A 121371-nucleotide genomic window follows, 5' to 3' on the forward strand; every position below is an offset into this window, starting at 1 on the left:
AATAGTAAATCTCCACAAAAATGACATTTAAAAACCTTCATAAACAATATGTACCAGAATCAAAAAACCTTCATAAAAATGACATTAAAAAAAACTTAATTGAACCCATACCTTTGGGAGGTTAGGGCGTGTTGTAACCCCTTCATTCTTGTTGTCTAGTTCTTTGGGTGTATGTTTAATTGGAGCTTTCGACTTCAATTTCTCACGTAGTTTATCCATCACTGCTGGATCATTACGATGTTTGGATCTAACCTCATCGTAACCTTCCCAAGACGAATCAGAACCAGGTGAAACAAGAATTTCTTGATTTTTATTGGACTGTTTGAGACCATGAACGGATTCCATATGTATCATTGAAGGTATGAGATACAAAAACAGAAAGATTTACAGAAGAAAGCAAAGGATACCAATTTTAGAAGATTTTTCAAAGATTTACAGAAGAAATCAAACGATACAAATTTTAGGAAAAATCAGATTGAATGAGGATGAAGTGAGATTCCAGATAAGGAAAAACTTAAATATACCTTAGTTAGAACCTTGAAATTGAGTAACAGATGTACTCCAAAATTCAAAATCTCAAAAACTGATGAAGAGGAGCGAATTTAGGGAGGAAGAGTGATGTATCAGTGAGGCATAGAGAGTTAAAGGAAAAAGAGGGATTTTGGATATTTTTTGATATAATAGGGAATACAAGTAAATATGGTATTAGAATATATGTAAAAAAGTAATTTTCCAATATTTTTAGAACCCATTTAAAAATAGCTTTTTAGCCCGACTCGAATAAGCCCACTGGCCTACAGAGCTTGAGCTTGATTAACCTGTGGGCTAAATAAAAAAATAAATAAAATAGAATACTAAAACTAACAAGAAGAGTCCAGAATTAAAGTCTTAAACCATGCATATAAAAGTTATAAAGTTCACAAGCTCAAATATTTAAAATATTTTTTGTACGGTTATATCCAAAATAGTTACATAAAATGACAACAATTTCAGATTGAAGTCATACAACAAAAGCTTTACTTGAAGTCAAACTTCATAAATATTACTAAGATTGTTTTATTTATGAATTTGAGACTTGATTAACAAGTAATAAACACCATGTAATATTGTCTTATCGATATTTATGTTAATATTTAAATTTAAATAATAATAAAAAATATATTATTTTTTAAAAAATGGGCTGACCCAACACGGCCCACATCCCACGTAGTTGTGGGTTGGGTTGATTATGTTTTGGCCCATCAAAATAATGTGTCAGTCCGACCTGACACATACACTTGCAAAACTTGTATAAGCTATAGCCCGGATGGGTTGGACCAACCTATATTCACAACTCTAAAATTAAATAAGGGAAAAACTATACAAAATAGATCCAATTATGAAACTATTTACTCAAATTGGAGTCAATCCAAACTATTTATCCTTAATGGACCCATGACCCAAATTATTTATCCTCTTACTCCACTTTATCCTTTCTTATTCTCACCTGACATCAACATAACATCAGTATCACTGTTATGAATTAATTCTCTGTGATACTCTATCGTCAATTAAGAATAATTTGTGAGTATCAATATACCGATGGAGTATCACAAATGATTATTTCATAATAGTGATGCTGACGTCATGAACGAAATTAAAAGGGAGAAAGTAAGGGAAGAGAGTAAATAGTTTAGGTAATTAGTCTATTAAAGGTAAATAGTTTAGGTTGAATCTAATTTAGATAAATAATTTCACGATTGAATCTATTTGGTATAACCCCCTCCCCCCCCCCCCCCCAAAAAAAAAAAAAAGTGTATCAAAAACTAGAACATGGTAAATATTCTCCTGGTAACTGAAGTTCACAAACAAAAGCCTCAAGAGTTGTGGTACATGAATACGATACATTCACCTTTAGCCAGATATTTTAGATTCGAGTATTGCATATAAAAATTTTTGATAAATCAATAATTGATAAGTCAATATTTTAATAATTTTATAACAATTAAGCATGTCTATAAATTAATAATCGATAAATTTTAAAATTTAATGAAACTGACCGATACATAACCCTAATTTCAATATGAATATGATGTTGGCTATCGGACGAAACCCACTCCCAAACCCCACCACAAAAAAGGAGCCACCTAAGATCTACACTCAAACATTTGTCACATGACTTTATCACGTGATCACACAATTTCACTATCAAAGAATCGAATCTTCCCACATAAATTTTCATTCCTCCAATCGGCGGCCCACCGCTTTCTTTCTCCGTTGGCCGTCTGACCGCCGGAATCTCTCTGAAACTTGGTCCCTACGCAAAAATCAAATCCAATATTCCCCCAAAAAAACTCAAAACCCTTTACTTTTTTTCATGATTATGTAAATTAATCCAATTTTTTGCCTTCAGATTTCACTAATCCTTATACCCAATACTAAATTTTCCATGGATTTCGTGGAACTGGAGGCAATTGAAGGTCTCCGCTGGTCATGGAATTCATGGCCAGTATCAAAATCCGAAGCTTCAGCTCTGATAATCCCACTATCTATTATGTGTACACCATTGATGCATTTCAACGAGCTCCCTGTTCTTCCTTATGATCCTCTTATATGCTCTCAATGCGGCGCCGTTTTGAACCCGTATGCTCGTGTTGATTACCAATCGAGAATATGGATTTGCCCTTTTTGTTACCGGAAAAACCCGTTTCCGAAAACCTATCTTGGAATCAATGAAAACAATATACCTGCTGAGCTTTTCCCGACGTACAGTACCGTTGAGTATCATTTGGGCAAAAAGGGTTTAGCTCAAAATCCGAATTCGAGCTCTAATTTTGGAAATATGTCATTGTTATCGAAAATGCCTTCATTTTCGAGTACTTCCTCTAGCTTGGATTGGGCGGGATATGGGTTTGGTCCGGCGTTTGTGTTTGTTGTGGATTCTTGTACATCGGATGAGGAGCTTGGGGTGGTGAAAGATGAGCTTCTTCATGTGATTGCTCAATTGCCTGAAACTGCATTAGTGGGGTTGGTGGTATTTGATTCAACGGTTAGAGTTTATGATCTTGGTTTTGGAGAGTGCTGTAGAGTTGTGATGTTCCATGGTGAGCGTGAGCTTTCTTCTGAGCAGGTAAAATGTGATATATTATCTAAGCCTTTGTCAATGTGCTTGTCTAGTTCAGTTTACTAATACATCCAATTAACAAAGAGCTGTTTTTTTTTTGTAACATATATTACTATTGAAGTATAACATATTGCCTATTTATATCAAGAATAATGCAATTTAAACAGTGCTAGCTTTCCAAACGTTTGATGCATCAGGGAAACAACCAGGGGCGGACCCACGTGCAAGTGAGGGGTTTCATCCTAACCCCTCCGTTAAAAAATCACACTGTATATATAAGATAATTTTTTTAATTTATGTGTATATATTTCCCCTGAGCATAAGCCAAAGGACTAGCTCAGTAGCAAATGAGGTTCAAGGGTTCGAATCCTAATAAGCATATTTTTTTTTCTGATTAGCGTGTTTAATTTTTTTTGAACCTCCTTCATAAAATTTCTGGTTCCGCCACTGGAAACAACTAGAGAAGTTAAGGTGTCAGTGCATTAATGCTTGCTTTACTTGTTTTTGAGCTGTGGATCTATGATTGAATCTTGGTTCATTTCTTTCAGTAAGAAATGTGAGATGAATTAGCCTTTGTTGTTTGGGAATTAGTAAAAGGGGATAAAAAGGAGGAACTTTAGAGTAGGGTGGGGGGCGAGCACTATACTTTTAAGGAGAATAAGAAAGTTCCACGTTTAATTTTTAGTCTATTTCTTCTGATCACCGAAGAAGTGTTGAAGGAAGTTGGAGGGACATTGTTCGAAGTTCTCAGTTCTGCATATGAATATAGGATCACTTTTTTATCAGAGAAAACTTTATAGTTAATGTTTAAAGAAGTAAATCAGTCAGCTGGCCTGTTTGCTCCACTTTGTATAGCGCACTTGTTCAGCACATCGTAAAAGTTCTAGCCAAACAGTTGTATTCAATTTGAAAGGAAGCGAATGTGTGTTATGATGAGACACACAAGAGGTTAGCTTAAGAGGAAGTGTTTTACTGTCTTGAGGGCAGACGAGGTGATGCTGAATCTGTAGTGTAGATTGAAATGGATTGGTCTTTGCTGTCATGGCTTCTCCTTCTACAACTTTTCATTGGTGTGATTTATATTAGGGATCTCATTGAACGAGTCCTATCTATGCCTTTATTCTAGTCTGAAACTCTATGCTAACTAATGAACACGTGCTTAACATTATTTTAAAAAAATTAGGACATTCAAGTGCTGCAGAGCCTCTATAACTATTTCAAATTTGGCAACTTACCCTATAAAACATCTTCCATGACATCTAGCCACCTAAACATTTAAAAGGTAGCAACTGATCCCTTCCGTGAGTTTTTAACTAAGATCAATTTCAACTCAGAGAATTGTTGGAAATGCCAACTTCTCCTATTCTCTTCTTGTCAATGCTCACCGTTTAGGAGTAGTCAACCACTTCATTAGTTTTCTTTTCATTTTTTCACTAGACTGCTTACTCTCTCCTTCAGCTCTTTACCTAACCCGAGTTCTAATTGTGTTTCTTTCTCGTGAATTTCCACTTTTCCCCACTGTTTACTTGTTTCTTCCATCTTACTTCAATGAGTATATGCACCTTCATCATCCTACAACTCTTTCTCTTCCCCCGTCCATCTTGTTATTTTCTCCATATCTCTTCCCGTCCTCTTTTTTTGACAACCAACACAACATACCCACCTTCGCAGGCTAGTGAAATCTTGTTTCCCCGCAAACTAACCAACTAACCAACAAACATAATGAAATCCCACAGGCGGAGGTTTGAGAAGGGTAGGGTACGGTGTACGTAGACTTTACCCTTGTCTCTATACCTTAAAGAGGTAGAGAAGTTGTTTGCAAAAGATCCTCGGTTCAAGTATTGCATATTAGACAATTGAGAAAAAGAACATGTGAGAAATATTGGAGAAGAATATTATTGAATTGTGCATCAGTGCATCTATATTATTACATTGAGACCCTATTTGTAGACACTACATTAGACTCTTTTTCCAACTAGGACACTACATTACATTTTTTTTCCAACTAGGATTCTATATACTATTCCTAATCTAAGTAGGATTGTATATATTATTCTTGTTCCTATACCTATTCTAACATTCCCTCCCAAGCTGGTGCATACAAGTCATATGTACCTAGTTTGTTACAAATGTAATTAATACGAGGATCGATGATGGACTTGGTGAGATATCTGCAAGTTGATCACTCGACTTCACAAAAAATTACCAGTCAATCTCAATGTGCTTAGTTTTCTCATGAAATACTGAATTTGATGTATAATGCCAATAAATCTGAATGTGCTTGGTCTTCTCGTGAAATACTAGATTTGATGCATAATGTCGATAAAACACAGAATGATAAATTTCTGAATTACAATGTTGAACTTTCCAAACCAATCTTGAGAAGACTGTTTCGGATTATAGAGTGACTTACACAATTGACATACAAGGCTATCAGACTCTTCCTGAGCAACAAAATCAAGGGTTTCACCATATAGACTTCTTCCTCGAGATCATCGTGGAGAAAAACATTCTTAATGTCCAACTGATTCAAAGGCCAATGGAGAACGAAACCCATAGATAGAAAAAGGCGGACTTATGCTATTTTAGTCACTCAAGAGAAAATATCACTGTAATCCAACCTATCTAAGTATACCCTTTTCTCTTCTTTTTTTTGGCAAAAGTAAATATGAAACAGAAAGAAAACACAGAAGGAAAACTTGGATCTATGGAAACAATGCAATGGTCGCTGGAAAGTGCTTGAAATTTGGTATAAAATACATGGATTGTCTTGAAATCAAGAGATGAGTAGATCTTAAGCAAGAAAGTCACCGTAAAACTGACTAGAACATGCTCATGCGTTGGATTATTAGATTCGATGGTTGAAAGTGGTCACAATCTAAGGAAAAAAATAATATGGATAGTGTCGGAATGATGGCACTACCCTAGTGAGAAAGATAATTATATGGGTATGGTCGAGTGATGGAACGACCCTACTAAGAAAGAAAATTATGTGGGTAAGATCGGAATGATGGCACGATCCTACTGAGAAAGAGAATTGTATGGGTAGAGTCGGATCGAAGGCACGACCCTACTGAAAAACAAATTATATGGGTAGGGTTGGAATGACGGCACGACTCTAGGCAGATCAAATTTGAGGAGTCACTGAAAAGACGCATGAAACTAAGGAAATCAAATATGAGGAGTCACCGGAAAGACATACAGTGCTATGCAACTCAGATATGAGAAAGTAGTTCGGAAAAATTCAATGTACTACGCAAATTAAATATGAAAAGTAGTTCGGAGAGATGTACGGTGCTACATAAATCAAATATGAGAAAGTAGTCACCGAAAAGATGCACGGTGCTACGGAAATTAGATATGAGAAAGTAGTCACCGAAAAGATGACACGGTGCTACGCAAATCAGATATGAGAAAGTAGTCACCGAAAGGATTGCACAGTGCTACACAAATAGAATATGAAAAAGTAGTCACTGGAAAGATGGCACAGTGCAATACAAATTAGATATGAGAAAGTAGTCACCAAAAAAATACACGATGACCCAACTTTTGCTAACATAATCATCGGCCAGACGAGCAGAATATATGGATAATAGTCACCCGCCGGCTGTGGAAACTCTTTGATTCTCTATCAAGATCATAGAGGCTCTGATACCATGTGAGGAATATTGGAGAAGAATATTATTGACTTGTGTATCTATGTTATTACATTGAGACCCTATTTATGGACACTACATTAGACATCTTTTCCAACTAGGACACTACATTACAATTTTTTTCCAAGTAGGATTCTATATACTATTCCTATTACTATTTTTATTTTAAATAGGATTGTATATATTATTTTTGTTCGTATTCCTATTCTAACAGAACATACAGAAGTAAAGAAGACATAATAAATAATAGAGAGAATTATGTAACATTCAATGAAAATGAACAATATCAATAGCGAAATAGTGCAATAATCGAAACACAAGAAACAAGAGGTAGTAACAAAGAACAAAGGACAAGGAATTACAAAATTACCACTAAGCCTACCCCGTAGAAAAGCGAGACCACTCCACCACTCACTAATCCTCTACCCTAATCTGCGATCTCCACAACTTTTTATCTAAGGTCAATTCCTCGATAAGCTGAAGATGAGTCAGTTATGTCTAATCACCTCTCCCCATACTTCTTTGGCTTGGCTCTACCTCTTCTTAAAAGTTAAACCCACCATTGCCACCTCTCGCATCTCCTCACTTGGGCCTTTGCATACCTCCCCTTCATATGTCCGAACCATCTCAGTCTCCCTTTCCGCATCTTGTCCACCACGGAGGCACTCCCACTTTGTCCCGGATATATTCGTTCCTAATCTTATCTCTCCTAGTATGCCCACATAACCACCTCAACATCCTCATTTCCGCCACTCTTATCTTGTGAAAAAGGATGTGATGGACACTATCAGAAACTTTCATAGGAGTGAGTATTTTGAAAAGAGTTTCAATGCAACTAATTTTTCCCTGATTCCCAAGAAAAATGGTGCCAAAAGTCTTAGAGATTCAGACCTGTAAGTCTGATTGGGAGTGTGTATAAAATTATCTCTAAGCTTCTCACTGAAAGGCTCAAGAGAGTGATTGATAAACTGGTGGATAGACATCAAAGGCTTTTATTAGAGGTAGACAAATCATGGATGTGGCATTGGTAGCCAATGAGTGTGTGGACTCTAGAATCAAATACCATACTCCTGGTATTCTCTGCAAACTTGACATTGAGAAGGCTTACGATCATGTTAACTGTAATTTCCTCCTAAAAGTTCTAAAAGATGTGGGTTTTGGTATGAAGTGGATTAGATGGATTGCCTTCTGTATTAAGACTGTCAAATTTTCTATTCTTGTAAATAGATCTCCTTAAGGATTCTTCTCTTCCGTGAGAGGATTGAGACAAGGTGATCCTCTCTCTACTTTCCTCTTTCTTATAGCTATGGAAGGACTGAACCAGATGTTTGAAATTACAAAAGACATAGGAGCCCTGAAGGGTTTCAAGGTTACAGACTGGGAGAACAGTGGTATAGAGATCACACATTTACTTTACGCAGATGATTCATTGGTATTCTGCATTGCTGATATTGATCAGGTCAAACATCTGAGAGCTATTCTGGTGATTTTTGAGGCAGTTTCTGGACTAAATGTCAATGGACAAAGAGCAGTTTATTGCCGGTTAATAAAGTGGACAATATTCAAGAACTTGCAGTGTTCTGGGATGTGTGGTGGGTTCCCGTTCCTACTCCCTATTTGGGGCTAACTTTGGTTGCTAAAAGTAAAGACTTGCAGATCTGGAGTGTTGTCATAGAGAGGTGTGAAAAGAGGCTTGCAATATGGAAGGGACAATACTTATCTCTAGGTGGTAGGGTCATACTAGTCAATAGTGTTTTGGATGCCCTTCCTACATATGTCATGTCTCTGTTTCCTTTACCTAGCTAGGTAAGGAAAAGAATTGACAAGATCAGGAGGAATTTCATATGGCAAGGCAACGAAAAAAGAGCATTCCACCTGGTTAATTGGGATGTTCTTATCAAATCTAAAAAAAGATGGAGGCCTTGGCATCAGGAACCTAAATACTCACATCCAAAGTTTACTAATGAAGTGGTTATAGAGGTATAATCTTGAAACATATGCTTTATGGAGAAATGTCATTCATGACAAGTATGGTTAAGATGACCGGTGGTGTCAAAGGTGGTTGTGAGCCCTCGTGGTTTAGGAGTCTGGAAAGCTATCAAATCCCTCTGGTCTTTGATGGATGGAAGTATTAGTTTAAGAGTGGGTAATGGAAGGAAAATTCTTTTTTGGTGTGATAATTGGCTTGGACATGGACCTCTAAAGGAACTCTTCCCTGAATTCTTTAGCATTGCCACTATGCCAGACATTAGCTTGGAATCAACAAAAGGAGTACAGCGATGGAATATTACTTTTTAGAAGGCTATTGCATGATTGGGAGCTGGAAAGAGTTGTTGAATTTTTCAAGACCTTGGAATCATTCCAAGGGTTCAAAGATACTGAAGATTCACTTATATGGAAGCCCACTAGTAAAGGAACTTATTCTGTAAACTCAGCTCATAACATTCTTATTAGGCACATGCAGTCAACTAATTAGTAACCATGGAGATCCATTTGGAAGATGAAGGCTCCTTTTAAGGTGGATAGTAGCAAGAAATGCTTGCCTTACACAGGATAAACTTTCAAAGAAGGGGATTCCAACTGTGTTCTAGATGCTTTGTGTGGAGCTGCTGAGGAAAATTATAGTCACCTATTCATTCACTGTCCTGTTACTGGACAATTATGGCAACTATTCTTAACATGATAGGAATCAGATGGTCAATGCCAACAACAAGTGTTGATTTACTGAAATGTTGGAACCAGAATGATGGGGTAGTTGGTCAGAAAAATTGGTGGAAACTTGACCCTGCCTGCATATGGTGGACCATTTGGAAGGAGAGGAACTATAGAGCTTTTGAAGACTAATACAATTTTGTGGAGAAAATCAAGATGAATTGTATATTTTTGTTTTATTTTTGGTGTAAAGAAAACTATGCTGAGGAGGCTGAATAGGATCCTTGTGAAGCAGTAGCCTAAGCTTGGTTGGGATTTTTGTAAAGTCTTTTTGCAATGTTATGGTGCAACTTTTATATATATATATATATATATATATATATTCGTTACCGGTTTCAAAAAAATTCTTAACTGGCCAGCACTTGCCCCATACAACATAGTCAGCTTTGTAGAAAGTACCTTCAAGTTTTAGTGGAGCATTCTTGTCATATAGGACTCCGAAGGCGAGCCTCCGTTTCAGCCACCCCGCACCTATATGATGTGTGGCATCCTCATTGACTCCCCATTTCCTTGAATTAGCGATCCAAGATATTTAAAACTTTCTTTCTTTGGGATTGCCCGTCTATCAATCTCACTTCCATGCCAACTTCAGTGTTACATCACTGAATTTGCACTCTCAATATTCAGCCTTGGTCTTGCTTAACCTGACCCCTTTTTACTCTAAGATTTGTCTTCAAACTTCCAGCCTAGCATTAACCCTGCAACAAGTTTCGTCAATCAGTACAATGGTATTCAGAGTTGAAACAACTATAGGGGAATCAAGTTGTTGCGCCACACGATGAAAGTTTGGGGGAAAAGGGTAGAGATGAGGGTCAGGAGGGATGTGTCTATTTCGGAGAACCAGTTTGGTTTCATGCCAGGACAACCCACTATTGAAGTCCTTCACCTTATGAGAAAACCGGTGGAGCAGTATAGGGAAATGAAGAATAATACATGTCAAATTAACGATAACACATAAGTTAAAATGGAGGGAGTAATATCTCAACTTACAATTATTAAAATTTTGCCATTAACATTAGTGAGTTAGGTTGAAACAGCCGGAGGAAGTTGCTCGAATGGTAAGCACCCCTCAATTCTATTGTAAGATTGTGAGTTTTAGTCATCAAATGTGCAAAAAGGATGGAGTTCTTACGGAGGAGTAAAAAACAAAGTTAGGTTAAATCGCTAAAGACGAGGGGTTTGAACTTTCAATAAGCAAAAATTACTTGTATAATATTGAATTATATAATATTACTTATATAAAATTTTCATTCTCAAAAAAATTATATAGAAAAGGTTGACACAAAATAAATTCGCACAAAAGAATATAGTTTTGTTATATTCTTGTGAAATACTAGTATCACTATCCAAACTTTTATAATATGTAATAACAATATTAATTATATATTTTTTTGTAGCAGATGTATGTGTGAAATGTGAAAGTTTGTGAAAATAAGAAGTATATGTTTGGTAAGAACATCATATGTAAATAATAAACAACATCAAACTCATATCTCATATTATAACATATCATTATATTAATACATAGATCACAATAAAATATTGTTTAAATTTGTTATATCATAATTTTCACTTAAAGACCCAACCAATTAGACGGCGTGGTTGAAGAAATCATTTTAATTCCTATTTCAGTATCTTTTGCTCTAATCTTTGACTGTAACTCGTTAATCTTCTCATCCAAATCTCTTTCAAATTTTTTGATCTCTTTTGTCAGTTGCTTCTCACTTTCTAAATCACTCCCCTTGAAATTTTTTGATGTAGGGCGCTCAAAATCATCTTCTATTCCTTTCATTTTCCCTTGTCATCGATTATCTTCTTTTTTGTTTTGTCCATCTTCTCATGTTTTTTGTGGTGACAAACTTTTTCAATTGTCATCCGACAACTTGAGGAACTCTCAGTTGATGATTTCGTCTGCAAAAATCGATCGAGACGAATGATCCAGCATTTGGTATACCAAATATGAATGGTTCACCTGCAATTGAAAAAATAATAATAACGATATTGATTCCACACAAAACAGAAAGATCTGTTTCTTGCTTGCAAAGAGCTTTCTGTTTGTTGGAGGACTTGATCTCCTCACAACGCTCATCTTCTGTGGACTTCCTTTCACTTTTTTCTTGCATGTGAGAGCTCTTTCATGTCATGACTTATACAATAAGATATATGATATATAAATTTTTTATTGACCGAGTGTTTGAATCTCAAATCAGAGTGAGTATAGACGAGAACAAACCTGTATATTTATAGCCGCGTTAGTTTTTAAGTGTTGTGATTTACCGAATTGATTAAACAAAATTATTTTCCACCCTCAACTTTATTAAACTAACTAATTGGCTAGATTTTTTGAGTTTAATATAGGACTGTCAGATGAGCACTCTATTAAAGTCTTGCAAAATTGGCATTTTCTAAGTTTACCCTTACTTAAATTGCGTATTTTTTGTTACCTAATGAAATATAGTATAATTATTCCTTTATTTATCCTTCTAATATGTTCCAATATATAAAACAAGGAACTTTAATCTTGAATTATTTTCTATTTTGTTTCATATTTTATGAATTTACCCTCTATTTATATATGCTTTCAATTTATTATAAAGAAAAAGTGGCAAAGACAACAGTTACTAATAAAGAAAATAATTCAAAAAATAATAATCTTTGGAATGAAATTGGTGAGCGAGTAGTCCAAATCAGCATAATAATTGTTTTATATGATTTTAGTCAACAAAAAATTAATTATTATTATATTATGCGATCCAATATAAATGAGTGTCAATTACACTATCCTTCTTTGAAAGGATGGGAGGTTACTTACGTGTATTTCGAAAATTTATTTTGATTAATTCAAGGGTATAAATGTCATTTACAATTAACAATCTCACGAGTGATCTTTTCCAAAAAAAATTCTAAATAAAGAGGAGGCCGTTGTATTTTCAGAGATAAGAGCAGGGGAGAGTGTACTATCATAACATTAGAGTGCATCAACAAAGTAATTAGGAAAAGTTTGGAACTAACTAGCATAGATTACCTTAATCTTCATCATTTGAGTTTATTATTAAAAGTTTCCTTAATCTTATTTTTTCAAAAAATAAATAAGAAACAAAACAATATATAACATACACATTTTCAAATAATGTTTATTATTTACTTACTCTTCTTTTTCCAGATGCTAATTATTTTTAATAACTGTCAAAAGATGTGGTTTGACCATCAACAAATGAGATCCCTTCTCTTTTAATCAAAGGTATCAGATTCGAACCCTTCAAATTAAGATTTTTTTATAAGGAGCGGTTAAACCGCTTCTCCTTTAACATACCTTACGTGATGCAAATTCGAATTAGTCTAGCTAGTTAGTACCATATGATTAAGAAATACATATAATAGGATGAGGAATTTTGAATGAGCATGTTATATGTAACACTTAGTAAGTTCGAGCCATCTCGAACTAGCTAAATGTGTGTGATTCGATCCAAACTATAAATAATTGTGTGTCCAAGGTTAGATACCTATTTCAAATGAGGGAAAATTGATTTTGTGTTCCAACGCTTCTAACCATTTGTCAATTTGAGCCCCGTACGAAACGTTATGTATGTTTTATGAAATTACTGTGCAAAAATTGAAAATTCGCCTAAGTGTCGAAAATGGGGTGGCCTCACGGAGCAACGCTCAGAGCAGGGGACCTGGACCTTGCAGAGTGAATCTCAGAGCGAGGGAGGGACCTCGTCTTGGCCTTCGCGGCTCAAGCCCCTTCTTCTCGCTATGGGTTTCGCGGGGCAATGTGTCTAAATCCCTGCAATTCTCAAGGACTTATATTGTTCCCATTCTCCCGCTTATCCTCCTCGTCCCTGCTTCGACCCACTTCTCATAAGCAACCTTTTCCGCTTCCATTTTTCCTTGGACTTCTCCATTCCACCACCAATCCCCTCGATGCCCACCAAAGTTGCCGCTCGAGACCCCAACATCTCTCTTGTTGCTTCACTGATGCAACTAACTGTCTGTCCCTCATACTGTTCACATCCCCTTTACTCTCCCAAGCCCCTCATCACCATCAGCTTCTCCCCATATCCTAGGCTTCGGCTTCGACTGTAGTCAAGCCACTTCATTTGATCCTTGACTGGTTACACACAACCCTCCTCTTCCTCTTCCTCATAATCTTCAAATCCATCGCCAAGAGCTTATGTTGGGTTGTAAGAATCTCACTCTGAATAACCCTTTCAAAGTAGTAAGTAATCTTCTAGGTCTTAGCCAACGAACTACAGAAGGTCACCAAGTGTTCCTCCTTCGAGAAACTCGAGTTAGCTACCACCAACTAAAAAACTTTTGCAAAATCCAAAAACGAGGTTCCACCTTCGTTTCCATACCAAAAGCAGATACCTTTAGCACATCGTTATATCTCCTTGAAGTTGTCCTGTTGTGACCATTGAAGTTGTTTCCCGGCAATTTTCCATTTTTCTCCTTTCTATTATGTTCTTTGTGTGTGTGTTGGGGGGGGGGGGGAGGGGTTCCTCCTCCTTCATTGAACTAATGGCTGCAACATTCTATTTTGTTCCATAGCTCAACTCTGATAAAGTATTTGCACAAAGAAACGGGCCAGAGAAGCAATTCCTAACGAGAGTAGAGGCAGTAGAAGGAGTTGAAGAAATAAAGTAAAGAGAAAGCAGAAAAGAGGGAAGAATAGAAGCATGGTAAAAAAGAAAGAAAAATATTAGAACTATTTTCCATCTTAGCAAGGGAGCAATGCATTTGAAGGGCTGGACTGATGCTTAGTAATGATGGTGCCCAAATGAGGGAAAAGAAAACAGAAGGGGAGAAAGTTTTGCTACTGAACCCTTAGACTTAAATAACTAATACAACAGATCAGTTGCTTCTCTTTTGTCAGTTCGAAGGTTGGACTACAAATGTATGTCTAAGGGGTTAGTTTAAGAGATGTACTTTTCTCGCTTGGTTGACGGCTCGGGGTGATTATGAACTCAAAACCTTGAGGAAGAGGTGGATAACATATGCTACTTATTGATTTATGTGAAAACACTTGGGAGAGGACATAGATTACGTCTATGGTGGAGCTTTTAGGATGGTTCACAATACAATGGACCATGTTGGGTGTTGTGAAGCATGCATTTTTTAGTTGGGTCCTTAGAAGATGAAAAGACACTGACCATGGGATGTTGCGCCATTAAAACTTATGTGGGTAGAAGTGACAAAAAGAAATAGGAGAGCCTTTGAAGGGAAGAGCTTGATTTTGTGCATATGATGAATAGCTCCTGCGTCTAATGTCCTTTTGGTGCACTCATGTGGTCTCTATCTGTATAGAAGATTGGGCGTGTTTCATAAAGAATCATATCTGTAAATTCTCTACTTTTTGGTGTACCTCTTGTATATGACTTTCCCATTATCAATACAATTATACTTGATAAAAAAGGGGGTTAGTTCAAGGCTTAGATGCCAAACCAAAAAAAATTATTAGTTGAAGTGTATGTTGCCCAAATTGAGAATAGTTTGAAGGGCTTCAGAGCGTTTTAGAGTTTCTGGATGACCAAATTTACTAATCAATATTCTGAACCATAAAGAAAATGAAATAGTAATAAAAAGTCGCTTCAAGCAGGTTTAACCATTCAATTTAAAGTAATCTACCTCACGTAACCTGTTCTATGGTCCCGATCCCCCCCTTCCCCCACCAACTCAAAAATATGCATCAACAACATCTAGAAACTCATTATGCATTATGCTTTAATTTGTTCATTTTGGTAATCTTTTTTAATCACAGACCAAGCAACTCCTGGGTATTCATCGTATGAAGTACCAAGCAGGAATGGTACATATGGCTCCAAAACAGGGATTCCTGATACCGCTATCAGAAGGGGAGTTCAGCATTACATCAGCAATTGAAGATATCCATTCTTCACCGCAGGTTATGCCAGGGCATAGACCTTTACGGGCTACAGGAGTAGCAGTATCAGTTGCTGTTGGACTACTAGAAGGATGCTTGGTCTCTGCAGGTTCGCGTATCATGATCTTCACCTCAGGGCCAGCAACAATCGGCCCAGGGATGATTGTAAACTCTGATTTTGGCAATACCATTAGGAATCAGCGAGACATTGGTAATGGTTATGCACCATACTACAAGAAGTCCAGTGAATTTTATAAGCAGATATCTAGAAGATTGTCTGATTCATCCATTGCTCTTGATCTCTTTGCTTGTTCATTGGATCAAGTTGGAGCAGCTGAGCTTAGAGCTCCAGTTGAAAGTTCAGGGGGGTTCATGATGTTAACAGAGTCATTTGACTCGGACCAGTTCAGAAAGTGTTTGCGTCACATATTTAGCCATGATGAGGTTGGTAATTTGAGAATGTGTCTTGATGCAACTATTGAGATAGTAACGACAAAGCATGTTAAAATTTGTGGGGCTCTTGGTTCATGTGTTTCTCTTCAGAAGAAGAATGGTTCAGTCAGTGACAAAGAAATTGGCGAGGGAGGTACCTATATGTGGAAATTGGGGGCACTTACTGATAAAATGTGTATTGCCTTCTTTTTCGAAGTAGGGGATGAACAGAAAGCCCAACCTAGTTCTGCATTTTTCATACAGTTCATAACAAACTATAGATATGGAAGCATGGGAATTCGGAAGAGGGTGATCACTGCTGCAAGAAGGTGGGTCGGGAACCACTCTCCGGAAATTGCTGCTGGTTTTGATCAGGAAGCAGCAGCTTCAGTGATGGCTAGACTTGCCATTCATAGAGCAGAGAGCAATTTTTCTCAAGATGTTGTCCGGTGGCTTGATAAACGTTTGATACGTTTTGCTTCAAAGTTTGGAGATTATATCCCGGAAGACCCCTCATCATTCCGTCTCGCGACTAATTTATCCCTTTTCCCACAGTTCATTTATTATCTAAGGAGATCCCAGTTTATTGATGTCTTCAACTGCACCCCAGATGAGACTGCTTTTTTCCGTCTGTTGTTAAACCGTGAGGGGGTAGTTCGCGCACTTATTATGGTCCAGCCAACCCTTTTCCAGTATTCATTCGACGGCCCCCCTATCCCCGTTCTCTTAGACATCTGCTCCGTCTCTCCGGACGTTATCTTGCTCTTTGACTCCTACTTCTATGTGGTTATTCATTATGGCTCTAAGATTGCACAATGGCGTAAACTTGGCTACGACAAGGATCCTAGCCACGACAGTTTCTGCAAACTGTTAGAAGCTCCTGAGATCGATGCAGAGCAACTAGTATCCGAAAGGATCCCTGTGCCAAAGCTTGTGAAGTGTGACCAGCATAGTAGTCAGGCTAGATTTCTTCTTGCCAAGTTGAATCCATCTGTTACACACAACTCAACTTACACACAAGGCTCAGATATTATATTTACTGAAGAACTAAGCCTACAAGTTTTTATTGAGCACTTGCAAGCTTTAGCAGTGCAGGGTTAAATTTTTGAGTGTTGTATAAAAAGTAGTTATAGAGAAGTGTTGTACATTAGAAACAAGGTATAAATGTCTCTTTGGTAATTAGATTTTTCTTTTTTGGGTGAAAAGAACATTTCCTTATTGCCTTGCATATGGGAAGTTCTATTTTTTCCTTTTTGTTTGTGGAACATTTGGCTTACACGAAAATAGTGTACTAGAAGTACAAATACAACATTTTGCCGTTCCACTTTCTTTTCGAAAGTACATGATACTTGCGAGTTACGCTTGCCACAAGCACTCCATATTGTAACGACTCATAATATATATAGTGAAATATCGTTCTATTGTAATTTTCAGCAACTCTGCCACGAGTGGAAGTTGGTGCCAATCTCACACTACACGTCACAACAAAAAAGCTAAAAATTGGGCTTCTAGATGCACCTCTATCAATTCCTTGTCATTAGATAACAAAGTTGATTTTGTCCCAGGGTCCTCCATAGCCTGGGACTCCCCCCTCCCCTCCCCCGTCAGGGTAGGCCGACCAATCGCAATGAACCCCAGGCACCAGCAGCTTATGCACTTTTGACGCATGGACGAGTAGGATCACTTAGAAAGTCAATCATTTTTCTTGCGAATAAAAACTTTATAAAAAGTATCTTTATGCTCAATTAATTGAGGATGCGCAACAATAAAACTATCCAAATCCAAGGGGTAATGCACAAATTACCAAAGGTTATTAGAGCCAATTTGGAATGGTTTATAAGTTGATTTTCAACTTTTTTTAAGTGTTTGGCTAGCCAATTTAAAGTCATTTGTGCTTAAAATAAGTCCAAGAAAATAATTGGGCCTGTTTGATTTAATTTATCTAAAGCAGATTATAAGCCTAAAAAAAGGAAAAACTAAGTCCATGCTCCATAAAAGCAAAATAATTACAAACAAATACCCGTTTACAATTCATACCCCCAAAGCATGAAATTCATGAACAAGATCTGTCATGGTATCATTGATGTCTACTTCAATTCTTCAGCTACATTTCTATGAAACCATCATATATTGGCATGGTATCATTAAGGATCGTTTCATACAAATGTTAAATGATACCATCATAGTATATATACCGTGATAGTATCATAAAGGTTTTTCTAAGTTATTTGATATTACATGAATGATACTACCACAGTATATTCGTATATTATCATGACATTGAAAATCCTTAATGAGACACTTAAAATCCTCAATCATACCATAACAATATTTTGATACCTTATTGGTATCATACAGGATTGAGTTCTTTTAAAAAAAATAAAAATAAAACAATTAAAAGAAAATTATTAAAATCACAATTTTATTTATTAAACTAATTAGTAAATATATTCTTTGTGATATTCCGTCGGTATGTTGATACCATTTCGGTATCATATAGGACTGAGCTTAATCCACTGTGATACTCCATCGGTATATGATACCCTGTCGATATCATGTAGGGTGGTCGCTGACGTTAGCATGACGTCAGCGCAAGAATTTAAAAATAATTAAAAGGGGTACAGGGATAATTATTTTGGCCAAAGGGGTATATAAAAAAATTATTTAGGAAAGGGTATAATGGAGTGGTGAATAGTTTGTTTAAAGGATCCATTTTGTGTAGTTTTCCCTAAAAGAAATAAGTTGGACTACTTATTTTTTTGTCTTATAAGTTGTTTTAGATAATTTAAAAGCCCGTTTGGATTGACTTATAAGTTGCTGAAAACAGCTTATAAGTTGTTTTCAGCAACTTATAAGGCAATTCAAATGGACTCTTAGCTTATCTAAAATGGTTTACAAGCTATTTTTTTGAGTATTTGACTGACTAACTTAATGTCATTTCATGCTTAAAATAAGCCCAAAAAGATAATTTGGCCTGTTTGGCTTAACTTATCTGAAACAACTTCTAAACTGTTTTAGATAAATTAAGCCAAACAAACACTTAACCAAACAGGCTCTTAGTCCAAACTCCAATGGAAAAAACTGAACTTTGATCTTTAAGATATGCATCCACATAAATACTAGCCACATCGTTGAGCAGTACGTAAAAGTATCATAATAATTTTAAAAATCGATCGAACTAAATCAAATTGAATCGATTAGAGTTTCCAAAGTAAAATTGCATATTTCTTTATTTATTACTAGTATTTTAATACTGCTTACACATTGGTTGATGTAAGAGTTCTATAAGAAGAATAAAAATAAAAGAATATATTTGTAGTGGAGGAATCATAGTGTAGTGGTTGGTTCATATAAATTCCTTACTCATCCTAATATTAGTACAAAAAGGCATAAGATACCAAAACACATCTAAATTATAGAGGATTTGTGAATTATAAATCTAAGTTTAGGTGGGTTCTTATCATCCTTTTAATTTATTTTCTTCATATTATGTATTTCCTTCACTAATTACTTGGTAAGAAAACAAGTTAAAATACAACATATACATTGTCTTATTTCATTTGATTCTTTTAAATTCAAAACGATTGGATCTCATCATCTCTCAAGTCTTAATCTCAAGTGGTTAGATTTTTACTTTATTATATGAAGTATCACTTTAAAGAAGCATAAATTTTTCATTTTATAACTTGAAAATATTCTTTGCATTTAATATACATGAAGAAAATGGAATATTACTCAAAATCTTAATTCTATAGTCTGTACTATATTGTTTTGATACCCGAGAGGAGAAATAATAATATCCCATAAATATTTGTAAATTCTTATGATTGAATAAACGTCAATTTTTATGGATATTAAAACATTAATTCTTAAATGAAAAGAAATATTAACAACTTAAAAATAACGAAACAATCAAATTAATAGTCAACACAATAATAAAAAAAAGACAAAATAAGTAGCTCAATTAGGAGTAAAGTATGAGACAAACGTGGATGATCAATCAATTCATGTAACTAATTTTAAACGTATTCTAATTTGACTTCATCTAAGTATTGATTTCGATATGATAATTTGATATCTATTATATTTATCATTCAAAATTGTGGTTAAAATTTGATATTACTTTTGTTTTAATTTTTTTATCTGATATTTTTTTTAAAAAATAAAAATATTTTTTAAAATTTGTGATCTTAATTTAAATATATATAAAATTTATCAAAATATCATTTAACTTGAATGAAAAAGTAAAAGGAACAAATTGAAAGAAGTAAAAAGAATTTGGGGCCAATTTGGCCATCATACAAAAGGAATTCAAATAAACACAAGAAGAATTTTGGAACAAATAAAGCTTTCTTCCAAGAGTTCCTTTTTCGTCCACTCCTCTTGGCTCTGTGTGCATACATATTCTGTATGTATAGCCATGTGATCCTTATACATTTTCAATTTGCACCCAAAAGCCCTAATCAATTCATTCAATTAGGGTTTATTTTTTCTTGAATTTTTCTGTAAAGAAAACGACAGTGAAAGCTGTTTAATATACTCTCTACACATTCATATATACATACAAAAATTGTGAAAAAAAGGGAGAAAAACCAACTTGGTTATGGTTGATAGTGTGTTAAAGGGTATTAGAAATTGAGGTTGAATGGTTGTTATTGTTGTTGTTGTTGATGATGATGATGGGTCGAGAAGGTGGTGGGCATGTGGTTCCGGTGGATCCAGGTACGGTGGTGGGTGTATTGAAGAAGAAAGGTGTGGGTTCAAGGAGTTGGCTTTTGATGGATGCTTCAGGTTTGGAAACTGTTCTAGATGTTGATAAGTATGAGATTATGCATCGCGTGCAAATTCACGCTCGTGATCTTCGCATTATCGATCCTCTTCTTTCTTATCCTTCCGCCATTCTTGGCCGTGAAAGAGCTATTGTTCTTAATTTAGAGGTGATTGTTTTTTTTTTCTTATGCAGAATCTCTAATTATTGAGTAATGGGTCGAAATTGAGCAAAATGAAAATTGAGTTTTTTTTCTTATACAGAATACCCAATTATTGAGTATTGGAATGAAATGTGTTGAATTGTGCAAAATGAAGATTGAGAATTCAGAACTGATTTTTTTTTCTTATATAGAATAGCCAATTATTTGAGTATTGGAATGAAATGGGTCGAAAATTGAGCAAAATGAAAATTGGGAATTCATAAAGCCGTCCTCAATTTTGTCTGATTTGTCAACTGAGAGGTAGTTATTTGGGAATGTGCACTCTGTGTTGGGAGATGATATGCTAAATTTAGTGGTGATTGATTTTTTCCTTATACGGAATCCCTGATTATTGAGTATTGGAATGAAATCGGTTGCAATTGAGCAAAATGAAAATTGAGAAAACATAAAGGCCTCTCTACCTCCACGAGGTAGTGTACACTCCCCAAACCCCACTTTGTGGGATTTCACTGGGTATGTTGTTGTTGTTGTTATAAAGGCTAAAGCCATCCTCAATATTGTTCAATTTGTCATTGAGAAATAGTTGTTGGGAATGTCCACTCTGTGTTTGGAGATGATATGCTGATTTTTTTTGGTTCTTTTTCTTCTGTAAATAGCTATAGCTGCTCTGTAACTTTAGCAAAATGAAAATTGAGAACTCATAAAGCTGTCCGAAATTTTGTCCGCTTTGTCATTGAGACGGAGTTGTTCGGAATGTGCACTCTGTGTTATGAGATGATATGCTAATTTTTTTTTTCTGTAAATACCTATAGCTGTTTTTCGCATTTTGCTTTCTGCTTGAAAGTTTATATCCTACTTTCATTTTTCATTCGCAAGTGCTTTATTTACTAATCATTGCAATTTTTGTTCTATGTGATTAAGGGCAGCATATCAAGGCTATTATTACATCTGAAGAGGTAATTTGTGTTCTCTTTTCACAAAAGCTTCTTGTTTTCTGAACTTTTATCTTACAAAGTAATTTGAATTTCTGTTAATTGTATGTATGTATGTAGTCTATGGAACTGCATTTTGTTGTACTTCCGAATTCAGGATGCGGTCAGCCATGTTCTTGCCAATTCACTTGAGGTTTAATTGCTTTAGTATACTATTAATTTTGCTTAATGATAGGCATGCCAACAGTTTCACTTTATTAAGGCGTTAGCATTTGTTGTGTGTTGCAAAATCTTATGATTTGACATTCATCAGTTGAAATTAGGAGTTAAGACCACCAATTGCAGTACAAAGACTGGATATGGCAATTTGTCTATAATCTTTTATCGTCAGGGCTCACTTCTATTTTTCTGTGAAGTCAAAAAATGCTACCTTTTCCTTTCTCCTCTTGGAGCCCGTTCAATAATACTAGGACATGTACTTATCAAAAAATACTAGGACTTGTAACTGTATTCTTTTTGTGCTATCATTCAGAAAAGGATAGCATAATAGCAGGATTCTTTTACACGTATTTTATAGAAATTGTAACAAGAGTTAGCTTCTGAATTATGTTAGTAGGTCTTTTTGTATGACATACCGACATCTTTCACTGAGAAAATCACCTTGACTGGTCTTACTTCTAAATCTCGATAATACCATCTAGACCACATGTTCTCTTACCCTCATGCTTGTTATGGCCTTGACTTCGTTAGACCTAATTCTACTAGTGTAACAAACTTAGTCTCTTGTAGACACATAATATCAACTCTCCTCCTATTTAAGGCATACACAAATTCTTTTTTACTTTCCTATCAATGAGCCTATGTTAAAACTATCTATTCGAATACAACTCTCTTGGGGTAGTATCCATTATCTCATACATCCGATAAGATGTGGGAACCCTTTTATCTTGCATCACACCAAGCATGAATTTTGTGGGGCTTCTTCATCCGCACTCTTCCATGGTGTGGGAACCTTGGTTATACTTTGTAATTACAGAACAATGTTATGGAACCCGTTGCTCATTTAACACTAAACCTGGACACCGATATTGCAGTGTACCTAGTCACATCTCATTTAGTTCAGAGTTCATAAGATTCATCACAATTAGGATTTCTTTGTCTAGCCATTAACACACGTCAACCCTCATCCTTTATATGGATTTTAGGATGGGATATGCATTGGGAAGCTTACACAGATGGGAGTTTAGATAATTCATCATAAGTAGACTATTTTTTTTGTACTAGATGGCATCTTGCTGCAGCCTTCCTTGTTTACATGGGTTTGGGAACATATATGCTTTGCAAAACTCAGATAGTTCGTTGGAATTTTGTTTTATAACTAAAATATTTGTGGGTTCTCCTACTTGGAAGTTTGGTCAAAGTCTGGAATTGATTAAAATGTTCATTTGATCTCAAATTTAGACCACTCATCCCTGTTGTTTCTTTCCAAGTGCCCTCCTTTTCCATTTCCAGAATTTGGTCATGTACATATTATGCTGGTCAAGTCCACCGTATACCAGTAGAATTATTAATTCTTTTACATGTTTTCTCACAATATACCATCCTAGAATTCAGGTAAGCTTTTTATCTCATGTTTCACTTAACCCTGAAAAGTATGACAACTTGGCTTTCCTTTATAAGATATTAAAGTAGGTTTTTCAATATCTAATTAGATAGGTAGATATTCAACAAAGGTCTGCTTTGAAATATTAGAAGTTTGATTCTAATGCATTGTTAGATTTTAAAGTTAAATCCTTTAGGCTCTTCAGGGGGGGGGGGGCAGATATTTGTCCAAGGGTGCTCCTACTTCGGTCGCTGAGAAGTTGGAAAAGATTCGGAGAGATTTCCTCTGGGATGCAGTGTATGGGACAAGAAAATTTCACTTGGCACGGTGGTAGACCGTCACATCTCCTAAACAATGGGAGGACTCGGAATTAAATATTTAAAAGTTGTTAATAAAGCTTTACTAGGCAAATGATCGAGGTTGAGGTCCAGGCTTTGTGGAGGGGGCGATAGCCAATAAATATGGGAGTAAGGAAGAGAGTGTGTGTGTGTGGGGAAGACTAGAGATATTGTTTTTCCATTCGGTTGTGGTTTGTAGAGGAATATCATAAAGGGATGAGATTATTTTGTGCAAAATATCTCATTCAAGGCGGGAGGAGAGTTTGTTTTTGGGGACATAGATGTTGTAGGAACATAGTTGTGAAGGATGAATTTTCAGAGTTTGTACAAAATATCTTGCCAAAGAGACTCGGCAATTCAACAAATTAGAGGGACACAAAGTGGATAGACTTCTTGGGATTTGAGATTTAGATGGGATTTTCAAGACTTGGAAGTGAGTGAGTTTGAAAGATTATTAGTTTTACTTCATAGGCAAGTCAATCCGATGGATAATTTTGATGCTTTGGTGGTGTCACTACTTTTTTACCAAACACATTAATTGCTTATTATCAGTCTTAGTACTTCTATTCAAACACGTAATTGCTTATTTATAAAATCAGTTTCGTCACTTAAAAATGCTTTACAACACCTGAAGTTTATCAACTAGTTACAAATAGCTAACCCAAACACAATCTAGATTTATCTTGATCACAAGTAGGATTAGAATTCTTGCTAATGCTATATTTCTCTGAATTCAAATCAACATGAATGAGTACAAGGATCTTTATTTTAGCCACATGAGCGAGATATCATTTAGAATAAACGAAAGTTATCTTTATAATTAGACAAATGAGTCAGATTTAGTCCTACCAATTTGATTTGATCCAATTCCCTTGGCTTCCAAGTTTTTTATTTTAGGCGAGGAGAAAGAATACATCCATCTTTACTTGGGTCATTGAATTTCCATGTGGGCCGTTAGATCTTGTTATTGTGGATATCATTATTCACATCAACTTCTACACATTGAGCAACTTTCGTTTCTAAAATCAGCCCCAAATAAATGCCCATGAAATTTTCTATTGGACAGGTTCTTCTTCGGGATCCATCAGACGAAAATGTTACTCCCGTTGTTGAGGAACTTAGAAGGCGACTGAAACCAATGAATGCAAATCGTGAAGACCAGAGAGAGGAAAAAGATTCTAATGTTCAGCATGATATTGAAACAACTGAAGAAGATGGTTTTCCTCTTATCATTCTCAATTTTCTGTACTTGTGAATTTCTCACATTGGATTTTTGAGCTCATGCTTTTCATTTCTTTGGATATTACTCGCGTTCTTTTAGTGAGTATGTTGACACTTTTTCTTGTGCCAAACACAATGCAGAGTCTCCATTTGAATTCCGAGCTCTAGAGGTTGCTTTGGAAGCCATCTGTAGTTACCTTGCTGCACGCACATTAGAATTGGAAACTGCTGTTTACCCTGCTCTGGATATGCTAACATCAAAGGTGTGGATATGAAACATAAATCTGTTCAGTGTTACATTTCTATGTATGCATTATAAGTATGCTAAATGATATTGCTCTTCCATCCCTTGAAAAAAGATTCCTTCTGTCAGCATTCTTATCTTTCCCTGTTTATCCTGAATATCCGGTTATATGTCAATTGATGACTCACAATCGTTAACTGTTCCTCGCACACACACTAACACAGATAATTATTTGCGTGTGTATGCTGGAAACCTTCTATCTCAACTATCGTGCTTTTTGTTTGTTTACGTGAACTAAGATCCAATATATCATTCTTGACACACTGTTTTTTTTCGGTCCCTTTTTTTCTTTTGGTCATAGTTATCTTCTCAAGAAAACGAGACCCCATAAAATTTCGACGAGGAGTCGTAAGGTAAAAAATAAAATTTTTTGGGTGAAAGTGTTGGACTATCTTTACTCAGATAACACTTTGTTAACAACAACAAACCCAGTGTAATTCCACTAGTGGTGTCTGGGGAGGGTAGTGTGTACGCGGACCTTACCCCCTACCTTGGGAGGTAGAGAGGTTGTTTCGGATTGATCCTTAGGTCAAGAAAATAATAGGAGTGAAGAAATCATGTAATACGATAAGCGAAGTACAAGGAACAATAAATAGTAACAAAAAAGAAACCAAAAGTTACAAGAGTGATACTACGACTGCTAGTAAGGAAGAATAAACGAGACAATATACAACTACCTACTACTCTAATCCATGTCCTCCATAATCTCCTATCTAAGGTCATGTCTGCGGTAAGCTGAAACTACTATATATCCTGTTTAATCACCTCACCCCTATACTTCGGCCTACCTCTACCTCTCCTGAAATCATCCATAGCTAACCTTTCACACGTACGCATTGGATATTCTCGTGTCTCTTCTTCACATGCCCGAACCATTTCAGTCTCGCCTCCCGTAACTTGTCCTCCACTGGGGGCCACTCTCACCTTATTAACAAATAAAACTTTTGTATAACAGTAAATCAACTTTTGGTGAGGAAGAAGTGCTAGCTGCAGTCACATCTTGTGCCCCCGATAAAGCCCCTGGACCGGATGGCTTTACAATGGCCTTTTATCATAAGAATTGGGATATAATTAAGAATAACATACTTGGAGCTCTCAATCACTTCCATCATAATTGTCATATGGTGAAGTATTTTAATGCATCTTTCATTGCCCTCATACCAAAAAGAATAGGAGCTATTGCGCTAACTGACTACAGACCCAATAGCCTTATTGGTAGCTTCTATAAAATCACAGCTAAGGTGCTGGCTGAAAGACTCAAAAAGGTGATTGGAAAGCTGGTTTCAGAATATCAAAATGCTTTTATTAAAGGCAGGCAAATCACAGACGCTACACTCATTGCTAATGAAATTTTGGACTGGAAGCAGAAAAATAGGGAAGCAGGCCTCCTTTTTAAGCTTGATGTAGAAAAAGCTTTTGACAAAATAAACTGGGCATTCCTAATCTTAGTTCTCAGAAAGATGGGGTTCGGGGAAAAATGGATCAGATGGATAAGATACAGCATGTCTACTGTGAAATATTCCATCCTTATTAATAGTGGTCCAGTGGGATTCTTTTCTTCCATGAGAGGGATCAGACAAGGGGAGCCTCTCTCTCCATTTCTCTTCATCCTTGCTTTGGAGGGTCTTAGTTGCATGGTTGAGAAAGCCAAACAGAGACAGTGGCTTGAAGGTTTCAGAGTTGGAACCAACAGCAAGACTCATGTGTCCATCTCACATTTATTATTTGCAGATGACACACTTATTTTTTGTGTTGGAAAAATCATAAGTTCTCTACCTTAACCTCACCCTCATGATTTTTGAACTGTTGTCAAGCCTTCATATTAACTTGTCGAAGAGTGTTATTTATCCTGTTAATGTGGTGCCAAATTTGGTAGAGCTGGCTGATATTATGGGGTGCACTATTGGCAATTTCCCAACAACCTATTTGGGACTACCTTTGGGGGTCAAACACAAAGCAACTGAAATATGGAATGGAGTTATTGAAAAATTTGAGAAAAGACTGGCTACATGGCAAATGCAGTACCTTTCTCTAGAAGGAAGATTGGCACTAATAAACAGTGTTTTGGATAGCATCCCAACATATTTCATGTCTCTCTTCCCAATCCCCAGCAAAGTCTTGAAGCGTCTAAATAAAATCATGAGAGACTTTTTATGGGAAGGCAATAGTGGATCTCACAAATTACACCTTGTGAAGTGGCCAAAACTCACTCTTCCCAAACATCTTGGTGGCCTTGGTATCAAAGATCTTGCTATTCATAGCAAGTGTATGCTTATGAAGTGGCATTGAAGGTTCATTCAAGAGGAGGATGCTGGCCTGTGGAAAAAGGTAATTGTGGCTAAGCATGGCAGCAACACCCAATGGTGTACAAAACAATCCACACTTCCCTACAGAACTGGATTATGGAAGGCCATTAATACCTTGTGGGATGATGTTTTCAAACAAACTCGCTTTGAGATAGGGAATGGGAACCATATCAGATTCTGGCTAGACAAATGGACAGGAGATTCCACTTTGAAAGAAGCCTTCCCAAATATATTTAACATCGCTAGACATCCTAATTATTGTATTGCTCAGTACAGGGACGACAACTCTTGGAACCTGAACCTAAGAAGAAATTTGCAAGATTGGGGATTTGAAGAGTTATTGAATCTACTCAAAAGTTTGGAGAACTGCAACATTAACATTCAGCGCAGTAATAAGTTAAAATGGGACTTGAACAGTCAAGGTCTATACACAGTCAAGGCAGGATATGAACACTTGAGCTCTAATAAGATGATGATTGATCTATGGCCCTGGAAGTTAGTCTGGAAGACTAAACTTCCCCCTAAAATCTCGTGTTTTACTTGGACAGCCTTACAAGAAGCATGCCTTACTCAAGACAATCTTATGAGAAGAAGATTTCAACTGGTAAATAGGTGTTACATGTGTCAGTCAACTTCAGAAAGCATCAACCACCTTATGTTTCACTGCCCTTTTGCAACACACTTTTGGAACATGTTCCTAGCGCTTTTTGGTGTAAGTTGGTCCATGCCCTTCAATATCAGAGATGCCTACACTAGTTGGAGCTCCATGGAAGTTAGAAAATCCATTGGGAAAATCTGGATCATGACCCCAGCTTGTATTTTTTGGGTTATTTGGAATGAAAGAAACAGGAGATTTTTCGATGGAGTTTTAACTCCAATTTGTAAGCTTAAGGCTAGTTGTTTGGTTAACCTTTTTAGCTGGGCTAACTTTTCCCCTGTAAATAACTTAGGTAGTCTCACTACCTGGATTTTGTCAGCTCCTTAACTCTATAAGTTTTTTGTTCTTACTGAGCTGACAGATCCCCCTTTTGTATCTTTGCATCTACTGGATGCCTTAATGAAATCTCACTTCATCAAAAATAATTCCTTAAAAAATAATTCCTTTTTATAAACAGTAGTACTTGTAGTTGTCTTTGTTTGTCCTTTAAAAAAAAATTCCTTGCCATATTAAATACTGTTTAGACTCTCTTTTACTGCTTCTGATATGAGGAAGCGTGAATGCCCAAAAAAATTTCTATCGCGTCTTACTTTTCTCCCTATTGTTAATTTTAGCATGAGTACCCTTCACAGAAAACTTGATAGTTTTGGAGTAAAACTTGGTCATGTTTACTTCTTAAAGGATAATAAACAGATGTCAAGTAGGGAAGGCCATACTCACTCAGCACAAATTGTTAGGCCTTTTTACTCTCTCTCTCTCTCTCTCTCACACACACACACACACAGAGAGAGAGAGAGAGAGAGAGAAGACCCCCTTCCCTCTGCATGTGTATTTCAATGAAAGGTGTTCCCCAAAAACTTACAGAAAGAGCTCTTTATCCTTCACATGTTGTTCCACATATGAAGAATGCATATAATTGTGTACATGAAAAAAAAAGGAAGAATATATACTGTTTTCTTAGTTTGCTGGTATATCTAAATTCAGTGTCTTTTGGCATCTTGGACATTGCATCCGTTTCTTGCTGTTTGTCCTTGTAAAGTCTTGCTTGCATTTCACGTGGTAAGCTTAGATGCAGATTCTAACATCAACAAGTTTGAGGTTGTACTGCTTTTGAAAATTCAGCACGTTCCTTTTCTTGTTAAGAGTCTTAAGATTCTTTCTTTTCTGTGGTTCCCTTTTGCTGATCCTCACCCATATCTCCTGCGTGCACATATATGTGGATGTCTTTGTGTCTGCAATCATTGGAAAGTTGATTGCTAGAATCTTATCTATCCTTCATGGGGTAATTCTTTCAAAATAATTTTAATGCAGATTAGTAGCCGTAATCTGGATAGAGTGCGGAAATTGAAGAGTCAAATGACACGGTTGACTGCTCGTGTACAAAAGGTTAGAACCTATATTTTAGTGACATTGACATTAACTTTCTTATTTATGTTTTCATTTTTATTAGTTTGTTTTAACAGGCTGAACAACATTTAAATCCTTTGAGCTTTTTCCTCTCCAGATTGTTGAAGATATTTTGTTGAAAGAGGCATATTTTGTAATATAGTTTTATTTCATTAAAAAATGTCTTTTCATGACCACGAAATACAGCCTTCGTGTCAATTAGGGGTGTCAAATGGGTGGGGTTGGCTGAATTTAGGTGGGTCAAAATGGATGGAAAGTTACTTGGGCTGAAATGAGCTAAATAGCGGGTCATAACCCAACCCAACCCACCCAATTCTTTCTATGTTTTAATTTCTTTGTTTGTTTGTTTTTAATAATTTTTAAGCACCTAACTAAACTTCTTTTCTTCTGCTTTATTTTGGCTATATATAACATCAAAATTTTGATAAGGTTTCTCATGGGTCAATTTGAACTATATATTAGCTCAATTTTTGAATGGTTGTGTAAAATTAGGTCTTGAGCGTAACTCACACCCAAAAGTTAGATCTAAAGGAGGGGAATTGCCCAAGCCTTATAAGGAGACCATCCATCTCATTAACCATCAATGTGAAACTTTTTCTTTCTTTAACACCCTACCTTATGCCAAGGGCTGAACATCTGATGCGTGGACAAATTTAGTTTTGGGGCTCAACACTGAGTGAGATGAATCCTGCTCCGATACCATGTAAAATTAGGTGAGTTAGACCCAAGACCTAATTTTACATGGTATTAGAGCTTAGACCCATCCCAATTTATGATTTGCCGATGTTGTTGGGCCCCCATATTAATTGTCCATGCACCAGATGTCTAGTCCTGGGCGTGAGGCGGGGTGTTAAGTCTCACATCGGTGGGATGAGGGGATAATGGACTCCTTATATAGACTTGTCAATCCTCAACTCATGAGCTAGCTTTTGAGATTTGAGTTAGGCTCAAAACTCATTTCTTCACATGTTGAATTAGACATTTCCGAATGGGTTGAGCCAATGACCCGCCCTTCATCGGCTAATTTTGCCACCCCTAGTAGTGATATATGCGGCTAGTATATTTAAATTTCTTGTATATAGATATTGTACAGAAGCTGCCACCTCCCCACCAAGAAAAATAGGCAAAGAAAAACATGATAATGATCTTAAATTTAGCAGTAAGAAGCCCAGGTGTTCATACATGATTAACCTGTATATAGTAGAATTATGACCCATTATATGAACCGTATTTCTTTCTGCTCCATTTTGATATATTGTCTTGATAACCAAGAAATTTGCTGTTTCATATTCGAAACTCGGTAGAAAATGGATTCGCTGCTCTGCATTTCTCTACTGAAATCCAGTCTTGGTGTTCTACTAAATTATAAACTCATGACATGCGCCTACAACACATCCCCTGTTGTACTACCTTTACCATCAAACCAAAGCCATGGAGCTTCACTCCATTTTGATATACTAAGGGGTCGTTTCGTAGAGTGTATTAGAAAAAATAAGAGTGTTTGGCCAAAAACATCCTTAAACTATACCCCAAATTTAAACTACATCCTTAAAATATCTTTTTTGTCACAAAACATCCTTCAAGTATTTGAAAGTTAACAATTTTCATCCTTCTGTTAGATATTGTCAAAAAACTAAGATATCCTACAAAAACATGTGCAGTGCACGTGACTATCTACAAAAGTTTTCCTGCATAATTTCATTACTTGCTATAAAAAGCTCCTAAAGAAAAGAATATTAAAAATCTTGGACACTAGTGCTTGCTGAAACAAAAAATATTAGGAAGGTGTGAGGATATATGATCTGCTCTTCTTCTCATTTACCAATGAAAAGAAGCCGGAGCTTAATTATCTTCACCTTTTTCAAAGCCAAATTGTTGTTAGATCTATAATTTTTTGGGGCAATCTGATATTGAGGTGATCAAAATTTTGATTATGTCTCGCATTCAAGTTTCATTCTCCATTATTAGAAATGGAAGTCTCCAAAACACCGCTTCTAGAAGATTCAATTGAGAAGAAACATATTTCAACTGATGAGTTTTTTAATATTAAATAATAGAAAAAATAAATGAAAAATCTGTTAATTAAAAGATTTTGCATAATGCTAAACTTAATTGCCAAAAAAGTTCATGATAATATTTTTGGCGTATCTCAGAATAATAAATACGAAGTGGTGACTTAATTTTTGTGGATCTTTTAGTTTCATCACAAATTCTAGTAGAAGGATGAAGTTAATTTTTAAATACTTGGAGGATTTTTTCTCCTAAGAATGATATTTTAAGGATGTAATCTAATCTTGGAGTATAGTTTAAGGATGATTTTGGCCAATGCATGCATTAGCTTCGTGTATTAGTAGTACCTTGTTTGGTACACTTTTTCAACCTATGTATAATTAATGCTTGAGGTGTGTATTACTAGTACATGGAAATCCATGGTATTAGTAATGCAAAGGCTTTTAATGCATCAATTAGCATTGTTAAAGGTATTAGTAATGCAAAGGCTTTTAATGCATCAATTAGCATTGTTAAAGACACAATTTCCCCTAAATACGTTTTCTACATCTTTTTCACCATATTTGTGGAGGGTATTTTTGTGGTTTGAAGAATACTACTTCCTGCTAGGGCCACTGGGGAGTCCCTCTGAAGACTGACTAGAAGGATTAGGTGGTGTTAAGCTCGGGAGAGGTGCCTGAGAGCATATTAGTTATTATCTTGTGCATTTTCTTCTTGCCATATCTTTGTTTTGTTTCTTGAATCAGAATTTAAGGACCTGAGTAAAAAGGCCATCAACACTTAGAATACAGGTCCAACAGGCACTTAATGGACTGTTTGGATAGTAAAAAATCTCAGAATTTTACAATGCAAAAAGGAAAATGTAATTAGCCAAAAAAAAGGGTATTTCTTTTCTTTATTAAGCAAACTGCTTGTAAATGAAATGAAATGTAACTGCCCTCCTTCAGTTGCTCAATGCACTAGACAGTGTGTAATGCCCTTATAGCTCTTTTGATATCATAAAATCTCTGTTTTTGTAAAAAAGGAGGATATATCAGCAGTGCAATACCTGCCCTTGCTATCCTTTGTCACACTATGCACTGAACAGTCATTAACTCATTATGTTTGCTGCTTTCTGTCCTTAATTGCAGGTGAGAGATGAGCTTGAGCAACTTCTCGATGATGATGACGACATGGCTGACCTTTATTTGTCCAGAAAATTGGCTGGTGCGTCACCTGTAAGTGGATCAGGTGCAGCCAGTTGGTTTCTTGTCTCACCTACCATTGGTTCAAAAATATCTAGGGCTAGTAGAGCAAGTATTGCAACAGTTCGAGGGGATGAGAATGATGTTGAAGAGCTTGAAATGTTATTGGAGGTAAATTTCTTCTAATGCCATCATTTTTTATACCTAAGAGAAGGAAAAGTTGAAAAAAATAAATAAAGCTTCTGTTGAGCCATACTTACAAGGAAGTGAATCTCTTTCTTGCAGGCTTACTTCATGCAAATTGATGGCACATTTAATAAACTAACTACGGTATGCAAGTTTTTCCATCTTTAGCTTTAGTGATGTGAAGTTGGATATTTTAAGCTGGCAAAACCTTTTAGAACATTTAGATGGAGTTGACAGTCTCTTTAAATTTGGTCAATGTGCCTCTATAGTAGTAGAGATATCATATTACTTGGGATGGCTATAAGTGTTAATAGTAATTGTATGCTTGCCTCTGAAATTCCTTTGGAAGTGATTGAATAGCGGACTTGAGCAAATAGTCCAGTCCTTCAACCTTCCCCTTCCCCAACGAATATTTTGCATCTTGATTTTTCTACCTTTTCTCTTGGATAACATATCTGTGTCTTTGATTATCCGGCCTTGAGTGATCTGGCTCTTCCTTACAATTCAAATCTGTGGTGCTTTTTTCTTGCTTTGCCATTTTTGTTGTTATCAATTTATTTTCTGCTTGCGTATCTTGTTGATAATGTTGACAGATCCACTTGATAAAAAGGATTTTTTGACAAATCCATTTCCAATAGTTTACTTTGGCACAAAAGTAAATCCATTTCCTTTAACCCCTCTTCTCAATGCTCTACAATTTTCAATACTGATGGCCATTGCTTTTAATGAGCAGAGAGAAACCAAGTCTCCTTATGTTTTTACATATAGATATTCCTTCTTTCTGAACACGAATTGTTATTTCTTTCTTTTACCTTTTCTCTCAAGCCTCTTTAGTCTTCAAGATACAGAAAATCAGGTCATATTTTTCTGACCTCGGCAAATGTTGAAAAAAGAAGTAATTTTGAGATGGTTGTGACTAAGGGGATGAGGCCTTCCATCATCGGGTAATGGGATCTCAATGTGGACTAGTCTTTGTTGCTTTCATTGAATCCATTCATTCAACACAATGCCTCCCCCTTCATTTACCTTTTACTTACTAGCATGTGTCCCTTTTGTTCCAAATTAATGGTCTTTCTGAAATGACTATTAGATGGGTGGAAATGCACTTTTTTTTCACAACATACCTAGCGTAATTCCACAAGTGGGGTCTGGGGAGGGTGGTGTAGACGCAGCCTTACCCCTACCTTGTGAAGATAGAGAGGTTGTTCCCGAATGCATTTTATTTTTCAATTTCTAGTTAATATTTGTGTATTTTAATTGGCAGCTCCGAGAATATATTGACAACACAGAAGATTACATAAACATTCAGGTAGTTGAAATGGCAAGATAGTTTTCTTTTTGATATGATCATCTGAATGGGTTATGATGTAGAACTTATATTTCTTATTTCAGCTGGACAATCATCGAAATCAGCTCATTCAGGTGCTCTTCATTGGCATATCTTAATCACACCTACCTATCTTTTACTTTCATTTTTTTCCTACTGTGTTATCGACAATCTCGATGAAACTCACAATGACAGTTGTCTCTATGTTCATGGGCTTTTGTCATGCTGGCTGCAGTTAGAACTTTTTCTCAGTTCAGGAACTGTGTGTGCATCTATCTACTCTTTGATTGCTGGGATTTTTGGGATGAACATTCCATATTCTTGGAATCATGAACATGGTTACATGTTTAAATGGGTAAGTTTGACACCTCTTAGTGCTGACCAGCTATAATATTGTGTCTGAGTACCACACCTATACGAGAAAACAAACTAGCTACTTGGTTTATAGTTGGTTTAATGTTGTGCAGGTGGTAGCCATTAGCGGCATGATCTGCGCTGTGCTTTTCATACTTATAATCTCTTACGCTCGCTTCAAAGGGCTTGTTGGATCGTGAGTTTTACTATCAAGTGAAGGAAGATCCGATGGCGAGCTAAAGCTTTTGCCCATGTCTCATTGCCGACACACGTGATGCCTCATATGGTAATGAACTATACAGAAAACCCAAAGCTGTGAATGACCATAGTTATTTTGCTATGTCAAGACAGTTCCATTCACTCTTTCGGACAAAACAAGCTTGAGATATCTACTTCAGGGCTTACCCTGTCATATTCTTGTAATATATGAGAACTACCCAATTTTAATTGATTATGTCAATCACAACGAAAAGGTGTAATGACGATTTTTTTCTTTAAAAAAAAAAGAAAGAAACTGCTGTTGATTCGGTTATGGTCTGACATTTTTTTCGTACTGTGTTTTCTAAAAGGAAAGAAAACAAGTGTTTTGCAGCCACATTCCTTGTTCCTTAACTTGCATGAAGGATGAATAGATTGTAAGCTTTTAATGATTCACATATCATTCGGTGGTGAACATGTAGACTTTAGGCGCTCTCTCTCTCTCTCTCTCTTAGAATCTCTACATGATCCGCACATTCTTTAGCATTTAGGGGTCATGAAACAAAAATTAGGTCATTTTATCAATTTTTTGTGTGATAAAATCGCCTAACTTCAATTGCGTCGCCCTAAAATACTCCTAAACGTCGTAGAAGCCCCATCGGGGCTACTAGAGTCGTTCCTCAAGTATTTACAAATGCTATTAAAGAAAAATTCAAGAAAATTCGATTCGGACCACCGAGTCTAAAAAAATATGTGGGTCAAAATTACCTAATTTCTATTGTGTTGCTCCAAAATTCTCCTAAACACCTTAGAAGCCCGTCGGGACTACTGAAGTCGTTCTCCAGGTATTTATGGATGGGCGCCACAAAAGAAGAATGCAAGAAAATTCGACTCGAAACCCAGCACGAAAAAAATCTATGGACTAACACATACGACAAAACTGGCAAAATAGCTCAATTCCTATTGCATCGCCCTAACATGTCCTAAACACTGTAGGAGCTCAGCCAGGGTTACTCGAGTTGTTTCCTAGATTGTTATGGATGCTACCGAAGAACGATCCAAAAAAATTCAATCCATACCCCCGGCACCTAAAATATTCATGGGCTAACACACGAAAAACTGGCAAAATTGCCTAATTTCGATTGTATCGCCCCTAATATGCTCCTAAACACCGTAGAAACCCCACCGAGGCTATTGAAGTCGTTCCCGGGTTGTTACAGATGCAACTAAAGAAGAATTCAAGAAAATTCGACCCAGAACCCCAGCAACAAAAAAACTCTATGTGCAAACACACAAAAAATTGACAATATCGCCACATTTCTGTTGCATCACTCTTAAAATGCTCCTAAACGCCATAGAAGCCCCGCCGGGACTACTAAAGTCGTTCCTTAGGTCGTTACGGATGCTACTAAAAAAATATAGAAGAAAATTCGACCCAGACCCTGGAACCCAAAATATTCGTGGGCTAACACACATGAAAAACTGGCAAAGTCGCATAATTCCTATTGTGTTGCCCTAAAATGCTTCTAAACACCGTAGAAGCCTCACCTGTGCTACTAGAGTTGTTTCCCAAGTCATTATGAATGCTACTAATGAAGACTCCAAGAAAATTCAATCCGCACCCTCGGCACATAAAGAATTTATGGGCTAACACACACGAAAAATTAGGAAAATGACCTAAATCCTGTTGAGTCGCCCTAAAATGCTCCTAAACGCTGTAAAAGCCTCGCCTGGGCTACTGGAGTCATTCTCAAGGTCGTTATAGATGCCAATAAACAAGAATCTAAGAAAATTCATCTCGAACCCCTGGCACCAAATAAATCTGTAGGCTAACATATACGAAAAACTAGCAAAATATTATAATACCAATTGCATCACCATAAAATGCTACTTAACCCTGTAGAAGCCTCACCAGGGCTACTGGAGTTGTTCCCCAGGTTATTACAAATGCTACTAAAATAGAATCTAAGAAAATTTGACACGGACCCCTTGCACCAAAAAAATCTATGGGCTAACACACACGAAGAACTGGCAAAGTCACCTAATTCCTATTGCGTTACCTCTAAAATGTTCCTAAACACCGTAGAAGCCCAACCAAGGCTACTGGAGTCATTTCCCAGGTCGTTACGGACGCTAGTAAAGAAGGAGCTAATAAAATTCGACCTTAACCCCAGCACATAAAATATTCGTGGGCTAACACACTTGAAAAACTGACAAAATTGCCTAATTCATGTTGTTTCCCCCCTAAAATGCTTTTAAACACCGTAGAAGTCCCAACGAGGCTACATGAATTGTTCTTCAGGTCGTTATAAACAATACTAAAGAAGAATCCAAGAAAAGTTGATCCGGACCTCCGACACCAAAAGAATCCCTGCAAAATTGCATAATTTGCATCGCCCCTAAAATCCTCTTAAATGCCATAGAATCCCCGAAGAGGTTAATGGAGTCATTCCCCATGTCATTATAGATGCTACTAAAGAAAAATCCAAGAAAATGCTTCTAAACACCGTAGTAACCTCGATGGGGCAATTGAAGTCATTCCCTAGGTCGTTAGGACGCTACTAAAGTAGAATCTAAGAAAATTTGACTCAGACCCCCGGCACCTAAAAAATACGTGGGATAACACACACGAAAAATTGGCAAAATTTCCTAATTCTTGTTTCATCACCCCTAAAATGCTCCTAAACATCATAGAAGCCCAGCTGGGGCTACTGGAGTCGTTCTCAAGATCGTTGCGTACACAACGAAAGAAGGATCCAAGAAAATTCGACCTGAAACCCCGACACCAAAAAAATCTATGGGCTAACATATACAAAAAACTAGCAAAATCGCCTAATTTCTGTTGCATCGCCCTTAAAATGCTCCTAAACACCATAGAAACCCGCCAGGTCTATTGGAGCCATTTCCTAGGTTGTTATGGACGTTGCTAAAGAAAAATTAATGAAAATTCAACCCGGACACGCGTCACCTAAATAATTCGTGGGCTAACACACACGAAAAACTAACAAAATTGCCTAATTCCTATTGCGTCGCCCTTAAAATACTCCTAAATGCCGTAGAAGCCCATCGGGGCTATTGGAGTCGTTTTTCAGGTCATTGCGGATGCTACTAACGAAGTATCCAAGTAAATTTGAGCCGGACCCCTAGCACCTAAAAACATCTGTAGGCTGACACAAAAAACTAGCAAAATAGGCAAATTCCTATTGTGTCGCCCCTAAAACACTCTTAAATGTTGTAAAAACCCTATCAGAGCTATTGGAGTTCGTTTCCCATGTCGTTACAGATGCTACTAAATGAGGATCAATGAAAATTCATCTCGGAGAACCAGCATCTAAAAAATCTGTGGGCAAACAAACGAAAAACTAGCAAAATTACCTAATTTTGTTGTGTCGCCCCTAAACTGCTCCTAAACATCGTAGAAACCCCACCTGAGCTATTGGAGTCGTTCCCCAGGTCGTTACAATGCTACTAAAGAAGAATCCAACAAAATTCAATCCATACCCCAACACATAAAATATCCATGGATTAACACACACGAAAAAATAGCAAAATTACCTAATGTCTATTGCGTCGCCCCTAAAATGCTCCTAAATGCCGTAGAATCCCCATCGAGGCTATTGGAGTCGTTGCCAGGTCATTACGAACACTATTAAAAAGGATCTGAGAAAATTCGACCTAGACTCCCAGTATCTAAAAAATCTGTGGGCTAACAAACACAAAAAATTGGCAAATTTCCCTAATTCCTGTTGTGTCGCCCGTAAAATTTTCTTTAATGCCATAGAAGCCATGCCCAAGAACTAGAGTCATTTCCTAGGTCATTATAAATCCTACCAACGAAGAATCTAAGCAAAGTCAACCTGGACCCCCGGCACATTAAAAATTCGTGGGCTAACACACATGAAAATTGGAAATATCGCCTAACTTCTATTATGTCGCCCTAAAATGCTCCTAAACATCATAGAAGCCCCCTCGGGGCTACTAGAGTCATTCATAAGGTAGTTAAGAATGCTATTAAAGAAATCTCAAATAAAATTTGACCCAGACCCCCGACTCCAAAAAAATATGTGGGTAAACAAAATGAAAAACTGGCAAAATCACCTAATTCCTATTTTGTCACTCTAAAATACTCTTAAACGCCTTAGAAGCCCATCGGGGCTACTAAATTCGTTCCCCAAGTATTTATGAACGCTACAAAAGAAAAATCCAAGAAAATTCAATCCGGACCCCTAGTACAAAAAAATTTATGGGTTAACACACACGAAAATTGACAAAATCGCCCAATTCCTGTTGCATCGCCTCTAAAATGTCCTAAACACGGTAGAAGCTCCGCCGGAGCTACTAGAGTTGGTCCCCAGGTCATTCGCTACTAAAGAACCATCTAAAAAAATTCGACCTAGACCCCCGACACCTAAAAAATGTATGGGCTAACACACGAAAAATTGGCAAAATCGCCTAATTCCTATTGCATCATCCTTAAAATGCTACTAAACATCGTAGAATCCCCACCGAGACTACTGAAGTCATTTCTAGGTTGTTACGGATGCAAATAAAGAAGGATTCAAGAAAATTCTACCCGAAACTCCATCTACAAAAAATTTCGTGGAAAAACACACACGAAAAACTGGAAATATAGAAAAAAAATTGTTGCGTCACCCTTAAAATGCTCCTAAACGCCGTAGAAACCCCTTCGGAATTACTGAAGTCATTCATAAGATCGTTACGGATGCTACTAAAAAATATTGAAGAAAATTTGACCCAGATCCTAGAACCCAAAAAAATTGTGGGCTAACACACAAAAAACTGAAAAAATCGCCTAATTCCTATTGTGTCGCCCTTAAAAAGCTTCTAAACACCGTAGAAGCCTCACCGGGGCTACTAGAGTTATTCTCCAGGTAATTACGAACACTACTAACAAAGACTCCAAGAGAATTCAATCCGCATCCCTGGCACATAAAAAAATTGCAGGCTAACACACACGAAAAACCAGTAAAATGACCTAATTCTTGTTGGGTCGCCTAAAAATGCTCCTAAATGCTGTAGAAGCCCCGCTAAGGCTATTGGAATCGTTTCTGAAGTCATTACAGACGCTACTAAAGAAGAATTCAAGAAAATTCATCCCGTACCCCCCACATCAAATTAATCTGTAGGCTAACACACATGAAAAATTGGCAAAATATTGTAATACCAATTTCGTCACCCTAAAATATTCCTTAATGCCGTAGAAGCCCCGCTGGGGCTACTAGACTCTTTTCCCAGGTCGTTACGAATGCTACTAAAAAAGAATCTACCAAAATTTGACCCGAACCCCCGGTACCAAAAAACCCATGGGCTAACACACACGAAAAATTGGCAATATTGCCTAATTACTATTGCATTGCCCTTAAAATGCTCCTAAACATCATAGAAGTCTCGCCAAGGCTACTAGAGTCATTCTCCAGGTCGTTACGGACGCTACTAAAGAAGGAGCTAGTAAAATTCGACCTTAACCCTAGCACCTAAAAAAATCCACGGGCTTGAAAAACTGGCAAAATCACCTAATTCATGTTGCATCGCCCCTAAAATGCTTCTAAACGCCATAGAAGTCCCACTAAGGTTACTGGAATTGTTTTGCAGGTCGTTACGAATAATACTAAAGAAGAATCCAAGAAAAGTTGACATAGACCTCCGACACCTAAAGAATTCCTAAGCTAACACACATGAAAAATTGGAAAAACCTCCTAATTTATATTGCGTCGCCCCTAAAATCCTCCTAAATGCCATAGAAGCCCCGATGAGGTTACTGGAGTCATTTCCCATGTCGTTATGGATGCTACTAAAGAATAATCCAAGAAAATGCTTCTAAACACCGTAGAAGCCTCATTGGGCTATTGAAGTCATTTCCTAGGTCGTTAGGACACTACTAAAGAAGAATCTAAGAAAATTCAAATTGGACCCCCGACACCTAAAAAATACGTGGGGGTTAGCACATGAAAAACTAGCAAAATCGCCTACCTCCTGTTGCATCACTCCTAAAATGCTCCTAAACATCATAGAAGCCTCGCTGGGGCTACTGGAATCGTTCTCCAGTTCATTGCAAACACAACGAAAGAAGGATCCAAGAAAAGTCAACTTGAAACCCCGACACCTAAAAAATCTGTGGACTAACACATACAAAAAATAGCAAAATTGCTTGATTCTTGTTGCACCGTCCTTAAAATGCTCCTAAACACCATAGAAACCCGCCAAGGCTACTGAAGCCATTTCCTAGGTCGTTACAGACGCTACTAAAGAAGAATTAATGAAAACTCGAGCCGGACACTTGGCACCTAAAAGATCTGCGGGCTAACACACATGAAAAACTAGCAAAATCGCTTAATTCTTATTGCGTCGCCCCTAAAATGCTCCTAATCACTGTAGAAGCTAGCCGGGGATACTCGAGTCGTTTCTCAAATCATTACGGATGCTACTAAAGAAGGATCCAAAAAAATTTGACCCGGATCCCTTGCACTTAAAAAAATCTGTGGGCTAACACACACGAAAAACTGACAAAATCGCCTAATTGCTTTTGTGTCGCCCCTAAAATGCTCCTAAATATTATAGAAACCCTATCGGGGCTTTTGGAGTTCGTTCCCCATGTCATTAAGAAAGCTACTAAAGAAGGATCCAAGAAAATTCAACTCGGACCCCCGTCATCTAAAAAATTTGTGGGCTAACACAATCTAAAAACTTGGAAAATCGCCTAATTCTGTTGTGTCACCTCTAAAGTGCTCCTAAATGCCGTATAAGACCCACAGGAGCTACTAGAGTCGTTTCTCAAGTTGTTACGAATGCTACTAAAGAAGAATCCAAGAAAATTTGACTCGGACCCCTGACACCTAAAAATTACATGGCTCACACACAAAAAAAATAGTAAAATCACCTAATTTTTATTGCGTCTCCCCTAAAATGCTCCTAAATGCCGTAGAATTCCTACTAGGGCTACTGGAGTCATTCCCCAGGTCATTATGGACGCTACTAAAGAAGAATCCAATAAAATTCTACCTAGACCTTCAGCACCTAAAAAATCTGTGGGTTAACACACGCGAAAAACTGGCAAATTTGGCTAATTCCGGTTGCGTCGCCCCTAAAATTCTCCTCAATGTCATAGAAACCCTGCCCAGGCACTATAGTCATTTTCTAGGTTATTATAAACGCTACTAAAGAAGAATATAAGAAAATTCAACCCGAACACCCGGCACCTTAAAAATCTGTACGCTAACACACACGAAAAATTTGTAAAATCGCATAACTTTTATTGCGTCATCCTAAAATGCTCCTAAAAGTCGTAGAAACCCCCTCGGGGCTATTAGAGTCATTCCCCAGGTAGTTACGAATATTATTAAAGAAAAATCCAAGAAAATTTGACCCGAACCCCCAAGTCCAAAAAAATCTGTGAGTTAACACACATGAAAATCTGGCAAAATCACCTAATTCCTATTGTTTCGCCCTAAAATACTCCTAAATGCCTTAGAAGCCCCGTCGGGACTGCTGAAGTAATTCCTCAGGTATTTACGGATGCTACTAAATGAGAATTCAAGAAAATTCGACCCAGACCCCAGTCCGAAAAAAAATCTATGGACTAACACACACAAAAAACTTACAAAATCGCTCAATTCTTGTTGCGTCACCCCTAAAATGTCCTAAACACCGTAGAAGCCCCGTCGGGCTACTCGATTCATTCCCAGGTCGTTACGGACGCTACTAAAGAAATAAACAAAAACATTCGACCCAGATCCCCTGCACCTAAAAAATGCATGGGCTAACACACACAAAAAATTAACAAAATTGCCTAATTCCTATTGTATCGCCCTAAAATGCTCCTAAACACCATAGAAGCCCCACCGAGTCTATTGAAGTTGTTCCAAGGTCGTTACGAATTCAACTAAAAAAAGATTCAAGAAAATTCGACCTAGAACCCCAGCTACAAAAAACTCTGTGGGCCAACACATATGAAAAACTGGTAATTTTGCCATCTTTTTCTTGCGTCACCCTTAAAATGCTCCTAAACGCCGTACAAGCCCCTTTGGGGTTACTGAAGTCACTCCTCAGGTCGTTATGGTTGCTACTAAAAAAGGATCCAAGAAAATTCAATCCAGACCCCCGGAACCCAAAAGATTCGTGAGCTAACACACAAAAAATTAGCAAAATCGCCTAATTCCTACTGTGTCGCCCCTAAAATACTTCTAAACACCGTAGAACCCTCGTCGGGGCTACTAGAGTCGTTTTCCAGGTCATTACGAACGCAACTAACAAAAAATCCAAGAAAATTTAATTTGCACCCCCAACACATAAAAAATTCGTGGGCACACACGAAAAATTGGCAAAATGACTTAATTCCTGTTGGGTCACCCTAAAATGGTCCTAAACGTTGTAGAAGCCTTGCTTGGGCTACTGTAGTCTTTTCGAGGTTGTTACAAACGCTACAAAAGAAGAATCCAAGAAAATTCATCCCGCACCCCTGGCATCAAATAAATCAATAGGCTAACATATACAAAAAACTGGCAAAATATTGTAATACCAATTAGAAACCCCTTCAGAGCTACTGAAGTCGTTCCCTAGGTCGTTACGATTGCTATTAAAAATGAATCAAAAAAAATTCGACTCGGACCTCGGCACCAAAAAAAAAGATGGGCTAACACGCATGAAAATCTGGCAAAATCACCTAATTTCTATTGCGTTTCCCCTAAAATGCTCATAAACAACGTAGAAGTTCCGCCGAAGCTACTGGAGTCATTTTCCAAGACGTTATGAACGCTACTAAAGAAGGACCTAAAAATATTTGACCTTAACCCCCGTCACCTAAAATATTCGTGGGCTAACACACTCGAAAAACTGGCGAAATCCCATAATTCAAGTTGCATCACCCTTAAAATGCTTTTAAATGCCGTAAATGTCCCAACGAGGCTACTGAAATTGTTCTGCAGGTCGTTACGGACAATACTAAAGAATAATCCAAGAAAAGTTAACCCGGACCTCCGAAAGCTAAAAAACTCCTGAGCTAACACACACGAAAAATTGACAAAATATTTTAATTCCTGTTGCGCAACCCCTAAAATCCTCTTAAATGCCATAGAAACCCAGGCGAGGCTACTGGAGTCATTGCCCAGGTCGTTACAGATGCTACTAAAGAAGAATCCAAAAAAATGCTCCTAAACACCATAGAAGCCCCGCCTGGGCTATTGAAGTCATTTCCTAGGTCGTTAGGACGCTTAAAGAAGGATCTAAGAAAATTTAACTCAGACCCTCATTGCCTAAAAAATACGTGGGTAACACATACAAAAAACTGGATAAATTGCCTAATTCCTGTTGCATCACTCCTAAAATGCTCCTAAGCGTCATAGAAGCTTCGCCGGGGCAACTGAAGTCGTTCTCCAGATCATTGCAGACACAATGAAAGAAGGATCCAAGATAATTCAACCTTAAACCCCGGCACCTAAAATATTTGTCGCTAACACACATGAAAAACTAGCAAAATCGCCTAATTCCTGTTATGTCGCCCCTAAAATTCTCCTAAACTCTGTAAAAACCCGTCGAGGCTACTAGAGTCATTTCTCAGGTTATTACGAACGCTACTAAAGAAGGATCCAAGAAAATTCGACCCAAACCCCTAGCAACTAAAAACAATCTGTGGGCTAACACACAGAAAAACTAGCAAAATCGTCTAATTTCTATTGCGTCGCACCTAAAATCCTCCTAAATGCCATAGTAGCCCCGACGAGGCTACTGGAGTCAATCCCAGGTAATTACAGGTGCTACTAAAAAAAATCCAAGAAAATGCTCCTTAACACGTAGAAGTCCCGCCGGGGCTCTTGAAGTCATTCCCTAGGTCATTAGGATGCTGCAAAGAAGTATCTAAGAAAATTTGACTCGAGTCCCCGACACCTAAAAAATATGTGGGGTAACACACACGAAAAACTAGCAAAATTATCCAATTCCTATTGCATCACACCTAAAATGCTCTTAAACGTCATAGAAACCCTACCGGGGCTACTGGAGTCGTTCTCCAGATCATTGCAGACACAACGAAAGAAGGATCTAAGAAAATTTGACCTGAAACCACGGGCACCTAAATAATCTGTTGGATAACACACACGAAAAACTAGCAAAATCGCCTAATTTTTGTTACGCCCTTAAAATGCTCCTAAATACTATAGAAGCCCATCGGGGCTACTAGAGTCATTCCCTAGGTCATTACAGACGTGACTAAAGAAGAATCAATGAAAATTTAACCTGAACATCCGGCACCTAAAAAATCCGTGGGCTAATACACACGAAAAACTAGCAAAATCAACTAATTCTTATTGTGTCGCTCCGAAAATGCTCCTAAACACCGTTGAAGCCCACCAGGGCTACTGGAGTTGTTTCCCAAGTCATTACTGATGCTCCTAAAGAATGTTCCAAGAAAATTTGATCTGGACCCCTGGCACCTAAAAATATCTGTGGGCTACCACACACGAAAAACTGGCAAAATCGCCTAATTCTTGTTGTGTCACCCCTAAAATGCTTTTAAATGCTATAAGTCATTACAGACGCTACCAAAGAAGGATCCAAGAAAATTCATCTAGGATGCCCAGCATCAAAAAAATCTGTAGGCTAATACACACAGAAAATCGGTAAAATTGCTTAATTTCTATTGTGTCGCCCTAAAATGCTCCTAAACACCAAAGATGCCCAGAATCATGGTCAGAAGCTTGGGCAAACTCTTTTGCATGGGAAAGCCTGTTAAAGGCTAAATGGCCCTTCTTCGATCTCTTGAAGCGGGGAGGATCTTCCAGTAAGATAAAGAAGATAGACGAGAAGATAAGGGGTGAAGAATTTTTTAAAACCCGATGTTTTGCCAGAAGCGAAGCTCATTTTCTAATAGAAAGAGAAAAATGCAACCCCTTCTATTCCCAAAAGCTTATTCAATAGGCTTCATTTATTGATTCAAAAAGCTTCTTTCCCGCAACATGTGAGTCAACCTACGAGCACGGAAGAGCGTGGTAAGATTCTTAGCCCTGTAGATGACTCCATCTAAAATACAATAGGGACAGCCATTTTCGGCTGATCATTTTGTATCTTGAAGAAAGAGAGTCAGCCCGCGCTTTTTCGAAGAATCTTGCACCCATGGGCATATAGCCTGGCAGGTCTTTCCTTTTTGCCGGTCCATTTGCCCACACATCCCTGCTTTTTCCACCCCCACCCTAGTGATTAATCCTTAATCGACAACAACTCCATCCTAGCGAAGTAAGGTCTCTGCCCCTATCACGGAGCGGATAACTGCTGAAATCATCTAAGTAGTAATCCCACCCCAAGATGAGTAATGAACAGATTCTGGGATAGGAGGTCTTGTCGGTATGGAACCTACCCTTCCGGATTGAAGTCAGTATCGATGCTTGAGGCTACGAATTGAAATTTTTGAAATTGAGAATAAGCTGTGATAGCTGTTCGATAGAGCTAAGCCCCTTGATATGAAAGGTTTCCTCTTGTTGAAGTCGAGCGACTACGTACCTCTTCGAATGAGTTGAACTCTCTTTAACGAATCTTCAAAGTTGAACATCAATCAAATAACTAGGTTTATTTCAGAAGAAGCTCTGTCTTATTGAATTTCTACATTCTGCTCTCATTCAAAGGCATTTCTTTTTTTTGTTCATTTTACGGGAGGCTACAAGTGTTAATGATCTTTCTACACGATGATTCCACCTTTCTCGACTTTTTTAGAAAGAGTTTGAAAAAGCTACAATTCTTTTTACTTGCTTCAAACTTTTCGGATGTGGCTTCATCAGTAGCGCCACAAGCAGCAGCTAACCATGCAAATCAAATGACGAAGAGCAACTCAGGCTCATGACCTGAAGATTGTAGGTTTGAATACTTTCCTCGCCTAATCAGTGGAATATTGTACACCGGGATAGAAGGCCGGTCCCAACCCTGCCCTTTCCCCTATTCTCTTTTCTCTTCTTTTAGAAGTTGTCTGTGATCGAAACTTCTTTCATCCCTTGAGTAAGCTATTCAAAGCAAAGAGAAAGTTATGAGAAGATCGGGATCTTTTGAGATGGAGTCTTGTTGACTCAGTTGTTCAGGCGGTATCCCCTCTTAGTTTTAAGTAGGCAGAACCATTCTATTTTGGTTCTTCTCCACAGGTGATCCAGGTGTTGTGTCTACTGTTACCTACCATAGGACCTCCATCCCCGAAGCACAAGAAGGTAGTTCTTTGACCCAGTTCAGTGAGACCGGGGCTTAGCTCTTTGAAGCAAAAGTATACATGAAAGTTGTCTCTTTCGAGCAAGAGAGGATCGAGTGACCACAAGCTCCGCTTAAGTGCTCGACATGCAGTTAGCTTCAAACTTTTTGGATATGGCTTCATCAGCAGAACCAAAAAAAGTAGCTAACCATGCAAATCAAATGACGAGGAGCACTTGACTTTATCTTCAACAATAAGTTCTAATTATTTAGAAAAATCAAAGAAACCACCAAATATCTATTGATCAACCAATATAAAACTGAGAGTTGGAGGACCAAACAACCACCTAGGTGTAGTTGAAAGGTTCCAACCAGCTCCTATATCGTAACACCTCCAACCTTACCCAAACTTGATTCTAAATTGGCTCCTTAATATTAAGGATAATTAAATTCTTGAAAGGATCAAGGGTTCTACCCTCTCGCATAAAGTCTTACGCTCTAATCGTCAACCTTCGCGGCTTTTTGCTCATTTGGTCTCACAATTTCATTCCTGGTTCTCTCTTTCAAGCTTCTTTCCATCCTAGGGATTTCTTCTCATTCTGTTCGTTCTGCTAGCTGGTGTCGCCCTCTCTCTTACTTATCTATTCCCATCCATCTTTACCTCTCCTACTTCACTACTTTCCTCCTTGAAGGCGTGATTAATGCGCTTGAAACCTTCCCCAGGTCTTTACGGATGTTACTAAAGAAGAATCCAAGAAAATTCAACCCAAACCCCCGATACCTAAAAAATTTATGGTCTAACACACAGGAAAAACTGGCAAAATCGCATAATTCTTGTTGAGTCGCCCCTAAAATGCTCCTAAACGTCGTAAAAGCCCCTTCGAGGATACTATAGTCGTTTCTCGGGTCGTTACAGATGAAGTAAAGAAGAATCCAAGAAAATTTTACTAGAACCCTTGGAATCTACAAAATCCGTGGCTAACACACATGAAAACTTGGCAAAATCATCTAATTCCTGTTGCGTCGCCCTAAAATGCTCCTAAATGCCAAAGAAGCCCCGCCGAGGCTATTGGAGTCGTTCCCCAGGTCATTACGGACGCTACTTAAGAAGGATCCAAGAAATTTCAACCCAAACCCCCGACACCTAAAAATTCTGTGGGCTAATACATACGTAAAACTAGCAAAATTGCCTAATTTCTATTGTGTCCCCCATAAAATGCTCTTAAATGTCGTAGAAGCCCTGCCGGGAATACTAGAGTCATTTCCCAGGTCATTACATATGGTACTAAAGAAGAATCCAAGAAAATTCTACCCGGACCCCCGGTATGTAAAAAATTCATAGGCTAACACGCACGAAAAACTGACAAAATTGCCTAATTCTTGTTACGTCGCCCCTAAAATGCTCCTAAATCCCGTAGAAGCCCCATCGAGGCTACTAGAGTCGTTTCTCAAGTCGTTACGGAAGCTACTAAAGAAGAATCTAAAAAAAATCAATCTGGCTGACCCCTAGTTACAGATCTAATCCTTTATGAAAAGTCAAAAATTCCGCATATTTTGACCAATTCAAGGTGAAAAGAGGCAGCCGAGAATGTTATGTAAAAAGGACCAACGACGATCCTATCCTAAAGGAGAAGGAGAAGGAGACGGTGATGAAGACAAAAGAAAACTTCACCGGAGATTTTTTGATACTTTACACCCTTGGATCACAGCCTTGACTCCACGAAAACCGAATGGCAAGTCCTAGGCCTCACTATCTATCAATCAAGAAGGTAGGGTGGGTTAGGTTAGTCAATCCGACCCGAGACCAGCCAAAAGAACTTTTTCTATTATGATATTTTTGGCGAGTTCGGTCAGGTCTCGTCCGATGCATGGCCGATGAGGGAGGCTCCAGAAGGAGAAGAAGCGTACGGTCTTTTAACTAGTCCAATGGAAATCTCCTCGGTTTCTTGGTACCATATTAACGCAATGTCAGCAGATGTATCCATTGATCAGTTGATGGAAAATCCATTTTGTTCTAGTTCATTCTCTTTTCCTGTTTTGTGTAGAAAAATTGAATGAGCTCTTGATGCAATAGAATAGGAGTTTTTGGTGTAAGCGTAACCGCAGTTGACTAAATATGCCCCATTTTTCACCTTGAATTGGATAAAATATGTGGCCTTTCTGAGTGACTAAACCAATGCAACAATCAAGAAGGTGATTGACCCTCTGCACCTAAAAAATATGTTGGCTAACACACATGAACAACCGACAAAATCGTCTTATTTTTGTTGTGTCGCCCCTAGAATGCTCCTAAATATGGTAGAAACCCTTCCGAGGCTACGGAGTCATTCTCCAGCTCGTTATGGACGTTACTAAAGAAGGATCCAAAAAATTTTGACCCAAACACCCGGCACCTAAAAATCGCCTAATTCCTGTTGCGTCGCCCCTAGCCTCACCATGATCCACTCCATATTTTTGGCATTTACGGGCTACTCAAAAGGAATTGGGAACTTTTCTCAGTTTTTATTTGTGTTAGCCCATAAATATTTTGTTGATATAGCTTTAGGTCAATCCTTTTTGCAAACATTTACAGAATATTTTTAATGACCTGTGGGAGCTGTATGTATAGCGTCTCCATGATTCACGCCATATATTTAGCTTTTAAGGGCCATTGAACATGAATTAGGCGATTTTCTCAAATTTTTGTGAGTGCTATAGACATTAATTTTTTGTGATATGGCATTCAGTCAATTTTTTTGTAAAATCTTTACTCAACCATCCATAATGACCCGGATAAAAGTACGTATAGCATCTCCACATTCCACACCATAATTTTAGCATTTAGGGGTCACTCAATAGTAATTAGATAATTTTCTCAATTTTTCATATATGTTAGCCTATGAATTTTTTGTTGATATGACTTTCGTTTAATTTTTTTAAAAACCTTTGCAGAACTATCTGCAAATGACTTGAGGGAGAAGTATATAGCATAGCCATGATCCACGCCATAGTTTTAGCATTTAGGGGTCACTCAACAACAATTAGGTGATTTTCTTAGATTTTGTGTGTGTTACCCATTAATTATTTTTGTGATATGATTTTCTGTCAATTATTTTGCAAAACATTTACAAAACCATCTGTAATGACCTGAGGGAGCAGTACATATAGCCTCGACATGATCCACGCCATATTTTTAGTATTTAGGGGTCACTCAACAGCAATTAGACATTTTTCTTAGATTTCGTGTATATTAACCCATTAAGTTTTTAGTAATATGGTTTTTTGTCAATTGTTTTGCAAAATCTTTATAGAACTATCTGTAATGACTTGGGGGAGTAGTATGTATAACCTTTCTATGATCCATGCCATATTTTTAGCATTTAAGGTCTACTCAACAGGAGTTAGACAATTTTCTCAGTTTTTCATTTGTGTTAGCCCATGAATTTATGGTGATATGGCTTTCGGTCAAAAACAAATTAAAATCTTTACAGAACCATCTGTACTGAACTGGGAGAGTAATACGTAGCCTCTTCAAGATCCACGTCATATTTAAAGTATTTCATAGACACTCAATAGGAAATAGGCAAATTTCTTAGTTTTTCGTGTGTGTTAGCCTTGAATTATTTGGTGACATGATTTTCAAAAAATATTTTTTCAAAACCTTTACAGAATCATCCGTAATGAATTTGGGGAGTAGTACATATACGGAGTAGTATGTATAGCCTAGCCATGATCAACGTCATATTTTTAGTATTTAGGGGTCATTCAAGAGAAATTTGGCGATTTTCTCAGTTTTTCGTGTGTGTTAGCCCATTAATTTTATGGTTATATGGATTTTGATTAATTTATTTATAAAACCTTTACAAAATCATTTATAATGCTTTTGGGAAGCAGTACTTATATCCTTGCCTAATTCAAGCCATATTTTTGGCATTTAGGGGCCACTCAACAAGAACTATGCGATTTTCTCAGTTTGTCATATGTGTTAGCATATGAATTTTTTGCTGATACGACTTTGGGTCAATTTTTTAGTAAAGCATTTACAGAACCATCCACAATGACCTGGGGTAGAATTAGGTATAAACTCGCTATGATACATGCCATATTTTTAGCATCTAAGGGTCACTCAATAGGAACTTAGTAACTTTCTCAATTTTTCGTGTGTGTCGGTCCATTAATTTTTTAGTGATATAGCTTTCGGTTATTTTTTTTGCAAAACTTTTATAGAACCATCCATAATGACATGGAGGGCAGTACGTATAGCCTCGTATTGATCCACGCCATATTATTATAATTTAATGGTCACTCAACTGAAATTAAGCGATTTTCTTAGTTTTTCCTAAGTATTAGCCCATGATTTTTTGTTGATAATGCTTTCTGTCAATTTTTTTATAAAACCTTTAAAGAACCATCTGTAATGACCTAGGGGAGTGGTACATATAGCCTCTCCATGATTGACACCATATTTTTTTATCATTTAAGGGCTATTTAATAGGAATCAGACGATTTTCTAAGTTTTCGTGTGTATTAGCCTATGAATTTTTTAGTGATACAACTTTCGTTTGTTTTTTTGCATAACTTTTACAGAACTAACCATAATGAACTAGGGGAGTAGTACATATAGTCTCTCCATGATCCACGCCATATTTTCAGCATCTAGGGGCCACTTAATCGGAATTAGGCAATTTTTTTAATTTTTTATGTATGTTAGCCCCATGAATTTTTTGTTGATATGACTTTCGGTCAAATATTTTTTGCAATACATTTATAGAACCATACTTAATGACCTGGGGAGAAGTACCTATAGCCTTTCCAAGATCCAAGCATCCAAGCCATATTTTTAGCATTTCGGAGTCATTCGACAGGAACTAGGCAATTTTCTCAGTTTTTCATGTGTGTTAGCCTATGATTTTTGGTGATATTAATTTCGGTCAAATTTTTTTAAAAACCATTATAGATCTATCTGTAATGACCTGGGGAGAGGTACGTATAACATCTCCATGATTCACGCGATATTTTTAGCATTTAGAGGGCACTCAACAGAAATTAGGCGATTTTCTTAGTTTTTGTATGTGTTAGCCCATTAATCCTTTGATGATATGGCTTTCGATCAATTTTTTTACAAAACATTTACAGAGATATCTGTAATCACCTGGGAAGTAATACACATAGTCTCTCCATGATGCACACAATATTTTTAACATTTAGGATCACTCAACAAGAATTAAGCGATTTTCTCAATTTTTCTTGGATGTTAGCCCATAAATTTTTTGGTGATATGATTTTTAGTTATTTTTTTTGTAAATTTTTTACAAAACCATTGATAATGACCTGGGAGCAGTATGTATAACCTCTCCATGATCCACGTCATATGTTTAGTATATAGGAGCCATACAACATAAATTAGGCAATATTCAATAGTTTTTGTGTGTGCTAGCCAATGAAGTTTTTGGTTATATGACTTTTGGTCAATTTTTTTGTAAAACTTTTACAGAACCATCCAGAATGACTTGGGAGAATAATACTCATATCCTCACCATGATCCACTCCATATTTTTATCATCTAGGGGCCACTCAACAAGAACTTGGTGATTTTCTTAGTTTGTCGTGTATATTATTAATCCATGAAATTTATGGTGATATGACTTTCGGTCAATTTTATGTAAAATCTTTACAAAACTATCTGTAATGACCTGGGGGCAGTACATATAGCCTCGCCATGATCCACACCATATTTTTAGCATTTAGGATTACTCACTAAGAACTAGCCAATTTTTTCAGTTTTTCGTGTGTGTTAGTCCATGAATTTTTAGTAATATGACTTTTGGTCTATATTTTTGCATAACCTTTACAGAACTATTCGCAATAATATGGGGGAGCATTATGTATAGCCTCTCCTATTTCACATAATATTTTAAGTATTTAGGGATCACTCAACAGGAACTAGGCGATTTTTTTAGTTTTTCGTGTGTGTTAGCTCATGAATTTTTTGGTGATATGACTTTTAGTCAATTTTTTTGCAAAACTTTTACAGAACCATCCGTAATAATCTGGTGGATAAGTACGTATAGTCTCGTCATGATCCACGCATATTTAGAGCATTTTAGGGCCACTCAACATGAATTAGCCGAATTTCTCAGTTTTTCATGTGTGTTAGCCCATGAATTTTTTAGTGATATGACTTTCAGTCAATATATTTGCAAAACCTTTATAGAACCCCGTAATGACCTGGAGGAGCAGTACGTATAGTCTAGCCATGATCCACGCTAATGTTTTAGCATTTAAGGGTCACTCAACAGGAAATAAGTGATTTTTTTCAATTTTTCGTGTGTGTTAGCACATGAATTATTTAGTGATATGACTTTCGTTCAATTTTTTTGTAAAACTTTTGCAGAACCATCCGTAATGACCCGAGGGAGCGATACATATAGTCTCTTCATGATCCATACTATATTTTTAACATTTATGAGCCACTCAATAGTAATTCGACGATTTTCTTAGTTTTTCGTGTGTTAGCTCCGTGAATTTTTTGGTGATATGACTTTTGATCACCTTTTTTAGAAAACCTTTACAGAGCCATCCGTAATGACCTGGAAGAGCAGGACGTATATCCTCGCCATGATCCACGCCATACTTTTAGTATTTAGGGGCCACTCAACAGGAACTGGGCAATTTTCTCAATTTTCCGAGTATGTTAGCCTATGAATTTTTGAAGATATGACTTTCGGTCAATTTTTTTGCAGAACTTTTTTAAGATCATCCGTAATAACTTGTGGGAGCAGTACATATAGTCTCGCCATGATTCACACAATATTTTAAGCATTTAGGGTTCATTCAATCGGAACTAAGTGATTTTCTCAGTTTTTGTATATGTTAGTCCATGAATTTTTTAGTAATATGGTTTTCGGTCATTTTTTTACTAAACCTTTACATAATTATCTGTAATGACCTAGGGGCAGTATGTATTTTCTCACAATAATCCACGTCAAATATTTAGCATATAGGGGTCACTCAAAAGAAAGTAGGCAATTTTCTCAATTTTTCGTGTATGTTAGCTCGTAAATTTTGTGGTAATATGACTTTCGATCAATTATTTTGCAAAACATTTACAAAGCCATCTATTTTGGGAATATAGTTGTCTGAACATTGTTTTACCAAAAAAATTTAGAGGAACATCCTTAATGACCTGGGAAACTATACTTATAACTTCTACATGATCCATCCCACTTTTATTAGTATTTATGGGCCACAAAAAAGAAATTAGGCAATTTTCTTAATTTTTCGTGTGTTTATCAATGAATTTTGGAGATATGTTTTCCAAAACTTTTTTGCCATAAAATTTGTAGGACCGTCAATAATGACGTGGGGAACTATACCTATAGCCTCTACATGATTCACACAATTTTTTTAGCATATGAATACAAAATAAGAATTAGGTAATTTTCTTAATTTTTCGTATGTGTTTTTTCTGAAATATTTGGGGATATAACTGTCAGGAAAACAAAATTCAAAAATTTTATATGATCATCCGTAATGACCTAGAGAACTATGCCTATAGCCTCTAAATAATTCACGCCACATTGTTAGCAATTAAAGGCCGCAAAATAGAAATTAGGCTTTTTTTTTAATTTTTCATGTGTAATGTTCATGAATTTTTGGGAATATGGTTGGTTTTCACTTTTTGTCAAAAATGTTATAAGACCATCCGTAATGATTTGAGGAACTATACTTTATAGACTAATGATCCACACCAATTTTTTAAGTATTTAGGAATTACAAAATAGGAATTAAGCGATTTTTCTTAATTCTTGCTTCTATTTCAGGACCTTGAAATTTCTTTTTTTTAAAAGAGGGGGAGGAGGGGGGGGGGGGATATCAAGTGTTGAGTGTTTGTTACCAAGTCGTAACTGAATAAAAAAGGGATAATTTTAAGTATATATAATAAACTAATTAATTCACAACAAATATAGTCATGTTTTATTTACATACAAAATAGCAAAAATCATAGAAAATATACAGTGACTATACAATATAGCTTGTCATAAAAAGTATACACTGACTATACAGTATAGATTACTTATATATGAATTATACACAAAATATATATTATGATACACTCTATATATGAAATATACACCAAATATACATAAATATAAACCGAATAGCCATTTTATGATGACCGAATGGTCTATCTATTGTAATTATCCCAATAAAAAATTTACAATGCCGTTAATTTTGTTTGCATTAATCCCACTTAAGAAAAATCCAAGGATTAATATTCACTTCTTCACATTACGCGATGAATAATACTGTGTCACAATTTTTGTGGTTCAATTAAACTTTGACAGCAAATTCAAACATAGAAGCATTAAATTTTTTGAAATATAATTTATATATTTAAAAATTGCGTAAAAAATTATAAATAACAATAATTAACAACCTAAAATATTTAAAAGGCATATTCAGAAATTTCAATTAAAGAAAAACTTAATTGACACTCGAAACTTCAACTATACCACATAAATTGAGACAAAGAAAATAAATATATAGATTGTAACACAAAAATTATGCGTGGTTTGTATTGAGGATATCTATTGAAAGATACTTTTATCGTTAGATACTACTGGCTCCAATTTTTCAATCTCGTATATAATAATACATAGATTTCATCACAAGTTATACTCGTTAAATTTTTATTAGACAACAGAAATTACGCAGAGTTTGATACAAAAAACTAAATATTTGCACTAATTATGCAATGCAAAGATAATATCAGTAACACGCTGCTTACAACACATTGAACAAAGTCCGGCTTGAGAATTGTGCAACTGTTTTACATAAATTAGTAACAATTCCACAAGCACATATCAAATACACGCTGATACCACATGTAAATTCTGCCAATTACACCAAACTCCTGCAAGTAATCAGGGAACTTTAACCAGGACTACAAACCTCTCTAACATGCATCGTCTTTCTCCTGTCAAAGCTATATTTAAAACGTCGCAATAGATAACTTAAAATGCAACTTCCCCTTTCGAATGATTCAGTGCTCTCTTCAACTGGCAAGTTTAGCCTTGTCAGTCCTCACGGAAATCAGATCAATTAGGTACGGATCAACTTGCTTAACCAATTGGCACAGAATTTTGACAAATGATGCTTCATCATGCCCTATTATTTGGGGAGGTAGAGATTCACTGAACTATCAGAACATCTAAACGAAAAAGAAAGAAGGAGAAGCACTGTACAGCTCGTAAAAAGTTAAGGCCAGTGGGAAATGCTAAGTTCTGAGGGAAAAACAAAAGGAGAGAACATATACAAGAGAATCTTATCTGAAGGCTAAATCAATCATACTCAAGATTCTCCAAACGTTCTCTCCTGGATGATCTGCCCAAGTTTTTTGTACACAGCTAGCTGCTCCTCGAATGTAAGGTTCAGTATTATCTACACCATTACAGAAGAACATAAATCAACACTCACAGTTATATTTCATTAAGATTTTTCAGGGTGTTCATGTGAACATGAGAAACATACCTGATCCAAGATCATCTCAATTGACAAGTTCTGTGGCACAATAAAGGACTGATGATAGATATATGCAAAAACAGCCATCACCATCTGCAGAAATATGACTCCTCACGAAAAAAGATTCAGAATCTCTGACATTCAGATTAGAACTACAAAGTACTACTGCTCAGCAAGGAACGTTATGCAAGAGGGAAAGGCGAAGCACAAGAAAGAACACCAATCTCTGAAAATGATAATTCTAGTAATCAATGTAAGAGGTCAAAATCAGTATGCAACATCGCTTTGGCTATTCCTGCTAAACTATTATTTGTCCAGGTAAGGGTAAGAACCTTCTGCCCATTTCACCCTTCAGGTCTTGGTTCTTTCATATTTAGGTATAGAGATAGATCCATCATGTGATCCGCGTCAACATATTCTATTTGTTTACGGGGTGGATTATGCCGACAGAACTGAAGCTTTTCTACTGTTCAATACATAATGAGTCCACGATGTCTTCCTCTTTGTAATCTCTCCCAAAAACTAACAGAGGTTTCACGATGCAGTTCAGCATCATAATGAAAATGACTTGACACTGGATTTTACAATATCTTGTATCAGTCAGGATATTAAGTGACCAACTAATAATTAGGAGGATTGTTTTTTATGGACTATCCTAATGCCCACATTAGGGACAAGTGTAAATCGGAAAAACTGAACATTCATCAAGTGTATTAAATGAATGTCAAATTTTCAAATGTACAGTTCAGAAGATGATAGATTGAAGTGAAACAACTCTTCGTCTTTGGATCCATCGAAGCTAAAATTGCATGTTCCAAGATTCCTACCCCTTCTTCTTGGATAGAACTAATTCTTTTTCCTAATATAATGTTTAGAGTAGATAACTCCAAGAAGTCATGGCAAGAGAATACATGGAGGACAATTTTATAGCTCAGACATGTAATGTGACAAAAAAGGATTGCTTAATATTCAATAATACCTGTCATACAAAGTTCAGAACCCATATTTAATTTAGCTTTCGTTCAGGTTCAAAAGATGTGGCCAAAGCATCAGATTTTGAAGATAAAGTGATGGAAAGCACCAGATTTTGAAGATAAAGTGTTTGCTTGGTGGAACGAATACGATATTTCTGGCATACCATCATTTCGACTTGCTAGCAAGTTGAAAATGTTAAAAGGAGATATAAGGAAGTGGAATAAGGAGGTGTTTGCGAGGGTTGGAGACAAAAGTCGAGGGCATTGTGGTTGAAAGAGGGGAATTCTAACCAAAATTCTTTCGTAGCGTGGTAGCAGACAGGAGGAAGAATTTCATTGAGTCTTTAAAGGTGAATGGAGAGGTGTTTCAGGGGAAGGAGGAATTCCAAGAATCAGGAGATTCTAGAGAAGTCTTAATGCTTCCTTCGTTACTATTGTGCCAAAGAAGGAAGTTGTGACAAGTATTAAGGACTTTAGACCTATTAGTCTGGTAGGAAACATTTACAAGATTATATCCAAGGTGATTATTAATAGATTAAAAAAGGTTCTGGATGAGATGGTTCCCACTTCTCAGAACGCTTTTGTGAAAGGAAGTCAGATATTGAATGCAGCTTTGGTGGCTAATGAAGCGGTTGATTCCAGAAAGAAGAAAGGTGTGCCGGGAATTTTATGCATGTTGGACCTTGAGAAAGCTTACAATCATGTGAACTGGCACTTCCTGGATTTCATTATGTCGATGATGGGTGTTGGGAACAAATGAAGGAGATGGATCAAGTTTTGCATTTCCATGGCCAAATTCTTTGGGTAGGTGAATGGGAGTCCTAGCGGTTTCTTTGGGAGCTCGAGGGGTTTGAGACGGATTCTTATTTGGTTCCAGATTGTGTCAGACCTCAAGATTAATCTTAGAAAACATGAGATCACACCAGTGGGAGTAGTAGATAATATTGAGGACATGTCACATGTGTTGAATTGTAAAGTGGGTACTCTACCTACTACCTATCTGGGTTTACCTTTGGATGCTTCGAGCAAAGATCTCGCAGTGTGGAATATGGTGATTGAGAGTGGAGAAGCAGCCAGCGGGATGGCAAAAGAGGTACTTGTCAAAAGGCAGTAAGGAAGTTTTGGTCAAAATCACTCTTTCTAGCATTCCTACATATTTCATGTCACTTTTGTAGGCCCCTGGAAAGACTTCAGTGGAACTTCTTATGGAACACAATGGAAGGAATTAGGAAGTTTCATCTACTGAACTGTAAAGCTATCACATCTCTAAAGGAACAAGGAGGACTCGGAGTGAAAGATCTAGAGGTATTTAATAAAGCTTTGCTAGGGAAGTGGATATAGAGATTTGGAATAGAGGAGAATGTTTTCTGGAGGGGAGTTAGCGGATAAGTATGGTGTCATGGAAGGTGGATGGAGGACAGAAAATTATAACTTCTTTTGGGTGTGGTGTGAAGAGGATCATGAAGGAGTAGGAAGAACGTAGTGGACGTATTTCATTGAAGGTTGGGGACAGAAGTAGAATTAGTTTTTGGGCACATTAGTGGTGTGGGGAGAACGAATTGAAGGAAGCCTTTCCTACTATATGTAGTGTTTCCTCTCAAAGAGAATTGACAATCCAACAAAATTATAGGTCTCGTGAAGGGGTCATTCACTGGGATTTAAGATTCAGAAGACGTAGGAATTTCACAATTTGGTTGAATTTTTGTATGGGCTCGACACACCAAACAACATATCAGATGCATGGAGATGGTGGGAGAGCAGACATAGTTTATTTACTATCAGCTCTTTTTATAAGAGTTTGCTTGTGAGAGGATTATTCCCTCCCTCGCGACTCCATTTGGACTTCTATAGTTTTGAGAAAGTTGTGTTTCTTTATATGATTGGTGGCAATGGGTGTGATCTTAACAGCGGAAAATTTGAGGAAGAGGGGGACTACCTATGTCAACTGGTGCTTTATGTGCAAGAGTAAGGGTGAGCATGTAGATCATCCATTATTGCATTGTAAAGTGGTTAATAGGTTGTGGGGGTGGCCCTTAACTTGTTTGGGATGCAATGGGTGATGTCAGGCACAGAGATGTAGGCTTTGCAAATTGGACTCATATGAGAGGGGAGAAAGGCCCAAGGGCATGAAGAGTGGCCCCCTTACCAATCATGTGGGTTATTTGGGAAAGAGAGAAATAGGAGGGCTTTCGAAGGAGTGGGGCAAGGTTTTTATAAAATTGCAAAGTAGTTTTTTGTTTGTAGTTTCCTTTGGGTGTACTTTAGAGGTCCCTATGTCCATAGAAGATTGAACCTCTTTTTATGAGAACCATATTATAGTGTAGGTTCTCTTTTTTGGTATATGGCTTGTATACGAGGTTCCCACAATTGTTAATAAAATTATTTACCTTACCAAAAAAATTAGCTTACCTGACAATCCATTCTATCTGTCATACCACCATGTCCAGGTATACTATCACCAAAATCCTACAATGAATAGAATGAGGGAAACCATATTATTCAGTAAGTATGGTTATAATAATGGACCTATTAAGGCATCAAGAAATTAAGATAAAACTAGTAAACTGTACCTTGATCTTGAAGGCTCTCTTAAAGCCACTAGCAAAAAAACCTCCAAAAGGAGCTATAATAGAAGCAAACAAGCCAAGCAATAAAGCATGCCATTGTACAGGCAAAACAGCAATCTCTCTCGAAAGAAACTGCAGAAATAAGAATCAAAGATAACTTTAGTTTATAATGTAATTGGCTGAAAAGAGCTACATTTCTCATGCAGTATGAATCCCTTGTTAATCACAAGTATAGGACTAGAAGAATCAAAATTATACCAATCACATTAGTACCTCTTAACATTTTTATGCACTACTATCACAGAACTTGATACTTGAAGAAAATCCAGATCTTTCACAACTTAGAAAGCATTGTGATAAACGTTACATCCAGAAATAATTATGATATTAGTTGCAGTTTTCACCAATTGAATTAATATATATTTTAATAGCACCTTGTTAGCAACCATAATGGAAACTTAGACCTACTTGACTAATTATTTTCTATACTAAATACTTTAGTTGACCATCTTCGAATTTGCCGATATTCAGTGATCAAGATTGGCTAACAAGTACTTCCAGAAAAGGCTTTTAACCGGAAATAAGATAAAAAAAAAGGGCAGCCCGGTGCACTAAAGCTCCCGCTATGCGCGGGGTCCGGGGAAGGGCCTGACCACAAGGGTCTATTGTACGCAGCCTTGCCTTGCATTTCTGCCAGAGGCTGTTTCCAAGGCTTGAACCCGTGACCTCCTGGTCACATGGCAGCAACTTTACCAGTTACTCCAAGAACAAAAAAGACCATAATAGATCTATGATTAGCCCTCGGGCGAGATGGTCCTGTCGAAGAACTTGATTCATGCAGAGAAAAAAACTTAGGATAGAAGCCTGATGGAAGCAGCAGGGTCGGGTCTGTGAGTGGAACCCCAAAACTCAAATCAACTTCATATCATGGCCAAAAATTTTAGTAGTTTAGTACCTTGTAATTTGTATTGACCATATTTGAAGAATATTCACTTAATTAGATCATTTTAATTTTTCAGACAAAGATTGAGATGAATCTAAATACTCTAGTTGCAACAGCATTAAGGTAATGCACTTGTTCTTGCACAAATCAAAATTATGATGGCCCAACACTTTCTTATCTGCCACCTGCGATTAGTTTTTGAATTACATGGATCAAAACATAAAAATGCATAGAAGCAAATAGCATTTGTATGCAGATGTAATTACTGTAACTTTTGTTAATGCTGCTATGTTAGGAAACAATTATTAAGAACTGTTCAAGTGGAGCATTCTCTCCCTGATCAGTTTTCTTCTTTTACACTTCTCTGTTCAAGTGGAGCTTTTTTCCCTTAAATAAGTTTAATCTGTTATTTTAACTTAATAAAACCTCAACTAATATTTTAGGATTTCCCTTGAATACGTTTAATCAATTATTTAACTTTAGAAAACCTCAAATAATATTTTAAGACTAAGCTATATTCTTTCAAACAAAAAACAATTATCCAAACATCGAAACTCACAAAACAAACCAAAAAAGTCAACCCACCAAAGTTTTTTAGTCCATACACCATAACTCATGACCCTACTTTATTTTGACTTTGCAACGGAAAACCTAGCATAAGGGGTATTCATCAAATGAACTACTCTCCCATAAATACTTTTGAAGGATATTCTTAAATATTTATTAGCTATCAGGTATGAACTATATGGATTAATACTATGCGAAAATGATAGCTAGAAACAAAGCGACATAGCCTCACAAACAAATCGCTTGTTGGTTAAGTTTGCTCTTCAAGTTCGGAAGTTCGAACCTTAATTTCAACATAATTTGAGAGAGCCCCTTTTGTTAAGAGTTGTGGTTAAGTGAAGTCGAACCCTAACCCATTTCTAGCTTAAGAATCAACAAACCAATATACTTAGGTGTATATATTATCTAGAGACATGATAATCTACATTATCTATTTCTCTCTTTTATAAATTTTGACACCGGCTACGAAAAATCCTGTGTCAACTCCTCCTTGCCGCACCTCGACTTTTCCACTAGGTCTTTCCACCTTCCACAAGCACAAGTATCGAATACCTGTGTCTCACAAAAATGTGAAAACAAATTGGTTAATTGGAGAAGTCAATACTTATCCTTGGGTGGGAGAGTCACACTGATCAACAGTGTTCTTTAGGCCATGCCACATGATGTTCCTTTTTCCTATGCCTGGGAAGATCATGGAAAGGTTAGATGCTATGAGAAGGGCAAGGTAATGGAGAAGGGGACAAGAAATTTCACTTGGTTAAGTGGGATGCTGTTATAACCAACAAAAAAGAGGGAGGTTTAGGAATTAAGAATTTAAAAGCCCACAATAAGAGCCTTCTGTTAAAATGGCTTTGGAGACTAGCAACAAATGATCATGGCTTGTGGAAGGAAATCATCATTGCAAGATATGGAAAGGAAGGATCTTGGACTACTAAGGAGGTTAACATTCCTTATGGTGTGGGTTTATAGAGAACTATTAGAAATCAGTGGCCAAGAATGTGGAGTGATTCTGCTATCAATGTGGGAAATGGGAGAAAAATCTTGTTCTGGAATAATATATGAGTATTACAAACACCTCTGAGACAACAGTTCCCAGACATTTACATTCTCAATCAGAAGAAAATGGCTACAATTCTAGAAGTCAGAAATGAACAAGGCTGGAACCTGACCTTCAGAAGGTTCCTCGATGACTGGGAAGTGGAGAGAATGACTCAATTCTACAACATCTTGGAACAAGCCAAGACCCTCACCTATGAGGAAGACAAATTAATATGGAAGTTGGATAAAGATGGCAAGTTCAAGCTGAAATCAGCCTACAAACTACTAGACATTTCAACCAAAACCAAGGAGTTGTGGCCTTGGAAGATGATCTGGAAAGGGAAGATACCACATAAGGTGGTCTGTTTCACATTGCTTGTTGCAAGAAAAACTGTTTTTGACTCAGGAAAACTTAATGAAAAGGGGAAGACAGTTCTGTTCCAGATGTCTTTTTTGTGAATCTAAGACAGAGACAATAAACCATCTTTTTTTGCACTGTAGAGTGACTGAGAAACTATGAAAATTTTTCATCAACCTGAGGGGTATTAGATGGACCATGCCGAATACTGCAGAAGTTCTAGCATGTTGGAATAGATATGGAAATCAGTCAGGACGCAAGGAGAGATGGAAGATTGTCCCTGCCTGCATCTGGTGGACAATATAGAGGGAGAGAAATCAGAGATGTTTTGAGAACAAGAGCATCCCATTCCAAAGCAGTAGAATGAACTGTTTAGTGACCTTTTACTTTTGGTGTATCCATATTGTACCTAAGGATCCGGGGGACATCATCCTATTTTTAGATAGTTTATGAGGGAGATAGGTGTTTAGATTCTTTTTGACATTCCCTCTATACTTTTGATGTAGTTACTACAGGAGTTAACTATTGGTGTACTTCTCTGTTTATAATACCAGTTAACTTTCTCAAAAAAAAAGGCAGGTGGGAAGAGACCATCGGACCATCCAAAAATTCTCTACTACTACTGGGATTTGAGCCTGATCTACTCTCCGATAGATACTTTTGAAGAATATTCTAAAATATTTATTAATCGTCAGATATGGAAATATTGATATTGGTATATTGGTCAAAATTGATTCATAAAAAAATTTTAAACAAAAGCACCTTCTAACAAGAAAGAACTCATCACTTGCGCAATTTATTAATGCGAATTGCATAATAGTGTATAGTATATGTAGGCATACTACATAAACAGACACTCAAACTTGGCCTCAGCTGGCAAATAAACACTCCAACTTTGAGTATGCACAATTGCACATCTAGACACCTCAACTCGTCTCCATTGCATTAGTTCAACACTCCAACTTATAAAATGATCATCTAGACACCTCCAAAACTTATGTGTCAAGTCAGCAGCGGGTGTCCACGAGACACAAGAGATACGAGTTGGAGTGTTTAGTTGCTTATTGAGACTAAGTTGAAGTGTCTAGATGTGCAATCTCAAAGATACAGTGCTTACTTCTCAGTTGAGGCCAAGTTTGAGTATATGTTTACGTATGTAAGTGTACATATATACACACTCATATACAAAAGATACCCCAAAGACATCTTATGACAAATTCATATCTAGTGGCTAAAACGGTAAAATTGTCTTAGGTCATGGGTTCGAGCCGTGGAAGCTCCCACCAATTTTTTCATTAGGGTAGGTCGTCTACATCACACCCCTGGGGATGTGGCCTTCCCCGAACCCTGCTCACATGAGATGCTTTGTGCACCGGACTAACCTTTTTTATATCTAAGTGTCTAGAACAAATTCACCAGGAAACAGGAAATAAAAGGTGGATGCTTCCTAAAAGCAACAGACATGATCAAAGCAAACGTACGCTCATGCTATATGATTAAAAGAAAAGCTTCTGCAACAGACAGGTCTGTAATAGTGACAAGAGCACACACAAACGCAAAGTTTTCAGGGCTGACAGAGAACTTACCCATGCAGGAAACCATTCTGGCAAAGTAAAATATTCTGGTTTAAACAGTGGGCCAGGATCACAATCAAGCCAACCAGTTGATAGGTCCTGCATCATAAAATATGGAAGTTAAGCTTTCAAAACTGAGCAGCTAGTCTCCCAAGCCAACAGAGAAACTTTACCAGAAAAAATTACCTTTCTAGGGCATGTCAGCCACTGAAAACGACCAAACATATTCGCAAGCTGAAAAGACAACAAATAATGATAAGAAAATATACAAAAAGAAAAAAAATATACCCTTCTCAAACACTGTTCAAAAGAAAAATCTTTAGTTATTTTTTAAAACATAAATAAAAACTACAATACAATTTTAAGCATGAGAATTTAGATGAGTCTGTCTTGAGAAGATAGCATAACCACATAAGAGTAGGATTAAAAATATCCCCACTATGCAATCATTCCGAACTGGAGGAAAGACTAATGTACTGTACTGAAAGTATAACTGTACTGCAATTGTTATTGCATCAAATAACAGTTACCAGAAAGGCAGAGATAATGGTTGTAATAGATGCTCCAATGAAGCCTTCCCAAGTTTTCTTAGGAGACAATTTGATCAAAGGAGTTCGTCCAAAGAAGAATCCGAAAAAATAGGCAGCTATATCATTGATTACGATGAGCGAAGCTGGAAGCAGGAACCTGCATTAAAATTAATCCGTGTTTGAAGTTCCATATCTATGTTCAATTTATTGCATGTATAAAAATGTATGTTCCCCAAGAACTAAAAGATGCTCACCAAGCATTTCTACTAGATATATTCACCAATATGAAAGGGATTTGGACACAGCAATTAGTTTCAGAAACAAAGCAGATTTAAATCTCTAAAACATACTAGAGAGAGTAGGACCAGTATGCTAGGGTAGCTATGGTAGGTTAATTTAGTCAGAAAATACAGCAATTTCCTTCTCTATTTGTTAGTTTAGTCAGAAAATACAGCAATTTCCTTCTCTATTTGTGGTGGATATGACAACTATATCTCGATCCCAAGCAAGTTGGGGTCAGCTACATGAATCTCACTATCCATGTCGCTCCATTTAAATTCATCCCAAACCAGTATTACCTATGGTGGATGGAGGAAGAAAAAAATCTATGAAACTGAAGGCCCCTTACCAGAAAATTCCCTCAAAAATATTGGCAACAGTGAAAGCCGATTGTGTAAACACCACGATTAGAATCATATGCGTCCATGCATACTGGCTAAATTGATACTTGTACATCTTCTTCTTCAGTGTTAGAATGAACCACATGAAACCTGATACCAAAAGAGCGGGAACACTTCAGAAAAATTTCTCAAACAATCAACAGAGATGTACATGAATTATGACAACCCAAGGCTTGAAAAATGGCACCCCAGGACAGCAGTACAACATACAACTTGTTACTTTACGTCTTGGATATTGTTAAATAGCAAAATGCTTTTTTTTATAAATTGTGAAATGCTTTCGACATTGAAGCACTGTACGAAAGGGCATGCTTCAAGCATATAGAACAAACCTGCGATATAGAAGAAATAACACGTGACCATGTGATACTTAACAAATCTGCCAACAAGCTTGTATAGGAATTTGTCTAAAGTAACGGTGTTGACAAGCCTTTGGCTTAGCATGCGGCCATATACGAACAACATTGCTGTGAAGAAAAAGTGCCTGCAAAACAAGTAGGAATTTAGCAAAGTTGGAAAGAATGATCAAGAAAACCATGACATCATACCAATATGATAACAAGTGTCAAGCTTCAGGATAAAGATCAACTACAATGTGCAAATGTAAATCACATGTTAAGAAACTCAATAATTGCAACTGTGATCGGCATGAAATGGTGCAAAGGCAACAACACATCTGCCTATTTAATCTTCAGAGACTGATCATTTGGAGGTTTCATCATGTGAATTAGGCAGTTTTCATTAGTTGGGAAAAGTAGTCCTACTTCCACAGGAAAACCTGATATCTAAACCTAAACTAAGACCTCATAGAAACACCTCTCCTTTACCCTGAATGGCCAAAATCTACAAGTATAGACGTGAAGCCTCCACGTAATTGTACGTGCAACTCTCACCCATATGGCTTTCACAAGGACAACTAAATTTATTCCACCTCTCCTCTCCAATCCTCGACCAAACTTGTGTTCCTTGAGGGTTATGAAATGAGAGTATTCCCTTCGCTTGTCGTATATATCAACTCAGCTTCGTCCCAACCCAAGGAGCCATTTTGGTGGATGCCTGCGTGTAGGAAGGGCAGTGAGCCAGTGACTACATAAGCTAAAAAACTACGACTACAAGACAGGCCAAAAGCGAATTCCATTCTCGTTGGGATTGGATATAGAAGGGAAATCTATAGTTTGCCAACCTCTCGTAAACATGTTCTAGTGGATAAAAGGATTTTGTGATCTGGGATCAGATCCCTCTTTTTTGTTTACATATACAAACAAACAAGGGGAAAAAAATAAGGCCTAGTTTTTTTTTTGAGAATGGTATCATTGTGTTCCTCAACATTAAGGGTATGCTGGTCACCTCCAAAAAGGAGTAGCAATTACAGTCTTCCTAGTTCCTATCAAATCTATCTATATCTTCTATACAAAGCTATTTACACCAAAAAAGCAAAATACAATACAATTACATTTGACTTTGTGTACGGAATTGGACCTATCTTCAAAACATTCTTCCATTTTTTTCCCACCATACTGACCACCATATACATGATGGTATTAACCTCACCATCTCTTTTTGCTTTTACTGCCTCCCCTCCTAATCCAACAGCTCAAGAGATCTGATGTATGTTTTGGCATTGTCCAGCTCATGCTTGTACTGTTGAGGAACAGATTCCATAATTGAGCAGTGAACTTGTAGTGTAAAATAGGTGTTTATTTGTTTCCCCGGTCATGATCCACAGAAAACACCTAGGAACCAATTGTCTGCCCTTGTTCTGTAGGACTTCTTGTATTAAGTAGTTTCTCTTTATCACTAGCCAAGTGAAACAATTCACTTTTTTTAGGGATGTCACTCTTCCAGAAATAGTTCCAATGATATTTTGGATCCCCAGCCATCACCTGCAAGCCTCTTTTGTATGCAATACTGACTGACAGAACTCCATCCTTGCTATGCTTCCACAAGACCCTGTCTGCGGCTGTTGTCATTATGTTCACTCCACCTAGTTTTCCTAGTAAAGTTGTCACCCTCTCCACCTCCCAGTCATCTGGTAATCTTCTAAATGATATGTCCCATCGCTATTCTGTCCAGCAATCACATACTCTAGCATCAGAATTTTAGATCTGGGAAAAGGTCTCTGAGAGAGATTTGACCTATCCAACCTACAAAGATATGGCACCTAAGCCTAACTCAACTCCAAAAGCTAGCTCATGAGGGGCGGATTTTCCAAGTCCATATAAACAAACCACCAGTCCATTTCCCAACTAATGTGGGACTTTAATCCGCTCTAACACAACCATCCTTCCAAAATCTAGTTTTGTTACCATATACCACCTTGATAAATATATTTTCTTCCATTTGTGGCCACAAGTTTCTCATTGTCCTCCACACACACACATCATATGGTTCAGGGGCATTTTGCTATTATAACCTCCTTCCGAAGAGCTGCCCCTCCCCAGAATATCTCCACAGCCACTTCATCAGCAGGCTCTCATTTTGTAAACTCGGGTTTTTGATCACCAGAGCCCCTCTGTCTTTGCTGAAAAGTACAGTCTTCCAATTTACCAAATTGTAATCTTTCCCTTCCTTATTTCCTTGCCATATGAAGTTCCTCCTGCTTGTCCAATTTTTTCACCACTTTGTTGGGATTGGGAATAAGGACATTACATAAGTAGGAAGAGAATCTAGTACAGAATTGATGAGGATCAATCTTCCACTTAGAGACGGGTATTGTGCCTTCCATCTAGTTAGCTTTTTTAAAGTTTTCTCCGAAATACCATCCCATGTCTCCATTCCCTTATGTTTTCTGCCGAAAAGCATGCCCAAGTAGGTGGTAGGCATTTGATCAACTCTGCATCCCAATATGCCTGCCAGTTCCTGAAACTGGGGAACCTCATTAATAGGGAATAAACAACTTTTTCCCCAATTTACTCAGTCCTGAAACAGACAAATGGAAGAAACATATGCCTTACATGTGTCATAAATCACCTTTGGAGACCATCATGTATTACTTGTATACTTGTACTGCTGACAAAAGCTAGACATCACCTAGGCAAACTACTAAGTATTATATACTTAAATGAGTAAGTTACAGGATGTTATATGAGAACCACCAAGGTTGGTCACAAATTACAGCTTCATATTGTACTTTCGATGCTTATATGCTCATGACTGCTCATCTTTGATATTTGATTCATTTGAGCATTCTTACTTGTCCACTTGTTATTCTATTTGCTTTACATATCATTACATGTTGTATATGTACTGACGTCCCTACTTTCAAGGGCAATGCACTTATATAAATGCAGGGTCAAATTCATGGGGCAGCAAACCCGTTCTCAGTTGATATATTGGTGAGCTCTATCTCTATCTGGAGTTATCAGACATCTAGAGACTATCTTTTTGGCTATATATATATGTTATAATTGGGTATGTCGGGGCCCTGTCCTGACCAATTGGCAGTTGTACAGTTACAGACTTTGTAGAGGCTTCCTAGACATATAATTGTTGTCATATTGTATAGTTTTTGCAAGTGGGCCCTATAGACATTTGTGTTGACCCCAGTATTTGTTACGCTGCTCACGAGTATGCAGCGTTACTGTGTGTTATATAGCTCATTTATATAGGAAGTGCTCATACGCACCCTTGGCCCCCTATTGGTCTGGGGCATGACATATTTACTTCATTGTATCTTCAATAAAACTTGATTTTTCATGAGTCAAACAACTTGAAGTTCTTTTTTAATAATGCTAGTTGTGAATTGAACATGTGACCTATGTCTACTCTAATATTATGTCAAGTGTATAACCAACTCACCTACAACAACAAAAATATACCCAGTGAAATCCCACTAGGTGGGGTCTGGGGAGGGTAGAGTGTACACAAACCTTACCACTACCTCATGTAGGTAGATAGATTGTTTCCGAAAGACTATCGGGTCAAGTGCATCAAACCCAAGTATAACCAACTTACCTAAAAGTTTGACTGGGACAGGGTGTTGGCCAATCAAGAACGTCCACTCCCAAAAGATGATTATAGTGGAGATAAAGATGATCAGATGAAAGTGTGGACATACTAGGAGAAATATGATTAGGAACGAAGTTATATGGGGCAAGGTGGGAGTGGCCTCTGTGGCGGACAAGATGAGGAAAGCGAGGCTAAGATGGCTTGGGCATATGAAGAGGAGGTGCGTGGATGCACCAGTTAAGAGAGATAGAGGTAGACCGAAAAAGAACCAAGGGGGGAAGGTGATTAGACAGAACATGGCATAACTTCAGCTTATTAAGGACATAACTCTAGATAAGAAGGTATGGAAGTCGAGGACTAGGGTAGCATGTTAGTAGATAGTCGAGTGTGGTCTCCTATTAGGTGATAGAGGAAAGGGGCTTGCCACATATCCTCTTCTCCTTAGTAGTAGTAGTATTTAGTAATCGCATAGTTTCTTATTCCTCTACGTGCTTCTCTACGATTTGTTGCTTCATTTTGATTTATATCTTGAAATTTTGTTATCAGTTTTTTCTCTCAACCCTTCTCTAAATAACTTCCCTTTTGAGCAAAGGATCTACCAGAAACAGGCTCTCTACCCTGCAAAGGTAGAGGTAAGGTCTACAAACATTTTACTCTCCCCAGACCCCGCTTGTGGGATTACACTAGGTATGTTATTGTTGTTGTTTGGTATTTTATGCACATTCACAATAATTAATTTGACATTCCATCAAATAAGTAGAATCGAGCACCATATTCTATTTAATGAAAATGACCTCAAAAGGCTAAACACAGATAATTGATATTCATAGCATTTATTAGATATTTTCATATAAATAGAGGCAAGATCCAGTTGCACCTTAGAGTAGCTAATGTCTCTGGACAGTTTCCATATCCTAAATTCAAAATGACTTAAAACTGAGGCTCACTACTTGCATTGCTCAAACCTATGATAGTTTGAATAAATAAACGCAAATATATTCAGATCCAAAAGATTCTGTACAGTAACCCGCACTATAAACTTTGATTCCCAGCAAATATTTTAAGTAAGTGAAATTTTTAATCAAAAGCTGGGTATGACTTGAACCAATCCCACTCTCCCAAAAGAAGTAGAATATGCATACTTGATATGGCACATTATAAGATGAGCAGGTAAGAAGGAAATTTCATGTAAAATTGATTTTACTCACCAATTCAATAGCCTGAAACCAGGAAGTTGTCGGTCTTCATGTGCTCTTCTAAGTAGATTAAACAACTCTTTAGCCATAAAGATTTGGATAACAACTACCATGGCCCAAATATAAAGATGACCCATGTAAATGATGAAAGCAAAGCCTCCAATCATCCACACGGATGAATACGCACGGATAAGCATTGATTTGTACTTTGACCGATCATTAACAAGCAAATGGTTTCCATTTTCTTTGACAACTTCTGGAGGAACCTGTAAGTTTGGGAAGATGAAGAAGAATATGAAGAAAATTTGGTACTTAAGCGGAGAAGAGTAGAGAGATGAACCCATTATCTACCGAGTTTCGAAACTAAAAAATAGAGGAAGAATTTCTCTGTTATCAAGAAAATGTTACAGTTAGAAAATTTGGACTATTTAACACCTAGAAAATTTCAATCCCAAAAGGTGGCACAATAAAAATATCAACTTTATTTACTTATCGTTCCGTTGATAATTAATATACTTGTTCATTCTTAAACAACTTGACAAAAACTCATAGTGAAAAAATTTAAAATAGCTCAAGTCATTAAAGGAACAAACATGAAAACGTGAAGTCACCTCATTTGATCCTCTGCGACGACGTATCCGTCCTGAAGGTGTTCCTGGGGCACCGGAATTGCTATCGTTGTGCATACTTTCTTTATCAAATCTTTACCCCCAAGCAGTTCAACTTACAAAAAGCACATTAATTCCTAAAACCACCTGAATGTAAAGAAATCTTAAAAAATGAAAAAAATAAAAACTAAAGCAGTTGGAAAATGTCGATGAAATCAACATAAAATAGAGCGTCAGACAAAATAATTAAGACCATTTATATTTAGACTGTCTATAAGACTAATTCTAACCACATAAGTATTAAGTAAGCAGTTTTTTTTGAGAAGTATTAAGTAAGCAGTTAGAAAAGGTCATGTTCTTACCCCATGCCCTCTCCCCCCACACACACAAAAAAAAAAATCTTTTTTTTAAAAAAAAAAAGTAAATCAACTTACAAAAAACACATGAATGACCAAAATCGCCTGAATATAAATAAACCATAAAAAGCTAAAAACAGTCGGAAAAGATTGATGAATTCAACAAAGAAAACAAAAAGAGCATCAGACAATATCATTAAAATCATTTACATTCAAACTCTCTATAAGGCAAATTGTAATCATATAAGTATTAAATAAGCAAAGCTTCCAAATTCAAATAAGAACTGACAAATTCCAACTCGAACAACAACAAATAGAGTATCACACAAAAAAAATCATTTACATTTACACTATCTATAACGCTAATTCTAATCATATAAACAACAACATACCCAATATATAGATGGGGTCTGGGGAGGGTAGGGTGTACACAAACCTTACCCCTACCTCGTAGAAATAGAAAGTTTGTTCCTCGGCTTGCTAATTCTAATCATAAAAAGAATTGAATAGTCCCAATTTGTACACTACATACAAGGACACAAATGCACCTTATTACAATGGAAAAGTCCAAAAGGGAGTTCAATTAAAAGCTAAAATAGTTCATAAACCCTAATTAAACGAACTATAAGCACCATAATACAGAACAAAAACTGAATATTACAAAACAGAACACAAAACAACAATTTACACAACCATAACTAAGGCTAATTGTAATCATATTATAAGGATTAAATAAGCAAAGCTCCAAATACTAATAAGAACTGACAAATTCCAATTTGAACAACAAAAAATTAGAGTATCAGACAAAAAAAGTTAACCAATTACATTTACACTATCTATAAGGCAAATTGTAATCATATGACTACTATTAATAAGCAAAACTTCCAATACAAACACGAATTGAAGAGTTCCAATTTGTATACACAAGGATACAAATGCATTCGTTTTTTTTCTTTATTTATTTTTTCTTGATAACCGTGGTATCCGAACTAGCTTGCACACCCACCAGCAATAAGTTCACCTAGTATTTTTTATCTCTACTGGAATTTGAACTTGAGACCTCGTAACTCTCATTTTATATCAGTAGGCCACACCTTGGGTGCCACAAATGCATCTTATTACAATAAAAAAAACTCCAAAAGGGAGTTCAATTAAAAGCTAAAATAGTTCATAAACCCTAAATTAAACGAACTATAAACACCGCAATACAAAACAAAAACTGAATCTCAATAAACAGACCAGAAAACAACAATTAACACAACGATAATTAACAAAAAAAAATTGCGAAAACAAAAAAAATAGATTTTCTGGTTCTTCCATGAATACAGTTGTAAAGAGAATGAATTAGAGAGAGAGAAAGAGATCGAACCTATTTGCGAAGAACTCTTCGAGTGAAACTTTGTGAGGGAAGACGAAAAGCGCATAACTTGCTGGCTCTATTTGGCTGCGCTTGGAGGACAAATATTGGGTTAAAAAATATTAATAAGCAAATAAGAATCAAATTTTGAGGGAACAAAAATTAGAATTATGAAAACCATCCAATTTTATTTATTTATTTTTTGCATTTAAAATTTATTGAATATTCTCTATTATAAATATCTGTTTGAGAATAAGGTTTTTTTTTTTTGAATTGCTTTGATGTGTTTTGTCTTGAACCGAGGATCTATCGAAAATAATTTCAAATAGTCTTCTTACCTTCCAAGGTAGGAGTAAGATCTTCAATCTTCAATTCTTAGTGCGCTGATTCGAGAACAAGCTCACTTTTGTTCGCTTCCTGTTGCTCCTGCTGTGTTCTTTTAAGCTATGGATTAAAGGAACAAATATAGTTGAATGGAACATTGTTCCACCAGTGTGATGAAGAATAGATCCGAGTAGGTGTACTAGTAAAGAAGCGAGGTGCTGAGTTTAGCGTCGACAAGTAGGAGGTAGCAAGAGCAGTAGGAAGCGAACGACCGCAAAGTCCGTTCTTTTGAGTCCAAAATGAATCATTTAGAGCTTTTGAAAGGAGTAAAATCTGCGTACACTCAATTCCCTCTAAGCCTCATTTGTGAAATTATATTGGGTATGTTGTTGTTGTAACTATTTTGGGAATAAGGTTGAATTATTATTTTTGTATTATTAAAAATTTAACAATTACTATTTTGGTCTAATATAATTTGTCGTTAGAATAAAGTGTCATTTATCTTTAATAGAGCTCTAATCTAAAGCTAATTTTAAACCTTAAATATGAATCTTTTTTTGCACTTAAGAAATCGCTTAGTGATCAATGAAGTTGGTTGGTCTGAGATTTTAGTGAAGGTAAAAATATTACATCTTTTTTTTCTTGTCCAGTCTCTGATGAATAAAATTACTCCATAATCGATACCTATATTAACGTGAAACAGCTAGCGGGCTCCTAAACAACATCTATAAGAAATAAAGCTCTATTAATAAGATTAATACTCGACGATTTGCTATCAATAATATTATAAATATTAATATTTAGCGATTTGAATAGTACATACTTTTGTATTATTTATTTTAAAGATTATCATGTCGTCACATTTAAATGTTAACCGATAGCTTTCATTTCACGCCGGAAATTAATTTAAGCTTGATGCATTATATTATTCCTTCCTCTTCTTCCATCTTTTATTGTGTCTATATCTTCTTCTTTTTTAATATAAGAGAACCCAATCGATATTCCTTAGGTGCGTATAATGTAAACTCCGTTTCAGAGTAATAATTTATAAATTACCTAAGAGACGTAAATCGTATTAAGTAAATCATGTATGACGAGTTCGATCGAGAAAGCATGCAAAGGATTTCGAACTTAAAAAAATACATTTGGGAGATCCCATCGACCAACTCAGCTATCCTTGCGGGTATTGTGTCTATACCTTATTAAAAAGTTGTATTATTATTATTATTATTCTTTTTTGGTTAACCAAGTGTTATATTATTCTCTTCCTTGTTTAATTATTCTTATCAAGGGGCAAACGCCATGCTTTGCACATTGAAGTGCTTTACTGGGAAGCTTTATGATTTATTAGATGGCAATGGCATCTGACTTTTTCCGTGGTTACTAAAGCAACATAAATTAAAAAGTCATATTAATATTCAAATGGTCCACTCATTTAGCATAAGCATACAATTAAGTGGTATATATATATTTATTAAATCTCTAATTATCGTTGCAAATTTTTTGACTTCGTCATGACAATTAATGTAAATGTTACATTACTTCATCCGAGTTTTAGCCTAGTGGTAAATGTACAACGTACAATGTGTGAGTTATGCAACATCACGTGTTCAAACCATATGATGCGAATATAAATTTTGATATTTAAATTTAAAAAAAGGTCAAAAAAAGAATTCATTATTCATCAATTTTTGAACTATAGGTTAGACCTTTCTTTTCTAAGAAAGTAACTTCAAATGTGCTTTGATATAACTTATAATATTACAGATTAAGTGCATTTCACATTGTCAAGTGATTCCTATATGCACTATAAAAATTGTGCTCTCCCACAAATCACATCTTCTTTAAACAATAGATCTTCTTCATATAGGAAATAAAAAAACATAATATTCTGGAATATATGCAACTCATGCAATGGAATAAACACATGAAACTTTTACAAGTCAAGGAAATACAATTACTTTAAAGAGCTAATGGTCCAAAGCCATATAAACTCATTTTTTTCACAATAGTTCAATTATTCATTATTCTATTTACTTTTATATATATATATATATATATATATATATCATTTTTAAAAAAAATTAAAACACACATATGTCAATGTTTAGTTGGCATACATGCATATGTTGTCGAGTGGAAATAATATTTGGCAAACTCAACATCAAGACAATTAGATGAAGGTAAAGCGAAAAAGGAACCATGAATACAAAAAAGATTGAAACATTTTCATTCCAATTTTTTTTTTGTAACCAAGAAATCCCAAAGAACATTTGTGGCACATGATTCGAATCTCCGATGGATAATGAGTTGGGCACCTCTCCATTCTTATACACTTAAGTACCAGACTTATATTTGCAGTAGGCTTTAAATACGTGACATGAACCTAATCCACACATCACAAGTTATGCTCTTACCACTAGACTAAAGCCTCGGAGGCAGGACATTGTCATTCCAATTTTAACATGATAAACAAGAAACATACAAGGGATTACCAGTTTGACAACAATTTGGAGCAGCAAAGACTCCATGGAATCCTTTAAGAACCTACTAATACATGTCACACTGAGTTGTTGCACAAATAAAGTACCCAAAACCTAAGGGGTTCTTTATCACCAAATGTTTTGATCAAGACTATATGCACTCACTATAATCATAATTTACCGGTGTAATTTCGTAAATGGACAACTTATTTTTCCTACTGAAGTCACTTGATTAGAGAGTTATAAAAAAGATGGAATTCACTAATTTAACTTGAGAAAGTTATAAAAGGAACGTGTCACATTAGAGATGATCAACTAACATATGTGTCATCTAATACCACAATGAGGCTCATGATCCCTTTTTCAGTAAACTCAACAATGAATAATATTAACGGAAAAAAAAAGAATATTGAGCATTACTCCATCATAATATAATGTACCATATTTCAAAAACAATTATCTCTAACAAAACTTCAAATGAAAAATTGCAAATGTAATCGTTTCGAATAATTTCAAGAATTTTACTTTAATTATTTATTTTGTGTCATGAACTACATCATGCCTATGTCAGCTATAAACAAAGAGAGGTAAAAAAGTAAAATTAAAGGTGCTTACATATAAATCAGCCCTTTTCATTATTGCTATAGATACTATTGTAGCCTTTTCGTTTTTGATATGTACACCACAAAATCTTTGAAGCTTCTACCAAAAAAAAAAATTCATTCTAAAAGTTTATTTATTTAGTTAATCACTTGTTTAGTATTTGTGTTGAGGCTCGAATATTCAAATTTATGTTGAAAAATTTCATATTAAGAGTAAAACACTCCCTTATAATAGTAATTTCATATTCAAGCTTGAATTCGAGATAGATAAATGGTTCTCTTTTTCCCCTTCCTTTTTTTCTTACAAAGAATTTCCATCTAGTATAGTTGAACTCATTGAGAAAGAACAGAAAGTACTCAAAAGTGTTTGAACAATCAAATTTTCCATTCTAATGATTTGCTTTATACAGCAAAGGATTTTCTTTTTCTTCATAAACACTCAAGTTGTCTCTCTTCCATTGATTCTTTTGAAAGGGAGTCTTGGTGTAATTGATAAAGTTGTTGTCATGCATGTGACCAAGAAATCACGGGTTCGAGTTATGAAAACTCGAAAACAACCTCTTGCATAAATACAGAGTAAGGTTTGAGTACAATAAACATTTGTGGTCTGATGCTTCCCCATACCCCACACATAGTGAAAGCTTAATGCACCGACACACTTTTTTTTAACCTCCATTGAAAGTAATTTCCCTCCTAAGAACATTTTCTTGTAAAAATCATGGATTACTTACACGCATAAAAAGATAAAAAAAATATATATGTGCAAATATTGATTAGAGATGAACTTAAACGGAGTGATATTTTCGATAAAGTTCATATAATCGACCCAACTTATTTGAAATTTAGGCATAACTGTTGTATATTTGAACAAACATACAATCTCAATAAAGATTAATTTACTCTAATCAAATTAGACATAAAAAATAACAGTTAAAAGAGGATTTAAATCAAAACATGATTAGTTATTGCATGTTATTTACTATTTATTTTAGGTTAGAACAATCTATGTTTATTAACATAAGTACTTACAATTGAATTTAAGTTATATATATGACATCACTATTAATGAATTTTAATGCATATCAATATATTTACTTGTAATTATCTAATAAGTGATATGGTCGTTTAAATAAATTCCGTTAGCATGCTCATAAATATCTTATGTATAAATATTTTCTACTTGATCAATAATAAATAAAACTCATTAGCCAAAAGATGTCTAGACATTACAAGCTAGCCACATGATTGTAAAGGATTTTCTTGCGAATGTGATCCAACCAGCTGACCCAATATTAGTTGAATGCTTCAAAAAGGGTTAAATGTTAATGATGAAAAGTCTTAAGATGAAAAGAGAGTCACATTCAATTAAATTCTTTCATCATATTTTGAAAACCTTCCATTTTCTCTATGTAAAGGAAAAGAAGCGAATTCAAAATTTTAAATTAAGCATTTGAAATTATAATTTTTATTTATTTATTGGGTCCGAATTCTCTTCTTGTCCTTTCTTTCTACTATTATGCAGATTTCAAACAGGTATGATTAGCAACCATGCCTTGCTGTCTCCCTTGTTCTTCTTCTTTAGCTATCAAAACAAGAAAAATATATTGTCATCAATGCAAATGAACTAGTGAAAGGAGCTTACTTACCAATATTTGTGAGAGAGAAAGAGTGTAATCAAGGACGAAGTTATAGTTCTGCTTTCTAGTTCGAAAATGCTTATAACAAAGCCTTGAGTTGAGGGGAATGAAGCCTGGTCCGAGATCATTTAAATGATGAAAGATATATGGTCACGAACCAGACAACATTCTCCTTAACAAATCTTGTTTTTTTTTCTTCTCCTTTTTTTTTGGGGGGGGGGGGGGGAGGAGGGGTTTGAGACTAAAGAGTATAGACAACAAGAGAAAAATAATTGCATGCATAGTTCAGTGTAATTTTATTTAATTCAGAAGTCCTTTATATATAAGTGAGAAGAGACTATCTTTTTTTTTGTTTTGTTTTTAATCATTAGATGGATAGTAATTTGCTCTTTTACTTTTTTGATAGATGTTTCTATAATCATGACTTTGACTAACAAATCACCTAAGGTTGTCTTTAGACTATATGCATGGCTATATATAGTTGCCCTTAGTGTAGATAATAATCACTGGATTTTTTTTATAAAAAGTTAGCTATAAACTTCGTCGTTATTTTACCCCTAAATTGCTCGTAGTTAATAAACTTTTTTGATAATTTACTGCTAAATAGGATTAACAACAAACTTTATTGCTTAGATACATAATTTGTCCCTTGCTAATTTCAACTTCTTTAGTACTGAATTATTGAAATTCATTAACCATGTTTATAGAAATTAAAATTCCCCCATATTTTGAACAAACACTTAGTTTAAGGTATTTCTTTTGTTCTTTTATTAAGGAACAAAGACAACTCTTAAAGGGGACAGCATTGAGAACAGATATATTATTGATTTAGTTTAGACTATGCATGGCTACTTGACCTTAATATAGGTAATAATAAGTGTCCCATATAATTTCTAAAGTATCATTCTTTATAAATCAAGTATATTTAAATAAAAGGGTGCATTAGTTTGTTGTACCAAAGAAAGGTCTAATTTGAATGATCAGATACAATATCATATCTTATACCTAAGGAAGGTACAATTCAACTATGAGGTACATCAATAGATATTATAAGTTGCAATTCTTATCATGTCAATATAATTAAAATTATATATTTGTTAAAATTCACATAATTTGAATTTCGAGAATCCAAAAATAACAGATAATTTAAAATCAAATTTTGCTATCTTGAAGTCGATGGGAAGAGTTCCATAATTCTTAAAGCAAAATAAGGCCTAATTAAGCTTTAGTTGTACATACTCATAAATCTATGGGTTTGTAGCGGACGATTTAGTAAGACATTGGGAATTCTGAATCAAGAAATTAAATAGATTCATACGATTTATGTAACACTTGCTTAAAATTGCTATGTGTTAAAAATTTAATTGAACAAGCAATAGAAAAATAAAGGTATGTTTAAAATAGAAGTGTCCCTCGTGGATTAAGAAGAGTTCTCTTTTCTACTTTATAAGGAATTGTTTTGGGATAATTTTATCGAAAAATGGCCTAAAATGTCCTTGAAATATGAGAAATGATAAAAATGTCCATCATCCATCTATTGGGCCGAAAAGCTTGACATCCACCTTTAGGTCCAAAAATGACCTTTTCTTTAACAGAAAAAAGGCATGAGGGGCATTTTTGTACCATTTTTAATAGTTTGAAGGCATTTTAAGCCCTTTTCTGTAATTAAAAATTCTGTTAAATAAATTTTGATTTATAATTAATTTTAAATAATTACATTGTAACTAATAGATGGCCTCCACGTGTTTAAAAAAATTATTCAAATTATTTAATTAAATTTTTGTTAAATAAATTTTGATTTATAATTAATTTTAAATAATTAAATTGTAACCAATAGATGACTGCCACGTGTTTAAAAAATTATTCAAATTATTTAATTAAAATTTTGTTAAATAAATTTTAGTTTATAATTAATTTTAAATAATTAAATTGTAACCAATAGATGGCCGCCACATGTTTAAAAAAATTGTTCAAATTATTTAATTAAATAATTTGAATATTTTTTAAACACGTGGCGGTCATCTATTGATTACAATTTAATTATTTAAAATTAAGAATGGAAGAGTACCTATATCCTACTATAATCTTTGATATTTATAAAAAAAAAATTATTGAAAGAATTATTTATTTTTGAAGTGCATAAACTTCAACAATCAAAATTTATCACACAATTAACGTAAGGAAATAAAGGAAAAAATTAAGTGTTAATAGTGGAAATCCTTCGAGGAAGCAACCAAATTCGCAGAGCCTATTTGGCCTTGACTTTGATATATGCTTAACTGATATTCAGAAGAAAAAAAATTGTATGAATCAATTGTTAGTAATATAATCTTATTTCTTCGTGTCTCCTAAACCTAAAATGAATTCTAAATCTTTAAAATAAAAATAAAAAGACAACATTAGTAATATTAATTGGTATAAGAAAATTCTAATCCAAAAAGAATTCTAAAATTAAATAATAAATTTTTAAAAAAATAATACATAGACAATTTTGTCTGAATGTCTTTTAAGGAAAAACAAAAAGATCAATCATATTTTTAAATTTTCCTGTTTTTAATACGTATTGCATAATGTGTCTCACTAATCATCAAAAGGGAAAGATGAAACTCCAAGAAGGTTAATAAAAAACCTTGGGCAATTTTAGTAGGATTCTTAGTAGTTTTTACATGATTAGGAGTACGAATAACAAATTAGATAGGATTGATTTTGATTTACCAAATATTAGGAGTTAGATCAATTATTTTTGGATTTATATTATAATTATTTAGTATCATTAAAATAAGATATAATAATTGAAGAAAAATAGTGAAAAGACGATTTTATCTAAAGTAGAGTCTTTTAACGAAGGGCAAAAAATCCAATCAACATTTTAAGGATCTTCGTGTTTTTAATATATTGCATGTTTGGATGAACTTATTTTTAAGTAACTTATAAGTTGTAAACTGCTTATAAGTTAAAAAAAAATAAGTAAGTGCAACTCAACTTATTTTTTTTGACTTATAAGCTGTTTTCAACTTAGAAGCTGCTTAAAATAAGTCTATCAAAACAAATTCAATTATTTATTGGGATTTATTTTAAGCACGCTGTAACACCCCAACTTTTTTTCTCCACTAAGATTCGGACCATTCTTCATGTACGTATAAGACCGAACTCGAAGGCTTCAAATTGTATATATAATCTATGATTGATTCATAGGTATTTAAAATATATTAGATGTGATTTAGGGTCATAAGAGATCTCAAAAAAATCAAGCCAAGTCCAAAGAATTCCTTTCGGCTAAGTTTCCGAATGATTTAGTATAAGGGTCAACTTCAAGTGACTATATCTCCTAAAATATAATGAACTGAGTGTCCCATAACCTATCAAATTAAAGGTCTTTGAGTCTTATTTCCAACGCCACCAAGATTGTATTTTTCTGAGTTCGGAGTCAAAAGTTATGTTTGATCGAACAGAGAGAACCTGCAGTGAATTTTGGCCGATTTTCCAGATTTTGTAGGGATATTTTGGTAAAATTACCTAATATCTATATACATAACTGAATGCGTTTTGGATCATAATTTCAGTCTTTTGCCTCTCCAAACAACCATAATCTTCATCATCTTCTCTCTCAAATTATCTCCAATAAAATCCTCTCAAACTCAAGGATTCAAGTTTTCCTTTGAAGACCTAACATCAAGGTTTCTTCAAAATCTATACTAAGGTATGTAAGGCTACTAAAAACATGGATTAAATTCACTATGTGCCCTACATTTTCTTTGAGATTGAATTTTCATGGTTTTCTTGATAGATTTATGTCCTAATGAGTTCATACATCTATTAACTTGATTTTGTTATGTTGATATTGATAAGTTGAGAAATTGATAAATGTTTCATGTTTGATATGAGTTGTTATACATATTTTGTTATGTCTAAGAGTTGATTGATATGAGTTGTTAAACATATTTTTTGTTATATTAGCAAAGATAATTAACTTGCAGTAACTTCGAATCCGTTGGTACATTACAATTTAATTCAATTACCAAATGATGGAACATAGAAAGAATACTAAAATGTTGGTTAGGATGTTTTCATTAGTTTAACACCTTCACAGATCCAAATTGCTAGAAATAAGATGGGGACAATATTTGATTAACCTTTTAGTTAGCATGAATCCAATTTCTGTGAGTTGATGCCTCAATGGAATTCCATTAGCATCATGAAATTAAATTATATTTAAGAAAAATTTATATTCTTATTAGTATATTCATATAATACTTCCACTTTGATATATTCTAATAATATAGAAAAAGCTAAACTTTATCATTCATTTTCTAATTTCACGTGAAGTGTTTGGTTTGGTTTGGGACAACTTGGATAGTTATTAAATAATAATGTTTGGCAAAAGAATACTATGGAAAGACATTCTTTCTAGTCAAAGGTGATGACAGAAAGTAAAGTAAGCAATATTCTTGAGATTTCTTAAAAAAAAAAAAAAAGATATAGACTAGGTCATTGTCTTTTACATGCCTTTAAAAAAATATATATAAGATTGGGGTTGATTGGATAATATGATTGGTCAAGAAACTTGATTTGGGATAGAATTGATGAATTGACAAAGGTCCAAACGAGATTGGTCGATATAATTAGATTGAATTGATTGGATAGAGTTTTATGAGCATTGAGTCTTGGAGGAGTATCGAGCACCGAATTGGGTAAGAGTAAGTAATAACTCGAATCCAATAACTATGTCGACAAACGTATGAAGGGATTGGACAGTTAAAGTCGGATGTTTTCCAAATTACTGTCCTGATATAATAGGACTTGATTGGGTATAGATCCATGATTTGTTGATTCGTTCATACCCTGGCAAGGTATGAACGGACGTGGCAACAACGTCGGCTTGTTATACTATTACTAGCTCATAAGTGATGGTTGTCGGATAAGAGAAACTCTTATATAGGTCTTGATAGTACTCTGAGTCGGATTGAGATGGATTGGGTTGGATTGGGTTGGATTGTATGTGATTGGTCCTGTCTAAATTATATTTTGTTTAGACTCAGAACATCTTGATTGAGTTGTACCTTCTTTTGAGTTGAGATTCTGAGTTGATTTGATCCCACCTTGATGTATGTTTCATTCGGCCATTTTACATACTCGTACATTCCACGTACTGACGTCATTTGGCCTGCATCGTTTCATGATGCAGAGATAGGTACTAGAAATCATCAACAGGCGCATCATTGAAGATCTATTCACTTCCAGCTAGTTGGTGAGTCCTCCTTGTTTTCGGAGGATACCGCAGTTATCTTTTCAGCTTTGAGTTAGTTTTCCTTTATTTTAATTTGTGGTTGATGGTGACAGATTGATCACATAACAGGCAGTTTTGACTGTTTTTGCCTAGAATAATTTTTCCAACCCTACAGTTGCCAACATAGCTCTTGTCCGTTCCAACAAGATTTTATTCATCCGCTCTGCTACTCCATTTTATTGTGGAGTATATGCCTCCGTGAAATGCCTTTTAATACCTTCTTATTTACAGAAGTTATCAAATTCATCACCAGTGTATTCTCCTCCATTATTTATCCTCAAACACTTGATCTTTTTTTTAGATTCAAGTTCTACCCGCGCTTTGAACTCTTTGAAAACCAGAAAAACATCTGTCTTTCTTTTGATTGGATACACCTTTCTCGTGGAGAAATTATCGATAAATGATACGAAATATTTCGCTCCTCTTAGGGACTCCACCGGTGCTTGCTAGATATCAGAGTGGACCAGATCTAATATTCCCTTTCTTTTAACAAAGGAACTGCTAAACTTCAGTCTATGTTACATACTGGTAACACAATGCTCACAAAAGGATAGTGCAACCTTTTTGAGCCTTGGAATAAGCTTTTGCTCAGCAAGAATCTTTAAGCCTCGTTCCGACATATGGCTAAGTTTACGATGCCACATCATCGTTGATTCTTCAAATGAACTTGCTGACGCGGTTGATGTTTCTCCTTCTTAGTGTGTTTCACCTTTAAGCACATATAGATTTGCAGCAAGTTTTTTCCGCTTTCATCACTACAAGCGCTCCTTTTGATATTTTCATGACTCCACCATGACTCTTATATGAACATCTATTATCATTTAATTGTCCAAAGATAATAGATTCTTCCTTAAATCTTTTACATGTCGTATATCCTGGATGGTGCGTACCATGCCATCATACATCTTTATTTCAATGGACCCAGTACCAATAACATCCAAAGCATGATCGTCTCCCATGAATACAGACCCTCCTGAAATAGGATTATATAGATGGAACCATTCTCTCCGGTAAGTCATGTGCCATGTTGCTCCTATGCACATGATCCATACATGAGTGAAACATTTTCTGCCTTCATTATTTGATATTGCTTCACTACATAAAATATCGCCATCATCCGAGGTACTTGCAACATTCCCTTGAGCATTTGATGACTCAGGGTGTTTACTCTTCTTCTTGAACCGACGATCTTTCTTGAAGTGCCCTTTCTTACCACAGTTGTAACACTTGATATTCTTCTTACTTCTTGATTAAGATCTATAATGATTATGACTCCCACTGGGGCCACGTTCCGTTGGTCTTCCTCTCACCATCATCAAAGCTTCAGCTTGCTGCGAATTTGTTTGTCTGTCTTCCTTATTTTTACACCGATTTTCTTCTTCTAAGACAGCAGTTGCAATTTCATCGAACAATAGACTATCCGTATTGTTTGTCAGGTTGATGATGAGTTGATCATACGAGTCGGGCAGACTTTGAAGTAGAAGTTTCGCACATTCAGTCCCCTCTATTTTACAACCCATTCTTGTAAGTTATGAAAACAGATTATTCAAAGTATTAATGTGTTCAATAATCGACATGGACTCTGTCATTCGAAGAGTATAATCCTGTAAGAGTATCCCATATTTCCTTTGCCTTCCATTTTTCAACCACACTAGACAACACTTGATAGTGTCAAGTGTAGATCAACAATTGTGTTGCTATCTATGTCGTTTCACTTGTTGTTATCAGTAAAGTTTGTGGGTCTACCTTCAATTGCAGCTAAGCAATTGTCTTTTCTCAATATCGCTCTTATTTTTATTTTCCACAATGAGAAATTAGTCTCATTGAATTTTTCAACGTCAAACTTTGTTGTACTCGACATTGTTATTTGCTTCACACCCTTCTAGATTATTTCTAAATATTTTGCGAACAATCGTGATAAACTGTACCGTCACCGAAATTTACTATTCACGTGAATAGTATTTTTCACCGAATTTTACTATTTACGAAAATTTACTATTCACAGATAGTACCTTTGCATAAAACAGACAGAATAACTGAAGGCTCTGATACCACTGTTGGGAGGAGGAAACACTAAAACTAATGTTTGATATGATAATAAATAATGAAAATAAATTAGACACGAGAATTTTACGTGAAAACCCCTCAAAAAGATAGAGGAAAAAAACCACGGGTATAAGGATCTTACTATGATAATATGGGAGTACATTGTTCTTAAATACAAGGAAAAAACAACAGTTAACACTCATCTCTTATAAAAGGAACAACTCACTAAAGGGGACATTCAAGACTACAATATTTATCTTGGTGTATAACTCTCTTTGTGTTCTTACTCTTTTAGATTGTATTTTTTTGTGGGATAATGTAAATGAGGGCAAAAGACCCTCTATTTATAGGAAACTAAAAACGCATAAAATTCGCGTATTGCACCTCCCTTTTTTACTACGCATTCAAAACGTGATTTATTCCTTTTTTGACTACGCGTTCAAAACGCGTTTTGTTTCCTTTTTGACTATGCGTTCATAACGCGTTTTATAGTATTTGACTATATTGCAGGGCGACGTTGGAGCTAAACAGAGTGAAGGACTGACAATTCAAAGTGCTGCGAAGATTGATGTCGAGACGAAGGTAGTAACAGCCCAAACACAAGGTCAAGGTAAAATGGAGGAAATTAAGGTAGGATCAGAAGTTAAGATTTTTGAGAATCAGCAAGAAGCTGAAGTATCTGAGGCGAATGCAAACCTCGCAGCCAAGAAGGCAGCATGGTCTCAGTAGGCTAAGATGGCAGAGGTTGAATCTGAGAAAGCCGTGGCAATACGAGAGGCTGAGTTGCAGCAAGAAGTCGAGGGTAGGAACACCTTGACTAAGACTGAGAACTTCAAGGCTCAATTCCTCAGCAGGGCTAATGTGGAATATCATATTAAGGTGAGTCTTAATTGTACAAGTGTGTTTCAGTTCCTGTATCTCCTTTATTTTATATGATACCGTTTCCTGTTTAGTCTACTCCAAAAAGTCATCTTCTTATAATTGAAAAGTCTTTAACTTTGTACTTTCCATTTTACTCATGGCATGCTCTTATACCAACAGAAATGTCAAAAAATGTCTTAAGACTAGAAGTTCTAAGGATGCTTTTGATGGGTACAAAAAAAATTTCTTTCTTTCTTAAATTTGAATCTCTGTCGATCACCAACGTATAAAATGAAATGAAGTATATTTCTTTTACTATACAGTGATGTTTCCAATGGATCCGATTGAGTGTTTCTTCACTTTGACAGTTCAATGGTCTCTAGAATTTCTTTTTACCTTAGACCAAGGGAAAGGATCTGAGGCTCTCGAATAATTTGACTTCTCTGATAAGCAGAGGCGGAGCTAGGTAGGGCCGAAGGGGTTCCAAAAAATTACACTGTTTATGTATGGTTAAAATTATTTTATATAGTAGATATTGAACCCTGTGGCTTTTTTGATTTGAACCCCTTAAATCCTGGTTGCACCACTACTGATTAGATTTAGAGACCGTTCGGATTGACTTATAAGCTGTTTTCAGCTTTATTTGAGTGTTTGGCTTGCCAACTTAAAGTCATTTTGTACTTAAAATAAGTCCCAATAAATAGTTGGTTTATTTGGATGAACTTTTTAAAGCAATTTATAAGTTGAAAACAGCTTATAAGTCAAAAAAAAAAGTTGGTCTGCACCTACTTTTTTTTTTTAACTTATAAGCAGTTTTCATCTTATAAGCTGCTTAAAAATAAGTCAATCCAAACAGGCTATTAATATATAGTTGATGTTCTACTCAAAAGTGGTTTCAAGGTATGACATTGTGATCTATAGAATTAGAATGTCAAAATCTTATTGTATATGCTTGTATAAATCCAGGTGCAAGAGGCAAATTGGGAGTACTACCAAAAGCAAAAAGCAGCTGATGCAATACTATATGAGAAAGAAAAGTTAGCAGAGGCTCAAAGGGTCGAATCAGACGCTGAAACATACACGAAAAAACAAGCTGCAGATGTTGCGCTCTATACCAAGCAGAAAGAGGCTGAAGGACTTCTGGCTTTTGCAGAAGCACAAGGGATTTACATACGCACGTTGTTGTCAGCACTGGGAGGAAATTACATCGATTGAGGGATTACTTGATGATTAATTAAGGGATATACAAGGACATCGCCAAGTTCAACGCGTATGCTATCAGAGGACTACAACCGAAGATCAGTATTTGGTCAAATGGTGTAAGTGAAGAGGAGATGAGTGATGGAACGAGTGCACGAAAAGGAAATGGAGCTATGAAGGAGATGTCCGAACTTTATCTTGTAATCCCTCACTTTTTACAGACTGTGAATGAGCAAACTAGAATGCTGCCTCCACCATGGCTGAATACTTGCAGCACCAAGAAGGCCACATCAAGTGAATCAGTTTAATGGTTTCTCACATAACCTTGATAGCTATCTTGCTGGTAAATATTGTTGGTTCATTGGGAAGTGAGGGAATTAATTTAGATTGTTATGCTTCAATTAGTATGATGTTCATAAAGATACTTTTTCCTTGGTATCACACTCAAGGGTGTGGTCTAGTAGTCAATAAAACCGTTGAGAATCATGAGAACTCGGGTTCAAATCTCAATAGAGCAAAAACACCTGGTGATTTCGTCATATTTGTCCAAACTTTAGTGGATATTGGATAGATCGTTAAGCGGTATCTTGGATAGAGTTAAGCGGTATCTATGTTATAGATATTTTGAATTAATTGAGATATGCGTTAACTGGTCTGGACACCATGCTTATAAAATAGAGATTTTTTTTTTCCTTTTGTGGGTGAGAAATGTTAGGAATTTATACTATAATGGCAAATTCTCACAACTTGTACACCAAATTAAGGTTGTGATAGAGGTGGAAAGTATTCATCTATCCTCATGGGTTGAAGTTTTGTGTATAGAGTCGTATTTGATAAGAAGCACTTTACTCTGTAGTGAAACTTTCCGAATAGTGGTGGATGTAGTTATTTGGCATAACCTAGTATTTTTAACGCGAAGTATAAATGTGTATGTAAATTATGAATTTGGGTCTAAGAGCCTTTAAAGTTGAAACCATCAAGTCTAAATTATGAATTCGCCTCAGTTTGAAACCTCATTTATCTAAAGCATACGTATACAATGATTAATAACACAATTCTTTTTCTGCACGCACATATTAAATTTAGTACAGTACTTTTTAGGTACATTAGCATATTTAAATACGTGACGCATGTGCCATCATAATATTTAATTACTTCAATACTTTCATCAATTTTCTCAATGTTATTTCCTGGTATTTTCTTGTTTATAGAATGAACGTTAGAAATTCTTCAATTGAAGGTTCTCATTATATTCTTAATTTTTATTATAAATGGTATAATTTATTTGGTTTTGAACTTTATATATATATATATATATATATATATATATATATATATTCTACTTTAGTCTGAAACTAAGTGTTAAAAGGCATAACTTAACAATCGACTTATTCTATAAACGTAATATTCAAGTCCATCATGAAAAAGTGAAGTATTGATCTATCAATGGAGCTATAAAGGGGCAGCTCGGTGCACTAAAGCTCTCGATATGCGCGGGATTCGGGGAAGGGCCTGACCACAAGGTTCTATTGTACGCAGTCTTATCTTGCATTTCTGCCAGAGGCAGTTTTCAAGGCTTGAACCTGTGACCTCCTGATCAATGAAGCTATAATTGTCGAAAATTTATACTCTATATATACGAATAAAATTATTATTTTTATGTATAGATAAATAGATATTTGAATTTTCTTAGAGATTTCGGATATTTATTTCTTTACATTTTAAATTTCTGATGAAAATTTTAAGTTCGCCACCAAAAACGACTCGTGTAACTCGTTGATATTATATTGTTTAGCGTCCTCGATCTTCACCTCTTATAGTGTTGATTTTTATGACTTATTGTACCAACATATATGACTTATACTTCAAATATTTTGGTTTATATTTCCATTTTTTACATAGTACTCCAAACTTGAATACTATAGTCTATATTGTCATTCTTCACATTGATTATGGTCATCCACCGTCATTGAATCATGCAATTAGTCACTGTGTTATAATTTAAGAGTTAATGATAAAAACACATCTAAAGTATTTAAATTTTTCGAGTTTCAAACTTAAAATATCATCATCGTTTAGTTAGAAAAAGGGAATAATTGATAGTTAAGGTACGTTTTGATAAATAGTTTATGATAGTACAGGTAGAAATCTCCCACGTCTAATAGTTCATTTATAAAACTTAAAAAATTGAGATACTTTAAATATATTTTTGACCCTTCACTCGTATATAATTTAACTTTTCAATATCCCGTGAACTCCAAAATTTGCCCAGAGATTACAAGTTTTCTTACGAGAATAATTATGGAGAAGGAAGGAGATAAGATAACGCTAACTTTGACCCCTTCCTCCCAAAGAAAAAAATAATAATCTTTTGTTGGTTTTTCTCACGCAAAGTCTACTACTTCGATTATATTTGAATTCATGTTAGAAAGTCACACATTGAGTATATATAAATCGTTTTTTAACAAAAATAATTTAACATCTAAATCTCAAATCGAAACCTTTAATTAAAAATGAAAGAGTATTTGCCACTTATCATTCTACTAACAACATTGTAAAGAAACTTTACATATTATCATGACATATTTAATTACTAACATGCCTTATATCCCACATTTTAGGTAGGGATCTGTAAATAAAAAATAATTAAATCAAATGGCCTAATAGTGTGAAGTTAATAAACTCATTAAATCCTCAAGCATGACTTGTGACTTCCTTTACTCTCTTTTTTTTTCAAAAAAAATAATAATCATCATCCAGTATTCAATATTTATTAAGATCAATTTAAATTTGCATTGTATATAAAAAATTTAAAGAGATAAAATGCTATCAAGAATTTTTCCATTCACAAAGACTCGATAAGACGATAACCCCAAACCTCTATAGCACCCTTGGCATGTCAAAATCAATTCTCAAGATAACTTGTTGCTTTTTATATTTTCTTCTATATTCAATAACAACTCAGTCTTAACATTGACCTAGTACTTTTTATTTTCCACGTCAAAGTATACGACTTAAACAAACTGTTGTTGTTATCTGAGAATTTTTTTATATGGCTTTCGATATTCTTATTAGAGTCTATCTAACTATGAATTCACGCATTGCATAGCTCATATTTGGAGCGTATGGAATCCTTTTAATTTTTAAATGCTCGACTTCAAATTTTTTAATTAAGGATGGATTTTTAATTAAGGATGGATGGATAATTATATATCTTGCCACAACCAGATGACTTCAACATGTTATAGGTAATATATATAGCCAAAAAGTCAATAGGAAACATTATTTTTTATGTTTACTTTTTTCAAACTTCTTTTATTACTAAATGATGTTTGGTGCCCAAGAATCCGTGTATACTTTTCTAATGTCAAAATTGAAGTTAAAAAATTCCAAATTCAACATTCATAGTTAGTACCCTATGGGCAGGTCAATATCTAAACTACACATATTTTTTTCCAAGTCAAAGTTAAATAAATTAATACACGTATGAAGATGACTTTTTTCACTTTACAAATATCACTTCTTTTTTTCAAAAAATAATTTTAAAATGGTTATAAATTATTAAACTGGTTTTTGTGATTATTTTTTCTTGAAGATGAGTTTCAAGTTTGAAAAATTAAGTATATTTTTTTCCATTCACAAAATTACAACATTTTTTTTTCAATTTAAATACATATTCAAACACAACTCTATTTTCAAAATACTATTTTTGACTTTTTTTCAAAAATCTCATTTTCATGTCCAACACCTACTTAGTCATTGATTACCTAATTAAATTAAAGTATCCAAATTTTCCTATAAATATATCAACCTACCTTGTATTTTCATTCAATTCCCATTATAATCTCAAGTCTCAACAACCTCTATAAACTTTCTCCTACACCTTCAAAAACTCTCTCCATATCACCAAAAACCAAAGTCCAAAAAGTTTTTTTTTTTTAATCATACATAAAAATATCATGGCTATTCTTAATGTATTTGTTACATTTTTACTTTTATTTTCCATTTTCACTACTCCAAATGTTCTATTATTAGCAAAAGCATCAAGGCCATTAGATAATATGGGAAAAGGGTTGAAACAAGAAAAAACTCTTTTAACATCATTGCCTAGAGGTTCTGAACCATCTTCCGGTGCTTCTCCATGCACCAACATCCCCGGCCAAGGCGGCGGTGGCTCGTGCCCGTAAATCGATAAAATCAGGCAAAGAGTCAAATGACTGTCTTTTCTATCATTTCACTTTATATGTCCTACTAAAACACGCGTCACTTTATATACCCTACTAAAAAATGCGAAATTCCAAAGGATATTTCATGTTTTTTAGTAGTGATATATATAAAGTCATGTCACTGATCATGTTCATTATTACAAGATTTATCTGGTTTTTATCATCCTGGCATCGAACTATTTTTCACAAGACTATTCAACAGTATCGTCATTGCGGTAGAGTTTTCATACCTAAGCAACACGCATGAAGTGACATGGATCTTCCAAGGAGGTTTCGTGGTGCCTAAGGAAATTTAGAACGTAGAAAAGTCTACTTGATAGTATTAGTAAATTAATTAAATTCTTAGCAATTGTAATATGGTTTCACTATTTTTTAATTCTTTGGTTTGTTTCATTTTCTTTTTATGTAAATATATACAGATATAGAAAAAATTATTTAAGATTGTGAGTTTTGATCGATTCCTGATTTATACATATATCTGAAAATAAGATTTCAAGTTTCCTTGCTTTACATTACTCGGCAACATCTCGAGCTGAGGGTTTATCTGAAACCGCATCTCAACCTTATAATATGGTAGGGGTAAAGTTGCATACGGTGGCGGAGCCACTTTATGCTCGTCAAAAAATTACAAAATTTTAGTTATATATATCATATATGTATTTTGACTTCCCTTATTTTTTACATGTGTCTAATTTCTTATATTTTGACATCATTCAATAAAATTTCTGATTCCTCCACTGGGTACGTACATACCACACTTTTCAAACTACACTTATCAAATTGCATTAAATATGTTGTTGTTGCTTACATTACTTGGTAACATGGAAAAAAAAATTGTTAAAATAAAGAATGCTAATTGTGTGTTAATTTATTGTCCATACAAAGTCTATGTCCAACTAAATCAACGCATGCAACACAATGGCTCCTTATAGTCTTCTTTGGGGGTATAACCATAAGACGTGTGAGAGGTGTAGAATTAAACATTACAAAAATTTCAAGAGAAATAAAAGATTCAACGATCTAATCAAATACAACAGTATTATGAGTTGAAGGGAAGTAGTAATATCTACTCGGACACTATAGTAAAAGTGTGTTAAATAAAGAACATTTATTATGAACGTTTTAGTTCTGTCTCCATTTATTGAAAGACTAGGCTGACACAATAACCACTGAACATTTTCCAGTGGAAAAATAGTGATTTTTTAGAAGTGACGCCGCTGAACGAAAGCTCTCAAGGCTATGCTATGTGATATATTTTTATCACTGATAACTTAATTTCTCAACCTGCTGATGGATATTACAGCAGCAAAGTATGAATAGCATACATCAAACTTGGAGGAATTATTAAACAAAAAGGCCAAACTTCTATAATGTCAAATACTCAATCTGAGGAGCAACAGCAAAGCCATGGTTTTTTAAGTTAAAATTTGAAACAAAGAAGCAGAATACCCTATACAAAATGTTTCCTGTAAAGACCAAAAGGCTCTACTCAATCAAATGCATTATTACCAAGGAAAACAGCGTAAATATTCAAGGCTAGGCTCCGCTATAGAAGCTTTCAAAGGCCATTTGAAGGCCTAAATACTCCATACCCGTTGACACCGCACGCCAAGTTTGAGTAGTCGGGGACGGGATACGGATGACTACCATCAATAGTCCCATTCCTCATTCCGAGAAATGATGGATCAGAACCCATCATTTGCCACCGGTTAGGAACTAACCCGTCCATATGATGATGCCCATTATTGAGTCGTGGGTCGGTTTGCATAATCATATCACCAGCACTATCAAAAAGGCCTCCAGAGTAGCTATGCTGGAATACGTCATGATAACTTCGTGATCGTTCAAACCTACAAGAGCTTGATGAGGGACCTAGATCAACTGGCGTGCTGATATTGCCTGGGAATGCGAACCCATGATTCAGATGCTGCAATCCACTGCTAAAACTTTGAAAGCCTGAGTCGGGCATAGAAGTCCTTCCAATCCCATGATCGTCGTTCAGTAAGTCGTTAATAATATCAAGATGAGGAAATTCATCAGCTGATACACTCTGGGGTTGGCGTCCAGACGTGCATGCCAGAGAATCAGGAAGGTGGTCATGTGTTCTGCTGTTTACAACCTTGAACATATCAAAGTTCCTAATACCATTTGATGCAGAAGGATGACCTTGAGGCATACTCCTGCTGCTGTCCCTTTGGGAACAATCCCATTGCAGTCCATTCTGCACGCTGCCATTATTATTCACCATTCCATATGAAAAGCTTGGTCTGACAGAATTAGGTTCTGGTCTTTCCAAGCCCTGCGGTAAATATAACGCTGGAGAAATCACTGGAGGCTGTTGAGAGTATGAATGCGATGAGTTAACTGCTGGAATTGGAGAATGAGGTTGACCAAAACTAGCTGGAGTTCCAGAAACAGGACTACCCATAATTGCGTTCCGGTAGGACTGAGTAAGATAACTGTGTGTTGCTGGTGAAGGGTCAGAACCCAATCGGCCAGCAGCGCTCACTGAACGAGCCAGAGATGGCATTGTCTGACCCATGGAAACAGCAGGTGCAGCAGGCTTAGGTCCAGGAACTAAAGAATCACACAAAGGTCTTGACATTGCAGGCACTTGTTGCCATTTGAAACTTTCTGTTGTAGCAGACACTGTTGCTTGTTGAGACGGGGAGGCCTTCCCAGCCATAACACAAGTGGCCCGAACCTCCTTATCCTTGACCCTTGGCTCTACGGTTTTATGAGGATCAGCTTTCGGTATCACAGCAGTTTCAGATGAATTACACACCAGAGCTGGTTTATCAGCAAGCTTGGGACCATCTGAAGATGATCTTTTAACCAAAATAGGATCACTTGTGACTGGGATCTTCATCTGTGACTTTTGCTGAACAGCAGAGCCTGCATCTTTTGGAGGGCTTCTGGGAGAAGACTGGACACCTGACTTCTCCTTGGAAGGTCTCTCTGTCTCAGCCTTCCTCAGCTTCCTCTGCGGCGAAGCTACTACTTCCTGCTCAGAGTAAGAAAGTAGAATGAAATTCGTACCTAGTGGAAGACCAACAGAAACATAGCATCTACAGAACAGAAATTTCCTATAAACTCATAATCGGAAAGGTACATGCATCTTAACAAATAGAGGCAGTTTACTAGAATTTTCAGTATAACAATTCCTTACATGAAAGTAAGACCATGAAGCTCAGTTTCCGAGAGTTTTTTCTTTTCATGCATTTCGTTTTAGTTAACCATGTAACAAAGGTGACAGAGGGGGGGCATTTAAGGTATATCAGGTCAATGTTGTGAAGTAATGAGAGACAAGGGAGGGAGAATTTTCAGAATAACAATTCCTAACATGAAAGTAAGACCATGAAGCTCAGTCCCCGAGAGATTTTTCTTTTCATGCATTCTTTTTTAGTTAACCATGTAACAAATGTGAGGAAGGGAGGAGCACTTAAGGTATATCAGGTCAATGTCGTGAAGCAATGAAAGACAAGCTAGGGAGGAACCAAAAAAATAATATATTCACTAACATTGAGTGCTATCTCCTAGGTAAAAGTTATAATTATGAAGATCAGCTTGTTCAGAAAATGAAAGGACATGGAAGATAACAACCTTCTTCACGTCTCGCTGCTCACTCGACAAAAGCACAGTAGACTGAGGTTCAGTTGCAGGAGCCCTGCAACCCATATCACTTAGCTGCCCTACATCCGAAACAGCATCTAACGGCTGACTTAGTGTTTCACTAGCCCAATCGGCGGCTTTACAAGTTGACTTGTTTCTTTGGTTTCTCCCTCTGAAAAGTTGAAGCATAAAGATTTTAAAGACAACCAAATTTAAAATACCCCCAACCCCCCCCCCCCCCCCAAAAAAAGAAAAAAAAAAAGAGGTTACCTGCTGGGTGATTTCTGATTTTTATAGTTCGAAGATGTCCATCTGCACGGCCCATTCAAAACCACTGAAGGAATTGAGTCCGTGGAACATGTTGATGAACTATCATCCATTACAGAAGGACTTCTCCTTCCAGTTAACCCATTTTGCACTGCTGAAAGGTCACTTAACCCACTGCAGCTAGTTTCAGTGGAAGGATGAACTTCCGAGCTGTCAGTACCCCAATTGACAGGACTTGCATCTCTGTCATCAGAGTCAGGATTAATTACCTCTGGCACACAATCTATTGAATCAGAAACATCCGATACTGCTTCCAGCACATCGGGTTTTCCAAGCACTGCTTCTGGCTCCTCATTCATGTACTTGTTTCCATCACAAATAGGTCCATCCTGATCAGTCTTATATAGCTCCACCACAGCAGACTCTTCATCAATAGCCTTATCCTTTATTTTGTGATTATTCCGCTTCTGTTTAGCCTGACATACAAAGCAAGCATGATGAATATATCTATTCTCAAAGCAACGACCCTACTTCATAGATAACACCATTCTGAACTACTCTCTTTCTTTGTAAGGCAAAAAGCAGAAATGTTTTGCTCTGAACATTAAAAATGGAAACTGACAATTTTGTGCTTCCATGTAACAAAATCACAAAGGATACAACATTTATGACCATCTCTGCAGAGAAAGATTACAGTTTTACGTCACACCTTCTCTCATTAGGTTTTTAAATTTTCTTGTTTGCTTTTTTGGGTTGAAAGAAGGCGGAGGAAAACCTAGGAGATGAAATGAAATGATCTTCACCAACAATTTGATTCTTCTACATAGCATTCATCATTTCAACATGCTTTGACAATTAATTGTAGTTCAACTGTTAGCCTATTTAAAAATTTCTGAAGAAGACAAATTTCCAAAAACTACAAATTTTAGCAAATACTGGAAGCCCGAGACAAGATTTCCAAGCAATAATTACCTAAGGTAGATGCTCGGGTTCATAGACAAATAGATCCAAATTGATTGCTTCTTTTACAACATACATAAAAAGAATTCAATTACAAAGCTTGTTTTTTTAAGCACCCATTTGATTTAATGTATTAGATCAGACAATCATGGTATAAAATTTAGTGTTGCGTTATCCGGTGTTTGGTTTGTATTTTCAATCTTGCATAGCTAATCCTGGTATAATGTAATACACCAATTGGTGTACTATTGTATACCTAATAGCACATGGAATAACAATACATGGATTAGATGACAAAAGATAAAACTACCTTTGATATTTTCATCAAATCCATCAACAGTTCAAAACTCATTCAATTTTATATTTACAAAATAAACCCATATTTCAAAAGAACTAAACGCTCAATAAAAAATAACCATTCCATTACTAACCTCTGCATTACAAACACCTTGTATTGCCATCCCTGCATAGCTTGTTTCTAAACCAAACTACCCTAATTAGCTAATTTCCAACTCCATCACTAACAGATGAATGGCTTCAAAAACAGAATTAAACTCAGTGCCAAGGGTTCCACTGTTCAACTAGGAGATGCCACTTAAGAACCCCAGACCACCACCATTGGACAGATCAACAAAGTGATTGTTGGTCCATACTCCATAATAATAAATTGTTGACAACGGTTACAACAATATCAGAGATCTTCAATCAAAATTTGTACATAAATCATATGAAACACAATACCTGCTTTTTCTTGGACTTCTTTTCCTTTCCAGATGCTCGTTTAGCTTTCTGCTCAGTTTCAGCCAGCCAAGCAGCTTCCTCTTCACGGATGAGCTCTTCTTGCCTCTTTAAAGCAACAGCCTCCTGATATGCAACCTCTATTTTACTACAGAAGAAAAATGAAAAGGTTATTGTTAACAATTAACAGCTGCAAGGATAACAAACTGCACTAATTAAGAAGCAGGAGACTATAGCACCTCACAATGAGGAAAATGCAGTTACTGTTGCAACTGGTTAACTGTTTATGTTAGTATAACGAATTATCCAGCACAGAAAGAATTAATAAGATATTAAATTGAGTTCATTAAGGACATGCATACAGCCAGCTTGTATGAATGTTTGAGCAAATCCGGAATTGAACGAAGAAAGGAAAAGCTACTTTGATTTGCTGGAAACATACCTTATCCAATCCTGGGGTCATACATAAGTTGTACATGAGGTATAACAAAGGACACAGCAAAATATACTATATTCCGATTAAATATATGATTTGCAAAATAGAACCGAGAGAAATCCTCAGTACATCTCAAGTATAGAGAAATCGGAATCAAGAAAGAAGTAGACCAACATAGACTTAAAAGTAATTTCAAGGCTCAAGCTAGATCACGAACATGGGGTCAGACCTCCAAAATATGCAAAGGCATCCAGCCAAAAACACGAGAACTAAAAAATAACAGAATCTACAAGATCTAACCATTTAAATAGCAAGGTCAAAGAGAAAATTATGTTCCTGACCATTTCTTATGCATACCATCAAATTAAGAGTCAAAAATATGCAAATAATTGATTATAAGAGTTTACCCAAAAATCTGTGCAAGGACAAATATCTCAATGGTTCGACGACCTAATTCAGTTAAACGCCTCTCATCACGCTCAATTGAGTCTTTGTTAAACTCATCTCCGGAAGTGCCATCCTGAAACAAAAGGTAATGGTACAATAAACAAATGCCTCTGCAGTATGGATACATGCTACCTGCTAAAAAGAAAGATAAATTGCAAGCATGCAGAGCACAAGCCATGATGTTCAAAAATAGCTCACAAGATATGATTACCAAAAAGGACTAGACATATAAAAGAACAGAATAAATCTATGATATCCACCCACCCACCCAAAAACATTGTTGGGGATCTTCTGAGTTCTTTTGTGTGTGCGTGTGTTAGGAGGAGGGGGGCAGTATCAGGAACAAAGATGATTCTAAGTTAAAAGGCTTTTTGGTAAACAACTGTTTGATGTACAGTTCAATTCTCCACTTGCACAAAGCCACAAAATTCTTTTCAAATATGAAGAAATACATGGAAACATATTCCAGCTGACATCAACATAGTAAGCATACTTTTGACTTTTGCCAGATTACTAAATCAAAGGACCAGATCTATGTCAGAAAATAAACAACATAAGCAAACAAACAAACAAATAAAACCAAGAACAGGTAAGAAATAAGAAAATCTTAATCAACTACAGCAAGTGATTAATATAATCAGTCTGATAGCAATGAACAACAAAAATGTCAACTTCTTCTTAAATATAAATGTAAACCTCCAGTAAATTGTTGGGTTAACATTCTTATCAAAATATCCTTATTTTTTAGAAGAAAAATGGTCACATGTGTATCATCTCTATGTATGTAGTTGTGAATATCTTTTTTAGCTTTATATAGCAAAAAGGAACCTATTTTAGCTACTATAAACATGGAATATATTTGGCTTATAGTTTTAACAATGACATTCTGTCACTCACCTTTGTCCGGTTTTGAGGGCCTTTCTCATCCTTTGGAGGCAACGGCTCCAATGCAGCACTCTCAAGCAATAACAAGACATCATCCACCAAAACAAACATGTTTTTCTCCAAACGGACAATAGGAACCAGTTGGTCCTCTGCATCCGAATTTTTTGCCTTACCTTTCTTGCCCATTGTCTGGCCTTCAAGAGACCTAAGCCCACTGTACAAGGAGTCCATGACAAGAGTAGAAGTAACCTCCTTCTCTATGAAAAAGTTCTTGACAACCACTTTTAAAATTGAATCTGATCTCTCCTTGGACATGCGGCGCCTAGAATTTTGGTCCATGCCCAGCCAAAAAGCACAGAAGCTGAAATTTCATTACAAGTAGTCACTAAGTTTAGGTGAAAATGCGGAGAAACATGACCAATGGAAGACTAACGTCAAAGTGTTAAGCATTTCTCTTAAGGAGATGAGGAGGAACACAGTTTATTCGACATAAAAGCATTAACCATGAGTTATTGACATAAACAACCCAGCTAGACTAGATACAGCAGAGAGCACAAAACAAAATAGAAGCTAGAGGCCTATAGAAACAAAAAGCCTGTTAAACCTTGTCAAATGTTTAAGAAAATTGACACCCCTACCTTGACCATCGCGCTCTATCCTCTATCAACTTCCCAAGCTTTACTCGTCGCTCTTCCACAAAACGGCGACAGATTTGTTCCACATTAGTCAAATATACCCTAACTAGCTCCCTTCGATATTGACGGTCAAGGCAACGGAAGGGACGGTCTGCTTTCTCCCTACAGACGATTGAAGAAGTTCAGCATCACAAGGATCATGACATTATAATCAAATAATCACGGTTTTGAGACCTATTTAAGCATGAATGCCCTGCTTAGGAGCAACTCACTATGAAATAGTATAAAAGACAGTAATTCGAATTCTCAGAAAGAAGGATTCAGAAAAGAACTGTAATGCATTCTCAAGCTAAACTAAAACTTAGTTTGAAGATTTGTGTAAAACAAATGGAGCCTTCCAATATTGAGATCTTGTTGCATTGGTCTATAATGGTCTAAGTTGCTAATTGTTTCAAACTTCACAATATGCAGCAAGGGCACTTCAATCATGTCCTATGACATGTAAGGTCAAATTGTAATAGTAGAGTATTACAAGGATAATGAAACACGAGCATGAAACGAATGGAGGAAAAGAAGGTTGATGTATCTCATGACTAAGATTTGTGACACATACAGAGTGTGCAAGTATAACTTCTACTTGAGATTAATCTCCGTGTAAAACTAAAAAAAACCAAAATTTTGGAAACCCAATTCAATGATGTTCATACTTCATGTCAGTATGTCCTTCTCAGGTCATATGTCATACCTATGGCATGTTCACATCTATGCTTGAGATCAACCAATTTGCAGCTTTCATGCATAACATTTTTAAAAAGCTCAAACTGTACCTTTTACACCCCATCACAAGTGTACATCAGGTATCACTTTAACATTTACCACGAGGTGGAAGAAGCACACTATTACCGCATCTGCTAAACCTCGTAAAGTAACCAAAACCAAAAGGTATATGCACTTGGAAGAGATGGATGAAAGCATGACGGATGAATTAATAATCACATAATCTTTTTTCTGGCTCAAGATGCAATTTAAGGGTAAAACTGTGAACTCCATTAAAGGGAACCTAATAATAAATATCCAAAATTAGGAGGCCTCGTTTGTTCATGTAATGTAGAAGAGAAACAAACATTAATCTAAAAAGTCTCTAATAGGAATGACTTGTAAAAGACCTGATTACTTGAACTTGAGCCTTTATTATGAGTGTATCAGCATCGACAAAACCATCTAAAACTTTGGACAGCTCCATAAACTTTTTCCACCCCCAATCATGCTCTTTCTTCCAGAAACGATGTAATGTATCTGCAGAAATTTGCAACTGTATATTAACGTGAGCACAAATGGAACCAAAAATTCAATTGCAAAAGAACACATCAAATAAGCCAACCTGAATACTTGGACTTCTTTGGGTCTTTGTTCACCACAGCAATAGTGAATTGAGCAAAATGACTCCAACCTGTTCTTATCAAAATAAAGAATGAAACATCATAACCATAGGTAACACATCACTTTCTAGATAGTTTGTAATGAACTATCACAACATTTTCGTTTGACAATTTGAACTATCACAACATTATCGCACCTGGAAGGAGCTTGTCATGATTAGCCACACAAAGAAACAATGAGAGATGGTTGCAAACATCACATCCCTGAGGATATATCAAAATGTACCTGCCACAACAGATGGAGCAAAATATGTCAGTCACTTTTAATTCATGAGCTGATGATTTCCATTCAATGAAAAAGAACGACCATATGATGATACAGAAGATGCGGCTTTTATTATATTTCCCCAGGGAACTTCCACTATGATGAGGAGAGTGGCAATTATGATAACCCAAACTCCAAATTTTACAATTACCATCACTAACCTCTAGATCAATATAACAAGAATATAACTACTGTGCCAGCCACCATCTGCCTCGAACTAAGCTAAGTTTATTTGGTTAAACAATCGAAAAGAGGAAGGAAACAGGAATGGGAGTTTATCATTACTTTCCTTCGGTGACCTATTGATCATTCACTTCTAGAGGAAAGTAAAAAGGAATTACCTTGTTGTTTAACACGTAGTAAGAAGAATATAGTGATTTTCATTCAATTTTCTCAAGGTTTGAAGAAAGATGACATGGAGAGGTATCATGTACCTCGTCCAGTGTTTTGGACGGCGAAAGGCAACAAGGGTCTGCCTCGCCACAAGGTGAGGAGAGGGGCAAAGCGCTCGGCTTTTTGAAGTGCGGCGCCAATTAATACAAAAAAATCAAAATATTTAATTGCATATATAAATAACCAAAATCTCAATAGCAATAACATATGAGCAAATATTTCAATTTAGAAACTGAAAATAGATAATACATACTAAAAGTCTAGAACTTTAATGAGAAAAAAAGACAAAAAGTCAAAATAGTGAGGGAAAAAAAGAGGTAGAAGTAACTCTGAAGTAGGAGGAGGAGGAGGAGGAAAAAGAAACAAAGGAAGAAAAAATCTGAAGAAGAAAAGAAGAAAAAATTAGAAGCAGCAAAGAAAAAATACATATTGGTTGGACTTCGGAGTCGCCAGAAAAGTATGGCGGGTCGCCGGAGAAGTCTAGTCGAGTCGACTGGTTGGAGTCGCAATCACAGTCGCAGTCTAAGAATGCAACTGTGCAAATTTGGAAAGAAAACCCTAACATTACCTTTTAAATTTTAAAATTCTAAATTGATCGCCTTTTATAAAGAAAATACAAAAGCCGACACCTTTCTTGTCTCTGTCGCCATGGCGTCGCCTTTTGAAGATCGCCTCACCACAAAGCTAATAGGCAATGAAGGGTCGCCTTGCCTCACCTCTCGCAATTGGCGACGAAGCGATCGCCTTTCACACACTAACCTCATCTTTTTTATCTAACCAAACCACGAAAATAACTCACTTCTACCATTTTACTTATTTTCATCCTACTAATATGACATATCTTGAAAATGATATTAATAATTAATGAGGAACTAGAAATAAGAGTCAATGCAGCATTAATAATAAGGGAAGTTAATATACATAGAAAATGAAAATAGTATTTAACATAGCATTTAAAATAAGACAATATGTCGTTACTCTTGGAAATATAAGATGTAGTTATTGTATCCAACGGCGTGGCCTAGGGGTCATTAAACCGGTGAAACGAAACCAAGGGATCAAATCCTTATAGAGACAAAAAAAAGGTTAGGTGATTTCTCCCCCTTTACTTAGCCTTGGTGGGAGGTAGCAGGTACCCAGTATAATAGCCGAGGAGGCCGCATTCCGCAAGCTGCCCCAAATACCACTTTACCAGAAAAATGTACTTGTCCTTTATGTAACCACTCTGAGAAATTCAAATGTCACTTTCTTAGTCAATTCTCAATTTTTAAAGTTTTTCTTATAGTTTATTATAAAGTCAATTGGTCTACCATCTCAAGGTTCTCTCCGAGGGCATTGTTTCAGAAAAGGTTCTCCAAGGAAATTGTCACTCAACTTTTAGCTCACATGAACAACCAGCAAGACATCCTTATGAAATGTCCTAGAAGATCTCAAAAGTCAGCGCGAGAAAAAGTGGTGCAAATGGTATCGGCAGCTAATGGAGCAGTGGAAGTAAGAAGATTCCATGTAGCCTGATAAATAATACTACCTTCTTTTCAATTTATGTGAACATATTTTACTGGACATAGAATTTAAGAAATAAAGGAACGACTTTTGGATATCGTGGTCTTAAACATGCCAAAACATGTTTCGCTACAACACTATAGAAATTTGTGGTTTTAAACATACTATAACATTTGTGTGGCTATAAAAGCTTCTCACTAGGAGTAAATCGGGAAGTTCAAATTAAATTATTTCCAAAATTAGAAAGGCGTCTTTCTTTTTTAAATGGACTAAAAAGAAAATAGGTTCACATAAATTGAAATGGAGAGTAACAAAAGTTAATATAGCATTGAAAATAAGAAATACTTCATGTAACGAAGGAAAAGATAATAGGAGTTAAGAGTCATTGTAGAAATAGGATCCATTATGATTCTAGTAAATATAGGATGTAATATCAGCTGCCGAGTATCAAACCACTCAAGCAATTCACAAATCATTATTTTCATCCATTCTCATTCTCAAAGTCTTTCTTAATTTATTCTCAGTACTTAACTAATAATATAGAGTTACAAAATGAGCTTACAGAAGAGGTGAACTGAGGCTAGGCGCTAGCCACAAAATAACTCCTCACAAGTATGATTCACAAAATAATTCTTCACAAAAGCATCATACCATTTGTAGCCGCCAACATCAAATGCATTACTCCGAAGTTCTCTCTTGTTAATTTGTGAAAACTTATCGATCTTCCATGTATATTTCCCATATAGCTCAGAAGGTTTAGGGCCTAAAGACAACAAAAGAGGATAACTGAATTAAAAAAACAAATGGTGCAAAGTTCCATACAAAAAGAAAGTTCTGAACTATACCTCAAGGATCATGTCTTTACCCAATAGGCAAAAGACTCATTATTTTGCAATTTAGATCTATCACAGCTAAATCCTCTAATTATTTGTCTCTATTTGTTATAAAATTCATGTAGATGGGCAAGTGAGAAGTAGGCAGTATGGTATCTTTTATGTTAATTTAAAAAGAAAAAGGTAGCAGTCACTATAATATCCTTTAAGTAAAAGATACAACTTAATTGCAGTAACTTTTCATGAAAACTCATAGAAACAGCCAAAATTATGAAACAAATACAACTCCAATATCCCCGCACAAGGTACTGCTAAGACCTTTATGTCAGCCATATGACCGTAACTAGCACCAAAGAGTTGTCTCATTTTCATACAGCTAAAAGTTATACAAACTAGAACAATGAAGAAAGGGTAAAACAACAGAATGGACGCAGAGCATTGTTAACAAAAAGTAGCTTTCAAGCCAGAGTATGATTGGATCTCATGAAATTAGCTTTGGTCATAGAGTTGTATACCCAAAAGGAAAAGGCCATATGGCAACACCGCTTCTTAAGTAATTCTTATTATTGTTCTTGTACCTTGTAAGAAGTTCCCATTCTCCTAATTTACCCATTGAGGCTGGTGTGTGTGAGTAAATGCTGACACTTCCAATAAATATTGTAGAATGAATCTAACTTCACCACTAATATGTAAGATAGCAAAAATAGTGTCCATAATTATTCGAAGAAAATAAAAAGAACACTAGGTGATTTCTTTCCATCTTTCCTAACCTTGGGGGACAAAGTTACTTGGTAGTTGTTGCTAGTGGGAGATGGCAGATATCCCGTGAAATTAGTCGAGGTGCGCGCAAGCTGGATCGGACACCACGGTTATCAAAAAAATAATTACAAAATCAAATACCTTGTATATGGAAATCTAGTAACATTGTCCAAATTTGAATCAGGGACTAGAAAAGGGGCAGCAAAAGAAGGTTTAAGAATATTAGCAGCTAATTTGACAACTTTGAAAGTTTCCGGAAGTCGAAGAGGAGAGGAGGCGAATTGGAAACCTAGTGGTTGTTAATGAACTATTAACAATTTTTAGTCTAAATCACTTAGTTGGAGAGAATCAACCTTTATTCAAATGTGTGATAGCAAGACAGAATGAGAGATTCATCATTTAAACTACAAATGAAGGAAAACTGATAACGAAAAGGTTTGATCATAATTCTTTGCCTATAGATTCATCATTTAAACTACAAATGAAGGAAAACTGATAAGAAGAGGTTTGAAAATAATTACTTGCCTATAAGAATATTTTACCCAGAGTTGATCATGATTCCACCTCAGAACCCCATATTGCACCCAGATACCAAAATCCGAGGAATTAACTTCCATACGGAAACACTTACTCCTCAGACCCAAACTGAGGAGTAAGTGCTGAGTATGTTTCACTTGAGTAATCAATCTTAAAGGCAATATTGACCCGTTGATATAAGCAATCTGATACTCATTTTCAGAGCAATCAGTTACTCTCTTGGTCATAATTTATACGACACTCTTTTCAGTATGGTATACCCCACAGGTTGAATTACCCTAACAATAGTATCTTAAACAGCTGTCATAACTTCTAAGAATTCAAATTCTTTGATGTCATGTTTTGTCCACCCCACCAACTTCTTAATTAATACGTTATTTTGTATTTTTACACCATCAGTAACATGATGCATAATTCTAACTAACATCTTCAACTCCGTGTCCTTGCTAACACCATTGTATAAAGCTGGGGAGAGTTTGATAGGGACACCAAGGACAAGGAAAATACAAAGAAGTGATTAATACACTTCCTGGAAAAGACTCAAAAACAGTGAGACATGAGCCTCCTATACCAAAGAGTGAAAAGAACACTCATCCAAAATGAAGCATGAAAAGTGCATTACTAATTAGCAGGCAAAAAGAAACGGAATTCTGGCAGACTAGATAACTCTACATAAAAGTAGAGCAGATTAGTCCAGACCTCCATAATCAACTAAATTGCGCGGACTCTTCACCCGTGTCGACACAAGACGGGTGCGGGATACGTGTGAGATTCGGTCAGCCCACATCAGATACTTTGACCAAGAGTGCATGGACAAATTTGGGGGGAAATTGAGATTTTGATAATAGATTTAAGACATGAGGAATGGCATACCTTCAATATTATAGTCCTTTTGTCTCTTTTTTAGCTTTTCCTCTTGGTCAAATATTTGTTGCTTCATGTTTCAAGACAAACAGAGAGAAGCTAAATATTCAAGCGGATGTGCTCCGACTTTTGGTAGACTGTGACAATGATTTGTATGGGGAGTTGGTGGAAGGTCTTGAATGACTTTCTTTTTCATTTCTGAGGGGAAGAACCAGAGAGATTGAAAGAAGAAGTTGGGGGTCTTGGGAAAGACGAACTAGAAGATCTTTCAAAATTTAGAATATTTTTATAGCTCTATTTTATAATTTTGGATTTGTTCGCCGAATCCCAACATCCGTATCCATACCTAGATCCGTACCCCCGAATCTTAAAATTAAGATTTTGCTGAATCCCGACACCCGTATCCATACCTGGATCCGTACTCCCGAATCTTAAAATCAAGATTTTGCCGAATCCAACCCTGGATTGGCATCCACGTCGGATACATGCACCCGAGTCCGAGAAACTTAGATAATCAACAATAGATCTCCTACACAGCCTCTCACTTTTAGCATAAAAAAGAAAAATCCTAAAGAAAACGACAACCTTGTTTACCAATTATTTTGTCAGCAAAAAAATGATAGTACCTTAAAAGACTGAAGCAAATACTATGAAAACAAACATCTTAAAGTCCATGACTCCTCGATTATCAAACATAAATTTGAATGAATTGGTAAAGACTTGGAGAATGCAAGCACCATACCACCATCGTCATCGTCATCACAATCCCAGTAAGGAGGCGAAGTTGATGGAGTTCCATTTTCTACCTGCTCAGATGACCTCCATTCAGCCAATGCTTCACTATTTTGGCATTGCTGCTGCCCACTTGACACTCCCTCTGAAGACCTTGCTGTCCCTGCCTCCTCATATGCACTTGAAGCCATTTCTCGTCCCACAGCTCCTGCAACTTCACCTGAACCAAACAGAATACATTTTTTAACAGAAATTATTCAGAGAGCTAGAAGCATGTAACACTCCAAATTCCGCATTAAACAAATCTGAAAAATCCTCAGACCAACCGCCAAGGCATAGTACATTGGCAAAAGTTCCAACCTTCCCAACTGACAGATTTTAGTTCACAACGCGAATTCATCCATAAACGGCAAAACAATTTAAATACATAGTGAGGATCACAGAACCGACCCAATTAGAATCCAATTGCAGCATATTTGTTTCCATTGTAGCAACAAAATCATAACTTTCTTAAGATAAAAAATTATCCAAACTCTTCATATTGAAACCCACATTAAGATAATTGCATGTTTCTTTTTTTTTTGGACAAAAATATTTCTTTTTTCCTTAGCCATTTGCATTCAAAGAACGGATTAAAAAAATGATTCAACCTCAGACCCAATCCCACCAAATTCCCCAAAAACAATTAAAATGACTGATTAAAAAAATTAAAGTCTAAAGTCAATCAACAACAACAACTACACCTCAGTCTCAAACACAAATTTCGGTAAAGAAAAAAAAAACAGAAAACATATCAATTAGTTATCAAAAACCCAGTTCGGAATTAAACCCAATTCAAAAAAAAAAAGTCTATCAACAAAAAAAATTTAACATAAAACATATCAACTAGTTATCGAAAACCCAGTTCAGAATTAAACCCAATTGAATAAGATCCATAAGCAAACTGCCAAAAAACAAAAACAATCATTTCCGATAAAGATCGGAAAAAACTAAATTCCTGAAATACCCCAAACCCTAAAGCAATCAAAGTTAAAACAAGCAAAAAAAAACTAGAAAATGGAAATTAAAACGATAAATAGTGAAAAATCATACCTGAAGAAGATCGATAAAAAGGAAGCAAAGCTCAAGCTGAGAGAACAGAGTTTTCTTAGTTTTTTTTGTCAATGGCGAAATGGAAGCTGTAGAGGAAACAAATAAAAGATTTTAGTTTTAGAGGTGGAAGAAGCCGAAATGAAGAAATGAATAAAACTATATATAGTAAGAGGAAATATTTATTTGGTTATAATTTTATTTTATTTATTATCTTGTGACAGTGTAAATAATCAGTGTGTGGGTGGGGCAAAATCTGTAACTGTCTTTTCTTTCCAAAAAAAAAATTGGGCATAATTAAGGGATAATTATTGTTATACACAAAAAAAAGAAAATTATTTATTATTGGATACTTTATTATTTTTATATCCCTTATTTTTAATTATCTCATGCATTGATACTATGAGAGTATAATAATATACTTTGATGGTATCAAACAGTTTCGCTGAAGCACTGCATCTTTCTTCTTAATATCATTAGAGTATATTATACTCTGATAGTATTAAGAAGAAACTGTTTGATAAATTGCTTGATACCATAAGAGTATAATATACTCTGACGGTATCAAAGAAGAACAAGGGAAGGAGCACTGGCGTAAATACACATTTGATATCATGAGAGTATATACATACTCTGATAGTATCAAAAAAAACTATTTGATACTATCAAAGTATATTATACTATGATGGTATCAAAGAGGTGCAGTGATGTTGACGGGTCATGCGCGAAATTAAAAGGGATAAAGTAGGGTAAGAGGGTAAATAGTTTGAACTTTTGGTCCAATTAGGGTAAATAAATTGGGCTAGGTCTATTTTAAGTAAATAGTTTATTCCTTTAGTCTATTTTGTGTAAAAATTCCCATAATTAATACATAAATAAATAAATAAACACTTTATTTTTGTTTATGATCATATATTTTGTTTGAAAATTTTAAAAAATGAGTTTTTGAAATATGAAATATTTCATACGAAGGACTGTGCATTTTTATGTTGGGTGTTCTTCTATCATCCAACATGCGGCTTACTGCGACCTCTAACTCACGCCTTATTTATATTTTGTTGCTTGATTGGAAATTTTAAAAATTGAGTTTTTGAAATATGAAGTATTTCACATTAAGGAGTGTGCATTTTTATGTTGGATGTTCTCTTATCATCTGACTGTCGATTTATGTGCGACCTCTAACCAGCGCGTTAGTTATATTTTTTACTTGAAAAAAATAAAATTTTATTCATGGAAATTTAAAAAGTTTGTCTAAAACTTGAAAATATTTGAAGATCAGATTTTCAAAATCTAATCAAATTTTCTGGTCAAACTGATATTTTTGAAGAAAAAAAATCTAAAAATACACTAAAAATCTATGGTCAAACATTAACATTAGCTTGTTCTTTCACTAAAAGTTGAAAATTCTAATTTTTATTGTGACCATTTATACATTTCAACTTGGTATAGGTACGTTTGGCGAACACATTAAATTTTAAAAATGCATATCTAGATAGTTTTAATGGGGTGCATTTTAAATACAGCGTTTTCAAAGTTGGGATGTTTACGAGGCTAACTTAAGCAAATTAAATTGTCTAAATATGTATTTTCAAAATTGAAATACTTAATTGACAGTTGAGATCAAAATAAAATGTTTATCTTATGTGTAATACCAAAAAATTAATACACAAATACAAAATGAGAAAGAAAATAAAATTTGAATTTCTTTTTTGACAACAAACTAAAATAGTGGAGTTTCATCTAAAAATAAAACTTGAATTCACAATGAAAAATGTTCTTTCATATTTTGGTAAGTTCAACATAATCTCAAAAAACTATTTTTGAGCAGTTTTGATTTCTTAAATTTATTAAAGTGAATAATTTGGATTCTTATCAAATATTTAAGAGAATTTTTCATAAAGCACATATTATGGATGTTAATTACTCAGTGAAATAATAATTTACATCATTACATAATTAATTTGAGTTTACTTCTAGATTATATCCCACGTGTCGAATAGAGTGTATCTCAAATACATGCACGTTAATTTTGCTCTAATTTTGGTAGTTTAAGATTTGTTGTGATTCAATCTCGTTAAATAAAGAGGAAATCAAGATTGTAACGACTTGTGAAGATATTGTGTCGTTCTAAGCCAAAAACACATAACAAAAAATTAACATCTGTTTTGATTGAATCTCATTAGATTCATTGTATCCGTGATTTACAATGACTTTTTGTTCATGTGTTTCATAATTTCACGTATTTGTTTGTATTTAGTGTATATATATATATCAATATCAAATTCATCTAGTGTATACAATATCAGTTTGATGTATATAATATCAACTTTTATTTAGGATATCAAGTATTAATTTGATGTATCCAGTATCAATTTTATATAGTGTATTCAGATACATATATTTAATATCAAAGATACATGATACATATATTTAACGTTATATATGCACTGATACAATCACCAAACAAGTTAACATTCAATGTATTTTATGCACAAATACATACATAGAAGGACGATGAAATAAAAATACACAGATGCACATACGCACAAATATACTGTGTATTTGTGCATATTTCAAATAATACTCTTATTGTTAGAATTGTATTTAGCCATTGATAAACCTGCAAAAGAAATTGGAATGAACCCTAAATCAATTTGAAATTCTAACATTGTTTTTGATGACTTCACTATTGGGATATATACTATTAACCATGAGTTTGGATATAATATTTATTATAGAACAATTGTTTATTCAATTTTAATAAAAGCTTTAGTAGATCATCTATTCGTTTATGTGTCTATTTACTTATATAGTAGATGATTTAGTGTATAGAGTTTTAGCTTATACACAGAGGATTAAATCATCGGTTCTTATAAGTATAAAGTATTTTGTTTACAATCTAAGATGGAAATTGGACAAGTCATCGGTATGATTGTAGCACAAGATTATATATAATTTATCTTGATTATGAGAGCGGTGTAGTTTCAACTTCTTGTGTTAGTGCATTTTGTATGTATTGAACGGGATCGAGTAGAGATGGTTGTTTTAGACTGGCTGACAAAAAATATTCTCTAAATTGTTAAATGTACTTATATTTTTAATCTTGATATAACTATTATGATCTGTATATATTAATTATCGTTTTGATTTATTAAAATGTGAGATTTTGAGATGGGTCAATATGCTTGGTAGATTGGATGATAATAATATATATTGGTGAAATAATAAGTTAGTTGATGGAATCTATGTCTCGATATAGAGATTGATGATATGCCTTTTTGAAAAGCTTATAAGTTTTCATTGTGTCAAACCTTGCAAGTGGATTTATGAATTCGACACATGAAATAAGTTAAGTAGTGCTCTAAAGGAAATTAATCGTTGAATTAAATTCGTCAGTAATTTAATTTATTGACTAGTATCTATAATCTTAACATGTGGAATTACATAAGTGTTTAATGAGAAATTTTGAAATATAAATGGAGGAGTGCAATTACGAATTTCTAGTGGAATCATTTGTAATTTATAATGGTAAGAATAATTCAAATTAATTATTTTGAATTATTTCCATAATAAGGAGCCTCAGTAATTAATTTTGTGGTTTCTATAGTGTCATATTTAACTAGAACTCAGAATCTTACTTTCTTTTCCTTTTTGGATTGGGAAAAGGTCCCTCTAAATAGGGGTTCTCCTAACCTAAAAAAGATAGAGGTAGGGTTTTTTATACGATATTTGCCCACCCAAGTGTTGAGAGAGTTCGGCTGTGAATTTGGGATCACTGTAGAAGACTGCAGACTGCACTCTAACTTATGCATTCGCTTGAAGGTATCTGCTCACACTTCAAGAGGTATTTATCGAATTAAATTTCAGAAAATTTATGTGTTCTAGCATGATAGTACGTGTTCTAGCATAAACGTATGTGTTATTTATTATTCATGTAGGTAATATGATTCTGATATGCTTCCGCTGTGCATATAGTTTTTCAATATTCACAAGAGCTCTAAAACATTGCAATTTTATTTTTAATTTTTAAAAAGAATAAAAAATCATTAATTCAATCAATCAAATGATGACCACTCAACCCAGTTCATCGATCCTCCTTTCTAGTTTATGAATTCAATAAAACGGAGAAAAAAGATTAAAAAGCAAACAACTTCACTTTTTAAAATAGGGGGAATAAGGATGAAGTTGGGAGAGAGACACAGAGGGAAAATCTGAGAGATGGAGCATAATTGAAAATATGTAGCCTGATTAGAGGGAGAGATTGAGTGATAAATACAAGATAAAGTGATTTTAAGCTAAAAATAAAGAGTCTGTATCTTATGGACATTCCGATAAGAAACTCAAAATAGTGTACGAATATATAAAAAAAAAAATTAAATTACCACATGATTAAGTAATCATATCAGGAATGCTTGTTTAATTATATTGTTTTCTAAAAAATAAATGGAGATTCACGTCTGGGGTGCAGTCTTAGTAAAAAAAAACTCAATTGATATCACTAGTTGCATTTTTTATAATTTATAATACATACGAAGGGATACAAGATGGACAACTAAATCTCTAGCAACGTAGTTGAAGGTCCCTTCTCATTAGTACAAAGGGCTTTCAAACAACATATAAAGTAAAAAAATTGTGTTGTCTAACTCAAGTGTGTCGATTGACAAATGCATAAAGGAAATTTTACATAATTATACAAACATTCTTATCATGTTTACTAATTTTTCCTATAGTTTGAAATAATTACATTATCTCACTAGTTAATAATTTCTATCAGATTTCAAATCAAATACATATATATATATATATATATATATATTATTTGCTAGCAAATACACTTTGAAATATAAATACATAGGAAGAGAGGCAAACGAGAGATAAGAGAGGCGAGTGAGATAGGAGGGAGACAAGCGAGAGAGTAGGTGTATTTCAGATACATGTGAATCACACTTGATACATGTATGTGGATATCAAATACATTCTGAAATATAGATACATAGGAAGAGAGACGAGCGAAAGAGTCAATATATTTTAGATACATGTGAATCCACTTGAACACAATGTATCTAAAATAAATTATACTTAACTTTGATCCCACATATTCGAGATATATGTATCTGGACACGCCAAATACATATATCTAGAGATCGAAATTTAACAGGATTCATAATGTTAAAAACTTACAAAAAGACACATAATTATGTCTTAAACTAATAAAATTTATGTTACTTGCATGAATAAATAGTTAAAACGAGTGGCTTGAAGGAGGGAAGGACGACTTGACACTGTTGGCAAGCAAGTAGGCAAAGTTGGTGGTGATTGAAAGCAAATGTGTACAACTTATGTGTCGTGGTATGGACATGCAAAATCAAGGCATTTTTCCTTTACACAAATTTTTGGGGTTTGCATGTGGTATACATGACATATGAGGTGGTTGAACAATTACAAATTAGATGGATGTCTAAGGCCTCATTTGTTTTCATTAAGATTAAAATGTATGAATCTGAATGCACATCTAAATATTAGGATGTGCATTAAGATCAAGACGTCTGAATTAGAATGCACATCTGAATATTAAGATATTACGTTAAGATCTGAATATTAAATAGTTAAGACTATTTATTTTCTAAACATCTGAATATATGAAATTGTCTTTATTTAAAAAATAATAAATATAAAATTCTAATAATATATATACTGAATTGATCTAATATTATATCAATAAAATTGTCACGACCCAAAATGGGCCATGAGTGGCACCCACACTTAACCTCCTAGGTGGGAGAACCAACGATACAAACCCCAACTAATAAATATGACAATAACGCGGAAGCTCAGTTAAATACGTTTTCCCAAAATCTGAAAGTTATCACATGAAGGACATCTAAATTCTAAAACTAAGTCTCAAATATCAAACACCAGAATAAACAAATAACAAAATGTGTCCAAAAACTAAAGACACCATGCCATAACCGAGAGAATCCATCACGAGTTAGAAGGATAGCTCACCCTAAAATCTTCTGAATTGGAGACTGACTAGAGCTGAGGTCGAGTCGAAGCCGATGGAAGACTCGCTGTACTCCACAAAATAAAATAAAGAAAGATACACGTAGGGGTCAGTACAGAGCAACATGTACTGAGTAGGTATCATCGGCTGACTCAAAATAGGAATCAATATGCAATAAATAATAGCGGAAAATCAACCACAGCACTTAACAGGTGGCAACCAACAAGATCAAGTGACAACACAATGAACAATTTCATAACCAATCAACAATATCAAGATCACACCTGAGGACTCAAGCCTTCACATCACACTCTTTTGGATAATGAGTTATTGGAGATTGGGTAGTATTAAGTCGTTTAAATTTGTTTTCCTTTAATATTACTGTGCCAGAATGTGACACCCGATCCAAATATACCGTATCGGAATGTGACATCCGATCCAAATATATCGTGTCGAAATGTGACACCCGATCCAAATATATCGTGTCGGAATGTGACACCCAATCCAAATATAATTAATTTATCATTCTTCATGATTACATTTCACTTCATTAACAATATTTCATCAAGCCTTCTTTATTCAAGGCACCATTTTTGATAGGGCAAGTTCAAGATTATGGATTTCACGGTCTCGGGATTTCAGACCAATCACAACAACATATCAACCATCCAAACCACAACAATTAAATGCGTAGTAAACTTCACATATTACTCAATGAATATCAATCACTATTAAGAGTCTATCTATGATATAGAATAAAAACCATAACCTACCTCAACCGAAGAACCGAAGTAAAGCAAGCTAATCAACAATGTCTTTCTCCTTCTTCAATGCCTCAGACCAATCTCAATCTATCAAATATATAATATTTATAAGTAAACTAATCTATAAACACCAATATTATATATATGTTTAACCTAGACCCAATAAGTCACCCAATTCTATAAACACATTCCTAATCTTGATGTCACTTAACATGTCAACTCTCATATTTTCTAAATTTTAAAACTAGGGTTAAACCTCAATTAAATTAAATAATCATTTTAAAATTTGAGCTTTTCGTAACGCTTCCGAATAATCAAAATATGTTCAAATACATAATCTTCATAAAAATACGAATCCAATGACACCCATATTGCTATATTTATTTTTAAATAAAAAAATTGGTATAGAATGTTAAGTAAAATACCAACTTAGCCCACTAATTAAATTAGTTATTTAAATTTACCCCTCAACTAAATAAATATGATTATCGAATAGTCTAAAGTACTCATAAAAATATACAGAATGCGTTTTTTATGAAATAAAAAGCTCTATTTCTCAAAATGACATAATGGGTCGTTACAAAAATATTTTAAAATTTTTATATGACAATTAGTGATTGTGATGACTAATGATGGTGATTGTATGTGTCAATTTGAGATAGTGTTCACTGATGGCGGTGGTTATGGATAGTATTATGGTATAGTGGTTGGTACTACTGTTTAACGTAGTTATTATTGGTAGCAATTGAAAATTAATAGTGAAATGACATTAATAACTAATGGCAATGGTGAATGATGATAGGGGCTAGTAATATATAATAATGACTAATGGTGATAACTATTGATAGTGATTAGTGAATGTAATGATGACTGTTGGTGATGATTGTTATTGGTGGCTAATGGTGATGACGGTTGATTTTTGTGGTTGACGGTAGTTGTGGTTGGGCTGAGGATGGTGGTTGTGGATGATAGGTGATGGTGATTGGTGATAGTCGTGGTTGAGTTGAGGATGGTGGTTGTGGATAATAAGTGGTGGCTATTGATAGTGAATGTGTGTGGTGGTGAAAGTAGATAGAGTGACTATGAACTATCGTATTTGTATAAATTTTTAAATAGACATCTTAATGATATTAAAGCTTTATTATAGATCTTCTTCATTCAGACTTATTCAAACTCATTAAGTGGTTGTAAAATAAGAAAAACAAACCCACCTAATGATTAAGATTCAGAATTTGAAAACAAACAGACTTAATGAATGACATCTGAATGATTAAAATCCAGGCCTTGAAAACAAACAGATTTATTGACTAAAATCTAAATGATTAAGATTAAGACCTTCATTAAGTGCAAACAAATGAGCCTAAGAGTTTAATAAATTTTGATCTTAAAATAAGTATTATCTAAGCAGAAAAAAATTATTTCAAAATAAATGTCATCTTAAGAATTCAAGACAAAAATTAATACTATATTTCTTCAACCATAATCGTATACTTCGATCGATCTTTTTAATAGTGTTCAATTTTCAAGAGAGTTATCATAGAAATAATTCAATAAATTACACATTATATTTATTAATTTCTAATTAAATATGATTTTTTTTACCAATATAACATTTATTTTGAAACGAATGAAGTACATACCAATCTATGTGCAGTTTCTATGCTTTTGATTTTGCTCCATGATTTTACCATTCACAATTTGCCATCAAAAAGGTATTTATCGTAGCTTCTCATAACAGTACTCCATCTAGTTCATATTAAGTGAATTATCGGAGTATGACACACCTCTTTCGAAAAGCATTTTGATTATTTCTAAATTATTTTTCTTGAAAAATGTAAAATAGTTAAAAATCTTATTAAATAAAAGATAAACATGATAAAAAGCTCCAACCTGTGAGTTGGATGTCCAGTGTATTCCTACAGAGGTGATTTGAGGTGGGTGGAGTGTGTACAGACATTCCAACAATTCTCTTGAACTCTGAATAATTCAATTAGAGTCTGTTTGACATTGCTGCTAAAAATTGCTTAGTTTTAGAATCACTTTTTTAAAAATAACTTTTCAAAAATGTGTTCTGAAAAAAAGCAATTTGTGTTTGGCTAATTCATTTGAAAGTGCTTCTGATAGCAGATTATATTTGACTATTTTTTTAAAAAGATATTTTTGAGAGTCAAATTACGAAACAAGACAACTATCAATTCACTTTAATATTAAGATTATTTTGTAGAGAGAAATTATTTTAAATAACTATTATAAAAAAAAATTATTTTATTTTATTTTTATTAAATTAAAATATAAATATTCAAATTTTCAATCAGTATTATAAATTATTTACTTACTAAGAAGAGGGAATAAACACATACATCACTGTCAACGTGTGTTCTTCCCGAAATTAAATTTGAGTTCGAGGGTAATTTTGTCATTTTAGATTTATTTTATAGTTTTTGGCATTTTGCTTCTATGTTTTTACATTAATTAATTTGTTCAAAGCTTGTGGTATTTTTCTTTTAAACTTTATATTAATTATTTTTAAAAAAGTTTGAAATAAAGTTAAACTTGTGTTTGGTTGTACATTTCGTAAAAAAAAATTATAGTGTGGATGTACTTTTTTAATATATAATTTATACCTTTAATTTCTAAAATTGCAAAATCAATCAATTTGACTAATTTTTAAATTTAAAATATATATATTTAAAAACTATGTAACAATAATTGACAATTCGACTATTTAAAAGATATCTGAAAAAATTATGATTAAAGAACATGTTGTAAATAGTATAACCAAACACAATTTCAACTTTATAAATTGAAATAAAATAAAAAATAATATGGAATAAAGTAGGGTGTAGAATGGGAAAAATTAAAGCACAATTAATTACTTTTCCTATTATTCCTTTATTATAGTTCATAACTAAGTATAAATTATACATACAATTTAAATAAATTATTGTAATGACCTTGAAGGTCATTTTTGGAAATTCTTAAAAAATTACTATTTCACCCTTCTCGATAGTTGCCCCGAATCTTATTTGATCAGTTTACGAAGTCGATTTTGTAATTCGATTGAAAAGTTGGGAATTTAGAAATTTGGAAATTTTAGAATTTTGAAGCCTTATGTCATGACCCGCCACTTGATCATGAAGACGGGGAAAAGATCTAGAGTCTTGGAAATGTTAATAGAAGTCTCTAGAATGTACAAGAGAATTCTAGAAGAAGGTAGAGGAATCTAGAGTCTTGGAGAGGTTAATAGAAGACTCTAGAATGTTCAAGAGAAATCTAGAAGAAGGTAGAAGAACTTAGAGTCTTGGGGAGGTTAGTGGAAGACTCTAGATTCTTATAGAAGCTTGTAGAGAAGTCTAGAAAGACTTGGAATTCTCTAGAGTGTGTGGAGAGTTCTAGAGTAGGGACTTCTTTGTAAATATGGGAGGACTTGTATAGTAATTTTTATTTACACTTAAGCCCCTTAGGAGTAGTATAAATAGAAGGGGCCATTCATTTGTAAACCATCAAGCAAACAAGTATTCTTCCAAGCAATACAAAAGCCTTCTTCATAAAAGCTCTCTTGTCTTTCTTACAATCTAGCATTCCCTTAGCGATCTAGTCTTAAAGGCTTACTTGAGCTTATAAGATCGTAAAAGATTCGTGAGTAAGTTGTCAAGTGCCGCACGGAGGTCTTAGTTGAAGTCTAAGTCCGTGACACTTAAGTTGTTAAAAAATAGTTTTTGGTACCAACCAAAGTTGCGAGTCTCAAAATGAAATTTCACTAGTTCCATCAGCTCCGAAATGTAGAATTTAGTCTGAATGGGTTGTCGGTTTCAGATTTGAGGTCTTAAGTTGGAAGTTTATGAAATTTTAGCCTTTCAGTTGACTTTGATCAACATATTGTATTTGGATTTTGGGGATGATTTTAGGCCTAGGTGAAGTCTTGTTGAATTTTCAGAGGTCTCGAGCTTGATTTGGTCTTTTTAGGCGTTATACTAGTTTATTGGACTTTCACGGGTTTCAGGTCGAAGAGACCTCAGATTTGTATTTCGATGATTCCATTAAGTCTAAAACGTCAAGTTTAGTTGGGTAGAATATTTGATTTGTGTGTACAGAATTTCGAACGAATCTCGAGGACTGATTCGGACACTTGTGTGTTGGATGATTTTTTTTTAATATTTGGTGTCTACTGAACCTGCGTTCGTGGTAGCTTGATAGCTTTCGCAATCTTCGCGTTAGTGATGGGCTCATCGTGTTCGCGAGGGGTCAGCTTGACTGTGGATCACGTTCAAGATCAGGGTGTCACGTTCGCGGTGGTCGAGTAAGTGTTTACCTAAGTTTGCGTTCGCGAGGCTTGGCAATTCTCTCTCCCAAATATCGGGGTTTCAAACTCATTTCTCCATTTTCAACTTTTAGAGCTCGATATTGGCGATTTTAAAGAGATTTTTCCGGATTCATTGGTTGGGTAACGGTTTCTAACTCCCTAATTCTTTTACCCATTAATTAGTTCATGATTTTGATGATTAAACATGATTTTTGATCCCAACTTGAAAAACTTTTGAAATAATTTATGATTTTTGATAAATTTATGGTTATGGACATTTTTCAATTTCGTTTTCAAAATAATTTTCACGACTATTTTTCAATTGCTTTGGGTAGCGAATTTGTGTATTAATTGTCACACATATTTATGTATTAATTTTCAGATTTACCCTTCATTTTAGAAATCTAGTTTTTGGGTTGATTTAACCCCGTTTTCCAAAGTAGTCGTTGATAGTTTCAAATTTTTATTGTGATTCCATTATTAAATGGACTTTGTTGATTTTGAGACCCGACGAAGAGGGACGAAGTGATTGTGTGCTTGATTTGAGGCAAATGTAATTCTAAACCTTAGTTGAGTTTGTAAAATCTTATTTTTTCTTGTTGTGTGTTGGGGAGTAATGTAAAATTGGCTATGTGTGTTCAAATGTATATTAATAATGAAAAGGAGTAACGAAAGAGGAAATGTGATGGTAATTTAATGTGTGCGATGTTCTGAACGAATTGAGTGATATTATCTATACATTATTGAATTGATGAAATACTATGATTGTGTCACTATGAATTGATATAGAAGTTGTCATCTTCTCATTTTTGTGGGATCATGCTTATTTGCATCGATTCCGAAACACTGTGATGAAACCTATTGTGATGATGTCGAGGTTTCTTTCGGCGGAATATATCGATGTCGAGGTCTCTTTCAGTGGATGATATTGATGCCAAAGTCTCTTTCAATGGATGGTAAAGATGTCGAGGATTCTTCCGACGGGTACATGGACCTTGTGCGTCCCTTATGGGTTTCGGCCTGATATTCATTAGATATGTATTGTTAGAGCAGACATGCATTACTTTGCTTGACATTTCATTTCATTGCATTGCATTTGCACATTATTATCATTTGTGAAACTTGTGAGTGTTTTTGTGAAGTTTAGGCTAGAAGATTTGATCTGTGACATTGATGATCTGTATATGGTGAAGTGTTGGTAATCGTACTATTTGCCGTAAATTGTGAACTGTTAGAGTTGATTGATTTATGTGCAGGTTGTAGTAGTGCAAATTCGATTTCAGTGATATGGGTACTCATATTCTATATTGCTTTACTCCGTGTTTAGTACTTTGCTTGTTGAGTACCACGTTATTGGGTACTCACTCCTTATTTCTACACTTGTGTAGGTTACGAGCCCCCCGGATCAATGTGATATCCTCTCTTCTCTTCTTGATCGAGGCTTTTTGTGGAGATTGTGAGATAGTTGTTTGTCACCTAGGCGGACCCTGTTTCTCCTACTTATGATTTTGTTTTACTCTAGAAACAATCTCATTAAGACTTGTATTTTCTTCATTTCTACCGCAATACTTTAACAACTTGTATACGTGATAACCATATTTTAGGGGTATTTAAGCGCTTATTAAGTTATCCGCAAGTTTTGTTGTAATGAGATTTCATTTTCGCATTTACTTATTTAATCAAGTTTTAGACTGATTTGTCTTGGTGGGATAACATAAGTGTCATAACACTCGTGCTTGGATCCTGATAAATATGTATATAAAATTAATATTATTGGACCCGTGCACATCACCAATTATCAATAACTAGTAGATAAATAAAAAAATACATTAAATATTTGACATATTATTTACATGATGACTTAAATATAATTAAAAATATCAAGCAAAATAGATTTAAGAACTATTCCACAAAATAAATCACTACACGTAAAAAATTACCACAAAATAAATAAATACAAGGAATATATTAAATAAATATGTATATATGACAAAAATATTTTGGTATTGAAAAAAATAATTTTTCATTTTTGTTTATTTTAAGAAGCAGAAATTTTTAGTTTCTTCTTAACAATATAATTTTTTTTCCACTCATTTGAAAGCAATTTTATGATTGGC

At 35.3% G+C, this 121371-nt stretch overlaps 4 protein-coding genes and 1 pseudogene across 6 annotated transcripts; 3 read left to right on the forward strand and 2 right to left on the reverse strand.

Annotated features, from left to right (window-relative positions):
* Positions 1-2150: 2150 nt before the first annotated feature.
* On the forward strand, positions 2151-17128 carry LOC129894208 (protein transport protein SEC23 G). Its single transcript, XM_055969778.1, has 2 exons — positions 2151-3109; positions 15233-17128. Exons 1-2 carry the CDS (start codon positions 2429-2431, stop codon positions 16886-16888), a joined length of 2337 nt encoding a protein of 778 aa, XP_055825753.1. The 5' UTR covers positions 2151-2428; the 3' UTR covers positions 16889-17128.
* A 2968-nt stretch (positions 17129-20096) lies between these two features.
* LOC129894221 (magnesium transporter MRS2-I-like) lies at positions 20097-35080 on the forward strand. Of its 2 annotated transcripts, XM_055969800.1 has the most exons (11): positions 20103-20724; positions 21645-21674; positions 24658-24808; positions 24954-25075; positions 29392-29466; positions 32628-32852; positions 32967-33011; positions 34132-34176; positions 34260-34289; positions 34430-34549; positions 34662-35080. In XM_055969800.1, exons 1-11 carry the CDS (start codon positions 20458-20460, stop codon positions 34746-34748), a joined length of 1197 nt encoding a protein of 398 aa, XP_055825775.1. In that variant the 5' UTR covers positions 20103-20457; the 3' UTR covers positions 34749-35080. The 2 variants fall into 2 exon arrangements, with proteins under 2 accessions (XP_055825777.1, XP_055825775.1); XM_055969802.1 differs by lacking the exon at positions 34662-35080 and having other exon boundaries at positions 20097-20724; positions 34390-34549.
* Positions 35081-55622: 20542 nt separating this feature from the next.
* Positions 55623-73242, reverse strand: LOC129893996 (phosphatidate cytidylyltransferase 1). Of its 2 annotated transcripts, XM_055969474.1 has the most exons (13): positions 73136-73242; positions 71414-71557; positions 70815-71068; positions 65991-66142; positions 65607-65748; positions 64979-65135; positions 64635-64682; positions 64461-64547; positions 59972-60100; positions 59811-59867; positions 56437-56520; positions 56257-56346; positions 55623-56073 (listed from the first exon to the last, which is right to left on the reverse strand). In XM_055969474.1, the coding sequence occupies exons 2-12, from the start codon at positions 71486-71488 to the stop codon at positions 56257-56259; spliced, it is 1275 nt and encodes a 424-aa protein (XP_055825449.1). In that variant the 5' UTR covers positions 71489-71557; positions 73136-73242; the 3' UTR covers positions 55623-56073. The 2 variants fall into 2 exon arrangements, with proteins under 2 accessions (XP_055825449.1, XP_055825448.1); XM_055969473.1 differs by having other exon boundaries at positions 55623-56346; positions 71414-71573; positions 73136-73235.
* An 11206-nt stretch (positions 73243-84448) lies between these two features.
* LOC129894911 (flotillin-like protein 1) lies at positions 84449-87871 on the forward strand (annotated as a pseudogene).
* A 5191-nt stretch (positions 87872-93062) lies between these two features.
* On the reverse strand, positions 93063-108310 carry LOC129893750 (TNF receptor-associated factor homolog 1b-like). Its single transcript, XM_055969130.1, has 13 exons — positions 108187-108310; positions 107105-107314; positions 104021-104132; positions 101346-101434; positions 101151-101219; positions 100936-101065; positions 99773-99931; positions 99147-99495; positions 98210-98322; positions 97370-97514; positions 95672-96144; positions 95393-95573; positions 93063-94793 (listed from the first exon to the last, which is right to left on the reverse strand). Exons 2-13 carry the CDS (start codon positions 107283-107285, stop codon positions 93348-93350), a joined length of 3447 nt encoding a protein of 1148 aa, XP_055825105.1. The 5' UTR covers positions 107286-107314; positions 108187-108310; the 3' UTR covers positions 93063-93347.
* Between the last annotated feature and the right edge of the window lie 13061 nt (positions 108311-121371).

Source organism: Solanum dulcamara, chromosome 7 (genome assembly GCF_947179165.1).
Source record: "Solanum dulcamara chromosome 7, daSolDulc1.2, whole genome shotgun sequence".
NCBI classification, from domain to species: Eukaryota; Viridiplantae; Streptophyta; class Magnoliopsida; order Solanales; family Solanaceae; genus Solanum; species Solanum dulcamara.

Coding starts and splice junctions, on each gene's coding strand:
- LOC129893996 (XM_055969474.1), bottom strand. CDS start 71,488: ATGCACAACGATAGCAATTCCGGTGCCCCAGGAACACCTTCAGGACGG. Junction 71,069..71,413: donor GTCGCAGAGGATCAAATGAG/GTGACTTCACGT, acceptor CCAAACTTACAG/GTTCCTCCAGAAGTTGTCAA. Junction 64,548..64,634: donor GGCTGACATGCCCTAGAAAG/GTAATTTTTTCT, acceptor TTTATGATGCAG/GACCTATCAACTGGTTGGCT.
- LOC129893750 (XM_055969130.1), bottom strand. CDS start 107,285: ATGGCTTCAAGTGCATATGAGGAGGCAGGGACAGCAAGGTCTTCAGAG. Junction 99,496..99,772: donor GATAGAGCGCGATGGTCAAG/GTAGGGGTGTCA, acceptor ATGAAATTTCAG/CTTCTGTGCTTTTTGGCTGG. Junction 97,515..98,209: donor GTCCTTGCACAGATTTTTGG/GTAAACTCTTAT, acceptor TTTCTTCTGTAG/TAAAATAGAGGTTGCATATC.
- LOC129894208 (XM_055969778.1), top strand. CDS start 2,429: ATGGATTTCGTGGAACTGGAGGCAATTGAAGGTCTCCGCTGGTCATGG. Junction 3,110..15,232: donor GTGAGCTTTCTTCTGAGCAG/GTAAAATGTGAT, acceptor TTTTAATCACAG/ACCAAGCAACTCCTGGGTAT.
- LOC129894221 (XM_055969800.1), top strand. CDS start 20,458: ATGATGATGATGGGTCGAGAAGGTGGTGGGCATGTGGTTCCGGTGGAT. Junction 32,853..32,966: donor AGCTTGAAATGTTATTGGAG/GTAAATTTCTTC, acceptor TCTTTCTTGCAG/GCTTACTTCATGCAAATTGA. Junction 33,012..34,131: donor CATTTAATAAACTAACTACG/GTATGCAAGTTT, acceptor TTTAATTGGCAG/CTCCGAGAATATATTGACAA.